This window comes from Engystomops pustulosus, chromosome 2 (genome assembly GCF_040894005.1).
Source record: "Engystomops pustulosus chromosome 2, aEngPut4.maternal, whole genome shotgun sequence".
Taxonomy (NCBI): Eukaryota; Metazoa; Chordata; class Amphibia; order Anura; family Leptodactylidae; genus Engystomops; species Engystomops pustulosus.
In genome coordinates, this window is record NC_092412.1 from 213,633,865 (window position 1) to 213,778,043 (window position 144,179).

The following is a 144,179-nucleotide window of genomic DNA, read 5'->3' on the forward strand; positions in this document are numbered from 1 at the left end:
TACAACCGAAAGAGACGTTATGAATGTGACGCTAGCGGAACATGTGAACGCGCCCTGAGAAGGGGCTTCAATGATAACCCAGCTCTGCCCCCTCCTCCTTGCTCCTCCCTTACTCTTTAAGTCACTTTAAAATAGTGCTGAACATGGCACATTCTGGGCTGCCTGTGACTGCAGTTTTTAGCAGTGATAAACTGCTAGCTTTATGAGAACCCTCCAATAAAGCTAGCAGACTGCGAAGTACAATAGGAACGGGGAACTGCGCTAAAAGAGGGGATGGTCCAAGACGCTGCTTCTTCCCCGGACCGCCCCTCCCACTCCATAGACTGACTGCCGAGCTTTATGCGGCAGCACCGCCTCCTAGTCCCGCCCCCCATTAATATGCCTGACCGTTTTCAGCGTGGTTCGGCATTCCTATTGTACTGCGCGGCATTGTCTGCTATCTTTATTGGAGGGTTCCATAAAGCTAGCAGTTTATCACTGCTAAAAATGGGCTAGCGCTTGAAGCTGCTTACATAAGTATGGCTTGAAGAAGGCCCCAGGCCATAGGAGCGGAAATGAAGTTTGGCACATGTTGGAATAAATCAGTACAACATTGAACAACATTGAAAAACGCATGCTTTTAAACGGACCAAAAACGTGACGTGTGACATCACCCTCACCAAGAAGTCATTCCAAAGCCATTTTGCAATTATCAGGAGTGAGCTGAAGTGCGATTAAAGAGCATCAGGGAGGAGTTAATCCAAACACTTGCATTGAGGGTGCGACACACGTCGCGTTGAATGCATGCATTAAAAAACGCATTGCAACAGAAGATCGCAATTGCGGCTATTAACCCTTCCGTTGCCACCGGCAAAGTCGCCAGCGGCATTTAAAAGACGACGGCGCTTGGGCGCCGACATCTTTGTTCCGATCGTGGCCCCCCCCCCCCCAAACGTCATTGTGGGGCGGAAAACGGTTGCCATGGTAGCCTCGGGTCTTCGTTTGACCCGAGGCTAAATGGCTTCTGCAGATTCGTTACAATGAGCCAGTTTAAAAAATTTTAAAAAAATGAATAAAATATTAAAAGTTCAAATCACCCCCCTTTACCTAGAACTGATATAAAACATAATAAATAGTAAAAATCACAAACACATTAGGTATCGCCGCGTCCCAAAATGCTCAATCTATCAAAATATAAAACCGGTTACGGCCGGCGGTGACCTCCGAGACGGGAAATGGCGCCCGAATGTCCGAAATGCGACTTTAACACCTTTTTACATCACATAAAAAATGGAATAAAAAATGATCAAAATGTCGCACAGATCTCAAAATGGTAGCAATGAAAACGTTGGCTCATTTTGCAAAATATTACATATATCACAGCTCCGTACCCCAAAGTATGAACAAGTTATTAGCATCAGAAGATGGCAATTTTTTTTTCTTTTTTGTACACATTCGTTTAATTTTTGAAAATGTATTAAAACGCAATAAAACCTGCATAAATTTGGTATCACCGCGATCGTACAGAACCAAAGAATAAAGTAGATAAAGTAGGTGTTATTTGGAGCGCACAGTCAAAGTCGTAAAAACTGAGCCCACAAGAACGTGACGTTTTCAAATTTGTCCACATTTGGAATTTTTTTCCAGCTTCGCAGTACACGGCATGTTAAAATAAATAAAATTACGGGAAAGTAAAATTTGTTACGCACAAAATAAGCCCTCACACAGGTCTGTACACATAAAAATGAAAAAGTTATAGATTTTTGAAGGTGGAGAGCGAGAAATGAGCAAAAAAACCCTGCGTCCTTAAGGGGTTAAACAGCTGTTAACACTTGTGTTTACAAAATGCAACCATTAACGCATGCGTTAACACATGTATTTGTTAACGCAAGCATTTACATTGCGTTAACAGCTGTTTAATTAGGCAAATAATCTATTCCGCTGTTGCAACGCATGCGTTAAACGCGACGTGTGACCGCACCCTCAGCAACTAGCTACATGTATTTTGCCTGGTTAACAGGAAGATACATGATGCGAGTTCCCAATTGCAAGCAATTTGCTCTAAACGCATCTGTGTTTAACCCCTTAGCGCTCCGCGCCGTAGCTGTACTGCGCAGCTTCCCACTATTGGCGCTCAGCGCAGTACAGCTACTGCGCGAGCGCATACTATTTTAGAATTGTCACCACGTCGCGAGACGTGGTGACATCGGGCTGAAATTTGGGTGACAGAGGCAGGAGGAGTTCCTGTCTCCGTCACCCGACCAATCAAATTGGTCCCGCCCGCCGATCGCCGTGATTGGCCAGTCAAACCTGACTGGCCAATTACAGCGATTTTAGGCTAAAAAACGTGCTTTTAGCACTTTCCTCTTCCTCCAGCGGCACCATTTTGGTTTGGTATCGCTGGAGAGAGGAAAGAGCGTTACTGTGTGCACCAAAATACACTTTTACACTATAAATAGTGTTCTGATCCTTATCTGATCCCTATTGTTCCCTACAAATTCCCATCCTATCTGTTTTTTCCTGTGTCCTGTGTGTTCCCTGTGTGATCGCCTTGTGTGATCCCACGTGTCTTCCGTTTTTCCCTGTCTGTCCCTTCTGAACCCAAACGCACTTTTCAGTGCGCTGTGTTAGCGTTGTTCTGCACTGGACGCACTTTTCAGTGCGCCGTGTGAATAGCGCTGCACAGAATCTTTAGCAATCTTAGCGGTAGTTAGTTTGTCTTAGGGCAAGCTAGGTGCATTTGTAGCGCCTTTTTGCGCGGTGCACATAGGTTTTTTTTCGGTGCCTGGTAATATTTTTTTCCAGAACGCCGTAGGTGTACCCGTACATAGCTACTTTTTGTGTGTGCCATCTGTGCGGCTGGTCCGTGTGGCTTGGTGTGCATTATCTTTTTTTTTTGTGTGCTATCTGTGCGGCTTGTCCGTGTAGTTTAGTGCGCATTATTTTTTTTGTGTGCTATCTGTGCGGCTTGTCCGTGTAGTTTAGTGCGCATTATTTTTTGTGTGTGCCATCTGTGCGGCTTGTCCGTGTAGTTTGGTGTGCATTACCTTTTCTTTTGTGTGCTATCTGTGCGGCTTGTCCGTGTAGTTTAGTGCGCATTATTTTTTTTGTGTGCTATCTGTGCGGCTTGTCCGTGTAGTTTAGTGCGCATTATTTTTTGTGTGCTATCTGTGCGGCTGGTCCGTGTGGCTTGGTGTGCATTATCTTTTTTTTTTGTGTGCTATCTGTGCGGCTTGTCCGTGTAGTTTAGTGCACATTATTTTTTGTGTGCTATCTGTGCGGCTTGTCCGTGTAGTTTAGTGCGCATTATTTTTTGTGTGCCATCTGTGCGGCTGGTCCGTGTGGCTTGGTGTGCATTATCTTTTTTTTTTGTGTGCTATCTGTGCGGCTTGTCCGTGTAGTTTAGTGCACATTATTTTTTGTGTGCTATCTGTGCGGCTTGTCCGTGTAGTTTAGTGCGCATTATTTTTTGTGTGCCATCTGTGCGGCTGGTCCGTGTGGCTTGGTGTGCATTATCTTTTTTTTTTGTGTGCTATCTGTGCGGCTTGTCCGTGTAGTTTAGTGCACATTATTTTTTGTGTGTGCCATCTGTGCGGCTTGTCCGTGTAGTTTGGTGCGCATTATCTTTTTTTTTTTGTGTGCTATCTGTGCGGCTTGTCCGTGTAGTTTAGTGCACATTATTTTTTGTGTGTGCCATCTGTGCGGCTTGTCCGTGTAGTTTGGTGTGCATTATATTTTTTTTTTGTGTGCCTGCTAGACGGTTTATCCGTGTAGTTTGGTGCACATTATCTAATTTTTCTTGTTCTCTATTTTTTTTTGTGTGCAATGTCTCAGAAGACGTACACCGTGTTGGAGGCATATAACATGCTTGCCTCTGACACCGAGTCAGCTAGTGGGGATGATGGTCCCTTTTACCTATCATCATCCTCCTGCTCATCTTCCAGTGACCTGGAAGGACCCCCAAGAAGGCGCCGTAGGGTTCCAGGGACTTCTGCAATTGAAGTGCCTGGGACTTCTGCAGGAGAAGTGCCTGGGACTTCTGCAGGAGAAGTGCCTGGGACTTCTGCAGGAGAAGCGTCTGGGGCTTCCACTGACCCCACATGGGTAGCCCCAGATAATTATACCCCTCAGGTCCCTGACTTTTTGGGCCATCCTGGCATTAACTTTGACACGACAGGGCTCAGAGCTGTAGACTTTTTTAAGTTTTTTTTTTGATGAGGAGCTGCTAAATATTATTATATTTCAGACAAATCTCTACGCTGCACAACATATTGCCCAAAACCCCACGTCCTTTTATGCACAACCCTACAGGTGGACCCCTGTCACTGCAGCAGAGATGTACAAGTATTGGGGCATAATACTCCTTATGGGGATAGTAAAGAAGCCTTCAATCAGGGACTACTGGAGCACAGATATACTGTACCACACCCCCATGTTCCGCATGGCAATGAGCAGGATGCACTTTGAAGCCATCCATAAGTTTTTGCACTACACTGACAACACACAGTGCCCACCCAGAGGTGACCCCAGTTATGATCGGTTATTTAAGGTCAGGCCCATATTAGATCATTTTAGTGCCAAGTTTGCCCAGGCATATACTCCCGCCAAACATGTGAGCATAGACGAGTCCCTGGTACAATTCAAAGGGAGACTTCAATTCCGCCAGTACCTGCCCAATAAGAGGGCAAGATATGGTGTGAAAATGTATAAGCTGTGCGAAAGTTCATCAGGGTACACATACAAGTTCAGGGTATATGAAGGGAAGGACTCCTCTATAGTGCCCCCAGAATGCCCCCCCTTCCTGGGTGTTACAGGGAAGATAGTGTGGGATTTAGTGCACCCACTGCTGGACCAGGGCTACCACCTCTACCTGGACAATTTCTACACCAGCACCACCCTGTTCAAGTGCCTCACTTCCAGAAATACTGCGGCATGCGGCACTGTACGCAGAAATCAGAGAGGTCTCCCTAAGTCGCTGCTTGGGCAAAAACTTAAAAGGCACGAAAGCAGGGCACTATGCAGCGACTCTGTATTGTGTGTTAAGTACAAGGACAAGAGAGAGGTCCTTGTATTAACCACAATACATGAGCACACCACCACCCCTGTCCCAGTACGAGGTGCCAGTACAGAAACCCCCAAGCCAGACTGTATTTTAGATTATAACAAATACATGGGAGGGGTGGACTTGTCTGACCAGGTGCTTCAGCCGTACAATGCCATGCGGAAGTCGAGGGTGTGGTACAAGAAGCTGGCCGTGCACATCATGCAGATGGCATTGTATAATGCTTATGTGCTGCATCGATATGCTGGCCAGAGGGGAACTTTCCTGGAATTTCAAGAGATGGTAATAAAGTACTTTCTTTTTGGAGACCAGGAAGGGGGGAGTGCTAGCACATCTGGAAGTGAGGCCACATCACGTATTGTACCAGGGCAGCACTTTCCAGGAGTAGTTCCCCAAACAGCCAGCAAGGGAAGGTCACAAAAGAGGTGCAGGGTGTGCTCCAAAAATGGCATTCGGAAGGACACCATTCATCACTGTGAGACATGCCCAGAAAAACCAGGGTTATGTATGAAAGATTGCTTCCGAATTTATCATACATCCCTGGATTTTTAGAGTACCCTGTTGTTACCCTGACGCACAGCTTATACATCATGCCGCACCTTCCCTTCTAAGCCCTGCCATGTGCCCAGCCTCTAGATTACTGTCCCGTATGCTTTACCCGGGAAAACATGCATCATGATTTTTAGGGTGTTTGTCTCCCATGGCAGCAGCTGGGCACAAAATGACATAATAGATATTTTTTTACTATGCACTATCCATTTTGCACTTTTTCAGGGGTCCACCTGTGGGGTTAAAATGCTAACTATACCCCTAGATTAATTCATGGAGGGGTGTAGTTTCCAAAATAGGGTCAGTTCTTAGGGGTTTCTACTGTACTGGCCCCTATTGGCATCTACAAATCTTTCATGATGCCAAAAAGAAAAAAAAAAGTACAATGTCTGTGCTCCAACAAGTTATTCCCTTTTGAGCCCTGCCGTGTCACCATCCTACAGATTATTGCCTCCTATGGGGTATTGCCCTAACCGGGGTAACCCGCAGAATGATTTTTGATGTGTTTTTCCCCAGTGGCATGAGTTGGGCAAAATACTTTTGTCACTTCAATGGCATATTTGATAAATTGCAATACAACTGTTTCTCTGCACTACTCACTTTGTATTACATTTGAGCCAGCACCTTAGGGGTTAAAATACTCATACAAGCCTACATACATTCTTTGAGGGGTGCCCTTTCCAAAATGGGTTCACTACTTGGGCTTTCTATTGTACTGGTACCTCGGGGGTACCCCCCATTACCAATCTAGTGAAAACGAAGCTTGAAAACCTAAATTGTGCTTCTTTCTTCCTGACCCCTGCCGTGTGCCCAGCCTGTAAATTATTGGCACATGTGTGGTATTGCCGTACTCAGGACAACCCCCAGAATGATTTTTGGGGTGTTTGTCTAAAGTGGCATGGGTTGGGCACAGTATATGAGGCACAAAAATGACTTTTTTGAGATAAAAACACAATTTTTACTCTGCACCATTTACTTTGCATTCAATTTTGACCAGCGTGTTGGGGGTTAAAATGATCATACAAGCCTACATACATTCTTTGAGGGGTGCCCTTTCCAAAATGGGTTCACTACTTGGGAGTTTCTATTGTACTGGTACCTCGGGGGTACCCCCCCATTACCAATCTAGTGAAAACGAAGCTTGAAAACCTAAATTGTGCTTCTTTCTTCCTGACCCCAGCCGTGTGCCCAGCCTGTAAATTATTGGCACATGTGTGGTATTGCCGTACTCAGGACAACCCCCAGAATGATTTTTGGGGTGTTTGTCTAAAGTGGCATGGGTTGGGCACAGTATATGAGGCACAAAAATGACTTTTTTGAGATAAAAACACAATTTTTACTCTGCACCATTTACTTTGCATTCAATTTTGACCAGCGTGTTGGGGGTTAAAATGATCATACAAGCCTACATACATTCTTTGAGGGGTGCCCTTTCCAAAATGGGTTCACTACTTGGGAGTTTCTATTGTACTGGTACCTCGGGGGTACCCCCCATTACCAATCTAGTGAAAACGAAGCTTGAAAACCTAAATTGTGCTTCTTTCTTCCTGACCCCTGCCGTGTGCCCAGCCTGTAAATTATTGGCACATGTGTGGTATTGCCGTACTCAGGACAACCCCCAGAATGATTTTTGGGGTGTTTGTCTAAAGTGGCATGGGTTGGGCACAGTATATGAGGCACAAAAATGACTTTTTTGAGATAAAAACACAATTTTTACTCTGCACCATTTACTTTGCATTCAATTTTGACCAGCGTGTTGGGGGTTAAAATGATCATACAAGCCTACATACATTCTTTGAGGGGTGCCCTTTCCAAAATGGGTTCACTACTTGGGAGTTTCTATTGTACTGGTACCTCGGGGGTACCCCCCATTACCAATCTAGTGAAAACGAAGCTTGAAAACCTAAATTGTGCTTCTTTCTTCCTGACCCCTGCCGTGTGCCCAGCCTGTAAATTATTGGCACATGTGTGGTATTGCCGTACTCAGGACAACCCCCAGAATGATTTTTGGGGTGTTTGTCTAAAGTGGCATGGGTTGGGCACAGTATATGAGGCACAAAAATGACTTTTTTGAGATAAAAACACAATTTTTACTCTGCACCATTTAATTTGCATTCAATTTTGACCAGCGTGTCGGGGGTTAAAATGCTCACCACAACCACCGATAAATTCTTTGAGGGGTCTAGTTTCCGTAATGGTATCATTTATTGGGGGTTTCTATTGCACTGGCACCTCACGGGCCCTGCCAACATGACATGGCACTCCAAATCCAAACGTGTGAAAACGGAGCTGGAAAATCAAAATTTCACTCCTTCCGTTCTCATCCCTTCTGTGCGCCCAGTCTGTAAATTATTGGCACATGTGTGGTATTGCCGTACTCGGGACAACCCGCAGAATGATTTTTGGGGTGTTTGTCTGAAGTGGCATGGGTTGGGCACAGTATATGAGGCACTAAAATGACATTTTTGAGATAAAAACGCAATTTTTACTCTGCACCATTTGCTTTGCATTTAATTTTGACCAGCGTGTCGGGGGTTAAAATGCTCACCACAACCACCGATAAATTCTTTGAGGGGTCTAGTTTCCGTAATGGTATCATTTATTGGGGGTTTCTATTGCACTGGCACCTCACGGGCCCTGCCAACATGACATGGCACTCCAAATCCAAACATGTGAAAACGGAGCTGGAAAATCAAAATTTCACTCCTTCCGTTCTCATCCCTTCTGTGCGCCCAGTCTGTAAATTATTGGCACATGTGTGGTATTGCTGTACTCGGGACAACCCGCAGAATGATTTTTGGGGAGTTTGTCTAAAGTGGCATGGGTTGGGCACAGTATATGAGGCACTAAAATGACATTTTTGAGATAAAAACACAATTTTTACTCTGCACCATTTACTTTGCATTCAATTTTGACCAGCGTGTCGGGGGTTAAAATGCTCACCACAACCACCGATAAATTCTTTGAGGGGTCTAGTTTCCGAAATGGTGACATTTTGGGGGGTTTTCTATTGTACTTTTACTTCAGGGGCTCTTCAATTACACTGTGGCACCACAAAATATTTGCAGCCAAATTGGCTTTCCAAATTCCCAGTATCGCTAACTCTGTTCTGGACATCGATGTGCGGGGAAACAGCAGCTGACATCCACATGTCTGGTATTGCCGTACTCGGAAGAAGCAGGGCAAGAAATTAGGAATATATATTTACCTCAAATTCCTTCTGAATGTGTCCGTTTTAGGGCTAAATTGGAAAGATTGAAATCAAAAATTGAAATTTCAAAATTTCCACTCCATTTTCATATGCTTCCGGAAAAATAATTAAAGGGTTAACAGACTTCCTAAATGCTGATTTGAATAGGTTGAGATGTTAGGTTCATAAAATGGTGTTACTTGTGGGGGTATATAGTACATAAGCCTTTATAGGGCACTTCCAAACTGAATTGATCACCAAAAAGTTCGCATTTTTCAAATTTCAAGAAAATCTGAGAAGTTGCTACTAAAACTTCAAACCTTCTCACATCCATAAAAATAATGGAAACGTAAAACAAATTATGGATATAAAAAGAAGACCAATGGCAAAAGGTTTCTATCAAAAAAAATTTGTGGTATCACTTTTTGTCTAAAAATTATAACATTTGAAACTTTGAAAATAGTCATTTTTTTCAAATTTTTCCTAAATTTTTGAATTTTTACCCCCCAAAAAAGGAACGGATCACCGAAATGACACTACTAACATAAACTACAATGTCTCACGAGAAAACAATCTCAAAATCACAGAGATATCTTAAAGCGTTGAAAAGTTATTACCACAGGAAGAGACACTGGTCAAATTTCCAAAAAAAGTTGCGAGCCTTAACCTGCAAACAGGCTGCGTCCTTAAGGGGTTAAAAGCAACTCCTCCCCCATGTGCTTATATTGTTTTTCAAACCGGTACTCAAGGGCTTTACCTTAGGTATGCATTATGAGGTTTTGCAGTATGCAAGGTGTACATAATGAGGTTCTGCAGCAGATGATATGTGTACTATGAGGCTTTGCAGCATCTGAGGAGTATGATATTTTGCAACAGTTGAGGTTTGTATTATGAGGTTTTATTGCAGCTAAGGTGTGTATTATGATGATCTACAGCAGCTGAGGCCTATTATTATGAGGTTTTTCAGCAGCTAAGGTGAGTATTATGATGTTCTGCAGCAGCTGAGGTGTGTATTATGAGGTTTTGTAGCAGCTGAGGTGTGTATTATGATGATCTGAAACAGCTGAGGTGTGTATTATGATGTTTGTAGCAGCAGCTGAAGTGGGTACTATCATGTTCTGCAGCAGCTGAGGTGTATATTATGATGTTTGCAGCAGCAGCTGAGGTGTATATTATGATGTTTGCAGCTGAAGTGGGTACTATAATGTTTTGAAGCAGCTGAGGCGTGTATTATGAGGTTTTGTAGCAACAGCTGAGGTGTGTATTATGATGTTCTGCAGCAGCAGCTGAAGTGGGTACTATACAGCAGTGATTTTCAACCAGTGTGCCGTGGCACACTAGTGTGCCGCGACACATGGTCAGGTGTGCCGCGGGGAAAGTTCCCCAAACTATGGTGCCCCCTGTATTTTGTTTCCCAGCAATGCGCAGCGATGCGCAGTCACGGCTTCTTACAATGTAGGAGACGTGTACAATAACACATGCGCAAGCTTTGAAGCTCGCGCAACAAAATGACGTCACCGGGGCCGGCGCATCATCCTGAGAGTGGAGAGACTCTCACATTTGCCTATCGCCAAGGTAATGCCCACCAATAATGCTGACTATATGAGCTTTTGCCTGAGTATATGAACTGTTGGCAGAATACTCAGCATATGAGCTGGTACTTTTAGTACTCCAGCAGTATACTGCATATAACAATGAGAAATACTATAGTCATGAGGCTGGAGTACTACAAGTACCAGCTCATATGCGGAGTATATGAGCTGACACTTGTACTCTGGCCTCATGGCCATAGTACTTCTCATTGTACCCCTTTATATTGCAGTATATGAGCCACATAATAATCAGCACCATATACTAAAAACAGGGAGAAACTGAGAACTGTTGAGGAATAGCTTTGTGTGTGTCTTTCCACCATTCCTGCCAGGATATCCCTTTTGTGTTTATCGAAGCAGGCCCAGGTTTCACAATGAGTGAGTAAAATAAATTTAGAATCTAAATTATTAACTATATGTATAATATGATTGTTTTAGTGTCATTTTGTGCTATTTTGGTTGGTGGTGTGCCCCAGGATTTTTTAAGTATAAAAAGTGTGCCGCGGCTCAAAAAAGGTTGAAAATCACTGCTATACAGTAATGTTCTGCAGCAGCTGAGGTGTATATTATGATGTTTGCAGCAGCTGAAGTGGGTACTATCATGTTCTGCAGCAGCTGAGGTGTATAGAATGATGTTTGCAGCAGCAGCTGAGGTGTATATTATGATGTTTGCAGCTGAAGTGGGTACTATAATGTTTTGAAGCAGCTGAGGCGTGTATTATGAGGTTTTGTAGCAACAGCTGAGGTGTGTATTATGATGTTCTGCAGCAGCTGAGGTGTGTATTATGATGTTTTGAAGCAGCTGAGGCGTGTATTATGAGGTTTTGTAGCAGCTGAGGTGTGTATTATGATGTTCTGCAGCAGCTGAGATGTATATTATGATGTTTGCAGCAGCTGAGATGTATATTATGTTTGCAGCAGCTGAGGTGGGTACTATGATGTTCTGCAGAAGCTGAGGTGGGTACTATACTATAGTGTTTTGCAGAAGCTGAGGTAAGTATTATAATCACAATGGTTCTTTAGGCCGGCGCCACACAGTGCGCTTTGTCTTCGCTTGCAAACGCAGACAAAGTCGCGGAACGAGTCGCCGGTGTTTTGCGTTAATTTAACGTGAAACACCGGCGGCTCGCTCCCGATCGCAGGCGTTTCCATAGAAACGCCGATGCGATCGGGCCGAGGCCCGCCCCGGTGGGCGCGACTTTGTTTGCGTTTGCAAGCGCAGACAAAGCGCCCTGTGTGGCGACGGCCTTACTGTAAGAGCAGTGGAACTCTCTGCCGCAGGAGGTTGTTATGGCGGACTCTATGTACATGTTCAAGAGAGGCCTGGATGACTTTCTGGAGAGGAAAAATATCACGGGTTATGGGGACAAAACATTTATTTAATTCTTAAAGGTTGGACTTGCATTTTTTCCCACCTTGTATACTGTGATACTATGACTGCAAACTGAAAAATAAAAAAGTTCTGGCTGTTAGAAGGGGGGCAGCAAAGAAAAGTAAAAATGGAAGAAAAGTATTTCACCACTAAATGTTGCTGATGGAAAGTACAGAATCCCCCTGAAAAAAAACACACAAAAAGTCTCGTGCAGAGGCCACATAGTCAGCCTGAGCAAATTGAGACCCCACACGGTGTCCGTCACACTTTCCCGCTCACTTCTGTCTTTCCACAAGTTTGTGACTAAGATAAAGTTCCCGCCCAGTTATCATCCTGACGCGCCACATAATAACCACACGGCTCGCGTGACGTCAGCAGCGGAATGCGATAAGGCCACGCCCCCTGCAGGCGTCACGCCGCGGCGTCGATAGGAAAAATGTCAGGCCGTTCAGTGAGAGCCGAGACCCGAAGCCGGGCCAAAGATGACATCAAGAAAGTGATGGCGGCCATCGAGAAGGTCCGCAGATGGTGAGCGCTAGTTCAGAGTCAGTAAAGTGCGCGCCACACTTCTACTAGGTGGGTGAGGTACTCGCTCTTTTACAGGGACCCTGGAGCCGGCAAATAACTTGCCAAGGAGGTTCCGCTGATTGGTGGTGCGATTGAGTGACGTATCTATCAGCCAATTGGATGCCGCCACTCCGTAGCTGAGCTGTCACCATCCGTCCTGTAACTAGCGGGGGGCGTGTCCCGGTAGCAGGGCTGTGGTTGGAGGACTTAGAGATTCCGTGATTGGATGAACAGATCGCTGAGAAAAGCGCCATCCTGTCACAGGGATCCGCTGCGTGTGGTTGCCGTGGAAATGGGCCAGAGATGCAGACGAAGGGACAGTGTGGCCTCGATATTATTTACATGTCTATGACGTCATGTTATTATTTTTTTTTTAATCATGGCGATCATGTGCAGTGTGAGGCTCCTATTACTAGTGATGTCACACAGATCCTATATAGAGTGTATACCTTGTCAGTCACTGGATCCCCTATAACAGTGATGGCAAACCTTTTAGACACTGAGTGCCCAAACTACAACCAAAACCCACATATTTTTTTTGCAATGTGACAATTTAAGCAGTAACTTCTGATTCCCTGCTCTGTCACAGGTTTAAATTGTATTGGCACCTGAGGACCCCTATACAGTAGATAGAAGGAGAGGAATTTTGAATTATCATTATAGCTTCCTTCTAGGGTTCTGGGCTGCCTGGGACTGCAAGAGGCTGTGCGTCCTTTCTGCCATTTTGTGCGCTGGGTTGATGGCAAAGGTGCCCATAGAAAGGGCTCTGAGTGCCACCTCTGGCACCCGTGCCATAGGTTTGCCACCACTGCCCTATAAGTTTCCTGTCTCCAGGTGACCTGTCCTGCCAGGTGACTCGCCTTAAATCCCAGGCTTTTTTTTCTTTTTCCATGTACGGAGTTGTATAAGGGCTTATTTTCTGCATTAAAAAATCATACTTCCTATTGGAGGTATCTTATATTCCATGGCGCGCAAGCTGGAAAAAAATTCCAAATGCAGGGAAAGTGACAAAAAAAGCATTTGCACCATTTTGCCATGTGTTTAGTTTTTAATGGCTTTGACTCTCTTTTTTTGGGATGTTGCGACATAAAGATACCAAATTTATATAGGGGTTGATAGATTTTTTTTTTTTTTTTAAATCTTTGTTTCGACCACTTCTGACGACAATAACTCGCAGACCTGTGTAAGGGTCATTATTTGTAACACAAGATGATGTTTTCATTTCTACCATTTTTGGTACTGTACAACCTAACATGTTTATATTTGTGTATTTGTTTTCTAGGGAAAGGAAGGTAAATATGAACTTGAACCCTAGGGGGGGCTGAGCCCTCTTCATACTCACCGAGCGTTTGCTTCACAATTAAGCAAACGCCCGTCGCTAACACCCACGATCGGTGCTAGCACGGATCGTGGGTGTTAAGCCTTTGATCGCCGCTGGCAAAGCTGCTGGCGGCATTAAAGAGCCGGTGGGCGCCGCCATCTTGGCTCCGATCGTTGCTCCCCCTAACGTCATCGGGGAGCGGCGATCTGTTGCCATGACAGCCTCGGGTCACACAAAGATCCGAGGCTATCATGTTTTAGGCTATCTATTACAATGTGCAACCTAGGGTTAAAGTACCCTAGGGAGTCTGAAAAATAGTAAAAAATAAAAAAAGTAAAAAAAAAATTATATTAAAAAAACACAAAAATTCAAATCACCCCCTTTTCCCTAGAAGTCATATAACTATAAATAAACAGTAAAAATCATAAACGCATTAGGTATCACTGCGTCCGACAATGCCTAACGGGTTTTCAGTGCGTTTAAACTCGTAACGGAAAATAGCGCCCGAAGTGGCAAATGGCATTTTTTGCCATTTTGAAAAGTATAAAAAATTCAATACAAAGTGATCAAAAGGTTGTACAGTCCTTAAAATAGAAGCATTGAAAATGTCATCAAACGTCTCGCTAAAAATGACACCACCCACAGCTCTGTACACCAATGTATGAAAAAGTAATTAGCGCCAGAATACAGGAGGCTTTAATTTTTGTAAATGTATGAAAACATTATAAAACCTATACAAATTTGGTATCCCCATGATCGTATTGACCCAATGAATGAAGTAGACATGTCATTTGGGGCGCACAGTGAAAGCTATAAAAACCAAGCCCACAAGAAAACGGCGCAAATGTGTTTTTTCATAATTTTCACTTCATTTAGAATTTTTTTTTTTCCCCCTTTCCTTTCCCAGTATACGGCATAGAATATTGAATACTGTCACTATGAAATGCAATTTGTTACGCAGAAAATAAGCCGTCACACAGCTCTTTACATAAAGAAAAAAAAGCTATAGATTTTTGAAGGTGGGGAGTGAAAAATAAAGACGCAAAAACGAAAAAGGGCCTGGTCCTTAAGGGGTTAAAGAGGACCTGTCACCCATAAATCGGGCACTAGGAGCTGCTTACTAAAGCTTACAAACGATGCAGTGTTAGATTGATATCTATCTAACACTGCAGCGGAGTACAATGTAAACGTTGGACTGCTCACCAACCAGTCCAATGTATTCCTGAGGGGGCGGGGATGGGGCGTGGTTAGGAGCGGTTAGAGGCATTTTCTAAAAACAATCTGGGCTATCAATGTGGCTTCCATTGCAGAGTGTATCAGGTCCCTGCAAGATCTTGCTTCATGCTCTTCTCTAAATAGTTAAAGAAAATCTAAAAAAAAAAGGAATTCAAAACTTTTCTGCACCCTCGCAGGTCTTCTCCATGTTACGTCCGGCAGCAGCAGATCCGTGCGACGTCACAGGCTCCCACGTCCGCCACGGCTGCAATTGTATTGTGTGCGGCGGCAAACTTTCTTGTCAGCAGCAGCTGACCTAAAACGGAGCAGGCGACTGCTGGCTACTATATACTGGGGGGTATAAAAACTTTATTAAAAAATAAACACCTCAAAAATACAGAGTTGGCACCATGGTGTGACTATTACATTCCCACGGATCCAAGTCCACCATACTGGTAGTAAGATGTACAAACTCTGCTGCCACCAATCTAATGGAAGAAGTGATTTGTCCCATGTTGTATATGAGGGTCATAGTCAGAGGGTAATGTGGCTAAGTTTATTTTCATAGAGTTCTTCAGGACGGGACTGGCATCATCCATAATCACATGTTCATGTTTCAGGGAGAAGAAATGGGTGACTGTTGGTGACACATCCCTGCGGATATTTAAATGGGTCCCTGTTATTGATGGAAGAGACGTGCGTATAAATATATATATACATTATTATACTGGGGGCTTTTCTCCCCAGTGAGTATTCCCTTTTTATGTTATTGCTTCCTGTCTGGAAATTCTGTGTCGCTCAAGTCATGTTATCTCATTGAGAACTGATAAAACATGGATTTATGTGACCAGAGGCCTCTGTCTCTCATTTCCTGGTGATAAAGTACACCACAGACTCTCTACAAAGGGGAGCACAAAACATCACAACACTACTGCTGAAGGAGGTTCTGCCATACAGTAATAATGCTGTAAAAAGATAATAAAAATAATTAGTTAATTAGTTAACTGATCACCAGGACCTGGAGTAGGCACGGAATGACCTCTTGGGTCCGGGGGCCGTCTGAGAGAAAATAATTTATTCCAGCTTTATTTGATATCCAGAAAACATGTCACAACGAAAACACCAGTACGAGAACCAATGCATTTCTAGCGATTTACGAACCAGCGCGTACAATTGCTCACAGCAAGGTGTGTACTGGTATTTGGAAGAATATTTCGCCACTTTCAAACCAACCATGATTAAAAATGTGTTGGTTATTGTACTGGTGTTTTTGCTGTGACATATTTTCTGGATATCAAATAATGCTGGATTAAATAATTTTTTCTCATACCTTGGTGAGTGCTGGATCATTTCTTTATTTTGATAGAGTAGTAATGGAGCATTCTGACTACATACCATTTTTGTCTTGCATTTAAAAGTAGGATATAGTGAGAAGACACAGTCCTCCCAGCAGGCAGAGATGGTATAGTCATTCTGTAGCTGAACAGTTGATTCTTTCCTGATGCATCATTGGTAACATAGATAATAGCATAGAGAAAGAGAAATCTAACAGTCATAATGGTCTCTCATAATAGCAGAGAGGAGGCTGCATGGCAAGGAAATATGTGCCTCTCTTCCTTTGCACTTCTAAGGTCACTTTCACATGCCCATCTGTGGGGATGCATACACGTCCCGTTAGATGGCAATGGAGGCCCTGTGGCGGTATGGTGCCACACGTGTGGCGCCGTACACTGGGAAAAGATGGAGCATGCTCTATCTCTTCCTGTGTGTGCCCCGCCAGGTGGGCATACCGCTGTGTGAATGTACACTTATATGTACTAAGGGGGGCAGGAATATCTATATACAGGGTACACATTTGGAATAACATGCTCTCTGTGGACATACTATAGACCCTTTACAAAAGTTCATACTTTGAGAACATTACAGGCATATTGCATCATCATATAGATGATATTTGTTTTTGGGGGGTGTATTTGGACCATCCAACTTTGTCAACTTCCTAACATGAGCCTTTACACACGGTGTAACCTCCCCATGATGTCTCCGGTCTGAGAAGACTACTTCCTAATTCAGACCAGATTTCAGTGTTACTGTATATTAGGCATACGGGTCACTTTCTTATGCAGTTTTTGGGTGTTCACTCCAACATTTTTAGTCACTGTAGGTGTGTATCCTCATATATATCATTAAATGTAACCAAGTATGTCTGTATTACTTCTCAGAAGGAGAAGGTGAAAGGAAATGCTGCCCGGGGAAATTCTTCTGCCAATGCCAACTCTTCGCTTCTGCTAGAATTTCAAGGTGAGATTGACTGACACTGTGACCACACATACAAATGAAGATTTTATTTGGCATGTATAGTAATTACTCCTGCAGATAAGTCACTGGGGAAAATGGAAAAATGAAGTGTCCATTCAGTTCAATAGGCAAAAGTAGCCATTGGGTGTAAGACTTGAGTATCCCTTCTGTTACTCGCTAGCGCCCCCTGTAATCCTAGAAGCTTTATCACTTTTGAAAGACGTGATTTAGGCTACTACTGTGGAATGCACGTGGCCATGGTCTGTTGAATGTAGCCCATGTGCACACCGGTGACAGGAGAAAAAGCTGCCTGAGCTGCAAACACTGACCTGATATGAGTTTTGCGGCTTAAAGGGAACCTGTCTCCACATATCTCGCCCAGAAACCTGCCATGGTACCTTAAATTACTTTAACAGCGTTCCTTTGCTGCCCTTACCGTTCCTGTAAAAATAGCTTTTATTTATTCTCTTACCTTCTGAAGGTAAAGTCAGGGAGGCGGCCAGCTCTGGTATACAGTCAAGCTGCCCCGCCTCCTGGCCACTCTCCCTCCTAAGCCAGTCTCGTAGGGCCGGCTTCCTTGGCTTTACCCTCAGAAGGCAGGAAGATGAATAAAAGTTATTTTTACAGGAATTGTGGCCTCAATAATAAAAAGTAGAAAAAGGTAAGCAGTTGAATGCTATCAAAGGAAATCTACAACTAAAATAAAGTAAAATGAAACTAAACATACTCCTCTATCGCCCTCTTCGTTTCAATCCTGGTGCTGGTCTTCTTCAAGCTTGACGCGTCGGGATGGCTGAAAAAAGTTAGGCTACATTCACACGATGAATGCCTGCCGTACTGTAGTACGGCAGGCATACATCGGCGCTGCGGAGAGGAGCAGGGGATGAGCGCAGCTCTCCCCCGCCCCTCTCCATAGGCATATACAGCGCATGGCGCCTTATTACGTAGAAAGATAGGACATGTCCTATCTTTCTACGGGCTATGGAGCATTACGGTGCTGCACCGTACCGCTCCCATACAGGGCCGTGAGCCCATACAAGTGTATGGGGGACGTATATACGCTGGCTGTATATACGCTCCCCATACGTTCGTGTGAATGTAGCCTTAGAAAAAGCAGCCCGAAGCATGGGGCCGCGATATTCAGCGCTTTAGGTTAATTGTTAATTGTTCGAGCCTCTCACCATCTATTTCTCCCATGCTGGAGAGGGAGGTGACGACACGCAGGAGGCGTGATTAATTAACAACCCGATCCACCGGACATCGCGTCCCTGCTACAGGCTTCTTTTTCTAATTTGTTTTTCAGCAATCCCACACTTTGTAGTTAAGGGGGATAGCTGTTTGAAATGGTATCAAAGCTGTGTAACCAACTTTACATTATTGATGTTGACTTACACCCAATATTGGTGCATGCAGACTGCATGTATATATCATTCAGCTGTACAGTGATGCATGAAATGTTATTAGATTAATCTGCTGGAATTTTAATTGAGAAAACATTCTGTTCATGGAGTTGTTTATATCCCTACAGATGAAACCAGTAACCAAAGCTCCTTGTCTGATGTATACCAACCAAAGGTGGAAAGCAGCACCTCCAGCCCAAGCCCCACACATAGCGAGTCCCCGAGTCCATTGCACACAACTGACTCCCAGCCCCCAACATTGGGACAGGAGAGTCTGGATGGTAAGGATACATGACTTAGACCCCTGGCCTGGAAACAGCAGCAGCATCTGAATCGCATAACTATACCGTCACCCATCATACTGTCTGTATCATTAGTTTATTGTATGGTCCTTTTTTCCACATTTTGTCATCATAAATGATTTCCTTGTAGTATGTGTAATCTCTCAGCTGCTCAGCACAGTAAAGCCAAAGTAGATTATATTTGCTGTTACATGTAAACTATCTAATAAATATGCATATACGTAATGCTGTTCTATTTGTATATGATCTTTCCAAACTTCATAAAGTCTGAGACCTCTGCTCTCCAGCCAGACATATTCTCTAGCGCCATGTTTGTCTTTCTGTAGATATACCGCCCTGGAAAACTTCTCACTTTTAGATTGTTAGGTTTGTCAGTTCCCATTGATGTATGACAGCAGTATTACTGATTCTTCGGGCTGGCCACCTCTCTGCACTTCAGGTCCTGCAACGACCTCTCAAAATTAGGGATAGTGACCTCCCTTAATTAATCCCCGGGTGTAATGGGTAATCATTTTAGCCAGTGAGTGGCTGCAGCGGTCGCATTCCTTTTTGTTGAGATGAAACAGGAGTGTTAAAATATGTTAATTATTGGGTAAATCACTTACTGTCCAGGTTCTTCAAATAAATTTTGTTAGTCTAATGAAAAGTTTTACAATTTTATATACAATATTCCAATATACTTTCTGAATTAAATCATCACTGTTGTCTAGATCTCTGCTTGCTCTCCCTCTAATGGAAGCCTAACTGTTTACTTTCTGTGGATAGAAGGAGTGGTCTGTGGTCCTATGATGTCAGCTGTGTTATGATGTGACCATGGACTGATATCCATCCACAGGAAGTAGACAATGACGATCTAGAAAACTGAGGAATTGACATATATTTTTCCAAAATACTTTCTATATCAATTCCTCAGTTTTCTATATCTTTTCTTACTGTCATTCTATAGGAAGCTTCATTGTTCACTTCCTGTGGATGGATATCAATCCATGGTCACATCATGCATAACACAGCTGACATCATAGGACCACAGATCACTCTATCTATAGGAAGTAATAATAATCTTTATTTATATAGTGCCATTAAATTCCGTAGTGCTTTACAAATCATAGTAGAAAGAGCGATCCGTGGTCCTATAATGTGACCATGGATTGATATCCATCCATAGGAAGTAAACAATGAAGCTTTCTATAGAACAACAGTAAGAACAGATATAGAAAACTGAGGAAAGTATTTTGGAAAATTGTACAACATCTTAATACACAAGCAGTAACCTTTGTTTGCATAAATTGGAATACCCCTTTAAGTTGAACACCGTAGTTCAGATTGAATACTTTCCTTCCTTCTTTATTATCCAACATTCGCATTGGATAAGCATTCATTGTAATTGTTTGGTAGATGCTGTATTTATATCTTTCAGATCCATCTGGACCTGCTTCAGAGGTAGCGGATGAACCCCCTACTCTTACTAAGGAGGAACCTGCTTTATCTGCTGCTCAGGTACTACTAGCTTCATCATTTTACATGGATGGGTTATTTTTGGGTCAAGTCTCAGTTGTGTCATGTATCCACCCAGTCGTCCTTTTTTTACATGAGCATCTTCCAGATTTATTACTTTGATCTACTTTCTCTGACCCTACAACTGCAGGTCCTTGCTATGTGGCATAGAGAAATGCCAGACGTTCTTACATTGGTGGGGGTTCATGAACAATGGAAAATAGTGATTGCTTAAACAATAGCAATTGCTTTCAAAGGTTCCTTATGGTTCAAATATTGGCCATAAAAATGCAGGGGTGTACACTAGGCTTTTGATTAATATCTGCCTGCAAAATAAAGTGACTATTAAACCGTTAACCGCTTAAAGGAAACCTACCACTTCTGAAGGTAGGTATGAGATGCAAACACCGGGCACCAGCTCAGGGTGAGCTGGTGCCGGTGCTTAGTCTCGTTAGTGTTAAAACCGCGGTATCGCGGTTTTAACACTTTTTAAACTTTATAGTAGAAACTGCTTCGGCGCTGCGCGCGACCGTGCGCGCGCAACGCCTGCGGCATTTCCAATGTAGACGCGCGCACGATCATGCGCACGCAGCGCCGAAGCAGTTTCTGCTAGAAAGTTTAAAAAGTCTTAAAACCGCGATACCGCGGTTTTAACACTAACGAGACTAAGCACCGGCACCAGCTCACCCTGAGCTGGTGCCCGGTGTTTGCATCTCATACCTACCTTCAGAAGTGGTAGGTTTCCTTTAAGGACTGTCCATTGTAAATATACGTCATAAAGAGGTTAGTTGTATATGGACAAAGCTCAGGCTGTTCTCTCCCCATACAGGTCAGGTATCTGCTATATTATACAGCAGACACCTGCAGCTAACTGCTTTGGTCATTGCTTGCAACAGTCATGGCAGTTAACCTGATGGTTGCAGTGGCCAGGTCCGTGCTCGCTAGCGGGGCACAGACTATGATGTTGGCAAGCAGCAGACAGCCTGTGCGCCGTCAGAAGGACTGGATTAAGTAGTGGACCTGCTGGGCAGTGTCGGAAAGATGAGTACAGAGTTTACTATTTTTATGTGCCCGGCTGGGGGCTGGCAGGCTATATACTGGGGAAGACTGAGACCATGCATTTTTTTGCACCTTAGGCCTATTCTCGAGGCAATAGGTTTTCAGTTTTTTGTGGTAAAATTAGGTACCTCGGCTTATACTTGAGTATATCCAGTAAATGTGTGTGTGTGTGTGTGTGTGTGTGTGTGTGTGTGTGTATATATGAGTATACAAATATCTATATATTTTTTTTTTAAGGGGGCCCCATTCAGAAATCTTATATGGGGCCCAGCCTCTCCTAGTTACAACACTGCTATAGACTGCGCCAGCTTTCTTATTAATACTAGTGTAATAATAGAATGGGACATGAACAAAAAAAACGCCAAAATAGCATTGCTTTCACAACACTTGCTTATAATACATTTGCAAGATACGTTTTGAAATGTGTTCTTCATACCACAGGCAGAAGATCCGGATGAGTCTGGAGCACCACCGTTGAAGAGAGCGTGCCCTGATGTGCCTTCCCGTCCCCCCACTGCATTGAAAAGCTAGTGCCAAATACAAATCCATTGAAACCTTGTGCTGTGACAGCATTCGGAAGCCTTAGATGACAATGTTTGCACTGGAGGCTGGAAGTTGTGCAATTGCCTTTTAAAGGGAGGGAATGACAACCTGCCTTATAGAGGTCTAGTCCAGAACACAAAGTGAATGAGTGATCTTCTACTTTGTTACTCACATTCATCAGAGGTACCACACAGCCCTAATGCCTGGATTATTACCACGCCACCGCTTATTGTGCCATGTCCCTGCTTTTTGTCAGCTGGCATTATTAAATGTACACATCATGGCTTATATGAAATCCACATAGCATATAGTTACATTACTGTATCATTTAGAGGTGATTCTACTGCCTTTAGACCTTTTTCTAGATTTGATACATAAAAAATGATAATAATAAAGCACAAGGCTAGAGCACCATTCCCTGCCATGTACTGAAGAACTTACCCAGGGGATCATCCTGAAGCACTAAACTGACATGAAGCTGAAAAAAAAGGTTTTTCACATAAAGCACTTCTAAATTATTCAATTTATAATGCAGAATTCTAAGATTCCACCGCTCCATTCCTTATAGAATCCTAAAGAGAACTATATTATGCTGTTTATATTCCATGTTCTTTTCTAGTATTGAGGACAATGGATGTTGGATGTGTTTCATTACAACAAAGATATTTTTAATAAATGAACCGAACTGTTTCAGGTGGTCTCTAGGATTTCTTTGAACATCAAAGAAAAAAATAACCACAAGTTATAGCGTTCGTTCACATCATTATTATTATTATTATTTTTACAAAACCACGCACATAAACATAAAATTAATTCATTCTCCTCTGCCAATGCTTGCCATTTATGAATATTGGTGGACCTTTCCTAGTAAGGAGTCTCCCCAGAAACCTCATTCTTAACAGCTTTTTCCTTTTTTTTAATCCCCCAAGCAACTTGTAGGTCTGAATAATCCCCTGATATTTCCAATAATAATAATAATTCCTTTATTTATATAGCGCACACAGATTATGCAGTGCTGCACAGAGCTTGCCAGATCAGTCCAATCTTTTAGCGCAAGTAATCCTAATCTTATGCAGGCTCTGGAAATAAACAGGTGACACGTGGACAGTAGGCCCTGAGAATAAACCTAATTGCCACTCTTACCCTAAGCCACGCGCATCAAACTCATTTTCCCCAGAGGCCACATTAGACGTGTGGTTACCCTAGAAGGGCCAAATGTCATTTTATTACTGTATAAATGTATCTACTAAAGCTGTTTAGTAGTTACATTACAGTGTTACCGTTACAGTCAGCCATTCGAGGGCAACCACAGTTTAACTAGAGAAACCAGCATGGCCAGTATTTACACCTACGGTGCCTCCACATGGTAGCCAGTAGTCCAAGCGACCCCATGTGGTAACCAGTACTTATAGTTCCCTCACACAATAGCAAGCAGTCACAGTGACCCCACTTGGTTTCAGTATATTTTGCTGTGGGAAAATATATATAATATATACTCGCCTTTCCCTGCTCCCCCAAATCAGCAGCAGTCCTTATCTCCTGTGTGCATCAGCTGTATGTGCCTATCTGAAGAAAGTTTGCTGCTGCTTCATAGGAGCACGGAAAGGGAGTATCGAGGCACCCTAACCCTCTTCTGCACTCCCAACTAGTGCAAGGAGACGGGGAACATTGCACAAGGTCTAATGTCCAAGAGGTCCAAGCGGTAAAGAACAACTAGTCAACACTCTTCCTACATCAAACTGAATAACATGGATTCAAAGACAAGGTAAACAAAGAAGAATGGGGCACATTTACTTACTCGGTCCGCGGAGTTCACCGAAAGTGCATTTACCGACAATCATGCACTCTGGTGCGATTCACTAAGATCGTGCGCCTGATATCCTGCATGTGTCGCTTACCCCGCTCAGGTCCGCCGGAGTTCACCTTCTTCCTGGTGCATGTAAGTGCTTGATCTTGCGACACAATTTGAAAGTTAAATCCTGCACTCAGTCCAAATCAGTCGGATCGTCCAGATTTCTGTCGCCTGAAAGCCAGCGCAGCCACGCCACAATCCAATTGTCTTTCAACACAAATACCTGTAACAGCAGCGCAAATCCCGAAAATGATGGAAAATCTGCTGAAAGTGCGGACGCAGACCCTTCGTAAATAAGCATGAATATCTTTCCCGCACTTCTCCCTATGGTGAGGGGAGGGGTGAGTAGCATTTACCTCTCTCCAGCGCGCGGCTGTATGCAGACCGTGCATACGTTTGTGTGAAACCAGCCTTAACCTGTTGCCTGCGATATATATACGATGCAGTATATGGTAAGTACCTAAGGAGGTCTGCAAGTACAGTAATCTAATAGTTTATAAAAATAAATAAAAAACCTTAAACTTTAAATCACCCCATTTCCCTAGAACTGGTATAAAAAAATGTAAAAAAATCATAAACATTTTAGGTATCACAACGTCGGCAAAGTCCTGATCTATCAAAATAGTCACAATAGCAACTCATAAAAATTGAAATTAAAAGTGATAACAAGGTTGCACAGTCCAAAAATGGTATCCCCATGATCATAGCTACCCTGAGCCTAAAGGAGAGGCGTCATTTAGGTTGCATAATAAAATCTGTAAAAACTGCGCCAATAAGAAACTGCCGCAAATGCGGTTTTAATGACACTCACTGTATTTGGAATTTATTTTCTAGCTTCCCAGTGCACGGCTTGGAATATTAAATACCGCCAGTGGGAAGTACAATGTACAGTCCATGCACAGCTCTGTACACGGAAAAATAAAATAGTAATGGATAAGTGATGGAGGGGAGCAAAAAAATGGACGTTACTTAAACCATATTGCGTGTTTTTGTGGTGAAATAACGTAATTGAATGAATTGCAGTTTACTTGTAAAGGAGGAAACAAATTTTTCAGTTCCTGACTGATTTGGTATTGTACACCAGTTAATAATAGAAACCAGTACAACAATCCTCCTCCTTGCACGGTTTCTGTCATTTGGATTTTCACCAGCAGGGGGCGCATTTGTTTACATGATTGCACGTCGCGCGCGGGCGCTTCTTATTTTACTCAGAGCGTCGGCGCGTTGCAGTTAGGGAGCGCGCACGTAGCGGTTACCTGGGTGACGGGGACGCGCGGCCCGGTGATGGCGGAGGAATGGAACCAGGATACCGGGGAGGTGGTGTACAGGTCCCGGGACCCCATCAAGAACCTGAAGATCCGGTAACGTGACACTTCAAAGGCTGCCGCCAATATTAGTGAGCGCTCCTCCTGACAGATTGTGTCCGCAGGGTGAAGCTGCAGCGGGTGTCTCCGGTCAGTGCACTGGTACAGCGGGTACAGGAGCAGCAGGAGGAGGGAGGCGGAGGGGACATCGCACTGCGGACCCTGAGCTCCAGCGCAGGCACCAGTAAGTACACAGTGATGTCACAGTACAAGGATAATGCACACAGTGATATCACACTGCAGGGACAGTTATGTCACAGTGCAGGGACAATACACACAGTGATGTCACAGTACTGGGATAATACACACAGTGATGTCACAATTCTGGGATAATACACACAGTGATGCCATACACACAGTGATGTCACAGTACAGAGATACTACACACAGTGATGTCACAGTACAAGGATAATGCACACAGTGATATCACAGTGCAGGGACAGTGATGTCACAGTACTGGGATAATACACACAGTGATGTTACAGTACTGGGATAATACACACAGTGATGTCACAGTACTGGGATAATACACACAGCGATGTCACAGTACTGGGATAATACACACAGTGATGTTACAGTACTGGGATACTACACACATTGATGTCACAGTACAGGGATAATACACACAGCGATGTCACAGTACTGGGATACTACACACAGCGATGTCACAGTACTGGGATACTACACACAGCGATGTCACAGTACTGGGATACTACACACAGTGATGTCACAGTACTGGGATAATACACACAGCGATGTCACAGTACTGGGATACTACACACAGCGATGTCACAGTACTGGGATACTACACACAGCGATGTCACAGTACTGGGATACTACACACAGCGATGTCACAGTACTGGGATACTACACACAGCGATGTCACAGTACTGGGATACTACACACAGCGATGTCACAGTACTGGGATACTACACACAGTGATGTCACAGTACTGGGATACTACACACAGTGATGTCACAGTACTGGGATACTACACACAGTGATGTCACAGTACTGGGATACTACACACAGTGATGTCACAGTACTGGGATAATACACACAGGTATGTCACAGTACTGGGATAATACACACAGGGATGTCACAGTACTGGGAAAATACACACAGGGATTTCACAGTACTGGGATAATACACACAGCGATGTCACAGTACAGCGATAGTACACACAGTGATGTCACAGTACTGGTATAATACACACAGCAATGTCACAGTACAGGGATAGTACACACAGTGATGTCACAGTACAGGGATAGTACACACAGTGATGTCACAGTACAGGGATAGTACACACAGCGATGTCACAGTACTGGGATACTACACACAGCGATGTCACAGTACTGGGATACTACACACGGTGATGTCACAGTACTGGGATACTACACACGGTGATGTCACAGTACTGGGATACTACACACGGTGATGTCACAGTACTGGGATACTACACACGGTGATGTCACAGTACTGGGATACTACACACGGTGATGTCACAGTACTGGGATAATACGCACAGTGATGTCACAGTACTGGGATAATACGCACAGTGATGTCACAGTACAAGGATAATGCACACAGTGATATCACAGTGCAGGGACAATACACACAGTGATGCCATAGTACTGGGATACTACACACAGCGATGTCACAGTACTGGGATAATACACACAGCGATGTCACAGTACTGGGATAATACACACAGGTATGTCACAGTACTGGGATAATACACACAGGGATGTCACAGTACTGGGAAAATACACACAGGGATTTCACAGTACTGGGATACTACACACAGTGATGTCACAGTACTGGGATACTACACACAGCGATGTCACAGTACAGGGATAGTACACACAGCGATGTCACAGTACAGGGATAGTACACACAGCGATGTCACAGTACAGGGATAGTACACACAGCGATGTCACAGTACAGGGATAGTACACACAGTGATGTCACAGTACAGGGATAGTACACACAGGGATAACAGTTGTTACAGTGCAGGTGTTATAATGATGTCAGAGGATAAAACACAAGAGAACGCACAGTAAATTACTACAGACTATGAATAATTTTAGGATGTGGAACTGATTGTCTGTGTTTCAATGATTTTCTTTTTACATGGAGGTTCCTGGAATGAATTCTGCTTGCAGTTCAAGGTTCCACTGTATTTTCTAAATGCTGTAAATGACATCTATTCTATCCCAATAATGTTTAACTATCCTTATTTCAGTATTGCACATAGGGACTGGTTCATACTGCAAAGCTGTGCCCATTGGAGTTGATCCCTGCCATTCTATATGCCTGGAATGGAAGAATATTTTTTTTGTATTTACCATGATTATTTTTCATGTGAAAAGCTCACAGCAGTAAATTTGTGCAGGTTGTAAAGTTGTATGTATAAGATCCATTTTATGTGTGTAGTTGGCGTACCTGCTGTGCAGGAGACTAGCATATGTCCATACATAATAATAATCATCACTCCCAACATTTATTGTTCTCTGTTGTTCCCTCTAGACTTCTCTAATACACTGCAGTTTTTTCCCTTAATGATAAACAGGTGGCTACAGACCAGGAGATGATGATGAAGAAGTTGTGATAACTTGGCAGGAGAAGCTTTTTAGTGCGGTAATGTTAGACTTCTTTTCCATTATTCTCTGTGTTCCAGTATAGAGAAGAACATGGCCCCTAGTATTGCTTTATAGTAGGAGTGTCCACTGGCTTGTGTTCCCTGCTTACAGATGACATTTTAAGGGGCTGTAACAAAGCATAACTATATATTCATGAAAATGTTATAAATCAATAGTGCAGTAGATGATAAAGTTTGTTATATACTTTAATTAATACTTACATTTTTTTATTGGCTATTTTTGATTTGCTTTTAGACCATTAAAAAAAAACACACACACACACAAACGAAGAATAAACCCTCTTCCCACCCCCTCTCCCTTCTTCCCCAGATGAGATTAATACTTTCATTTAATGTTCTTTACTTAAATATTTATGTTCTTCTGTCCTACTTTTTACCCTGCCTTTCTTCATGTATTAACTGAATTTTAATTAAAAACCAGGGGCACTTACTCATAGATCCAGACACTATGATTGTGCTAATTTTCGTATATATTTGCCATCAATGGCCTCCTTCCTTTTAAAATCAACTTTTAAAATTTTGCAAATGAGCCTGAAGGGCTACCCTAGCCCCTTTGAGATGTTTTCCTTTACAGGCTGTTACATTGTCTCACCTCCTGCTTCCTCGGCACTTGTGCATTCAGCAATTTTTGCTGAGGTAGCAGGGGGAAGGTGCGACATTGTGACAGTCTGTAAAGCCAAATTATAGTGGGGCCCCTCAGGCTCATTTGTATAATCTTAAAAGCTGATTTTAGAAGGAAGGAGGTCATGGATAACAAATATGAGAAGGTTACCACAGTCACAGTGCCTGGATCTATAGTGTCCTTGGTTTATCAAGCTTGGGACATTTTATGGGACAATCAATTCAATATTCATATAATTATTCATGATTCCATTTCACACAATTCATGCAGTTTGAGTATGAGCTGTACAGGAATGAGGCAGCTTGTTGCACACCGCTGGATCGTCAGTATCATAAGGATATTGTTTCTTTGGAGCGGAGGGGAGGACGAAAAAATATGCGTATCTTTACCTACACAGACTTTGATAGGTACACCAACCTAGAAGAGGTATGTATAAACCAAACACATGTGCATTTTTGAAAAGTTATTGGTAGAAAAATGTAATCCATACAAAAAAAAAATTCAACTAACATATGCCCCTTATAAGAGGCAAGTGCTGGAGAGGAACATCTCTGCCAAACATATCCGCCAAAAATTTTGGATTTAAACATGAGCTCTCCATGTTCCCCATGGTCACCCTTTCTTTAAGAGGACAGCAAATATTACTGTATTTATAGTAACAGCTCACCAGGCCCTTATTTACAGAAGGATTGTCCTTATGAGACAACTCTTTTTGTAATATGAGCATGGATGAGTAGATTATAAACTTGGACAACTTCCACATGAATGATCATTACTGAATGTTTAGCCATAGTGCTGGATGTCAAGACTTGTTCATTTCAGTTCCATAAAGGGAACTTGTTACTAGACTTTTTGCTTATGTCATAAACATGACACAATGTACCATTTTTACCATCTCTTCTTCCAGCTAATAACATAGGATAGGTCATTTATAGTTTATCAATGGGGTTACGACAACCGGCAACCCCACCGATCCCATGTTTTACACTAGCTCTATTTGTCATGTATTTGCGGCACCACATGTGCAGCTCTTTTTACAATACAACCAAGTGGCAAATATTTTTCAGAAGGAGCTTTACGCATGTAGCCCTGAGGTTGCGTTCACACGTTGCTTTCTGAACGTGTGTTTTAAACACATGCATTTTGGCTGCTTTGAAAGCCTTTTTCAGCAGCTCTGTTAACATTTTCTTAGCAGCAAAAAGCATGGTACCATGAAAAAACGGATGCCTTCTGACGCATGTGTTTAAAACACGTGAATCAGAACGCAATGCGTGAATGCACCCAAATAGCACCACAGAACTATAAAACAGCTGATGTACAGGGGTTTTACAAAACTATCAATTACCTATCTTACTATGGATAGGCCATTAATAGTTGAGGGTCGGAAAACCCCATTAATAGACTTCTATAGAGCACATTTATTTTTTTCTATCCATAATATTATATCCATAAGGTCTCATGCACACAAATGTAGTTAGGGGATAAGTACTAGCCATAGTTTCAATAGCTACCACATGTCCTCATGTATTTCTATGGGCCCAAACCCTATGTGTGAGCCAACTCCAAAACTCAGAGCTGGTCCTGTTCCAGCCCGTACGGCTAGGATAATCTTTTCTCCTGTCGTCAGAGTGTGAGTGGACTTTCCACTCAGATGACACATCGGCCGTTGTTCGTGCCCCATGATATGCACATGTTTGTGGGCATGAGGCCTAATACCGGTTGCCCGCAAACCAATAAAAATGCTCCCTAAATTGGAGCGATTTCGCAGACCTGGTATCACTGGACTGGGCTGACCTGCTGAGTTCAGTTCAGTGATGCAAGGTTTGGTCTGGGAAATCCCTACAGTGCAAAGAGCGTTTTTCTCAGACTGAAGTTGCTTTTGGGCAGCTGGCATGAGGCTGAGTTTCCATGCTGCTTGTTTGTTATAGTTTATGGTAAAACCCAGCAGTTTTTGGTGTTTTTTTGTAGAAGTCACAGAACAAAATGTAACATAACCACAGGATGCATAATAAGGAAATTACATCTTTGGTAGTTAAAACAATAAAAGAGTAATACCACTTATAATGATACACCTGAAATAATATGTACATATTAAAATTTACAGGGTTTTTCTATAGCGTTTGAGCTTCAGGCTGTAATGATAGGTGTTCTTTGTTGGTACAGCACTGCCAGTCAGTAACCACATCGGAACAGGAGACTCCCACTTTCTTGGCTGAACGTATGGCAAATGTCAGGAGACGGCGGCAAGACAAAAGAACATTGTAAGTAGTCAGATATAGTAAGTAACTCGGAGCTCCTATTAGATACACACTCAGGGATTTTCCTCAAAGGGGTATTCTCGTCTGGGCATTAACATTCAGTTTGATTTATCTGCCATATATAAATATTTCTTCAATTAGATGTTATTAAAAATTTTTTACCTGGATGAAAATAATTTCTCATAAATGTAGTCGTATGGTCCCTTAGAAACAAGACTGTGTCCATGGATGCGACCACCTCTGCTGAAGTGATTGCACAAGGAAAAGTTTTTTTATATGGTATGTCCAGGACATGTCCCGCAACCGTCCTGTGGTAATCATTGCTGAATCCAGGTGGCCAGGCAGTACTGAATAGTACATGTCTGTCCACCACTGCTAGAGTGTGGGGTGGTCGTATCCGAGAAAGCTATGTGGTTTGGCTATGGGAATACCCCTTTAAAGCTGGCCATACACTTAAGATAACCTGGTGACCAAATGGCCAAGGACTCCCCCAGCTCAACTTTAAACATGGAGTGGCATAGCATGTATGTGTATTGTTATAAGGAAAGAGACAAAAGCAGCTTCCTGATCTCAATAATGTCGCAGGGGAATTACGGGTTGAGCTGCCTACCAACTGACCTTGACTAATACTACATAAGGCTACATTCACACTACAGTATGGGGGACGTATATACGGCCGACGTATATGCGGCCGATATACGTCCCCCATACACTTCTATGGGCTCACGGCCCTGTACGGAAGAGGTACGGTGCAGCACACGTGCGGCACTGTACCGCTCTGTAGCCCGGGAAAAGATAGGACATGTCCTATCTTTCCCTGTATTACGGCGCCGTGCGCCATTACTTCCTATGGAAGCTGCACTCACCTCCTCCTCCTCTCCCCGCGCTGCCGTGTGCCTGCCGTGCTACGGTGCGGCGGGCTCACGGCAGTGGGAATGTAGCCTAAATAAGGCAGCAATTCTACCAAAGTTACCATTTAGAGTCCATGATATGAAATGATCTATGTCCGGACTATTTTATTTTTAAGGGATGGAGCTGGGGCCCGCAATCGTCTCGTCACATGGAAACCGTCAGAGGAGTTCATAAAGAATAATCATATCATTAATACACCCGTACAGACAATGTATATCATGGCAGATTTAGGATCAAGGGGAAAGTAAGTAAATCTGCTGGCATATACTTTACAATTGGTTGTTTTTTTTAGAAATTACCTTACTTTGGTATAAGTAGAATATATAATCACCATTCCCACTCCATATTCTGTGCTGATGCTCTCCTGGTCCCCTCTTTCTGGGTGCTAGTGATTGTACGGTGCTTTCACATGTCCGCAGTTCAGTTACTAAGTTGGTTATTGATTTGCTTTGTAAAAATTCAGATGTGCATACCACCATATCCTAGAAGACTGGAGGCTGGAATCATTATCAAAGGCACTAACACTACTGAATAAAGCGTCTGAATTTTTTTAAAAAAAATCTGAAATAAAAATTGGAAATTAAAATATTTTAAGCAATCAATGTTTGGGAAAAATTTGCTGCTTTACATTTACTGAAAACCTTATTTTTTACATATATGCATATCGATGAGTTATCATAATCTTCTGGTTCTTTGTGTCTGTTTCACAGATTAGGATTGAAGGAGAACGAGCATGTTCTATGTACTATACGTGTAGACAGTAATGGCGTCATCACTTTAAAACCAGATGTTACTGGATCTAAAGGCCCATACAGGTAATAACAAAGCAAAGAGTCATCTTTATATCAGACATCAGTGTTCTACAAAACATAGGGAACAAATAAAATAAGACATTACAAAGTACAAAGCGTCATATGGAACAATAGGAGTGAGGGCCCTGCTCACAAGAGCTTACAGTTTATGCATTATTGCATTTCTCCATTCTTTTTGGTCCTTCCAATAACTTCTGGTGTTTCTGAAGCTGGAAGTATATTCTCTTCTTGTTAGAGTAGATGCTGAGCAAATACAATTATAGTAACCCTGTTTCACTATTCTCAATATATGATAATGCACAGGGAGCCGTCTTTCTGCTCTCTTCATTGTAGCCTACTATTTCTTCATGGTACAGTACCCCCTTGTTATATATACAGAGCAGAGTAATTGTAGGCTTCTGCTATTCCTTCTAATTGTCTTTCTCTTTAGACTTGAGGTGGAGAGTCACAAGCGTGAGCTATGGAGGTACACCCTGCAACATGTCTCTGAGTGCGTCCAACGAGATGAGCAGGAGCGGGAGGAGATCCTCTACAAAGATGTGAGTAAATGTTAATGAGAACCGATGCTGTGTGCGTTGTGACGGCACTACATCTCTAAATGTCATTTTCTACTACTTTCACACACTTATTGATGTCTTAATATTAATTCTTATACACACAATGCATCTTTGACTTGTGGATGTTCCTCTGAACCTTCTGCCATAATTGACATAATGCAGGTTCTAATCTTGCAGCACAGACCATTTGTGGTTTTTCATGCAGCATGTCAATGCAATAAGTAATCCCCAAACTGTATATATAAGTCCCCTCCATTATAACTACATCAGCGGTTGAAGGTTCATACAAATGTATCCATACACTGCTGAAACCACTGATAGGGGGTGGCTATGATGGAGGGGGCCTGCAGGCAGTAATGTTGAAACAGTCCCCTCCATCTGCCAAAAGTTAGCAGGACATGAAGTCCTTAAAACCTGGAAACTTTATTAGGGTAAATAATAATATGGGTGACCCTATTGGGAACTAATACTCACCCTGTTAAAGTTTGGGATCAGTTGCTAACACATTTAAGCAGTAACATGCCAACAAATACCTTCAAAGTTTATTTTTTTGTTTGTTTCTATAGCTATATGGTAGGCATAAAGAATACCTGAACAACCTGGTGGGCTCAGATTTTGAGATGGTAAGTAACAATGTGTCCACTGTTTTATTTTAACTTTAGCTAACTTCCTGAGGTTAAAGTGTTGTGCAGTATACACCAAGTTAGGGGGTCGCTTCACACATCCTGCGGCACTACCAACATTACCACCATATCCACGAATAAAAATATTTAGGTTTTTACCACAAAAGGAGATTCATTTCTGCCCTTTGACTTGTTGCCACTGTTTCTGGGAGAAAGCAAGTGTGATTTCATTTCCTGGTACAGCATTTTTTTAACTGTATGCATTGTGTGCAGTAATTCTCCCAATAGAGGAATATGGCAAACCATGATTAGAAAGCAATGCTGTAAGTTACACTTCAGTATTATCTACATTTAAAGGGAACCTGTCACCAGATTTTACCCCATTGAACTGCCAGCCTCCCCTTCCCTCCTGTAATGGTTGTAATGTCCTTTCTAGAATTCCCTCTTTTATGTGACATCTCGCTCTTTTGCCTTTAAAAATATCTCATGTGAAATGAAGCAAGAAAAGTCATATTTACCTGAGATAAGTTAAGTCTAGAGGCTGCGGGGGTCCAATCTTTGGTTCTATGGTACCTAGAAATATAACTACTGGTGTCCTATAAAGATTAAGGATCTTGGGGCATATTCATCAGGACCTCTGCGCCACATCATAGGCTCGCAAAATGCTAGCCTATTGCTAGCACTTGCGACTATTTACCCCTCTCCGTCACCTTCACGCCAGTGAAGGGGAGTGGGGGGCGTGGCCAACCAGGAGTGGGCTGGCGCAGGGCGTTACTGTCTCTTCCGCCTCTTGATGTATCCTGCTGCGACTATGCAGCTGCAGGGCAATCGAGCTCCAGCGTATAATAAATGTCTACCCTTGTCTTTTAGATCTACAGAACCAGAGATACAGATGGTTAAAAAAAAAATGATTGGATATCTGCAGCTTGCATTTACAACTATGTATTCAGCTGCCTACATCTCTGGTTCTGTAGATAACAGACCCACAAGCCCGATGCGATTTAAAAGTTGATATTTTTATCTTTAATATGACACCAAAAGCACTAAAACAAGTTTTTAGGTACAATAGAATCAAAGATGGCGGCATTGCATCAGACTTCAAAAATTGAGAGATTCCTACTCTGTGCTAATATCCAAAGATGAAGAGGTATTAGAGTAGATTAAAATGATTTATTCCATATCAATACAATGCTTAGTAGATGCACTTAACTGATGAAGCACTCCATCTGAGTTCGAAACGTGTTGTATTCATATAGAATAAATTAATTGAAGCTGCTGGAACACTTCTTCTTCTTTGGGGAATAGGGGGGAGAGCAAGAATCTCACCTGTTTTGAAGTTTTATGGACCCATTGGAACGCAAAGCCATATCTGTGCACCCCCCTTTAAAGTGTGGGCTCTATAAGGCAATCTGAGTTGTTACATTCACTTGGTCAATTCTGTATCTGCGAGTGTCTTGCCCTATGAACACTTGTTTGCTTCTCTTTTTTTATCCCAATTGTTTACAGGGGATTCTGAAGTGACTCTCCATCTTCAGCCTCTAAACTTTGCTCACTTCAGGCAAATATGACTCTTCTCTGCTCAATGTCACATGACTTTGGAGGAGATTTTTTCTTTTAGGTAAACCTGGTAAGATTTCATATAAAAGATGAATTCTAGCAAAGATATGTCATACCCTACCCAAGGGGGCTAGTCGTTTAATGTGGTAAAACCTGGTGATAGTGGCACCACTGTTCAGAAACTCTTGCACCACAACACAGTTCACATCACATGGAAGTCCAACATAACTATCTCAAGCTTTAAAATCTGTTTTGTATAACATAGATCAGTGGTGGCGAACCTATGGCACGGGTGCCAGAGGTGGCACTCGGAGCCCTTTCTGTGGGCACCCAAGTCATTACCCAGGTCACCATTTAGGACTCAATACCTTCTCCTGCTTTCACAGGCAGACCAGTATGTGCCTCGTTCAGCGCTATTTTAAAGTGATTAGAAGTGCAGGAGGTGCTCAGTCCCCAAAAGGTTTGCCATCACTGACATAGATGAATAAGCTTTATATAAATTAGTTTTTGGTGCACCTATAGCATTGCCTCAGTACCCAAGCCTCAATCTGTTAGACTATCCCTGCTCAGTGACACCCCAGACCATCACCTTTTCTTCCTCGCCCGTGAAATAAGGAAAGCATTTGTATACTCCTATTTCAGAAGTGTAACCTTTTTTTTTTATTATTGTATTTAATGAAACTTTATAATAGTATAGATTTGATATTTCATGAGTAATATAACCATTTGCTTTGTGCAGCCACCAAGTGGGGCTTTGCGAGTCTTCATCAATGGGGAGATTGGTGAGTGAATTGCTGAGTGCACTATTTTCTAAGTGTTCTTACAAAAAAACTAATCTTTCCTATTGTAGCTCTCCTGCCAAGCGGTCCTCTTTTGTTCCTTCAGTACCCTAAATTATACTAAAAACTTCCTCTGCCAACCCGCTTCAAGATACAAGGCTCATACAAGGCGTCTGCACAGTCTTAGAAGTTATAACACCAACTTTGGATATCAGTTGCCTGAAGTTATTGAATCCCCAAAAATGTATGAAAAGGATCACCTATATGAATTTATAAATAAATGTAGATAATTGTGGTTGAAGCTTAGGTGTAAATAACCCAATGCTTGGGAGCTGAAGGATAGAAGTTGTTAAATTTTTCGGAGGGGAGTGCATAAAGAAATAAAAGCACACCACATTGGTGCAGAAGTAGGACCAGCACTTACCCACTTAGTGAATTGTTTAATTTTTAGAGAAACTTGCCTATTTGCATACTTTGCCTTGTTGCTGTTATTTTTTTTCTCTCTCACCCCAGTGTCTGCACATGAATATGAATATGATAACCTCTATGTTCATTTCTTCATGGAGCTACCGAAACGTATGTATCTGAGATTATTATGTAGGCCACAGGCTTTCCAGTGTTTCTATGGGGAACAAAACTGAGATGTGTAACAGTGTCGGCTAATTCTCCTGTGAAAAATAAGTTGTGTATTAAGTCAAGTCTTTGGAAGAGTCAGGCTATAGTTTACAGTAATTAAAGAGGTTGGCCATTGATACCAATGTTTTACAGGGTAATTATAAGATCCCAATAAGATCATCTACATTATACTTGACCTGTTAAAGGAACACTGCAGTAAAAGCTTATTCATTGACTAATACATGGTGCAGGGCTTGAACTGAGGAGCTTGACTCATTTTCATTTGTATTGCTAGAACGTGGAGTCATGCTTCTCCCTCAGGCCCTCTACAAGGTATAATTGAATAAATAAGCTTTCACTGGAGTGTTCCTTAAAGGTTTCCTAGGAGCCCCCGGACAGCAGGACTGGCACAGGCTTCCTTTGACTTGCATTGTCCTGCTGGCTTTGGATGGATGTCTGCTCTCCATCATAACTATTGGCATGCCCCTCCAACTACTAATATGGGAGTAGTTATCATAGAGGAGGCACCCTCCATCTGCTGTCCCGGTGCCAAACACCAGGGTAAGTATATATATTCACACGTTCAGTTTTTCAGATGTAGTTTTCAAAGCCAAAAGCAGATGTGGATCATAATGGGTAAGAACATACCAGTAAGAGGTGCTAATACTCCTCTTTTTTCAATCCAATTCTTTGTTTGGACATTGAAAACTGCATCTTGAAAATTGAATGTCTTTTATGGCCCCTAAAATGTGTTACCCTATTACCCTATTGTACTCGCTGTGCACTCTGCTATGCAGCCCTTTGGTTTTCAGGATAAATAGGTATCTAAGTGGTCAAAACCCCACTGACCATAATGTAATGGCATACCCTAGCTATAAACTATCACTTTATATTATGATGAAACCCCTTTTATACAGGTCCCGCCCCCTGCCCACTGTGATATCTGGTGAAGCTCTCTGGATGTTACTGTAGTCCTAGGCTGCAATGATCAGCTGTAAGGTGTCTGTAATGAAGCTTTATTGATAAACTTTGTTCCCATGACAGCACAAAACTTAAAAAATCTGTCACAGGGACAAAAATTTAATTTTGTCTGGAGCTACACATAAACCTGTCTCGACTTAAATACAAATGCAATTTAAGAACAAACCTATAGAACTTATCTTGTACGTAATCCAATGGACCTAAACCATTTTAGCTGTTGCTATGTTTTGGGCTGTAATACAGTAGAAAATATTGGTTCTATAACCACATTCTGTGGAAATACAGGGATTAGCTGTAATCTGTGGAAGAGTTAATCTGATAAATTCTCAACTTCCCCTTTTCCCTCATAGGAATCAGTGGATTCACTTATATATTCAGTCCTTCAGAGTAACAGACTCAGAAGTCTCTAATACATGCAGCTTATCTGATTCCTTTTCAAACAGGCTGTTAGTATCTTAAAGTCTCTGGACTTTTTGCAATGGTTTTGTCAAAGGGTTGTACACCCCAAATTGGTAACCAGCAGTATGTAATCTCTTATTTCTATTTCAATTAACAATGAAAGCCTAAGCTGTTAATAAAACATGATGTAACATGTAAAATGTTAGTTTGATGACACAATTATTTCTTTGCATTCTCTTTGCAGACTGGTCTAGTCCTGCCTTCCAGGAAATTTCGGGTGTTACTCAGAGCTGTAGATCTAAGACTCATGAAAGGGTAAGGATCTGCTGTCATTCATCATGAGTAGTTATGATTCTGTATTTCTATAACGTCTTGCCTCAGGTGATATGGTTTAATCCTATATCACCACCATTCTTCATGGCAGACCTTAGATTGATATAAAGAGGGTTGTGTAGTGTTGACTCTATCTAGAAAATGAATAAACATTTTATCAAGATTTTTATTTTTATATTTATAATCATCTATTGACAGAAAATAAAAGTGTCAACTTAAAACTAAATCGCTTCAAATCTTCTTTCGTGTATATAAGATATTCCACACTTTTTTCACCAAACTTTTGCCCTCCAGGAAAATGTAGCGTATTTCAGCCATCCTTTCAGCTTTGAGATGTTCCTGTCAGAAGAGGTGGAGTCTGAAGGTCGGTTCTTTGCTATAAAAACTAAAACTGTTCTGGACTCAGAGAATGTTATAAATGTACATCTCTTCATTGTTCATTTCAGATGTCCCACAATGGCCAGTTCTATATTTTGAGGTCCTTTCACTGGATTTCTGGCAGAGATATCGTGTTGAAGGCTATGGATCTGTTGTGCTTCCCCAAACTCCAGGTAAGGAATCCGAATAATAGCTGTTCAGAATCTGTACTGTGTATATCAAGAGCACAGTCCTGCAAACAATAGTTGTGGTGTGTAACAATAATTGAATCCACTAAAAAGAACCACAAGTGCTAAATAGTAGTTATCTCATTGTTCTGAGGAGTCACATAGTATATAACTTGGATTCCTAACCAAGCCCAGTGCCGACCGAGTGCAGTGGATGGGATTCCTTACATTCTAGATGGAGACTACTTGCAACCTATATCACTATGATACAAGGATTCCCATCCACTGTGCTCAGTCTGTGGGTTCTGACCAGCACACAGTTTCCACTTATGTAGCCATGAGAGATAATCTGTAGTCAGTAGTAATCCACACACTGCTGAGCTTAACAGGTTAAGAGATGTAAGAGGATTACACTAACAGCTAATATTTTGCTCTATGAACAGGATTGCACAACATCACAGCTCAGACATGGCGACCTGTGGAGCAAGGAACAGTCTCAGAGCTCAGAAGGTTTTTTATAGGTGGTTCCCCTGAACTAGAAGATGTGACCTATGTCAGGATACCCGGTACCTTCCAGGTGAAATATATGGCTACACATGTATACGGATGTACCGCATATACTCGAGTATAAGCCGAGTTTTTCAGCACAAAAAATGTGCTGAAAACCCTAACTCGGCTTATACTCAAGTCAAGAAAAAAAACAAACAAAAAGTGTACTTACCTTCCGACGCCCCAGCAGTTCCTCTTCTATCAATTGGATCGGCTCCGGCATCGGCTTCGTGTCCCTGGCAGTCCGTAGCAGGCATTGTGACGTCAGCCGGAGCCACGATGGATAGAAGAGGAACTGCTGGGGGGGGCGTCGGAAGGTGACTACACTTTTTGTTTTTTTCCTACAGGCATGTATTGGGGGAAGGGCTGCACACAATATACTGGGGGGCAGGGGCTGTCAGGCTATATACCACAGGGGGCAGGCTGGCTATATACCACAGGGGGCTGCCAGGCTTATATACCACAGGGGGCTGCCAGGCTTGTATACCACAGGGGGCTACCAGGCTTATATACCACAGGGGGCTGCCAGGCTTATATACCACAGGGGGCTGCCAGGCTTATATACCACAGGGGGCTGCCAGGCTTATATACCACAGGGGGCTGCCAGGCTTATATACCACAGGGGGCTACCAGGCTATATACTACAGGGGCTGGCAGGCTATATACTACAGGGGCTGGCAGGCTATATGGTACAGGGGCTGCCAGGCTATATGGTACAGGGGCTGCCAGGCTATACACTAGAGAGGGTGCTGGCAGGCTAAATAACCTGCTGGGGAGCTGGCAGGCTATATACTGGGGAGAGGGGGCAGGCAGGCTATATACTGGGTGGTGGGGCAGGCAGGAAAGAGTCCAGAGCAGCACAAACCTGGGTGTAAACCCCTTGGCTGGGGTCCCAATAGTAAATGCAGTAAATAGGCAGCACTCCGAAGTAAGTGAAGAGATAGTGGGTCTTTATTCGTTTTCGGTGCAATGTTTCGGTGTGAGCACACACCTTTTTCAAGCTATATATATATATATATATATATATATATATATATATATATATATATTAGTATAATGTAAGATGAAGAAATAATGTTCAGATTAGAGCTTGATCTGTATATAAACCTTACTGTACTGAGACTTGAGGATAAACCTCAATGATGCCAGGTTACAGCATGTATTGTTGACACTAACTGCATCTTACAGCAAATGGAAATAACATGAAAGCGTCTTGTGTTATACAGGGGGAACGTCTAAGTCGCTTTGGTTTTAGGACAGAGACAACAGGCAGAGTTTCATTCCGCTTCCACTCCATTCATCAATCACGGTACGAAAATATACAAGAATTGACTAAATGTTGTAAATGTATGACGACATTAGTTAGATATTCCATAAATGTATTGTGTATGCCCTACTTCTGGACCTGGGAACCTTGTCTTGTAGTTGCTGTGAGTAAAGAGCTGATAAATAAAGCCATAAATAAGCCTCTCCTTCCATTTGCTTCTGTGGGATACCCAGTGCAGCGGAGTGTGCTTAATGTGATTTATTCCACGTATTATTGGTAGCCATCTCGATGTAGAATCATGTTTTCTTGTTAAAGGAAATTCACCATCAAAATTAAGCATAGATAAATCGGGGACACTTACTGATCGATGTGGTACCCAATTGTGATACTCACCCTCCCCCTGCACTTCCTGTAATCTCAGCAGCAGTGAACACACTCCTTCAGAATTTAACAGACTGTGATTTTGCAGCACGTAAGGTGCCTGGATCTATGAGAAAGCGTCCCTGTTTTATCAGGATGGATTTTCTGGTAGATTTCCTTTGAGTTGTATAACAGGAGGCTGAAGATCCAGCAGGTTAAATAAATTTGCTTTATAAGGTCTGTGAAACGTAGTAGGAGGTCAATGCAAGTGATCAGAGGGCTCTCCAACGTAAAGTAGTTAAGGTGGGTGTCAGATGAGACAGATGAGGCAAACTTATGGCTCAGGGGCCAGAGATGGGACTCAGAACCCTCTCTCTGGGCACCCAGGTCACAGAGTTTGTCTGACAGGACACAAGGCATCGTCTTGCAGTCCCAGGCTGTCCAGGATGTGCCACACTCTGTGCTGTTTTAAAGCTAAACATTCTTAGACTGCCTGGGACTTCAGGAGGAATGAGTAGGTAAGAATTATCTTAGTTGCTACTGCATCAGGCCTACAATGGGAAGCTACAATGATAGTCCGAATTTCTCCTTTCAGCTGTATTAACATCCTCAGGATGAAAGATGTGGCGGAGCAGTTGGCAATAATTCACTGCCGTGTTGGCAGTTTGTTGGCAGTATATACCCAAGTATAAGCCAAGCCGAGTATAAGCCGAGATACCTAATTTTACCACCAAAAACTGGGAAAACCTGTGGACTCGAGTATAATTGGAAGGTGGGAAATGCATTAATCACAGCACCTCCAGTATATAGCCAGCCGGCCCCCTGTAGTATATAGCCAGCCGGCCCCCTGTAGTATATACCCTGCCGGCCCCCTGTAGTATATAGCCAGCCGGCCCCCTGTAGTATATAGCCAGCCGGCCCCCTGTAGTATATAGCCAGCCGGCCCCCTGTAGTATATAGCCAGCCGGCCCCCTGTGGCATATAGCCAGCCGGCCCCCTGTGGCATATAGCCAGCCGGCCCCCTGTGGCATATAGCCAGCCGGCCCCCTGTGGTATATAGCCAGCCGGCCCCCTGTGGTTTATAGCCAGCCTGCCCCCTGTGGTTTATAGCCAGCCGGCCCCCTGTAGTATATAGCCAGCCGGCCCCCTGTAGTATATAGCCAGCCGGCCCCCTGTAGTATATAGCCAGCCGGCCCCCTGTAGTATATAGCCAGCCGGCCCCCTGTAGTATATAGCCAGCCGGCCCCCTGTAGTATATAGCCAGCCGGCCCCCTGTAGTATATAGCCAGCCGGCCCCCTGTAGTATATAGCCAGCCGGCCCCCTGTAGTATATAAATGTGCTGAAAAACTTGGCTTATACTGGAGTATATATGGTAAATGGTTTTTGGTTGTACAGGCAGTTCCTGGGTTACATACAAGGTAGGTTCTTTAGGTTTGTACTTAAGTTGAATTTGCATGTAAGTCGGAACTGGTTTGTTTTATAATTATACCGCCAGACATAATTTTTGGTGGCCCTATGACATTTGTATTTACAAAATCGCCATGTATACTCGGGTACAAGCCGAGTTCTTCAGCACAAAAATAACTTTGGTTATACTCTTGTCTATGAAAAAAAAAACTCTGTACTCACCGTTCCGATGCCCCACCCTCCTTGGACCTGCCCCCCCCCCCTTTCCCCTGCAGGTCCTGTTCTGTTTCTGTCTTTGGCCTGATGCACACACCATGACGTGAGCCGCTTGCCGACATCATAGTGGGACTCCTATACTTAGGGGGACAGGCACTGGCTATATATACTAAGGGGGCAGGCACTGGCTATATATATTAAACGGGTTGTCCGAGAGATCTGGAAAAAAAACTAAAGGTGGCCGGGAGAGGGCTGCTTAAAAAAAATAAAGTCCTACTTACCTTCCGGTGCCCTCCGGTATCCAGCGCTTGCCGCCGGAAGCTGAGTCCTGCGCCGGAAGCTGAGTCCTGCGCCGGAAGCTGAGTCCTGCGCCGGAAGCTGAGTCCTGCGCCGGAAGCTGAGTCCTGCGCTGCTCCGTTTGTTTGTTTACATGCCGCCCGGACCAGAGCGACAGCAGCGCTGGATACCGGAGGGCACCGGAAAGTAAGTAGGACTTTATTTTTTTAAGCAGCCCTCTCCCGGCCACCTTTAGTTTTTTTTCCAGAACTCGGACAACCCCTTTAAGGGGGAAGGCACTGGCTTTTTTACAAGTGGACTGCTAGCTATATACTAGGGGGCTTTTGTGTGTGTGAACTTGAACCAACCAGCATTGGTTTCCATTAGAGTAAGTAGACTTTTGTAAGTCTACATTAAAGGGAACCTAACAACTCTGCTACCCCCCGAAACCACAAACACTACCGTGTCCTGCAATTTGCAAGTCTTAGAAACCCCCTTCCCCCCCACTCCTCTGCGATAAATTCAAGGTGGTGGGGGAATTTGACCATGTAGTGAACCTACCCAGCCCCCTGAAACAGCCGTTTCCACTACCCTCCCCCCCCCCCCCGCCTCCTATGTACAACGTCCCTCCTCTGATGTATGCGCAGTGCGCCTGTGATCTCTGCGCAGAACCTGCTCATTAACCAGCGCAGCCAAACAAAGTAACGTTTTCAATAAAAACCTTTTCCATAAATGTCCTAACCTCAATATACATTTCATTTAATACTTATAAGGAAATATTATAATAAAGGACCTATTGATGCTGTAGTCACTTATTAGTCTTGCTACAGAGAATTTGCTTCTTTTCGTGATGCAAAAAAAAAAAATCTGATTTCCAGTTCTAATGAGGTCATATCTGAGCACTTATGTAAATGAGTGATGTGCATTGATTGTAATAAAATTGTCTGAGGGTAGCTGCTGCCCGGTGCTTTAATGCAAGGTGCAATTTTATTCTGGATTCACAGCAAAGTTTCAGCAAAAGTGTGATGTGAAATATGCTATTATGGTGTAAAAGGCTATTTTACTGCAAATTTGCAACAATCCTTCAGTGTGAATTGCGACCCACACTGAATCTCTGAGCTGTATCCTCTCTCCATTACCTCTGTGTTGTTCTGTAGGTCCTTCCTTGACAGGAGCTCTCTGAGGAGGCGAATGCAGAGCGTATTGGATCGTCTGGGAGGCTCCAGCCAGCAGAGCTCTATACTCAATGTCCTTGGTACGTGTTTCATTATATAGACTTTATGGTGTTCCATAGAACCACCTAGTGGTCACTTGTTACAGTGCAGTTTACACTGCTTGACATTTCTTAAAGGAACTCCCTTTTTTCTGGCTTAGTCTTAATATATACTCAAAATCCCTGTTTGTTATAGACCTTACACTTTATTCTACTTCCTTGGGGCGGTTCTCGTGAACTAGATTCTAGGAGATCAGTGTTGACGTCACCACTAATCTTCTTAGGTCTAATTCACAGTTTGCATTTTGATGCAGGGTTTTCATGGTTTTATTTTTAGCACATACTGGGAATGGATTCCAGTCAGAAGAGAAGTATAGATCCTAGTTATACTTCTCCTTAGGAGCTCTTCTTGCTAATAACAGAACAATATTGATAAAGGTTTGCATTACACATTAGGATTTTTGGACTTATTGTAAACTTATTTGCACTGGTAGCTTTGTATATTTGTGTCTATATCAGCAACTGCAACGTCAATTCTTCTCTTTTTAGGAAAAATTGAAATTCTGTTTAATAGATAGGTATACAGATATATGTAATTGATATATCTATAATATTCTCAGTGCCATTTACAAGACACACTTCATTGATAAGTTATTTTTTGTACTGTCAGCAAACTTCTTCCACCTGTAAAATGGTATGAGGTGGAAGGGTGTGTGACAAAAAATATAAAAATATAATGTAGATTCCTTCTCCATTGACACAACCTGCACCTTCCTCCTGTGTTTGCTGTGGTCAAGGACCTAGTACAGGTTTGGTCTTTGGCTATAAATGCCATATCTTGTTTGTTTAAAGGGCATGGCATCATTGGCCGTATAGGTGATAGGGAAATGGCGTCATTCACTCTGCAATACTATTTCTATTATACTAATTCACCTCGGTGGGAGTTAGAGTAACAGAATAGAATGGTTTGGCTGTTTCTGTTACTCCAACCACCTCAGCGTGGTGGAGACCAGATTATATGGAGAGTGTAAAAAAACACTGCATGTAGTTATTAGGCTACATTCAGACGATGTATGCCCGCCGTACCGTAGTACGGCGGGCATACATCGGTGCTGCGGAAAGGAACAAGCAGTGATACAGTGGGGTTGGTATGTATGTGGAATGGGTATACCTACAGTATATAGATATTAATGCAGCATTTGATCTACTGTAGATGCTTTCCAGAGAGCACGAAGACGCATGCAGCAGGCCAGAGAGAGCCTCCCGAAGGATATTCTGAGTGCAACAGCGTCATTACAGCTTGAGCAGTCTACAGCATGAACCCCCATTGTACCCTGTATTGCAATATTTCGCCACAATTTGACATGGCTTTGTAATGTCAATCACATTTTTAAAGGTAGCTTATTGCTTATAGGTGTGTTCTTCAAAGCCAAATCAACCCAAAGGTCAGTATTGAGAGATTTTAGAAGTGAAGTCATCCAAAACCCTTTAGATTTGTAGTAAAGCTGATTCTTGTCTAGAGTTTGGTTACATTATAAAAGTGCATCCCCTTTACCGGTGAGTGTACTCATCCTGTGACCTTCTGACGTGTGTCTGTGCCCGGCGACCTGCCCCACTAGTGACGTGCCCAGCGGCCTCCCCCCACTAGTGACGTGCCCGGTGGCCTCCCATTGTTATATAAAAAAAACTTTTAATAAACTCAGTACTTGCCTCCAGTGCTCCCCAGAGCTGCTCTTATCTCTCGGGGTTCCTATGTAGTAGCGCGGGTAAAGACAACGCACTCTTCCCAATTCACACACCCACGTCATACCACATGTGGGCAGAGCGCATGGACCCATCTCTACCTGAGCTGATTTTTTTTATTTTATACTAGAAGGCTAGTGTGGCTTTTTTTCACCAGAAAAATTGTGCTGATAAACTTGGCTTATTTTCAAGTGAATACAGGATTTTACTTCTAAATTCTTTTTAGATGTTGACAAAATCTCACGGGCGATTTTTCATTTTTTAAATTTTTGTACCCCCTACTGGACAAAATGTATTCTACATGAGGAGGTTATATACAGTGCACAACAATGTCCCCATTGTCTTCCGGATGTAGGTGCAAGAGAATTTTTTTTATTGACAGCATACCAAACTTTTCTAATCACTTTGCTTATAGCATTAGTACAGTGTGTGTGTATTTATGGCCATTAAATAACTTTTATTCTGTATTTTTAACAGTTTTTTTCTCTCCAAACTCCTTCTCTAATTCTCATTTCTGTCTGAGCTGGTGGGTGGAGACTAACCGCTGTATCGCATATCGCCAGGAATTGCTATCGTTACCCCCTTTATGCCAGCTCCACACCAAAGGGCATAGAGGAGAGTGAATGGAATCATCAGGACCATGAATGTGTGTTTTTTTTGTCCAAAATTAGTTTTGTCCACTGTCGCAGCTACTGGACAGTTGGATCAGGAGACCTATGCCTCTTGATGTATCCTGAGGGGCAGGGCTTCTATTATATACCAGTACACAAACTTAGAAGGTTCGATAGTTGTTTTGTTTTGTTTTTTTAAAGAAAGGAGTTTGACAACATAGATGCTCTATGCACAAGGGACAGGAAAAAGTGAATCACAACAGCTAGGTCTCCACGCACCAGTGAATTGCAAATTTACAGGCTGAGACTAAAGGGAAAATTTTGGTTAATAAAAGATGTGTTTAGAAGGCTTAAAAGAAATCTACCATAAAAATCCATCATAATAAACCAGGGACACGTAAACTTAGATCTGGACACTGTGACTGTGGTAATTTCCCTATTTGTTGTCCATGGCCTCCTTCCTTCTAAATTCTCCTTTTAAATGATGGTAATGAGCCAGAAGGGCTTTGGGGGCATTATCAGAGCCCCACTGTGCTGTAGATTCACAAGCTGTTACACAGCAAGGAGCACTTCTGGATCATTAGCATAATTTTAAATGTGGATTTTAAAAGGAAGGTGGTCATGAATAACAAATATAAGACGATTACCACAGTCACGCTGCCTGGATCTATGAGTAAGTGCCCCTGGTTTATCATGATAGATCTTGACAGAAGTTTGAAAATCTGAAAATTGCTAGAAATGTAAACAGAGCCTTACGAAGCAAGAAACTATCATCAGCATTTATATAAAACACGTGTGTAAATAGATTATTAGATCTTTTATTGATTGTTTTATACTTCTGTTTATTTTTTATATTTATGAAAAACCGTCTTTATTTGTTTTCTATGTAAACATTTATAATAAACAGGATAAAATCAAACTGAACGTGGATGTGTTTTTGATTATTTGCAATCCTCTAAAAATTACCAAAATAATTGCTTTTGGTTGTATGTTGTCTTTACACATTTGGTCAATTTGAGAAGTATATTGATAGATCTGTATCTAACACCTTCATAGACGTCTGTTCTAAAGTTAAGGGTAGGTTTACAACTGCAGAGCTATTTTTTGCAGTAATGAAGACTGCACTTCTCTGAAAACTGCAAAATACTATGTATCATCATTTTTTTAATGATTTTTTTGCAATGGAAGTCAAGTCTTCTTTTCTTTTTTTTTTAAACAGTCTTCCATTGAGAATAAAAAAATGTATCAGTTGTGTACGGCTGTGTACGGCTTTTGTCGTATGTAAACCTTTATTTGGTGATAAAACACCACAGGAAGGTATTAAATAAAATAGACCTCTTTGAGTAACCCAGCACCATGAATATGAAAAGGTAGAATTACTAATCCAGAAGACGCTGAGTTATGGAGAAAGTATATTGGATGTATCTGTTTATGAAGGAAGTCTGGCGTAATTTGTGTAAAAATAAAAAAAAGTCTAAGTGTAAAACTTTTTGCAACTTATTATAATGAATGCCCCCCAGGGATCATGTTTCAAGCATGCTCCTAAAACCCATCTCTTTAGGTAAGCCTCACACTTATTAAGTGCATAAAATGTCAAGTCCCCCTTTACTAAACCATCCTAAGTCTTCCTCCCGTCTGCTATCCGGCAAACACCAGATATATACCAAGCTTCTATATATAAAGATTATTATTATTAGGTAGCCGCCTCAGGAGAAAGGTAGCCGCCACAGCACACCCCAGGAGATAGGTAGCCGTCACAAGACATGCCCCTTCACGAAGATAGGTAGCCACCACAGAACATGCCCCCACCCCAGGAGAAAGGTAGCCACCACAGCACATGCCCCCACCCCAGGAGAAAGGTAGCCGCCACAGCACACCCCAGGAGATAGGTAGCCGTCACAAGGCATGCCCCTTCACGAAGATAGGTAGCCACCACAGAACATGCCCCCACCTCAGGAGAAAGGTAGCCACCACAGCACATGCCCCCACCCCAGGAGAAAGGGAGAAAGGTAGCCGCCACAGCACACCCCAGGAGATAGGTAGCCGTCACAAGACATGCCCCTTCACGAAGATAGGTAGCCACCACAGAACATGCCCCCACCCCAGGAGAAAGGTAGCCACCACAGCACATGCCCCCACTCCAGGAGAAAGGTAGCCGCCACAGCACAACCCCCTCCCTCCCCAGGAGATAGGTAGCCATCACAGGACATGCCCCTTAATGAAGATGGGTAGCCACCACAGCACATGCCCCCACCCCATGAGAAATGTAGCCGCCACAGCACATCCCCCTCCCCAGGAGATAGGTAGCCGTCACAGAACATGCCCCTTCACGAAGATAGGTAGCCACCACAGCACATACCCCCACCCCAGGAGAAAGGTAGCCGCCATAGCACACCCCCCCCCCTCCACAGGAGATAGGTAGCCACAGCACATGACCCCCAGGAGATAGGTAGCCGCCACAGCATGTGACTCCACCCCCCTCCAGGAGACAGGTAGCCACCACACATAGCTCTAATTACTATTTATTAAAGATTTGTCTGCGTGCCACATGCAGCCATTAAAAGAGCCACATCTTGCTTGCGTGCCATAGGTCCCCTACCCATGGACTAGACAGTCGTAAAATACACCAGACTTCATATCCAGACTTCAATAGACCTGCTGCGGCAGAATACAGGCTTGTCTAACTGTGCACTGTGTCTTACTTATAGACACTTAAATCTGCCCCATTGTCTTTGTCCTTTTATTGTGATCACTCCAATAAAAACATATAACCCAAGCTGGCAATTATAGAGAATTGATAGGTACAATGCAAGTACTCAGTCACTCTCCAGACAAGGGCATCGTCATTGTCACATAACCTGTTTATCCCATCTCTCTGACGGCATTGGTTGGCATGTTGAAGGAAGTGACTAGCAATAGTTATATTTATGAATAATGTTATTATACACCATATTGTTTACAGTGATTTTCACAAAACAGCCGAGGAATCTCTGCAGATATCCTTCTCATACAAACAGAAAACACTCATCTCTAAGTCCCATTGAAATTAGTGGGAGACATAGGGGCACATTTACTAAGGGCTTTGTGCTGCACGTCAGACTGTTCACGTTCTTCATGGATAAAACGGCTTGCACTGGTATTTAAGAAGTGTCTGCACTGCTATTGTGTCACATTTGACTCTTTTGTAGCTGCGCTGCTTCCATGCGACACGAATTAAGGTGAGTGCCGTTGGACTGTCCGACTAATTCGTACCGAGCGCCGTATTTAACTTTCAAATTGTGTTGCACGTCCTATGTTAAAGGTGCACCACAAAAAAAGATGGTGAACATAATTTCAGGCACACGATCTTAGTGAATCGCCACGCGGTGCATTACACACGAAAAGAGCACTTTCAGTGAACTTGGTAACCTGGTAAGTAAATGTGCCCCATAGTTTTTTGTAGCATGTTTTCTGCCTTATGTTGTGAATGTTGGGCTTATTTACTAAGGGTTCCGCGGCCGCATTTTCGTCTGGTTTTCCAATCTTTCGGGGATGGCGCCGATTGGATTTTGGCACATCAGCGCCCGGCCTTCATGTGACAGAAATCGGGGGGCGGGCCGTGAGACGATCCAACGGATTCGCACAAACCGCGGGATTTAACTTTGAATTTGTGTCGCAAGCCAAGCACCTGCATACACCAGGAAGAAGAAGGTGAACTCCCGCAGACCCGAGAGGGGAAGCGACACATGCAGGATATCGGGCGCACGATCTTAGTGAATTGCGGCATTTTAATTCTTCATTACATTGCATGTCACCAGCATTTTCTGCTAAGGGGAGCAAAATTTTAAATAACAACTAATTACACATTAGCTTATGTTTTGAGTACCTATTTGCATATGAATTATGCTTATTCCTGGAATACCCCTGTAGAGGCAACCTGTCACCACATTTGCACATATACAGCCAGTGACAGGTTCCTATAGAGATCTAATAAACACTTATCTCTGTTCTTTTAGCTAAAAATGTAGTAAAAAAAAAAATTTGTTTTGCTTACATCCACATAAATCACCTTTTATCTTATATTACCTGGCATCAGATGGTGGCATGCCCTGCTCAGCCGGCCCCTCCCATCTACTCCTCCGCATGCCTTATGCCTCCTTACTGGTCACAGTTCATGTCATGTGACCAGAGTGACATCATCTCGGGTCCTTTAGCTTCTTAATAATAGCAAACTGTACCCCATGCATGTATCTGATCACATGAAGTCACAGCAGCCTCCATGGACTTCTACTCCTCTCCATCCTCCATGGAGGCTGCTGTGATTTTATGTAATCACAAACATGGGGTAAAGTTTACTACTCTTAGAAGGCTGAGAGACCTGCGATGATGTCACTGGTCACAGGTCATGAATGTAACAAAGGGCACCGTGTCAAAAAAATTGACACATTGGGGGTCATTTACTAAGGGCCCGAATCACTTTTTTTCGTCGGGTTTCCCGAATTTTTCCGGTTAGCGCCAAAATGGCCCGGGTTTTTGGCACATGCGATCAGATAGTGGCGCACCGGCGCCGGCATGCACGCGGGGGGCGTGGCCGTTGGAAAACCCGATGAATTCGGAAAAAACAAGGAATTTTTAAAAAAAAGGGTCGCTTGACACGCGCTTACCTGCACCCAGCAAGGAAAGGTGTTCTCCAGTGAACTCTGACGGACTTCAGCGCAGCAGCGACACCTGGTGGACATCGGTCGCACTACCTTAGTGAATCGCCGGAAGACCTGAATCCTCGACAGAGAACGCGTCGCTGGACCGCGACAGGACCGGGAAAGTAAATCTACCCCAATATTTCCCATTTGTACATAGAGCTTTATATGTCTGTAGTTCAATATTAGCAGACGGTCCCTAAGTGCAAAGAGGCAGAGGCAAAGCGGGGATTGGAAAAGACACAGCTGTCAGTCACAATAATGGGGCGTGGCTCACTGGTATCTCTGACTCTTCTCCTCTCAGCCAGAGATGAGTCAGAAAAGCTAATTTGCATATCAGAAAAAGGTCTGTAATTAAGGTACAGGGCCCCACTGGCAGCTCATTTTAGGTGATATGGGGAGGACTTGTAACCCTTTATCAGCAGGCATTGTTAGGGGGGGGGGGGGCAAAATCTGGTGATAATTTCTCTTTAAGGTAAAACCCAATGATGGGTTTCAGGCATTTGTACATAGTCATAGCAGAATATTCCGTCTACTGCACGTTGGCTATAAATTACTTCAGGTTAGTCACTTCATAAAGGCACATACCTGGTTCCAAGTCTAAGAAGTGGAGAACTCAAATGGCAACTAACTGTCCCTGCAGTGCGCCCTCGCCCAAAAGTTCTGTCCCACAAGTATCCAGAAAGAGATAAAGGAAGTAGAACTTGCCATCACTGTGGGCATATTCTAACCCTCTGAATTAGCCCCTAGTCCCATGAGGGGTACATTACAGGTAGGTAGTAAACCTGATGCACTAGAATGGTTAACAGATGGAGAGTATTGATCTCATTCATGGCATCTGTTACTTCAATCCATCTAATTCATTGTCCCAATGACTGCAAAGCACAGTGGTCTTCTTTTGAGAATGACATCCATTGCTTGAATACACAACGGGGGAGATGTATTAACCCCTTCAGGACTATTTTGGCCACAAGGACACTGCCCCATTTTTCAAATCTGCCCTGTGTCACTATAAGAGGTTGTAACTATGGAACGTTTAACAAATCATGGGATATTGAGATTGTTTTCATGTGACACATTGTGCATCAAATTAGTTTAGAATATTGGTATTATATCTTTTGTGTTTAGTTAAAATATAAAACGGAAATTTGTTTTCGACTGACATATCTGGTTATTTTTGGAAGAAGGTTTGTTTTTTTAGTTGTCTTATCTTGCACGTAACATTTTTTGATCACTTTTTTGTAATCGTACTGATGTTTTCATCTTTTCTTAGGGTTTTTTGAGCACTTGGCAGGCTCGGGGCTGCCCTTAAGAGGATCAGATACCCTGATATGCGGCACAGGGGGTTTGATTCCTAGGGAGAACCCCCTTACACGATGTGCTCTTGGAGTGTAAGGGGTTACTACCAATGACTAGAAGCATCTCTAATCGTGGGTGTTAGAGTGGAGTGTCAGCTGTAATATACAGCTGACACCGACTCCATTTGTGAGACAGTGCCAGAAGACCAACACAATGGTACGTCTATTTGAGGGAAGCATCTTTCCGCAGGGAGGTAGTATTACATCATTGTACATGTAGGGGTTAATGTCTCAGTCTTTAGACCAGTGCTAGAGTAGAACTAGACAGTTCTCCGTGGTGCCGTCTGATGCTGGTTGATTAATCTGGTGCAGTATAATAATCATACATTGCACCTCCTATCTAGTTTTCTGCACCACAATATGCAATTTTCTGTTGAGAACATGTGCCTTTTACGGAGTTACTTTGTTAGGGAAAAGAAAGAGATGAGGGAAGGGAAAAGTTGTGAGTGTGTACGCTCAAATACAACTTTTATTAATTCTTATAAAATAGTTTATATATGTATTTGTGAAGTATATCCAAAAAACTATCATGTCATGTTTAGGGTCCATTTTAAATCACATCTCAACCCTATTTTGATAATAATTGCAGATCTAAAGAGAAGTCAGGTGTGAACACAGCCTAAGAACGGTTCTAAAATGTGCCAATTGTTCCTATTCTATACATTTGTCTTTAAAGAAAAGCGAAAGCTAGTGTTTAGTGATAGTAGTAAGTCTACCATGTAGTTAAAGATGATTTCCTGTACGGCACCTTAAATAGGGTGGAGTCTATATGGAAAAGTGCACTGTCATATATGAATGTTAGGGTGGAACTAAGAAAATAGGAAGGCCAGGGTTCTGCATACTTCACAAGTATGGACTAACATGTTACACAATACTGCTCTTAATGTAAGACTCCGTGTTTTCTATGCTATTCTTGTTTTTTTTTTTTTTAACTTTAAATAAAATGGCTACATTTATCTGAAAATTGCAAGCAATAGAGACTTTACTGCACAACATTTTGGATGGTCGGAGTACTGTGACATCACTGTGTTTATTTACTCTGTACTGTTACATTGCTGTGTGTATTATCTTTGGAGTTTGGCATTATTGTGTGTATCATCCCTGTTCTGTGACATCACTGTGTGTATCATCCCTGTTCTGTGACATCACTGTGTGTATTATCCCTGTTCTGTGACATCACCGTGTGTATTATCCCAGTACTGTGACATCGCCGTGTGTATTATCCAAGTACTGTGACATCACCGTGTGTATTATCCCAGTACTGTGACATCACCGTGTGTATTATCCCAGTACTGTGACATCACAATGTGTATTATCCAAGTACGGTGACATCACAATATGTGTTTTATCCAAGTACTGTGACATCACTGTGTATTATCCCAGTACTGTGACATCACTGTGTGTATTATCCCAGTACTGTGACATCACCGTGTGTATTATCCCAGTACTGTGACATCACCGTGTGTATTATCCCAGTACTGTGACATCACAATGTGTATTATCCAAGTACGGTGACATCACAATATGTGTTTTATCCAAGTACTGTGACATCACTGTGTATTATCCCAGTACTGTGACATCACTGTGTGTATTATCCCAGTACTGTGACATCACCGTGTGTATTATCCCAGTACTGTGACATCACTGTGTGTATCACCCCTGCACCGTGACATCACCGTATGTTAACTGGGAAAAGCTGCTTCTCCAAAATTACAGACTCCTTGCCTTACAAGAAATATCATGTAAAAGATACTGTACGGCACAGTGATATAACATCTACTAAATAATAGTGTAAATATTGATGAATTATAACAAACAAACACCATGTATTGTACAATTAGAACATCTCCAGCGCGGGAGTGTATGGGGCCACGCCTCGCTGCGGCCGCTCCTGCCCGACTGTCATTGTCCCCGCCACTCGGACAGCAGGCCCACTAGCAGCCTGCACGGGAGCAGGGGCAGACACACGAGCTGCCGCCAGCCACAAAGACAATAATAACCAAATAGACACTGCGCCGTGATACCCGGATGTTGTTGTTTTCCGATTTGTCCATAGCAATAAAGTTCCTCGTATTAAAAAAAATCAATATTAATGACATTTGCGACCCCGTTGCGCGCGCGCCAACCGACCTTGCTAAAGAAAGGTAACAAGGAAAGGGGCGGGGTTATTCTTGCTATCTAGTCCAATGGAAAGCGCGAAGACAGAAACCCGGCTTCTTTAGTAGCCAATGGGAATTCTGCTTTAGACGGGGACGGGCGGGGATTGATGTGAAACGTATTCAGGGTTGTATGCGCTTCTAGGAGGAGGCGGAGGAGGCGGAGGGAGCCGGCGGCGGAAGGGAATCTCCCGCCATTTTTCAATCCCTGCTTTTCTTCTGTGTGTGTTGGTTCTAGGCGGGAAATCAGTGGGGGCTGCTAGTGTCTGGCAGCTTTCCCATCACCTCTCTGCGCTCAGCAGACGCGGATTAGGCCGTCCGTTATCTCCGGAGCCGCGCACTTCTCTCTCCGCCTGCTCTCGGGATGGCGCCGTTGCTGGGCCGCAAGCCGTTTCCCTTGGTGAAGCCTCCGAGTGAGCCGCCCGCTGAAGGGGAGGAAGTCTTCGTTGTGGAGCACACCAAGGAGGCGTTCAGGAGCCGGGAGTATCCTTCATTACTGTGTAGCCGTCATGCCCTCCGTCCGCTGTCATCTCTAACCGGAGGCTGCATCACATCGGCCGCAGTCCCATTGTCCTGCTGTCCCGGGATCGCCAATCTGTTCACGCTGATGCGTCCTGCGGTTTCTATGTCACAAGCCGCAAGGATAATTATATATTGCGTTTACACTAATGCCACAAGTAGCTGCTGTGTTCAGAATCGTTCACCTATGTCCTACTTCGTTATACGATGTGTGGTTATCATTACAAGGTGTTTCCATTCACTGACAGCAAGCAAAGAAGGACCCAGCAGCTCCTCCAGAGGCTCCATGTATAACAGATGTAAGCTTGGGGTGACATTATCCCTGCTGTGCTGAGGTTGGTGAGAGTTGTGACGTCACATGTTGTACCACATCTGTTCCAACTGGAAACAATGGGATCAGTTTCCCTCTGTGAGACGCATCGGGATCCTTTGGATATGAGGCCTTTTTTCATGTTCCTGCTTTGACTTGTTGATAAAGTTTTGTATTTGTGGGGCGCTCTGGCGGCTTCTGGTATGATGACTTCTGTGTGTGGGATGATACGTTGGCCATTTTATTGTGACAGTCTGCACTGGCCTTTAGTGAGTGGCTTCACCCCCCTTATCTGCTGCCACCAGTGATGGGCGTCATTATATACGGTGAAGGAGAGGTCAGTCAGCATCTTTCCAGGTCACAGCAAGACACAAAAATGCCCCATACATCATGTAGTGTAACAGATGCATATTTTACTTAATAACACATAATATTTGTATGATCCCACACTGGTGTTTACATTCTAAAGTTTCTAAACCATCACTTTATAATTATTTGCTCTTTACTAAGGTTTTCCTCGGTACCTTAGTAGGATATTGCAGAGAAAAACTTGTGTTATTTCACTGGTCACAGATGGCTTGGGCACAGTTTGGGTGTTGGTACCTCCATTATATCCTTGCCTGGATCACGCTTGAGTGCTGTCACTCCATCCCATGAGACAAAGCAGCAGAGTACAGTGCTCAGCTGTTTCCGGCAGGCAAAGAATGGAGTGGACTTGTCACCATCCTGTTCAATAGGGAGCTCAGGACCTTCATTTCATGCAGCACTTTGGCCCCAGTAGTCGTATAAGTATCATGTATTATGATTCCCTTACATCTCAAGTCTTCGTCTCGCTCCTACTTCCTGGTTGTTGTCACTAGTTTTGTAATGAATCTGTGCACTGGTATCAGCATTTCTTTGCACTCTCCACCTCTTATGTTAGAAAAGATGAGGAAAGTGAAAGCAGACACTAACATAAGAGGTGGAGAGTGCAAAGAAATGCTGATACCAGTGCACAGATTCATTACAAAACTTGTTTTTTGTTTGCAGTCTAACAGCTCTGAAACCTATTCCTCAGTGTTCCCCCATCACTAATGCCAATGACATATTGTGCATAAGTAAAGTTATTCCATATCAGATGCTTTTTTTCCTTAACTACTTACTCAGAGAGTATGAAGCGCGGTTGCAGCACTATGCTGAGCGGGTTTGGACATGTAAAAGCACAGGTAGCAGTCAGCTGACTCATAAAGAGGCCTGGGATGAAGAGCAGGAGGTGGCTGAGCTGTGAGTAGCATATTACTATTTTATTAATAGATCTCCAGCTTGTGTGTGATTCTGATTTGTCCATCTAGCTGTACCCATGTTTATCCGGTGATGATTGGATTTTCCCTCCTATACTACTAATGCCTGCTGTGCGTGGAGGCAGCACAGCCATGAGTTCTCTCCATGCAGATTCTAAAGCACCACAACATACTATACCTGGTGCACAGAAGGGTTGCTCCTGGACTTTCTTTTTTAAGTGTTTATGTATGTTTGCTGTCTCTAAGTTTCTTGCAAAGCACAGTATTATGCATTGTCCTCTTAAAGGGGTTGTCCCAATCTTTAGGGTTCGGCACTGTCGCCTGACCGGGCGTGTTGCAATATAGGGAGCAGAGTAGCCGATCGGGCAGCTTTATGCCCCTAGCAACTAGATATGACACACCTGACCAATCGCTGTCATTCCTAGTTGCTAGTGGTGTAAGGCTGATAGGGTGCAGAAAAGCCAATCAAGTACCAAAGTATCCGGGTTAGGCGAAAACATTTGGATTTAGCTGAGCTCGTCTGGTGTCTGAGTACAATACTGTGATTCTGGATTGGAGCTCACCATTTGCATTGGAAAGGATAGTGACATGTCAGAACCCCTACCATGTGTATGGGATTATAATAAAACTCATTCACTACATTCACACAACGTTGTGCACACGGTGACCCTCTGCATAGCGAGATATGGCGCATGACGGCGAATTATGGGAAAACATGGAACCTGTAGTCTTTCTTCCTGCTACGGAATGGTATGGTGCCGCACGTTTGATGCACCGTACCGCTCTCATACGGTGCCACGTTCCCATTGCCGTCTCCCAAATGGTTGTGTGAATATAGCCTTAGGCTACATTCACACGAACGTATGGGGGACGTATATACGGACGATTTACGTCCCCCATACACTCCTATGGGCGCACGGCACCCTACGGGAGCGGTACGGTGCAGCACACGTGCGGCACCGTACCGTTCCGTATCCGGGAAAAAGATAGGACCTGTCCTATCTTTTCCCGTAATACGGGGCCGTGCGCCGTAGGTTGCTATGGAGAGGGGCGGAGGTGAGCTGCGCTCACCTCCTCCTCCTCTCCCCGTACACTGCCGTTGCCCGCTACGGTACGGTACGGGCGGGCAACGGCAGTGTGAATGTAGCCTTACACTGGTTTTACTGTATAGAAATGCCCAACAGCAATGTGCTGATATCCTGAAACATCTGACTTATGGTTTTCTGGGTATTCAACTCTCTCGTCAACCTGATTTACGATGGAAAAAACCACAAAAAAATAGGTAATATAACTCCACAACTCATCCGGCACCAATCCCATCATTACGTGTACACTGGACATTCTAGTCAGTAATAGAAGTCTTGACTTGCTCTACTCCTGTAATGTTGCTTCTAATGGATTGTCATTGGTTTCTGAAGATAAAATTTGGAAACATAGAAGCGTACTATAGTGCAGTACATACAGGTTTATTGTGAATTACATCTCTGCATACAGAACTATTTCTGTTGAACCCCATTATAAGTCTATTGTTGGTATATAACATAACGTGGTTCTGGCTATTATATATTAGCCTTAAGACTTCACAATAATATGTTTCTAACCATTATTTGCTCTTGTGACAGATTGAGAGAAGAATTTCCAGTATGGTATGAGAAACCGGTGCTAGAGATTGTGCACCATAACACCATCTCCTTAGACAAGTTAGTGGACCAGTCATGGATGGATATAATGACAAAGTACGCCATTGATGAAGAGTGCGACTTTGAGGTATTGTAAATCTGACTGCACCTAGCATTTCTTTATATAGCAACATATAAAAATCCAGCAAGTCATTTTGAGGGGGGGAATAACACTTCCTATTATCCAAATATGACCTTGCCTTCTTATGCAAGTGGCTTCACTCCCATATCAGAAACATATAGAAGCCTACCTGAAGCAAACGGGCAGTATAAAACTGTAGTGGCTTAAATACAATAAAACTTTATCGTATTACAGCTTTGACCCCCTTGTCACATACAAAGATGTAAACTCCATATCCTTGTTTTTTATTGTGCAAAAGCAGTAAAAAAAAAAATTTACACTTTAAGTAATACCAAATTGATTTAAAACCAGTGATTTAAAATTTTCTTGATATTTGTACCATGCTAGCAATGACCAGTCTATAGCATTAGACATGACATTTTAACCACAGCTACTCCTGTTATGGTCTCTTCAATCACTGGCATTCTCTATTATGATGTTGGTTATGTAGGAATAGTTTATGAAATATTCTTCCCCCTCTTCTTTCCCCCAAAGACGGCTCCTGAAAAATACATTAAAGTAAATATTGTAAAGATTCATCCTCTGGAGAAAGATGAACAAACAAGTGCAGAGAAGAAGGCTGATGGGGCGTGTGATTCTCCATCCAGTGACAAAGAAAACTCCAGTCAGGTTGCGCAGGATGTCCAAGTTAAGGAAGAACACAGTCGGAGAGACAGTCTAAGTGCAGTAAGGGAAAGTAAGTCTCAATTTTCTCAATTGCTGTAATGAGTTGCCATGTGAACTTGCAGTGAAATGTGATTTAAGTAATGTATGTAGGGGATGTCTATACACATGAAGTCCCAAAGTTAGATTAATGGGTCATGTAGAGGGATTTGTAGTTGCATAACACTGCTGCAGATAAAACTATGGTGTGGTCATTCCTGTTGGTACCACACATCCATGAATGTTTTGAATCCATTGTAGCCTCTTTGACTTACAAATATACCCCATATTTGCTACAATATATACTCTGCGGACTGCACAGGTAACTTTTTCTCAGTAGTGTGTGTGTGTGTGTGTGTGTTACATTTGATAAATATGTAATTGAAAGCTAAACCTTTATATTTTCTTTTAGGCGACAGAGCAAGGCGCTCACCTCGTAAACTTCCTGTAACATTGAAAAAAGAAGAGAAAAAATGGGCCCCACCTAAGTTTTTGCCACATAAATATGATGTGAAACTGCAGAATGAAGATAAGGTATGCTTGTACTCCATAGTAGCTACTTCAGCTAGCTAGAGTTTTTAGCGTAACTTTATTAATTGGAACAAAACATACATAAGTGACACTAACGTACCTATCCATTTTTACATAGTGGGAGGGCATTTATGTAAAGTGTCGTTACCTCCACCCTTTTGGTTTCTGAGTTTTTTAATGATTTTTTTTTTTTTTTTTTTTAAATGTAAAAAAGTTGGGAGAGGGAAAAATATATATTTTTCCTCCTCTGCTGCATCTAACTGGTTGGAAAGGAGAACAGGCAGTGGTAGAGTGCCACAAAAAAGGCAGAATTGTTCATGTTAAATGTCACCCGGTATCTTGTGGTCACCTTCTAACAGTGATATCTGATGAACTAATATTCACGACTGTCTTCCAGATCGTCAGCATGGTTCCTGTGGACAGCCTATGGCGCTCTGAGCGGCCTCCCAATAAAGAGATTCTGCGATACTTCATTCGTCATAACTCACTAAGATTGGGAAATGGAGAGAATGCTCCCTGGGTTGTGGAGGATGAACTGGTCAAAAAGTACACTCTGCCCAGCAAATTTAGTGACTTTCTATTGGATCCTCACAAAGTAAGTACCTTGCTGTAGACTTCTGTGTTCATTTTTGTTTGTATTTTCTTTTGATAAAAAGATATTTTCCCCATGTGAACAGTGCATGGGGTGCTGAAATTGAAAATTTATTGGAAGCAATGGTCATTGGGGAAATGTATTACTTCACCTAACATACACCTGATTTATGAAGTGAATCCAGTTGTTGGACAGATTTATGAATTGAGACTTTTTCAAAAATCACTAATTTGGGCTCAATACCATTCCTTTCCTTCAGTATTGTAGAAAATAGAGGGACTAGTGGTGAAAATATAAATTGCAACTGTTAATACCAAAGAAAATCACTGCAGACATTAGTACCTCATGTTTCACAATTTCTCAAGCAGACTTGGCCACTATGATAAATCTGACATGGAATTCAACCAAACTAGCGTAAGATGCCTGCCTAATGTTAACACCTCTTTTCCCTTTGTCTCTGTACAGTGTGTCTGTTAGGCTACATTTACACCAAAATATAATATATTCATTTCATAGACATATGCATAGTATGTCGCATCTAGCAGGAAACGCATCCTGCTTCCCCTGGTTGAGTGGCGTAATGGCTTAGCAGAGCCTTAACAAGCCTATGGGGCACGGATGCACCTCAGTAATGTATCTGTCCATATAACTCAGGAGATGCCCCGAACCTCACTAGTTTCTGCTGCTGATGTTCACTCATCCTTCAGAACATAAGGATGTATCCCACATAGGGTTATGTTGTAACTCTCCATTGTAATATGTTGGTAATTTGCCAGAAGTATCCTTACAACGGAGTGCAATGACGGCCCTTTTATAGAAAACGTACAAGTTGGGGTATTTATTGTCTTCCCTATTTTGTCTTTTAGTATATGTCTGCCAACCCTACTCCAGCAAAGAGGAAGAGTTTAGGATCTCCTGACCAAAAGCCCTCAAAAAAAGCAAAAACTGAAGGCGATAAAAATTTCTTAAAAGGCAATAAATCCCCACTCAGCCCAACCTCTTGGTGCCAGGTTAACCTGAAGAAGTTGTCCCCAGGCTCTCCTTTAAAAAGGAAATATACCGAAGAGGAACTTGCAAGGTTAATGAAGATCGTGAGTCCCTCTAAAGTGAACGCAAGCCTTAAGAAAGGAGCGGCTTTAGGAAATAAGAAAAACTTAATGAATGGCAAGAAAATGTCTGGTAAGGCTCGCTCACCTAAAAAGAATATGAAAAACTCCAAACTTAAGCAAATGACCTTGTTAGACATGGCAAAGGGTACCCCAAAAGTTTCTCGTACATCAAAAACTGGTTCCTCTACTCCCAAGTCGGCAAGTAAGCCGCATAAACGGCTTCCCGCTGCTGCCCTCCATCTGATCTCTTACTACCGTGACAACAAGAATCGCGAAGACAAAAAAAGTTCTATTTCGGCACTTATCTCTAAGGTGGCCAGGCTTCTCTCCGATGAAGACCGAAATAGACTTCCGGATGAGCTGAGAGAATTGGTGCAGAAGCGGCATGATCTACTTGAGGCGCGGAAACGTTGGGCCATGATGTCTGAAGCAGAAAGGGAGGAGCACATGCGGATGAAGCGAGAGGCCTTGAAAGTTCGTCTGAAAGAGAAGGCTCGGGAACGCAAGCAAAAGGAGAAGCAAGAACGCCAAGAGAAACGCAAAAGGTTTGAAGATCAGGAATTGTCTGGAAAGAACTTGCCAACGTTCAAGCTGGTTGATACCCCAGAAGGTTTACCAAATACTTTATTTGGCGATGTGGCAATGGTGGTAGAGTTCCTGAGCTGTTATTCTGACTTGCTCCTCCCAGATGGCCAGTACCCTGTCACAGCCGTTTCCTTAATGGAAGCTCTTGCATCTGAAAAGGGTGGTTTTATGTACCTGAACAGAATGCTTGTTGTGCTTTTACAGACCCTCTTACAAGACGAGATAGCAGAAGACTATGGAGAATTGGGCATGAAACTTTCCGAAATCCCACTCACATTGCATTCTGCTTCTGAGCTTGTGCGTCTCTGTCTCCGTAAGTCTGATGCCCCAGCTGGAGAAAGCGAAGTCTCTGATAAAGGAGATGAGGAGAGCGAAGGGTCTGCTGTCTTTCAGGATGATGAAGTAGAAGACGAGTACCTGGAAAAACTGGAGAATTCAGAGTTTTTTGAGCTCACTACAGAAGAGAAGCTTCATATCCTTGCTGCGCTGTGTCACCGTATTCTTATGACTTACTCTGTGCAGGACCATGTGGAGGCTCAGCAGCAGAAATCGGCCGAGCTCTGGAAGGAGAGGCTGGCTATGCTGAAAGAGGAAAACGATAAGAAACGTGCAGCAAAACAGAAGAGAAAAGAACAGGGAATCAAAGGTAAAGAAGACGTCTCTCAGTCCAAACAACAAGCTAAGAAAAGTGAAAAGCTGAACAAAACCGAACAAACTGCAGAACCAGAACCTGAGCCAGAGGATATGATCAGTGCTGTGAAGAGCAGGAGGCTACAATCGATACAAGCCAAGAAAGAGAAGGAGGAACATGACAAACTCACAAAAGGTAAGACATTCTTCTGTAATAAAGTCTAGTCTTGTATTCTGCTTTAATAAACGAGCTTTATGACTGAGCAGGACAGTAAGTAACTGCAGTAGATGGGAGCTTACAAGCAATATCCTCTGAGAAGATGGTGTCTCTATTAAAGCATAACTGTAAAGTTACAAAATAGTTTTGGCACAGCTGCAGAGAGGCTTTGACAACGATACCTGTATCATGCTGCTGTTGTCTTCCTATCTGGAGATATAGGGCTAATAGATATGAGGCTATCCGTAATATCCTCAGCTTTTTCTCAAGTGGGCGGGACTTCCTGGTTGTGATATCGGCTGTGGGCAATAATGCAAATAGCACTCGGATCATCCATGTTAACGTGCACAAACGGCTCAGCCAATCAGGATACAGAATCTGTGTGACTGCTTGTACAGAGATCTAGTGCAAGAGAAAGGCAGGGAAGACAGAGCATTGGAGCATCTACATCAAAGAAAAAGCTATATAAAGTACATTCACAAGAGGCATTAACACACTTTTTCATAAGCATCTGAACAGCTGAGAAGAGATTTACCTACATGTTAACATTGTGTTTATAAAATGCCTACATTAACACAATGTTACCACGTTAACATCACATTAACAATATGCCATTGCATTAGCAAACAGGTATTAACACAATTTATTTGTTAAATCTCCTCTGCTGTTCTGATTACTTTGAAAACGCATGTGTTTACACTATAAAACGCCTACGTAGGAATAAAAAGGTGCCCCTCACTAAAAGATTCAAATATTTTATATTCCATCACTGTTTTTGTTTTTTCTTTTTTTTGCCATTATACTGTATGAAAGTTCCCACCTATCCGCAGGCCACCCCTTTCCTGTATAAAGAGAGGTTGCATTGTACGTGTATATTTGCTGTGTGGGCAGGATCGGATGCCGGTCATTAGAACTGATGGGGAGCCTTAGCTCTGGCTTTATTTGTACATTCACAATTTCATTAATACTTTTCTACTATATGAAAATTTTCAAACACCAACTGCTCTGCTACATCCCATCCCTGGTATGTAATTGGATGACCTGAAGCATGTGATCAGTCACATGCTTATGACATGGCAGGTCCTGCACCTGCCAGAGCCTTTCCTGATCTTGAGTGCATGTGCTAGTGACCCCTCCCCCAGGTCCTCTTTAGAATTCCTGTACGTAAACTAAAAGTTTGTTTCCCCCTTACAGAAAGATTTCAGAAAGAGGCAGAAGAAGAGCGGGTGCGCAAACAGAAAGCTTCTGCAGAGAAAGCCTTTCACGAGGGCATTGCCAAAGCCAAACAAGTATTGAGGAGGTCACCACTTGGCACTGATCGCAACCATAACAGGTATATACATTTGAATGAAACTTGTATAAATAATGTAACTGCTTGTAGCACAAGTTGATTGGTTACAGAATGTTATTGTTACCAGATTATTTGGTAAATTTTTATTTATTTTTTTTAATACAGATACTGGCTGTTCTCTGATGGCACTCCTGGACTCTTTATTGAAAAGGGCTGGGTACATGACAGTATTAATTACACATTTAGTCCACCTAAAGAGGAAGATGATGAAGAGCAAGATGAAGATGGTAGTATTTTTTTTCTCCTTTCTTTAAAATGTAATACAGTATATAGGTATATTTTGAGTTACTTTTTAATTGTCTTGGCAATCTTATAGTATTTTTTTTCCCTTCATGAAATGCGACATCCTTTTCATTCCAGGCTGGGTGTCTTCTGTATTACATAAATGGCTATTAAGCAATATTTTTTGCTGTGTTTAATAGGACGTGTGTGTGTGTGTGTACCACATTCAAGTAGTATCAAAAAATCTTAATCATAGTTTATAAATCGCATTGCAAATCATGACGTAAACATTCATCATATTCAAAATATCTTTTTATACAGTGCAAATATGTCCATACCATGGGTTGTAACAGGACAATTCACAATGGATTCTTTCCCGCTATAAAGATTATTCACAAGCTGTAGGTAGCAAAGGTTACACCACTACGTGGTGTTGAATCTAGCAGAGGCAGTTTGCGCATAGTTCATGTTGTTTCGGAAGTTATGCCTCCTTCCTGAGACTTGTCACACTGTCAGTATTTGATCGGTATTTTGCACCAGTATTTGAAAGCCTAAAGCAGAAGTGGAGGTTTCATAGAAGACATATGATGGGAAGATCTTTCTCTCTTCCGTGTTTTGGACACACTGGTTCTGCCTGAACTATTCCTGTGGATATTTAAAAAAAAAAAAAAATAGATGTGTTTATACGTTATTAATATTTTTTGCCAAAACCAGGGGTTAGCAGAAAGTACAATGTAAAGATACAAGTCTCGTGTGTTTGCTGGCAAACTCTAGTTTTGGCTTGCAAATACCAATTTAGTTTTGGGTATGTGTTTAAACGCATGCTTTTTACATGTTACCATGGGTTTGCCTGCTTTGAACGCATTTTGTTTCATTCATAGAAGTGGATGTAGCTGTGAAAGCATTAACCAGCCAAAGGCATGGTATTATTCACACAAATTCATTTTGTACATGAAAAGAACAGGTGAAATCAGTTTTGCATGACATAGAATTGGTCTGGTCGTGTGTATACACATTTTGACTTGTGGAAATCAGACATTTGTTATAGTGAGGAAGAATATTGCACAACTTTTCATTATATGAAATAACTATGAGAGCTGTGAAATAATATGTATAGAAATGATGTGAAGTAAAATATGGGTTTACTAAAAATGCTTATAGCGTAATTATCTTTCTCTCCAACCCTTTCAGTCAACATGGAGAGCGAAGATGCTGACAGCAGTGTTGGTGGCCTGGACGACTCCACACCAAAGGAAGATCAGCAAGTAGAAAGCACAGCACCTAAACAGGGGCAGAACCTTTGGTTAGTTGTCAGGTTTTTTCTCTTTATTGTATTTTGTTTTTTCTTTACCCCACTTTTTTCCAACATTGAAAGATGCATCTCATGAATATAGAGACCACTGCAGCTGTGTGGCTTTTCGGATTGCTGATTTGCTCCTGCAGCCTAATCTTGAGAATTAACTTAACAGGTTATTCTGTGTTCACTTTATTTACTTTCCTAAAATGGTTAAAAAAAAAAGGGATTCAAATGTTTTACCATACGTTTTACAAACCTATCCTTATTTTGCTAGTAAACGGTTGTTTCCTCATTTCTCTTAGGTTCCTATGTGATTCTCAAAAGGAGTTTGATGAGCTCTTGGAGTCTTTACATCCTCAGGGTTTTCGTGAGAGCCAGCTGAAGGAGAGGCTACAGAAAAGGTAATGTTTCCCTATCACGTTACTGTATTTTCACCCTACTGATAATTTGCTAAGTTGCATCAGTGTTTTAACCATAGATGCAATTCTACTTGCAGTTACTAGGTGGCGCTAATTATCTTCATAACTTGCATAATATGCTTTCCTTATGCAACTTGTGACCAAATTTGTTCTTATGTGTTGCACTATTTAAAAATTGTTTAGTTAATCTTTAAGGTTGTTAATCTATGGCACATCTACTGATCCTGGTGTTTATGCCAAGATATTTTTTTTTTTTTTTTTATTTAAAGACTACAAATACTGTAACATTTTTTAGAACTGTCCAAACACTGAATTCAAAAATGTAAAAACAAGAAGCAACACTTATTCAAAGATGGTAGTATTCTTTTCTGAATATTCATCATAATTCTCCCAAACCCTGAATTTCATGTTGAATTTCTTGTGACTCGGTTTCTTTTAGAATAATTGGCCTCAATCTCTCATGGCTAGCACATTCCTTTAAATGAGCACTTCTTGTCAGCTCTTCTTCCGGTAGCTCATTTGCAGTGATTTTATTCCAATTCTTCATCCATGTCACAACCTCTTGCAGTATCTGTTGCTCCTTCACTAGGTCTTATTTTAAGGGGGGCCTTGTATTTCCAAGCGTGAAAAAAATTGTATTAGGTCTCATATTCAGGTGATGTTGTTTTCAGGCATGCAGGATATTGTTGCAACAGAAGCAAAGATAGGACATGCAGGTAGGAAGGACAGCAGAGGCTACTGGGGAGTGGAGTAGCCCCTGCTGAAATTAGTGCATTAGTTAGTGTTAAGGTCAAAAAATGTAATAATGTCTTAGATGGCTAAAATGTAAAAGATGGCTTAGCGCTAAGAATGTCACTAGGAATCTACCATCAGATCGACCTTGGGTAGATTCCGGATGGTAGGTTTCCTTTTTAAGGAGTATTTTTATAGCTTGGGCTCTTGTCTACAGGACATAACTATACAGTAAATGTTCTAAATGCTGGTTTCCCCTCCTGAACCCATATCTAATTTTATGAGGCTCCCATTCCCCATACTGCACAGTTGCATGAATAAGGTGGATTCGACATATTGGTAATTCAGGGGCGGTATCCCCATAATCTATGAAAGGTCTTTACTCTTTTTGTGTATCTGTATTTCAAATATATTATGCAGTGAATTCATTTTTCTTAAACTTGAGATGAATGAATTGTTTTATTACTCATTGCATGTTTAGGTATCAGGACATTGTGCATTCCATTCACCTTGCTCGCAAGCAGAACCTGGGTTTAAAGATATGTGACGGACACCAGGAGCTTCTAAATTTCTTGCGCAGTGATATAATAGAAGTAGCAACAAGACTGCAGAAGGGAGGATTGGGCTATCTGGATGATACAACAGAACTTGAAGAGAAGGTAAGAAGCGAAGTTTCTTGTGTATACTTGGGCCTCTAGTATTAGACCAGTCTTGCTGAATACTGGATGTTCTCTTTCCGTACAGGTGCGAACATTGGAAAACCTAAAAGAGTTTGGGGAGTGTGTCATCTCTCTACAGGCGGCCGTCATCAAGAAGTTCTTACAGGGTTTTATGGCTCCAAAGCAAAAAAAGAGAAAAGCTCAACCTCAATCAGAGGAGGCAGCAGCTAAAGCTGAGGAGCAGGACGAGGAGAAGAAAATGGCTGAAGAGGCAAAGGTTGGCCAATTGCCAAAAACAAAGATTAAAGGGGTTGTCCACTTTCATCAAATTATTGATATGGTTTTTGTAAAAAAAATATATAATTTTTTTTTTTTTTTTTTTTTTTCCCCAATAGACTTTCTGTATCAGTTCCTCAGTTTTCTAGATCTCTGCTTGCTGTCCTGCTGTTGGAAGGTCCTATGTTTAGTTCCAGTGAATAGAAATCTGTCCATGGCAATGTGATGGACTAGCAGGTTCACAAGCTGTTAGTATCACATGGCTCTGATTTCTCTGTGATAACGGCTCATGCACCTGCATGTCAATCACATGCCTATGGACAGATATGTATTCACTACAAGTAAACCTAGACTTAGAAGACTGAGGAATAGATACAATATTCCAATATATTTTCTGTATAACTATCATTACACAATATCAATCATTTTCTGAAGGTGGACAACCCCTTTAACCTGTCCTGATAGTAATATGAATATGCAGGAGTTAGAACTGACCGTGAACATTAGTGCTCCATCTTCTAAAACAATGACCTTGTTAGTGAGCCCGTTCTTATGTTGTAGGAAGTCTGAGCTTTGGCAGAACTCTGCCTGCACAGATTTGGCTTTGCATTGCCTTTACTGTTTCTCCCCCGCGGTGCAAGAGACTTTAATGCGTTCCCAGTCAAAGTGTACAGCTGGGGATCGGAGCGTAAATACTAAATCGGTGGACAGACCACCCTATTTATTCTCTTCAGGCACAGAACAAGGCACCAGCTGTGGGCAGATTGTGCTTTGCTCTGTAGCTAAACCACTGTGGGCGACATGTATCTTTTATCTTTACTTTTTTTTTTTTTTTTTTTTTTTTTCCCTCCTTTTACAGTTGTTGCGGTGTTCATGGGTGTATCTTTATACGGCTACATTCACATGAGTGTACCCACCGTACCATAGCACAGCAGGCACAAGTCAGTGCCCACCCCTCTCCATAGAGAAACATGGGGCCGTGCCCCATCTTTTACCCTGGAACGGACTGCTATGGTGCTGCACTGTACAGTGCAGCCATTGACGCTTATGCGGGACGTTTATACGTCCCCCATACGGCCGTGTGAATGTAGCCTAAGACAGATGTTTTATTTGTTTTGCAACTTTTTTTTTTTTAGATCCAATTAGACTTTTTAGGTGCAAAACGAAGTACAACTGATGCCATGCCCAGTTCCATAAATGTACCTAAAATGTCGCAAAAATCCCAAAACCTGAGATTAAAAAAAAAGAACCTTGTATCACAACTACAAATTTAGATTCATAGCACTTTTAAAGTATCACGACTTCAATGTTAAATTACAAAAGAAATGATACCTGTGCCCCTGTGAGTCTTCAGTCTCCACAATTGCCCACTAACTTTTTTTTATTTTTTATTTTCCCCCTTTTTGTTGTGTAAATCTGCCTTCTTTGCTCAAATGTCTGTCTTATCCCTTTTCTTTAAATTGTTCCATGAGACCAGGAATTTTCATCTGTGTTTCAATGGCAGCCCGAAAGATTATGAGGTTGATTTAATATCTGTTGTCAGACTCCATTGCAATATAACAAAATATTTCAGTATGTGTGTCAGGTTATGTGTATGTGTCAGGATGGCGGCTTAGTTTAGAGTCTCCCTTGTGTGTATTGCACTTTCACAAACCCCTTTGATTGTGTTCCAGACATTTTTCCATCCTAACATCAGTATCCTTGTGAAGGTGAAAATAACATTTGTTTGTGTTTTGGATGGGAGTTCCCTTTTATGGCCTTCCCGAAGTCCAGCTTTGAAGCTGTACATGTTTCTCATGGTTGCTGCATTACTGGAATGCCCACATGGGGGCAGTACGCTGGTATCGCAGGTTGAGGTCTCTTGTCCTAATAAATGAATACACTGGGAGTCGATGGAAACTGCAGATATAATTCATTTTGAAGCCTTAACACAATGAGTTTAGCTGAGCTGGTATTAAATAGCATTTTTTTTTTTTTTTTTTTTTTTTCAGGAAAAGATTTGGGAGGTTTATTTTTTGGGGATGTGTTATTTTAGTGCAGTGTCCATGTGCATTGCTTGCATGGCTGAACATGACAGATAGTGACAAGATAAGTCTCCATATTCTCTGGGCATTTCACTTTAACCCTTGAACGCATGACAGAGGAGACGGCACAAAACTTAACTAGAGTAATAAGTATTGTGGTATGAAACACGGTGGTCTTTTTTATCATTTTGTTTTAAAACCTTGCCCTCTCTGGAAAATTATTAATTAACTTTAAAACTACAAAACTTAATTTAAAAAAGAAAAATGATTTAAGGGGTTGACCACTTTCAGCAAATAATTGATATGGTTTGTGAAATGAAGTTTCTAGAGATCGAGAAAACCGTAAAAGTACAGTTATTGGAAGTTTTATAACTTTTCATTTCACAAACATCCATTTGCCCTTAAAAGGGGACAAATAAAAACCTTATATATATTAAAATAAAGGGTGCCGGTGGCTGGTAATTATTCAGTGCACATACAAACCATAGCTTGAACTTCACTGTCTCTAGGTTTTTGGTATATGCCAGGAAAGCTCCCAACACACACGTTGACCATAGACAGACATGTACTGGCAAACAGAAATCTATTTGGGGCAGATCAAAACACCATGTGCACGTAATTTGTTACAATACTCTCTTTAAAGGGATTTTACCAGTTTGATCCCTTATCCACAATGACCTCACTAGGAAATTGTGACTATTGCAGCCCTTCTACTGCACAGGTTTAGCTGGGCATCGCCTTTGTTTCTCTCCTGTGCAAGAGACTTTTTAAAGACTGGGAACCTCACCGATCACAAGAAAGGGTTGAGCATGCTTCTTGCCAATCCATTCAGTACTATGGGAGTGCTGGAGATTGCCAAGCACAGCACTCTACTATCTCTGGCACCCGTGTAGGCAGTGAACCAGAGTCTGGGAGATAATTCGGCACTGTGCTCAGCAATTCCGGACACTCCCATGATTATGGAGCAACAATATCCTTGCTTGACCTGCAGCACATGGAAGGTCTCTCCATGATGCTCTTTATTTTCCTTAGTCATGCCTTTTTATTCCAAATAACTGATTATTCTTGCATGTCTTGTGCTCACAGGTGGCGTCGGCTGTGGAGAAATGGAAGACTGCAATCCAGGAGGCCCAGACCTTCTCACGCATGCATGTGCTGCTGGGGATGTTGGACGCATGCATCAAATGGGACATGTCCTCTGAAAATGCCCGGTGTAAAGTTTGTCGCAAGAAAGGTATTGTCACAGACTGGAGTAGGTGACTGGCAGCCACCTATTGTAATACCATTCCATTGCCAAATATTGGATTTCTTGTTTCTGGCCAGGTGAAGATGACAAGCTGATCCTCTGTGATGGATGTAACAAAGCTTTCCATCTGTTCTGTCTGCGACCGGTGCTCCTCAACATACCTGATGGGGAATGGTTGTGCCCGGCTTGTCAACCAGCAACGTTCAGGCGCAGCGCACGGGGCAGGTGAGGACTGTATATTGTGAATTACTGTCACACTCACTTGTTCTTGGGCCATATTCATGCACAGCTGACATTTATTTTTAATAAATGGGATATATGTGGAAACGTCTTTGTAGACTTCATGTGGTTTTGTACACTGCAGGAATCTGACACGCTGAGCTTAATCTAATTGTGTGCTCTGTCTTGGGATAGATCAATTAGGGGCTAAAGACTCTTGCAGCAGCCAGTTTGTCTATATTTGTAATATATATATTATCTTTTACTTTTATACATAAAGGAACTACGCAGAATCCACTAATGATGATGATGAAGAGGAGGAGGAAGATGAAGAGGATGAGGAAGAGGAGGATGAAGAAGAGGAAGCAGAAAGCGACGATGACCAAGATGTAGTTGGGCTCAGGTGTAAGTGTACCATAACCTGTACAATACAAATCTATATTGATGCAGTGAATCTAAAATGACAAACTATTAAGTAGATTAAAAAATTTTCTTTTTGTTCTACTTAATAGTTTTTAAAAAAAATTTTGTCTGCACAATTATTGCTGTCAATAAACTGTAGCCTCATATGGCATTTCCACTTCATCTCAATTTTTGACTACATACGTTGGAATTTGGGAGCTTCAGGGGAGTCTTGTGTCTATACGTTAGATGACTGGTCACCATTTCCCATTAGCCTTGTGGTTTCTTTTGTGATAAGGAGTTAACCCAAGCAATAAGCTTTGAAATCCTGTGGGAGTTTGGAGAATGGGGAACTGTTGGCCTCTACACACCCGGAGCGCCTGCATGGCACACTGTCGGACCTTGTTTCATTTACAAGAGCCACGTCTGTATGTGAGTGTGGGACATGAAGATGAAAGCGGAGGGGATCGTACAGGATCAGCATTTCTGTGCCTGTGACAGCCGCCTCTGTGGAGAATGCAGTTACAGGGAGGCAGGAGAAGTTAAAGTTCACTGTTTAGACCCCCTGGTAGTAACACGACACGTGTTTTGCCTCCTACCCTGTGTCAGATAAGTTCCCAATGATTAACTTGGCAACTGTGAGATCCTGCTGTGTGGCCCGCTTTTTGTTTTGCAGTCTACTCATCTCTCACCGGCAGCAGCTGTGTCACAGCCATTAATTCTGGAGGGGGTTGGTGTGGGGAACAAATGTGTGGGTTCTTCCCCCTCCTATTCCTTCCATTCCCAGTTGTCTACAGGGATCAGTTGTAATTCTATGGAAACTTTGCCATCCAAATGAACTTCACTACATAAAACTCAGAGCTGCAATGTTTAAAACTTTTGTGTTTGGGGTTGTGTGCATTGTTAGGTGTATACCTTGAGAAACAATAGCTTTTGCTCCAGTTGGGAGCAGACATGACTCTTGCACCAGTTAATCTTTGCACAAGACCTTGATGGATGTCTCATTGAACTGGGTTATGCAGTTACTTTAGGCTCAGCTCCAATTCGGTTCCATAGGATCAAAACCTATGGTGGAGGAATATAGCCATCAATAATAAGTAAAAAAAAAAAAAAATTTTTTACCAATTATGTTTCCCTTTTTAGTGAGATCACGCAAAACGACTAAAGCTAAGGCCAGTAAACCTGATCCACCAAGACGTCGTGGACGTCCACCAAAAAATCCTCAACCTGCCAAAGCTTCACGGCAGCAGCCGGCACACGAGAACGGAGCTGATGTAGATGAAGTGGTACGTAACATTCACCAAGACTCTACCGCTGTAATTTGGTTTAGACTGTACTTCTCACTATTGAGACTACTGTTTTTAATGAACATCTGCCACTCACCCATCGCTCCCCTTAAACACCCAAGTTACCCACTAAAGCCTTATCTGCAATGATCAAATGCCAGCCTTCAATAATGGGTTGTTAGTGAGCGTTTTATAAAGAGGTATAATCTCTTAACATTTCTTCACAATTTGATTTGAGCAGCGAGCTTGAGTGAGCAAATTTATTTACTTGACTGGTTGTCTAACCTGTGCCAGTCAATGTTACGGGGGTGACCCTGCCAGGCCCTGCAACCCTTGTTCTTATCAAGAGTTATGCCAAGTATTTCCCTTTCTGCCAGTCCCGTGCATTGTTCTCCCCTCCCTGACTCCAGAGTAAAGACCTGTGGCGGCTTGTTAAGATGAATGTGTTATGACAGTGGTAATCGCTCATTAAAGAGCGGACTTCTGTCAGGATTAGGTCATCTTCAGTGTCTGTTGCCAGCCATGTTTAATGTGCAGGCTGTGGTATACAATTGTGTGCCTATATAGCTTTGCTGTGTGTTATAGTTCCTTTCATATTTAATGGTGGTGGTGCCTGTGTAACAATCTTGTTCATCTGTTTTCTATCTACCAGGTACGCCAGAGCAAACCAACCTCTAGGCGTCAGAACCAGGAGCTTCAGAAATGTGACGAGATCCTATGTAAGCTCATAAAGTATCGGTTCAGCTGGCCTTTCAGGTACATGCATCCTGCAAATGCAAGTTATAAATGTTAACTAGATTAAGCTACGTGGCATATGCGCTGTGACTTATTTGGCTTTTTCTTAAAAATCTACACCACAAATCTGCAGTTTATCCACCATTTCCACCACCGCTCACTTCATGTAGCGCAAATTGTATGTGAATAAATTTTATATATATCACAATTTGTGTGACACTTTGCCTCAGATGACTTGGGTTTAGAAGCTGCAGGGGGAGTGTCGCTTCAGATGGCCCAACTTGGGATCTATGGTTCCTAAAATATTTTTGATATGTGATCTATAGAACCAGAGGTGGGAACTGATCCTTCCTTTGCAGGTTGCTTTCAAACTACTTTACATGCCTGTAAAGATCAGTTATAGTATATGTCACAGAAGCACAAGTTTGATGCAATCTGAAAGATGTGGTTATGTTTTAATATTACCTAAAGAATATTTCTAGGTAGATCTGAAGTGATGCTCTCTGTAGCCTCAAAACTTAACTGCTCTTAGGCAGAATCTGACTTTTCTCTGGTCGGTTTCACATGACTTGAGGTGACTTCCTTTAGATTTCTCATAAAAAGAAATTCTACCCTACCTGAGGGAGCTAGTTATGAAGATTAAAGGGAACCATCAGCAGAATGGATTGCAACCTACCAAAATGCAATTTTTATGGATTTGAAGTGGTTTTAGTCGGCTTGCACACTTTTTAGTGCATTCTCTAATTCTTTATTAAACAATTGCATAGCATCTTTACAGTCTACAATGTGTCTATTCCTATGCAAATGTATTTTTAATAAAGTTTTTATGCTCTGGTTCATCCCTGCATTGCAGGATACCGTTACACATCTAATAAATGAAAACCGGAAGATGCTTTCACATGGCCACACTCAACATAGTTTATCATGTATTTTATGTTCATAATTCAGAATATTCCTTAAGACTTTCAATTGTGTCCTTCAGGGAGCCTGTGAATACGGATGAGGATGAGAACTATCTGAACGTGGTGACGACCCCTATGGACTTCCAGACCATGCAGAGCAAGTGTTCCTGTGGCAACTATCAGACAGTACAGGAGTTTCTCAATGATCTTAAACTGGTATTTGGAAATGCCGAGCTGTACTTCGAACCAGGAAGCCAGCAAATATCCTGCCTAGAAAAAACTGAGCAGTGTGTAAAAGACCTCCTCAGCAAACACCTCCCAGCACACACTTACCAGCGGAGGCATCGTAAGCACCAGGTCCCTGAGCCGGAGCCCGAGAACAATGGCAGGGAGCGTAGGAGGAAGAAATAAGAGTGGATAAAAGTGAGAGAGGGAGTGTGGGAGAAGGGAGAGGGATAGAATTCTGTATGCAAAACAGAACTGGAAGTTTACCCCCGTTTTAGAGACCAAACATATTTCGTTATATCATGTGTGGGAGGTTCAGCAAAGATCCGGATGTGTGGTGCCCCCACCCCCCCCAACCTTCCCATTTTACCTTGGATGTGTGCATCACCCATGTGACTCTCAATCACTGTAACATGAAACAACATGGCTTCGTGATTAAGAAAAAAAAAGTTAAAAAAACAAACTCTTTAGAAGTGTTACTGATTGAATCACTTAAGTTACGTTTTAGAGCTGCCATTGTCCCCCATATATTGGTGTGGACGCAGTGCACACTTCTGTCAAAGGCACTTACTGGTGTGTCCAGCCAGAGAGCAACTAGAGAACTGAAGTTCAGAGTTGTGGCCTCTCCAAATCATGATCTCGTCTACTGCTGCATTTTAGGCAGAGCTTCTCGCCTCCCATCAGCTCTGGGACAGTTTCTCCACTCCACACACACCTGTGTTTAAGGGTTACATACAAACTATCTGTGTGCCCCAGATCCCCCAAAGAGAGGCGTCTCTGAAGCTGGATCAAACCCTAAAAGAATCACCAGCATCCCCAAACTTTACCTGCCTCCCTGTATTTAAATGCTACCAGCAAGGACTGCTAGATAGAGATTGGAAGAGAACCTTCTATTCCACTCCCTCACGGAAGGAATTTTTATTTTTTATTTTTAAATCTTCCTTTCTGCTGACACAGGTGTCCGACCGAAATTTTTTTTTTTGTGTAATTTTTTTCTTTTTTGTACTGACTTTCCCTTTTCTAGATATTCAATGTTTGCTTGTGATCTTGTAAAAAGGGAGACTTTGTCTGGGTTTGGCACATGTACAGTACAGTTTATATGAAAACAAGTGTTTGCCTTTATTAATATTAAAACAGAAGGAATCACATAACCCTATTGTCTGGATTGTGAATTTCGTTTGATTTCATTAACCACCTGCTTATGTGATTGCATTGCTGCAGATTTTGGTAAATGTTAAAGGGGTACAATAGGGCAATCCTATTGATGGCCTCATCTTGGACACTGGAGAAAGCAGCTGATGCATATATTGCTCTGATTTTGGCGCTGTCAACAAGGGTAGCACCATAATCTACATGGAAAAGTGACATGTCGCTTGTTTGCTTCACTTCAATAATCCATTCCGGGAATGCATTTTCCACTATTTGTATAGGATTGTCATGAATGTCATTCACTACAATGTTACGCTGCAGGTTTGCCGCATGGAAATGTAGCGCAGCAAATCTGCAGGTAATACATGATGATTACAGATATACGTAAAACTATCAAAGGTAAAGACCCCAAAAAAGCCCTTTGCTTTTGGGATGGCTGCATCTTTTGGTGACAAGGAACATGTCTGATAAACTAACGCGCTGACTAAACGTACATTTGAAAACTTAAAGGACACCTGTCATCAGGTCTGTGTCACTAGTCCTGTCACCTCTACCTGTTGGAGCAGCTCACAAGGATCCCATCCAAGCCTTTATCTAGTCAATTCATACAGTAATCATTGTAAAATCATCTTTTCTTTATTATGTAAATGAGGCTGGTCACATGGTCAGAGGCAGTGATGTCACTCCTGTTCCCCCTCCCCTCTCCTCCCCCTGCTCATGTCTGTGTGTAATGTATAGTAAATGCTGCATCCTCCTAATATACAGGTGAGAGACACAGACATCAGCTACACATGAATCTGACATGTTCTGCTGTAACATGGCTGCCTGGAGCTGCTGTATCTCTCCTAAACGCACACACAGGCTGCAGGGGCCACCAGCACCAGGAAGCACATCATTATACAGCCTCACATCATTATACAGGCTGTCAGTCATGCACTGGGGGTGTGGCTGTGCCTCCCACTCATGAATAGAGTGGACAGCTTGAATATGCTAATGCTTCATTGGACATTTCACAGGTCATTTGCATACAGCTTTAGGACCTCATTGCTTAGGTTTACAGGCATGTAGAGGGACAATAAAGGGATAGAGGCAATGCTCTCTAATGGCAGTTTATGAAAATATATTTAGTTTAGGGGGGTTATTTTGCATGACGGGTTCTCTTTAACCCCTTAACGCTCTGCGCCGTAGCCCTACGGCGCAGAGGTATAAGGGATGTATGAAGAGGGCTCACGGGCTGAGTCCTCTTCATACAAAGGTGGGGGTTTTTGCATATTGCACAAAACCCCCACCGCTAATAACCGCGGTCGGTGCTTGCACCGATCGCGGCTATTAACCCCTTCAACGCCGCCGGCAAAGTCGCCGGCGGCGTCTAAAAGACGGCGGCGCGCGTGCGCCGCCATCTTTTTTCCGATCGCCACGCCCCCGAACGTCATCGGGGGGCGGCGATCGGTTGCCATGGTAGCCTCGTGTCTTCTTTTGACACGAGGCTATCTGGCAGCTGCAGATTCGTTACAATGAGCCAGTGGCTCATTGTAATGAATGTGCTGCAAAAATGCCATATATTGCAATACAGAAGTATTGCAGTATATGGTAGGAGCGATCTGACCATCTAGGGTTAATGTACCCTAGATGGTCTAAAAGATAGTGAAAAAAAAAAAAAAAAGTTTAAAAAATAAAAAAAATTAATAAAATATTAAAAGTTCAAATCACCCCCCTTTCCCTAGAACGGATATAAAACATAATAAACAGTAAAAATCACAAATATATTAGGTATCGCCGCGTCCCAAAATGCCCGATCTATCAAAATATAAAAACGGTTACAGGCGGCGGTGACCTCCGAGGCGGGAAATGGCGCCCAAATGTCCGAAATGCGACTTTTACACCTTTTTACATAACATAAAAAATGAAATAAAAAATGATCAAAATGTCGCACAGACCTCAAAATGGTAGCAATGAAAACGTCGCCTCATTTCGCAAAAAATGACCCCTCACACATCTCTGTGCGCCAAAGTATGAAAAAGTTATTAGCGTCAGATGGCAAAATTTTTTTTTTCTTTTTTGTACACATTCGTTTAATTTTTGAAAATGTATTAAAACACAATAAAACCTATATAAATTTGGTATCGCCGCGATCGCACCGAACCAAAGAATAAAGTAGGCGTATTATTTGGAGCGAAGAGTGAAAGTCGTAAAAACTGAGCCCACAAGAACGTGACGCACGTGCGGTTTTTTTTCAATTTTTCCACATTTGGAATTTTTTTTCAGCTTCGCAGTACACGGCATGTTAAAATAAATAACATTACGGGAAAGTAAAATTTGTTACGCACAAAATAAGCCCTCACACAGGTCTGTACACGGAAAAATGAAAAAGTTATGGATTTTTGAAGTTGGAGAGCGAGAAATGAGCCGGAAAACCCTCCGTCCTTAAGGGGTTAATATACAGCGGTACAACAATCCTTATGTTTTCCATGTCTGAAAGTTCCACAGTCCATTTGTAAAGTTGATTTACCATCTATGCCTATTCGTGTTTAGCCTCTGCTACTTATTCCTGATTGACAAGGAACCTCTGATCTGCTACATTAACTTTACACAACAAAGGACCTCTACACACACATTTTGCCATGTATTTTAATGGGCTCATACACAGGGCAGTGGATTCTGAGCTGGGTTTTATTTATTTATTTTTTCTCTAAATATACAGTCATCCGTGTGTAAGAGGGCCTCACACAGATGAGGCACGGGCGCAAATTGTCTTACAGGTTTGTTTGTGAGCCAATATTGTACATTTTTTTTTGGTGTGTGTGGAAAACAAGAATGTGAAGTCACACGTACATATTATGTGAAGCTTATTTTTCCCAAACTACACAATGAATTTGCTTGTGTAGCATACATTGTACTGGTGAAAGTTCATGTGAAAATGAACAATATTGGATGGGAAGCCAGAAAGTGAGTTAATGACCGGAAACGTTCTATGGTTAAGCCATGCAGCGCCCTTTGGAAAATGCGAAGCTATAGTACAAAAAGCTGACTCTCTACATTATACAGATGGCACTGAACAACTCTTAGGATATGGAATGATCTGCACCTATCTGCATTTCAAGAGGTGGCGATTAAGCTAATACTTGGACAAGTACTGGACCGCAGCACCCCCTGTATTAGATGTCCCCCATGTTGTTCCAGGGCAATATTTTCCTCAGTCTCCCAGACTGCGACTAAATGAAGGACTAAGAAAAGTTGCAGTCTGTTCCAAAAGGGGTCTAGGAAGGACACTATATACCACTGCAAGGCCTGCCCTGACAAACTGGGCCTCTGCATGAGAGTTCTTCGGGATATTCAAAAGAAAGAAAAAAAGGGACGGCTGAAATAAAGCCTGAATTTGTTACTACAAGACACACCATGATTAAAGTGCAAAATACAAGTGTGTCCATTTAAAAAATCTGAAAAGGGACCTACATGTTTCGGGCGTCAGATATTTTCATCCTTATTAATGGAGCCAATAATTAAGACTGGATAAATGAAAGGAACAGTATATAAGTATGCAGAAAGGTATCTGTGTACAATTATAGGTCCAGTAAAGGTTGTCTCATCTGAGCAGATGCCTCACAGGAAGAAATACAAAACATGAACTACCTAATGTACCTCAAATTGAGAGGAGGAAGTGAGGCAAAAATTAGTCAAAAGGAGATAAGAATTACACTTTATTTTAGCATACAAATAACAACGAATATGCAAAAAAGTTAAAATGTCATTGTATTACATATAATAGGGTTCTCAGATGGTGTATAGCGAAAGAAGGCAGGCATACCCGGACATGACGACAGTATAGTGTAATCAACAAAGGGGGAGGACTGTTCTCAACAAAAGGCAATTAGTAGTATTTAGTCCATCATATACATATCAATGTTAAATGTCAATGGCCAAATGTAAGTGAAAAAAAGGGTTGTTGGAAACGTATAATAGTATTAGAACCCGTCCTTACCAAATAGAGGTGATGGTGGTCACGATGTCCGGGATGACTGCCGCCCCGACGCGCGTTTCGGCTCGGGGAGAGCATTCGTCTGGGGGTGGCGTCATCCCGGTCGAGGGTCGTCTAAAAAGGAGGAGCTAGCCAATGGGAGTGGGTCTCAGTTCTCGCGAGTACCAGGATCACATGTTCCCGGTATACTCGAGCGTGGTCAAACCTACATGTCACATATAGAAGAATATCCAAGAAGGTTTCTTGAGGGATTTTCTGTGTCCAAAGTTGCATGTATTCAATATGTGGCAGCAAAAAGCCATAAACAAAATACAAGCAAGTGAAAATGTGTGTATCCAGGCTTGGCACAGACACTGTGGCTTTTTAATGGTCATTCCTGGCTGTGTAACTTTTTTTTTTTTTTATGACACTTTTTTTTACTTGTGAAGGAATGTAGCTGTAAAATACCACAAAGACGAGAAGTGTGAGCCAGGACGTTTAGCGAGTCTTTCTTTGGGATTTTGCAGCCCTCTGTTAAGCACTGTGTTAAAATCTAAAAGGAAGTTGTCGTAAAGCTTCATGGGTACATCGCCATGGTTGTTACATGTGGTTGTGACTGGAACTGGTACGTGTTTTGTCATTTCATTCTTTTGGCCTCTAAATGGAAACCTGACACCCTAGCCCAGGGGTAGGGAACCCATGGCTCGGGAGACAAATTATTGATAAATAACGACTGTGTGCATTTGACGCACACAACGCTGATCAGGGATGTTACCACTGCCTCCTTCCTTTGTGTGACCCAGGCACTATTGCCACACCGTTGATTAGGTGATAGTGCCTGTCATAAAGTAGAGTGGCATCCACTCTATGACCCAGGCGCCATTGCCTAAGCAACTATCTATCTACTGGGGGCATGTGATGGTGCTACATATCTACTTGGGGCATTTATGTGCTGGCACTAACTATCTACTGGTGCCTAGGGGTATGTAAGGCGGCTACCTATCTACAGGGAGCATGTGCTATGACTACCTATCTATCTTGGGCTTGTTTTGCGCCTGCCTATTTACTGGGGAGGGACATTTGCTGTGGCTACCTATTTACTAGCAGGCATGTGATGGTGCTTCCTATCTACTGGGGGGTCATGTGCCGTGGTTACCAATATACTGGGGGGGGGGGGCATGTGCTGGGGCTACCTGTCTGTTTTGGTGCATGTGCTGGGGCTACCTATCTACTGGATGGCATGTGCATATTGTATGGCTCTCACAGAATTAAATTTTAAAATATGTGGTGTTCATGGCTCTCTCAGCCAAAAAGGTTCCCGATCCCTGATCTAGCCCCTAAAATGTCTAATAATTCTGAGTCAAGTTTTTTGTTTTGCCAATCCTGTTACTACTTGATGATTGTCAACTGGGGGTTACCATTTGGAGGAGGTTAAGCTCTTTCCTTCATACTGATACATGTCTGTTCAATAGTTCAGAGAAGCTCGCTCCGTACACTTGAGAGATTTCCCAGAAAAAAACTCAAATTGCTGAACTGAAGGTATATGCAGCAATCAATTCAAATTTGCTCGTGGGCAATGAGCTTTATTTATACCTCCTAGATGGAGTAAAAAAAGGACAATGATAAATCTGTAAAAAAAAAAAATCTCTAAAGGAAATCTACCATTTGATACATTACAGAAATATATCTTGTTTAATCACTGTGCCTGAGGGGCTTTGCTGAAAAAAACCTATTATAAAACTATGATAATGAAGCTCTGTCTCTTCTGTGCCTGGCTCCAGTGCTTCTGTCTCATTAAGTATGCACTATTCCAGAGAATGATGTAACACTGTGTTGTGCCTGACAGGCAGAAGTAATCAATTGCTGCATTAATGCTGTGTGAGTGATCCACTTCATTAATTAGTCCTGTCTGGACAGTTCAGAAAACTCAGTATGTTTATCAACGGCAGGCTGAAGCAATCCAGCTTAACCAAAGTCCTGAATGTTATAATTGTTTTTTTCAGCAAAACCTCTCGGTTAAGGTATTAAACAAGATATGTGCCTGTAGCTACAGCATTCTCATGGTATGTTTGGTTCTTAATGCATGAAATTAAATGGTAGGTTTCCTTTAGTAATTGAGATGCACCTTGTTGTAGTCAATAGTTAAACAAGGAGTTTTTCTGAAGCTGGACCCTCTGCTGAGGATATACTTCTATACTTATATGGATTGGCCCTATTGTTTAATGCAGAAAGACACTATTTTTTACAGCACATAATCGACTGGTTAGTAATAATCGTTGGGGACTCCATGGTGTATCTATACCCTGTACGTCACCAAGAAAACAAGCGATCTGATTACTTCAAGTGGCCGGAGAGACACTTAGAAGGGCTGGAGGTAGCATGTGATATCTGCGGCGTCTCCTTCCAGTCTCACAGCTCGGCTGATTGCATTATTTTGTGTGTTCATCTGATACCAGTGGAGAACCCTGGGGCACAAAGCTCACACAACCTCCTGCAAGACCCACATCTAATCACAGCTACAGCGAGAAGAGGGCCGCCTCTGCCCAAACCACACAAAGGCAACTTGGCCTGAAACTGAGTAGGGACAAAAACAATAGCTGCCTGTATTCAGCATATCTCCCAGTAATGGGGTAGACTGGAGCACCACTCCATATCTGCTCCAGTCTCCATGCCTCACGGCTTCTCCCAGTATCATTATGTCCACTACAGACTGATGGGTGAATTGCAATACACCACCAGACTAGTGAATAAGAAATCGGAAGCAAAACCAGATAATGAAAACATATCTTGTGTGCTTTCCGGTGAATATCTTTATTTTGCAGGTGGAAATAATGAAGCATGAAATAGTGGATAAGCTTTTTATTTAAAGGAATACTACCATCAAAATCAAGCATCATTACTTATTCGCAGATCCAGGCACTGTGGTCATGGTCTAATTCCTTCTAAAATCCTCTGGTGCAGTGAGATTACATCAGGCAGAGAGAGGTGGAGGAGACAGTGTAACAGCCTGTGAAGCTACCGCACGGAGAGGCCATAGATAACAAACAGAAGATTACCACGGTCACAGGGTCTGGATCTATGAGGTAAACGTCCCTGGTTTATCCTACTTTATTTTGATAGATTTCCTTTAAATGGTTCTATGGGAGAAATTCTGTTTAATGGAACCAGGTTTTGCCACACTACTAGCCCCCTCAGCAGGGGTATGCAATGTCCTTTCTAGAATTCCCTCTGTTATCCGCTATCCCGTTTACGTATAGAAAAAAATCTTCCCCCATAGTCGGGCAAAAATTTCTAACCTACTGTTCACATGAGATGAGTAAAGTTTAGTGGTTGCAGGGGTAGTGTCAATTCGGAAGCTCCTAACTTCTGTTCTATAGCACCTAGATGACCTAGATTTGTGTCTCATCTTTCAGATTCACTTCACATTGTGGCTTTGTGATCTACAGAACCAGAGATACAGCCAGCTAAAGACATAGTTGGAAATGCAAGCTGCATATATAACTGCCTGTATGTCCGGTTCTGTAGCTCACAGAACCCTGATCTGAAACATGAGATCCTCATCTTTAATGACACACATTGGTGTCAGTACAATAGGCCCTGGGCTGTATGAAAAGCATGCCCCATATATCCCAGAATTTTAAAATAGTGCCAAGGGCTGTGACTGGATTTCTGAACTTTTACGCCAGTTTTCTGGCACTACAAGTGACTCTTGTCCCTTTATTGGAGCCAATTGCAGCCGAGCCTTTCACTTTGTCATATAATAGGCATATTTTGCACTCGGGGTAGGGAGGTATTAACACCAGTGTGACAAACGCTTATCGTGATATATTTCCCCCAATGAGTATATAACCGCTGCTTACATACACGATGTAAGCAGAAGCCATCATAACTTGTTCTATCAAAACAATAGACACCACAATAGAGCCCAGACAGGCCCCATTATTATGATCGTTGTAGTCTACTAGCAGGGGCGTAACTTGAGGGGGTCCAGAGGGTGCAATCGCAACCGGGCCCAGGAGGTTTAGGGGGGGCCCATAAGGTCCTACTTTCCCATATGAGAAGACTAGTACAGGCGGTCCCCTACTTAAGAACACTCGACTTACATACGACCCCTAGTTACAAACGGACCTCTGGATATTAGTAATTTATTGTACTTTAGCCTTAGGCTACAATAAACAGCTAGAACAGTTATCACAGGTGTCTGTAATGAAGCTTTAGTGTTAATATTGATTCTTACGACAACCCAACATTTTTAAAATCCAATTGTCACAGAGATCAAAAAAGTTCTGTCTGGGATTACAATGATAAAATATACAGTTCCGACTTACATACAAATTCAACTTAACCCGGGGACTGCCTGTACTATAAACCATACATTATAGTCGGGGGGCCTGGCACAGACTTTGCCCTGGGGCCCATCAGCTTCAAGTTATGCCACTGTGCTGGACATTATTTCATGAAGGGATGGCGCTGTGGTCGGGAGGGTGGCGGTGCCCAGTCAATAGTTTGTTATGGGGCCCACTCATTCCTAGTTACGCCACTGTCTACTAGGTACTGCTGGCACCTATTATGTGAGGGGTCCACATGGTGTTGGTAATCATGGCAGCAGTGTAAGCCTCCTTGCAAACGACCATGTGCTCAACCGGGCCGGTCCTGGTTTTAGCAAGCGGCCGAGTGCGGGACGGGGGAGCGCTTAGATTTATTCTTAGGTTAGATTCATTTCTTACAAGTCATTGTTAACCAAAATTGGTTACGACTCCAAAGTATCTAGGTGGGTGGTGGATGGGTACTGCCCTCTTCATTTTGCTTAGACCATCCATCCCATTGACCTGATTTAGTTTTTTTAGAAAAAGGAGTATGTGAACTTGATGATGCAACACAATTTATCTTTCTTAAACATAACTAATGCTAGAAATTATTTCATATCACAAAGATTAGGAGTCAATACATGGACTATGCTTATACACTATATAAACAGCTTGCAACATTATCTACGAGGCTGGAAATTCCATCACACTAATGGTTTCGTCTCATGCTGGATCTGAACATGAAAATTTAGAGTACAGTAACACAAACATGAGGCCATAGTATAGTGAGAGCCAGACGTCTTCCATAAAGATGAAGGCATTGTCTGCTTCTTCATAGACACATCATTAACCAGGAGTTTCGGCTCCAGAAATGCTAGTACTAATATTTATGTTGAGATGAGCGGATGATGACATGAGCATTCCTCAGGACAATCTTTTTTTTTCATTATTTTTGGTGATTTGTTAACACTCCCACATTTAAGCTTGTTTCGGCTCTCTGCCAGGAAAACTTTATGAGTAAACTCCTAGGCAGAGACAGAAGCAGGTCTAAGTGACCCGGGTGTCATCCTTGAACATACATTGAGATTTATGAGACAATGAGCAGCTGTTCGGTGCCTAGATCTATAACCTTATATACATGTAGACCTCATAAAGAGGAAGTCTCTCATGCTAAATGGAGATTTTGTATGTGTCCAGAGTAACTCGTGCAAGAGGAATGTGAGAGTGGAAGAGCATTAGAGGGTTTGGATGTCCAGGAAATGGTGTTTACTACTCACAATGGAGACAAGCATCTCAGTATTGTATTGAGTATATACAGGCCCGGTGCCAGCACCCGGCCAACTTGGGCAAGTGCCGGGGCCCCCGGATCAATTGTACCAGTGTTGCTATAAGATCAATTACTTTTCTGCCTCTATGCTGCGCTCGTCAGGAGCGCAGCATAGAGGCAGAATCTAAAACTCACCTGTCCTGGTTCCCACAAAGCGGCGCTCCACATGGTATGCGACGGCTCTGAGGCCGCCACACGTGGTGACGTCATCAGATCACGTGTGCCGGCTTCAGGGCCGCGTATGGGAGGCCAAGGCCGAAGACAGAAGGCAGCTGAAGGCGCTGCTCCGGGGGAACCAGCCAGGGTACCAGCCTTCTGAGAAAGAGAGAGACAGCTTTCCACGGCATTAACCCTTCTTCTGCCAGGGAGGAGATTGGAGAAGTCACCCCTATGTTTTGCTTTGTACCTGAATTTCTAAAGTTCCAGTTCCAGGATCAGCATCTGCAAAGAGTTTGTATCTACTCTCCGTGTTTGCGTGAGTTTCCTCCAGGTACACTGGTTTTCTCCCACAGTCCAAAACATACTGGTAGGTTGATAAGATTGTGAGCGCCATGGGGACAGGGACTGATTTGGCAAACTGTGTGCAGCACTGTGTAATCTGTGTGCGCTATATAAATAAAGAATTATTATTATTTTTCCATATAAAGAGCTGTGTGAGGACTTGTTTTCTGCATAACAAATTACACTTTTAGTGACAATATTTTATATTTTATACCGTGTACTGAGAAGCGGGAAAAAATTTCAAAATGCTGTGAAATTGGTGACAAAAATGCATTTGTGCTATTTTCTTGTGGGCTAAGATTTTTTAACTGCTTTCACTTTGCACCCCAAATGACAGATCTCCTTTATTCTTTATATTGGTTTTATAGTGTTTTCAAACAATTATAAAAACAAAAACTTCTTCATTTTGCCATGTTCTGGCGCTAATAACTTTTTCATACTTCAATGTATAAAGCTGTGGGTGGTGTTGTTTTTTTGAAAGATGAGATGACATTTTCTCTTCCAATGTTGACATTTTCAATGCTACCATTTTGAGGACCGCACAGTCTTTTGATCACTTGATATTACATTTTTTTGTATGTTGTGAGTAATGGAGAAAATGTGCCATTTTCGTCTTTGGGTGCTATTTTCCGTTACACGGTTAAACAACAGGAATAACCGTTATTGTATTTTGATTGATCAGGCGGTTTTTGATGCAGCCATACCCAACGTGTTTAGGATTTTTACTGTTTATATTTATTTCAGTTCTCGGAAAAGGGGGGTGATTTGTATAAAATAATTTTTAATCCAAGCCAGCAGACATTCTCGCCTGACAATGGATTTCGTCGTATGGATTCTTCCAGGGCATGTTTCAGCACACAGTGGGAGGGTAAGTGTTCAATGCACATTGTAACAGACTTTGAATCTGCAGCACAGATGGGCTCTAGTAACATCCCAAGAGCCCTTCAGGCCCTTTATTAGCATAATAGTTCAAAAATAGTTGAAAAGTTGAAAAATTTCCTTTAAGTTAAGGCAGATGCACATGACAATGACAACCACATGTGTGCCATCCGTTCTTTTGCATGGATAGCTCAAAGGATGTACTAATTTAAATACTTTATTAATTCATCAGTGCCCATTTTAACATACCATGGGGCTCATTTACTTACCCGGTCCAGTCGCGATCCCGCGACGCATTGTCCGACGAGGATTCGGGTTCTGCCGGCATTCACTAAGGTTGTGCGCCCAATAACCACCAGGTGTCGCTGCTGCCCCGAGATCCGCTGGAGTTCACTTGCTTCTTCCCGGTGCATGTAAGTGGTGATCTTGCGACACAATTCTTTTTTTAAATTCCGCGTTTTTTCCGAATCCGTTGGGTTGTCCGACGGCCACGCCCCCGATTTCTGTCACCTGAAAGCCGGCACTTCCCCAAAGCCACGCCCCCGAAATCCAATTGCGTGCGCCAAAATCCCAGCGGAATTCGGTGCAAAATAGAAAAATTCGGGAAACCCGATGAAAGTGTGGCCGCGGAGCCCTTAGTAAATGAGCCCCTATGTGTCCGATCCATAATAAAGTACAGCATGTTCTGGTCAGAACCATTCATGCACAACTCATAGACTATAACGGATGCAAGACTGATGCAAATCTGCCAGGAAATCCATTTTTCACTGATAATTTTGGGCTTGTTCATGTACAGGTAGTCTAAGAGTTTTACTTGCCACAGTACATCTCTCTCATTGCCCTCCTTGAGTCCTATTATTTAAATTCCATTCTAGCAGAATGTGCATGAATAATGTATTTTAGTACTTGATTTACCATTTCAATCTACACAATGGTCTTCATATGTAAAGTAGTCTGGAAAGAGTCCTCCACAACCCACTTACTTCCACTATGATGCTATAATGATAAGAAGTTACTGCAAGACAACAGCCTTGAGAGCTAGAAAACTAAATGGCTTCATTTGAAACCCTAATACGCTATTGTCAGAGATAGAAAAGCTTCTGCTTTTGTAATATGTGAAGGAACTGGAAATCCAGGATCATCCCTGTGTTTTGTGTTACCAGAATGGGATTAGAGTGAGCATTTCAGGTGGTGTTACTGCCCGCTGGTGTCAGGTGGCATGCAGGGCTATTGGGTCTTAGCCATATAAGTTCTTTTCTCCTGCCTGCTGCCGGTACTCCTGCATGTTCAGTATCACACCCAGCATTGTTCTGGGAACGCTTACCATCTGTGACCTGTCTATACAAGCAGCTGGTGATTGAACCTGCAATCTTAACTCTTCTGTTACTAATGCTAGGGAAAGTGTATCTGTACCCAAGTCACCAAAAACACAGCTGTTAAGAGAAAAGGAGCAAGTCTCCATTTGTACATTAGGAATCACAACCCAGTTATACATTTTGGGCTCTCCTCAGAGAGTGAAATATGCTCTAGGTATGGAAAGAGTTCCTTTCTTCATATATGTTTTCATATCTCTCTCTCTCTCTCTCTCTCTCTCTCTCTATATATATATGTTTTCATATACACTGTTCATAACTGGAGAAAGAAGGAGCAAACAAGACAGAGAGACAGTTTCCCTTTAATAATCATATTACAAAGTCTAATAGTATCATCTGCTCTATTCACTTAACTCCAATCAATAGTTATGGTTTAGGCAGGGCTGCATCTGCCATGAGGCGAGATCTCATCTCAGACGGCAGAATGCAGAGCCCTTTGGGTAGCAGCATTATTTCCAATCCTATTGTGGGCGATTCAGGTGCCCTAATTGCCCACCAGGAGCACAGTGTTGTTATCCAGTTGACTTTATACTGTAAGTGACTGTGATATTTTTAGGGACACCAGGTGGAGATGTGCTGCACAGAGCTAAAGATCTGCCTGTAAATTCAGCTGTGATGCTTAAAAACTGATGGAAAAGCTTGTCATCTACAAGGTACTAGAAACCACTAATTACTCTCAGAATCTGTAGTCAGTCATAGAGTGACAGTGAGCCTGCCTGTGGGGATGTTAACAATTGTTAGTAAAGTTTTCAGCATTTACTGAAGCGGGTGTGGATAATGTTAGGGGAATAGGCTACTGAAGGGGGTGTTTTAGTTTTCACTTCAGGTAGCAAATATTCTAGAATCGGCCCTGGGTTTAGCTGAACAATAGAAATGTTAGCTGAAATAACTAGGTGCTTACCAACGTCTTCCCAAAGGCAGATTTATATTTGATAAGGTTTCGTATGGTAAGATAAAAACTGTTTGATTTCAATGTGCCTGATTTTAATATTACATTTTTACATTTCTGTCAGATGTCCAGAGGGGATTGCAAGGTTCTACTCCTAAATCCAACAGACCCTCCCATGATGGGGTATGCCCAAATTTGTTGGGACCAGGGCCAGGGAAAGGTATTTTTATGCCCTAGGGCAGTGGTGGCGAATCTTTGGCACGGGCGCCAGAGGTGGCACTCAGAGCCTTCTCTCTGGGCACCCGCGCCTTCACCCCATCGCAGAGTTCGCCAAACAGGACATAAGGCCTCTTGTAATCCCAGGTAGCCCAGGACCCTGGAAGGAAGCCACAATAATAATATGAACTTCTCCTTCTTTTTACTGTATTGGTGTCCTCTGGTGCCTATACGATTTAAACCTGTGACAGAGTAGGGAGTAATAAGTTACTGCCTAAATTGTTGCATTGGCACTTTTCAAAAAATATGTGGGTTGTAGTTTGGGCACTCAGTGTCTAAAAGGTTTGCCATCACTGCCCTAGGGCCTAGGCAGGCAACATAAATTTCTCTCCTCCCCTTGGGAGTAGTCATGTATTATAGATGAAAAGGTGGCACTCTCACTGCTTGATCTCCTCTGCAACCTATTTATTAGCAGGCAGCGCAAAAAAAATGAGATTTTCCACCACCTCCTAATCTTTTCTGAAAAAGGGGAGTGGTTTAGGCGGTGTAGAAACTCCAACACAATTAATATGTGTCATATACATTTTTTGGGAGCTCTGAATAGCACCAAAAATAGTCTCGGCGCCACAAAGCACCACAAAAATAAATATATATACAGGCAGTCCCCGGGTTACATACAAGATAGGGTCTGTAGGTTTGTTCTTAAATTGAATTTGTATGTAAGTCGGAACTGTATATTTTATCATTGTAATCCCAGCCAGAACTTTTTTGGTCTCTGTGACAATTGGATTTTAAAAATGTTGGATTGTCATTAGAACCAGGATTAACAATAAAGCTTCATTACAGACACCTGTGATAACTGCTACAGCTGTTTATTATAGCCTAGGACTAAAGTACAATAAACTACCAATATCCAGTGGTCCGTTTGTAACTAGGGGTCGTATGTAAGTCGAGTGTTCTTAAGTAGGGGACTGCCTGTACATCTTTGCCAACAGTCGGAAAGCAAGCCAGCTGAGATTACGACACTTTAGATAAATCTCCCCCAGTACATATTGCATATTAGATTGTGAGCTCTCCAGACCCTTACAGGGTCTGCTCTCATGAACCTATATTGACATAAAACAAGATGCAGCAGGACAGGTGTGATTCAGGGAGTTATCCAATTTCCATATCTGGGGTCAGGAATGATTTTTTTCCCAACTGAGGCATATTGCAGTTGAGCTCTATAGAGAGTAATGGAGTTTGGTTGCAATACCAGGCACCACCTATGGATAGGAGAAGAAAGCCGACATGGCATTTGTATACCTTTTGTTTTAAGGGGGATATATCTTGCAGCAACTTACACTCCTGACACCCAAGAGTGCATGTGTCTATAGGGTTGGAAGGAATAGCTGTTAGCCAAATAAGCATTCAGCAGACAGCTATCTACAGTGAATTACCAGCTTTCGGTAACTGTTCTGATATGTTCCACAGATTACAGCTAAATGACACTTTCTGTAGGTGAAATCTCTTGCACACTTATGCAGGATAGGAATGTGTGAACGGCTCTTGTTTCCCATAAAATTATGACACCATATCTTTCGTCTGACTCTGAAATCCCTGGATGATTATGAGTGGTTGATAAAGAAAACAATAGCAGTTGCATTTTTGAGATAATTAGTTGGCCGGCTGACATGAACGAGTGCTCCGAGAGATTGTCCAGCTACCCCTGTACTCCCAGATACAAGGTGTGAGAATTCAGGAGACGCTCCTTTTCATGTAGTGCATCTTTAAGTGGAATTCCTTTGAGTTTGCTTTAATATATCCCGTAAAACTTTCACCACACACAGTACTTTATTAAGGATTATTTTACAAAAAATCATCTTAGATTACATCCTGTAGGCCCGTAAACTTTTGAATGTCTAAATTTACGTTACTGTGCAAACACAGCTACCGTAACTCTTTTCTAAGGATAGAAAACTGGTGATTATAATATTCTCCCTCTCCTGAAGCAACATGCTGCACCTCCATCCCACATCGACTTATTGGAATCTCCAAATCGGAAAACAGGAAGCATGTAAATACAGAAATGACCGGCTTCATCATAGAAACATGCAAAATACTTAGAAAAAAGAGAATTAAAAAATGCTTATGTGCAGTCTAAGAGGAAAGGTTCATTTTCTGGCTTCTCCTGGCTGCCACAAGAGGGAGCTTAGCTTTTTGGTGCTTAGTGTTCATTTCCATAGTTGCAGTAATTTAATAAAAGCTCCCTCTAGTGGCGGCAGTAGGTAGCCAATATGCTACATGTGTGCAGAGGGTTGGAAAGTCTATATAAAAGATGTACTCATCAGTATAACTCCATATTAACAAAATTAAATAATCGAAAAAAGTGACATCAAGTATCAAAATAGATGTTCATGTTTCATGAGTCTAGATTCTTTGACTAGTGTTACCTGGCAGTGAAAGATCTTTCGCTGTGTGCTAGGAACTGCATGAACTGTATGATAAGCCACTACACAATACTCAGCATGTCATCATCTTAGCTAGAAGGGCTTGAACATCTGCTTATGGAAGGATATGGCAGTTCCCTACGTAATCACTACAATCACTAAACTGGTATTCCAGAAATCCTTCTAGTGAACTACTGTGCAAAAGCTGTTTCTATATTTTTTTTACTTTATAAAAAGTAAATGAAAGCAAAAACCTATTTAAAGTAAATGTAGGAATAGAATGTACCATGTTTATACTTGAACAGATGAGAGAGGAAGAGGGAAAACACTTTAGGTTTTATCATGCATATAATAGGGCTTATTGGGATGTACTTTAGACACTTGGTGGTTGGCACAAAAACCTATTCTAGATGGTGGTCTGTGAAGGAATGAACGAAGGACTGCTTTAAATGTAAGGGCATTGCTTTGCCAAGTATCCTACAGCTGCTGGAGTTCTTGCTCTGCCTTTCCCTCCAGAGACAGCTGTGCCACGTTTTCCAGCCCCTATCCTCTCTTACCACCACTCTCTGTATCGTTGGCATGTAGACATACGGGAGCCGCAACCACAACCCTGGTGTTCCACATGTCATCTCCTCATCTGTCCAGATGGCTGATCACATTTTCTGTGTTTCGTCTCACAATGGATATTTCGAGAACAGACGGTAAACATTTTACTTGCACTTTATCCAGAATTCCACTAATGTCTTTCTGTCTGTTGCAGCAGATAACTTATTCTGTACCATTTACAGTATCAAAGTGGTAAAGGAAATAAGAGCATTTTTATAGGGTGAATGTCTAATAACACATACAGTAGAATATAATAACACAATAGTAGAAGTAAATCTTAGACACAACACAAAGGGCAAATGACAGAGGTTATAGTCAGTGGCGAAACTAGAAGCTTATGAGCCCCAGTGCAAAGTCTGTGCCAGGCCCCCGACTATAATTTATGGTTTATAGTAACAGTCTTCTCATATGGGAAAGTGACACCATAAGGGCCCCCTAAGCCTCTTGAGCCCTGGTGCGACCGCAACCTCTGCAGCCCCTAAAGTTACGCCCCTGGTTATAGTATATAGATATTATAGAGGAACTCGCAGGAGTGGGATCCGACTGGTTCGCCAAGGCAGGGAGAAACAGGTCGCTGATCCATTTCCCTCCCTTTGCTATCAACAGCGGATCATGGGAGCTTTTAGCTGTTCTCTGCAGCCAATGTGATGGTGGATCTGGTACATGTGACGTGTGATGACGTGTCCTCCTGCAGCGGGTCAAAGGTGACCTGATATACCATTGGCTACTAGGGCCATCACTGTGACTGCTGGCTATTGGGGCATCCCTGTAATTACTGGCTACTGGGGGCATCACTGTGACTGCAGGCTAATGGGGACCTCACTGTGACAACTGGCTACTGGGGGAATTATTGTGGTTATAGGGAACATCACTGTGAATAATGTTTACTTGAAGCATCACTGTGACTAATGGCTATTGGGGGCATCACTGGGTGCATTATTGTGGCCACTGGGGGCATCAATGTGACTGCTGTCTACTGGGACTCTATATACCGCAACAGGGGACAAAATGGATAACAAAGCACACCATGATCAGAAGTGCAGCGTATTTTTTTTTTTTAATTAAAATTTTCTTAAATATAAGTCTTCAAAGTACAGATACATTTAAAATTAATATACATATGTTATATATAAATCAGGTAGTGGTCCATGATATCACTCGCATAGAAGCGGTGATGCCCCATCAAATAGTAACACCTAGAAAACAATATGCAGCTATTCACAATGGAGTACAAATGAAATACACAGCAATAAGTACAAAGAGTATATTTACAAAATGGCGGTATATGTAAACCATGAGCAATTATACAGATTAAAATAGTGAAGCTGGCTAGGTGTGGGTCCACACAAAAACTCCCTACCCCACAGGTATCGCCATCTGTATGGCTTCCTCAGGGTTGCTGCCTGAGTGAGAAAACTGTTTGTTTACATGGTGCCCGGACCGGAGCGACAGCAGCGCTGGATACCGGAGGGCACTGGAAGGTAAGTAGGATTTTATATTTTTAAGCAGCCCTCTCCCGGCCACCTTTAGTTTTTTTCCAGACCTCGGACAACCTCTTTAAGTGGTTGTATGTACTGAACTTGGTTCTGTATGTACACTCTTGGTTTTAGTGCTGTATTTAATAGCATTGTTCTTGGTTCTGGTGCTTTATACAGTGGTTACGGAAAGCATTCAGACCCCTTTAAATTTTTCACTGTAGCCAATTGATAAAATCATAAAAAAGTTATTTTGCTTGATTATTAAAGTACACTCTGCAACCCATTTTGATTGAAAAAACGGAAATGTAGATAATTTATTACACAAGAAAAACTGAAATATCACATGGTCAAGTACAGTCTGTCCCCTACTTAAGAACACCCAAATTACATACGACCCCTAGTCACAAATGGACCACTGGATGTTGGTAATTTACTGTAATTTAGCCCTAGGCTACAATGATCAGCTATAACAGTTATCAAAGGTGTCTGCAATTATATAATCTACAGCAGGCGTCCAATTTTGAGACACTTTTTCTGTGAAAAATCTGCCTACTTGTTCATTATACAGTGAGACAGACATCAATTTTGTGACAGTTTTACCCTGTAAAACAGAAGTGGTTCTCTCAGAAGTGGCTCAAACCTCCAGAGGCTGATTGGCTGCAGCTCCAGGTCCCCACCAGTCTGATATTGATCATCTATCCTAAAGATAAATCTTGGAATAACTTTTTAAGTAGAAAAAGAGGAACCAAAATGCGAGGTTCATATGTGTGAATTTCTTTCCTGTTTGCTATAAGATTGTCCCGAAAGTTCATTATACTAGCTGTCATATGAACGCTCATTTATTTCTTTCCTTCTTCTCTCTAGTATTTGTATTCATATCTCTCTCCCTCTTTATAATATATATATATAGGCAGTCCCCGGGTTACATACAAGATAGGGTCTGTAGGTTTGTTCTTAAGTTGAATTTGTATGCAAGTCGGAACTGTATATTTTGTCATTGTAATCCCAGCCAGAACTTTTTTGGTCTCTGTGACAATTGGATTTTAAAAATGTTGGGTTGTCATAAGAATCAGGATTACCGTATATACTCGTGTATAAGCCGAGTTTTTCAGCACAAAAAATGTGCTGAAAAACGTCCCCTCGGCTTATACACGAGTCTATAACAAAAAAAACTTACCCACTTAAAAAAAAATAAACTTAAATACTCACCCTCCGATGTCAGCGCGGCTCCCCGATGTCGGCGCGACTTACCGATGTTCCCGATGTCAGCGTGTCCCGTCTTCTTTCTTCTCCGTGGCTCCTCTTCTCTCTTCTATCTTCCGGCATGGACGCGGCCATGGTTTCTTAGTGGCCGCGCATACTATGACGTCAGCGGCGGCCGCGTCATAGTATGCGCCTGCTAGAAGAACACATGGCCGCGTCCATGCCTGAAGAGAGAAGAGGAGCCGCGGAGAAGAAAGAAGACGGGGCGCGCTGACATCGGGAACATCGGTAAGTCGCGCCGACATCGGGGAGCCGCGCTGACATGGGAAGGTGAGTATATAAGTTTATTTTTTTAAGTTCCGTGTGGGCATGCTGGCTGTATACTACTAGGGGCTGCTGTATACTTCTAGGGGCTGCTGTATACTACTAGGGGCTTGCTGTATACTCCTAGGGGCTGCTGTATACTTCTAGGGGCTGCTGTGTACTATTAGGGGCTGCTGTGTACTATTAGGGGCTTGCTGTATACTACTAGGGGCTTGCTGTATACTACTAGGGGCTTGCTGTATACTACTAGGGGGCTGCTGTATACTACTAGGGGCTTGCTGTATACTACTAGGGGGCTTGCTGTATACTACTAGGGGCTTGCTGTATACTACTAGGGGGCTGCTGTATACTACTAGGGGCTGCTGTATACTACTAGGGGCTGCTGTATACTACTAGGGGCTGGCTGTATACTACTAGGAGCTGCTGTATACTTCTAGGGGCTGCTGTATACTACTAGGGGCTTGCTGTATAGTCCTAGGGGCTGCTGTATACTTCTATGGGCTGCTGTGTACTATTAGGGGCTGCTGTGTACTATTAGGGGCTTGCTGTATACTACTAGGGGCTTGCTGTATACTACTAGGGGCTTGCTGTATACTACTAGGGGGCTGCTGTATACTACTAGGGGGCTTGCTGTATACTACTAGGGGGCTTGCTGTATACTACTAGGGGCTTGCTGTATACTACTAGGGGGCTGCTGTATACTACTAGGGGCTGCTGTATACTACTAGGGGCTGCTGTATACTACTAGGGGGCTGCTGTATACTACTAGGGGGCTGCTAAATACTACATGGGGGCTGGCAGGCTGTATACTACTGGGGGCTGGCAGGCTGTATACTACTGGGGGGTGTTTGACCAATGCATTTCCCCCCCCTCGGCTTATACTTGAGTCAGTAGTTTTTCCCAGTTTTTGGTTTTTCCCAGTTTTTTTCGGCTTATACTCGGGTATATACGGTAACAATAAATCTTCATTACAGACACCAGTGATAGCTGTTATAGCTGATCATTGTAGCCTAGGACTAAAGTACAATAAATTACCAATATCCAGTGGTCCGTTTGTAACTAGGGTTCGTATGTAAGTCGAGTGTTGTAAGTAGGGGACCGCCTGTATATATATATATATATATATATATATATATATATATATATATATATACATATATATATATATATACACACATATATATATATATAAGCACAGGCACTACTTATACACATACACTTCATCCCTGCACTCTTTGATAGAGCTGCATGGTGGCTGAGTGGATAGCTTTACAGCCTTGCAGCACTTGGACCAAGGTACAAGTCCCAGTGTCAACATCTGCAAAGAGTTTGTATGTTCTCTCTGTGTTTGGTTGGGTTTCCTCCCACATTTCAAAACATACTGGTAGGTTGATTATATGGGGTCAGGGACTGATTTGGCAAACTCTGTGCAGCTCTGTCTCATCTGTATGCACTATATAAATAAAGGAATTATTATTATCACCCATTTGTGTCTATACACCCCAGTATTTGCTCTGGAAAATATTCCACAATAACAATCACACCCCCATCAGACATAGTGTTGTATAAAGAAATTTAAAGGCAAGAAATTAGTTTTTTTTGTAATCCATAAAATGTCCCTATTTCTGTGATGCCTTAGACAGATACATCAAGTGTGTATCGTTTGTCCTGACTCTTATCCTGTGAAGATCCCCTATAATAGTGGTGTGAGCCTATGGCACTCAGAACCATCTCTGTGGGCATCCAGGCCATCACTCCATCACAGAGTTTGCCAGACAGGTTGAGTGACTCAAGGCATCTTTCTGCAGTCCTGAATAGCTCAGTTTCTTTCGGCACTATTTTAAAGCAACACCTCCAGGACGTCCTGGGATTGCATGAGGAGAAAGGAGATGTGGGTAGGTCTGGGTTATCATTGGAGCTCTTGCCACATGATTCTAAATGTTCAAGAAGACCGGGTCGGCTCCAGGTTTCAGTAGGACAGAGCCTCAGTGGGCCCCTTTGCAATGAACTCACATGACGAAAATTCATAAACTAAAACAGTCACCTGTTCAGTAAATTTACCCTAGTTTTAGCCTTATGTGGGCCCCCCAGCAGCCCCCAAGACTACAATATGATTGTAAGCTGCGGCAGGGCAGAGAGCAATAATTTGCTGATTGCCGTCACTTTGTCATAAATAAGTGGGCTTCTGGTTGTAGTTTGAACACTCTGGGAGTATTTATCAGGGCTTTTGCGCCACGCCAGGAGGGGAAGTGAGGGGCATGAAATAGGGAGAGGCCGACCGGAGGCGTTACTGTCCCCGTGCCTGCGCACTCGCTGCACACTTGATGAATTCTCATACGTGAAAACTCGTCGGCTGCGCATATTTCTAAACAAAGTTCCTAAATAAACACTGCACAGACCCCCACCAGATAAAGCAAGGCCAGTGCCTATTGGTGTATCTGCTTGCGCCGGAGCAGTGGCAGGGCTACATAAACCCCTCTGCCTTTATATAGTTCACCATCACTGCCCTATAATATCTTTTGTACCTTTAACCTTCCCAAAGGTTTAACATGGAACAAAAAGAGACCTTATCACACCGGTATCAGATCTAAATATTAGAATTTTTAAAGGTATTTAATACCAAATCATGTGGCAATCTGATAGTAAAGCAATATTACGTGGAGGTCTGTCCCTATTTCTGAAGGTTTACCTTTTACAGTCTAAAATTCAAGAAGAATTTTTATGACAACATAGGTTAAAAAATAATTTCATTGCTAACCTATTTGTTGAAGAATTTTAACAATTTAGTATGAACTTTGTGTTTGTCATCATTTCACATACAGGCAGTCCCCAGGTTAAGTACAAGATTTGTTCTTAAGTTGAATTTGTATGTAAGTCGAAACTATGGGGCAGATTTATCAAGCTGTCTGAAAGCCAGAATATTCCTAGTTACCCATGGCAACCAATTACAGCTCAGCTTTCATTTTATCAATGCTCATAAATATTTTAAAGGGGAGCTGTGATTGGTTGCCATAGGCAACTAGGAATATTCTGACTTTCAGGCAGCTTGATAAATCTGCCCCTATATATTTTATAATTGTAACTCCAGCCAAAATGTGTTTGGTCTCTGTGACAATTGGATTTTAAAACTTTTAGGTTGTCATAAGAACCAGGATTAACAATAAATCTTCATTGCAGACACTTTTAATAACTCTTACGCATATACGGCCGATATACTTCCCCCATACACTTCTATGGGCTCATAGCACCGTACGGGAGCGGTACACGTGCAGCACCGTACCGCTCTGTAGCCCGGGAAAAGAAAGGACATGTCCTATCTTTTCCTGTGTTACGGTACGGTGGGCAACGGCAGTGTTCATGTAGCCTTACAGCTGATCATTGTATCCTGGGACTAAAGTACAGTAAATTACAAATATCCAGAGGCCCGTCTGTAACTAGGCATCTGTAGGGAGATGAGGAAGCCCGTTTAGCCGGCGATACGCGTGGGGCATCCCTGGTCTCCCTGGCTCCCAGCTTTTGATCTATTTGGTAAGGCGACCATTTATTCATACATTAAAATAGAACGGATCACTGTAGCTCTTGGGTTTGGGCTCCATTAGGAGACTTATCCTGTCCGATACATATTGTATATTATTGTGAGCTCTGTCTGAATTTGATTTTCTACATTATTATACTGTGATTATAGTCATTTATTGTACACAGATGCTGGGATCAGGGGGATCATTGTTTTCACCCCTGGGTTTGGGGTGTTTTAAATTATTTTAACTCTGTATTTTTTGTACTTAATAAAGATTTAATGGTTCTATTATCGCATCCGTCTTTCTTTCTTGTTTTTTTGTATGTATCTTTCCAGATGTAGGAACATGTATACATTTTTACCCTATCTCTTTTGAAATTCCAGTGTTAAGGGTGTTTCTCCCAGTGACTTTAATGTCCTCATATAGACAGTGACATCACTGTGAATCTCCCTGAACGTACACTCAGCAGAGGCCGTGGAGGATGCAATAATTTGCATCCGTCCCCCATTGTCTCTAATAGCCTCCCCTTAGCTTATACGTCTCTCAGCAGGAGGGAGCGCGTTGTAAAGATGTGCTTGCTACGTATTTCCTTCCTGGGATTTCCACAGTATATGATGCATACTGTGCAGACAGAGGCAAAATATTATACTTTCAGCTATCAGTATATATCTAGGTATGCACTTAGCATATACGATGAGCATATACATAAAACAAGGTGTGAATGTAGCTTTACACATCCAGACTATAATAACTTGTGCCATTTATATTGCTGTTTGGCACATGTGCTTTGCCCGCTGGAGGAGCCTGATCCTGAGTGTGACTCAATTACGGGGCTGCTTGTTGTGTTGTTACTATAATCATCCATGCAGCACTTCTGTCATCACTGCCGGTTCGGGACACGCTGCTCGCTGGCAGATATTCTGGAAACCGTCGCCACTTTATAAATAAACAATTACTAACAATACTATGCAGGAGGTGCAGACTGCAAATCACCTTTAACTTCTCTAGAAAAGCAAAGCTTGCCCTTAAAATACCACAAATACCAATTTTAATGGAGATCTCTACTGTATCATGTAACTTTAAGTGTATTGTGTCCGTAATTTCTATGTGACCTAGAAAGACCATTCTGTTCTGTAAACTTTATTTGTGGTTATAGAAAACTTTCAGGATTGCAATGGGAAGAGGTGACAGTCTAAGAATACTTTTTTATGCTTTCTGCCTTATAAACTGCAAAGATAAACTAAATACCGTAAATAATACCATTACCATAATGTTACAACGCTGGATCATCTTTTTTTATAACTGTATGTTGTTTAATTGCTCCTCCGAAATTTATTGCCAACTGGGTGTTCCCATTTGGGAAGGAGGAGGGGGGTTGTCCCTGTATAATCTCACACTGATTACTTATTGTTAGGCCAGTTATACATGAATGAGTTCGTTCAGACAAACTTTCTCCCGGTGTCTGTGGGATTTACCATCCCATACCAGTTCATACCATACAGATACCCCAACAAGTCACTTCAGTTCAGCAGTTCTAGGTTTGGACTGCTAAATTCTTAGAAAATACTCACTCATGTACAAGGCTTAGGCCGCCTACAATGTGCTTGTGTTATGGCCCGCAGGATGGGGCATTACGAAATAATACACTCCAGTTGGCTCCTGGCTTACTAATGGAGTCTGGCCAACTCTATTAAGCAAAGCTAGGTAATTTCATATAATGCCAATGCACTAATCCCTTATCCTATGCTACCACCTATTCATGGTATTGCAGCTGAAGTGTGATCTTCCTTTGACCACCATTTTCTTGCACACAACACCTCCTGGGTGTGAACGAGGCCTCTGCTCCTGATACCAAGCCCCAGTGATCATCGCTGTGCGCTAGGTGGCACTAGCCAGCCACTCCGGAATTCAGGACCTCGGCTTGCTCTAAGCATCTAAATAGGTCAGGCCCCATTGGGGGGTGCTCCACAGACAATAAGCTAGGTATATATGTGTTAAAACCATAACACCTGGAATATCTAATGGTACACACTTGGGGTAAGTCTCCAGGGAGGGTAAGGAAACAAAGAGAAACATTTCTGGTTTCACCAGCCTAAATATCCCTGTGGCCACCCCTTACCCACCCCATAACTCCACCCTGAAACCACTCAGGATAGACCCCAGTGTGTGCAGAGAGAGAATCTCACACCTGGTTTATGATGGCTTCTTCCTAAGCTTTAGACCTCTAGAATACTAATGACCTATGGCCTCTGTACACACTGACAGTGTCCAGTTAAGAACAATGTTCTCCTGTGATAGGGGGAATAAAATAGGAAAGACACTGGATGGTTTTGGGGATCTATATTACAGTATCCTAGTACAGAGCACACAAGTGCACGAACATCTAGGTACTAATTCTATAAAAGAAGCCTCATTTTGTGACATAACTCTACCACGTTCTATAGTTACCATAGGGCACTATTAGGGGGAATTTGTTTTTCATGTAGATGGTATCTATATAACTTATTTGCATTTACTGCATTTATTATTTTCTCTGTATTTAAACAGAAAGAGATTTCTAGAAATTCCTTACATATCGAAATGCAGCAAATGTGAAACATCTATAAATCTAGAAAAAGAGAAGAGTTTTCCTTCCTGTGTTTGACCCGTATGATATCATGCATTATGTATTGATTTAATCTCCCACTCTGTCAGTTGTGATTTGCTTCTTCCTTGTCTGAAATAAAACCATGCCACTGACTCTTCCAGCCGTACATGGATGAGTCCAAGCTAGGAATGCAGCGAGTCGGATTGCCAGCTGCACTACCTTGTGATGGCAGGCTATTCATAACTATCCTCCTCCTGCCAGGATCTTCCCCTGCACTGACTGTCCTGTCAACAGATGCTGCTGCAGCTTCCTCAATTGATCCTAATGTGTCTTGAAGGAACACCAGACCTTTTACTGGCTATGATTAGGATTCTATCGCTGCTCTGTGTAACTTTTATGGGGTACTAGGATTATCTCCTTCTGTACTCATTCAGTGCACGGATCACATGGAAATCTGGAGATATGTTTAGACGGCTTCCTCCTCTTCTACAGTGTGTGGTCTACACCTGTACTGTATTATCTCCTCTATTGTCACGTATTTATGGGGCCTTAAGAAGGTCATTCCTTTTATAGTGAACATGATGTCCAAACCCTGTCTCCCAAAAGACAATCACTTTATTAGTCAACCATACCATGCCTACATCAGGTACCATGACATACCAAGGGCAAAGCGAGTGGTAAGCATATGCCTTGGGTGGTGAGAAGACAGGGTGACATATGGTTTTATATACCCCAATAGTTAAAGGTTTAGGTTCTGAGACATAGTAAATGTTGTGCCAATATACAAAAAAAGATTAAAAAGTTATTCCATAAACTACAGACCTGTGAGTCTAACATCGGTTATGGGGATTATATTTGACTTGTTTGTTAAAGATGCTTTCCTTGAGTAACTTGCTGTACATAACCTTTTAACCCAGCATCAGCGTAGGTTTATGAGAGATTGGTCCTGTCAGACTAATCTGATTAGCTTCTAAGAGGAGGTAATTTCTAGACTGGACCTGGGGGAGGTTGTGGATGTTATGTATCTTGACTTTTCCAAGGCATTTGACATAGAGCCGCATACAAGTGCATTTTGCTAAGCAATTGGCTTAGTAATGGAAAACAGGGGGTCGTCATTAATGGCATATTCTCAGATTGGTTCAAAGTTACCGGTGAGGTACCACAGGGGTCAGTACTGGGGCCACTGCTTGTTAATATTTTTATTGATGAACTCATAGAGGGTTTACTAGAGTTTACTAGAGTTTTGGTAGAGTTTCAATTTTTGCAGATGATACAAATCTGTGTAAAGTGATAAATACCGAGAACAATAATATAACATTTACAGAGAGATTTGTGGAAGCTGGAAAAATGGGCAGAGAAATGGCTGATGAGGCTTAATGTAGATAAATGTAAGGTTATGCACTTGGGCGATGGAAACAAAAAGTACAATTATGTTTTAAACATTCAATTACTTGGTAAAACTGCTGCTGAAAAAGAGAGGTGGTTCTCCCATAGACAGGGATTCTTTACTGTAAGATCAGTGAGACTATAGAACTTTCTGTTGTTATGGCAGATCCTTTGTACATTTTCCTTTCTTCAAGAGAGGCCTTGATGCCTTTTTTGAGAGCAAAAATATCATGGGTTATGGAGAAAAAACATTTGTAGGTTGGACTTGATAGACCTGCGTCAGGTGAATAGCTGCAGTAAGGCAAAAATTAAGCTTTGTATCCACTGAAATTCTATACCTCCATAGACTACCCAGACCTATATCAGAACTGAAATCAGTGATTGAGATTTTCAAAACACTTTCTGCCCTTTAAATGCACCAGTTCTATTAATTTTAATATATTCCAAAAAAGAACAAAAATATTATAAGTGCTAAATGTTATAATGCTATACTGACACATCAAAAGCTATAAAACATTTAACAAAACTGCAACCAGAGACCAGCGATGCAGAGTACATCATAAAATAAGCTGTTACCTCCTACTGAGCCAGTATGTACTGATTGGATTTATTGATCTAATGCCAAGTGTTGTATTTTGCACATTTCTACACACACTGTGGCTTTTCCTCAGTAATAGTAATTGATTTATTTATATGTATCCCTAAGCAGCACTGACAAAATGGCAATTTCTGAATCAGCCACTACAATGAAAAGTTTAAGAGAAAAAAAACTCTATTGAGCCTGGTCATTTAGGGGTTAAATACACTGTAACACATGTGACTGCACAGCAGCCAATAGGATCTCTGTTTTGGTTTGAAACAGGACCAACAGTTATTGGTGTTCAGTCTGTTACACGACATCGGGGAGCTGTCACATCAGTATAACTGCCCTGTTTCCCATGAAGCTACTGGCTCAATGTAAAAAAGCTTTAGAAACCAGACAGCCTCGGGTTTGACAAAGACCCAAGACTGTCGTGGCAACTTATCGCCGTTCCCCGATGACATCAGGAGAAGTGGCAATCTCAACAAAGATGGTGGCGCCAACGTGCCGTCTATCGCAACCCTCCGATAAAGCTAGCAAACACTGCAGCGCCATTCCCTTGAACTGCCCGACCGAGATTACAGTGGAGGCTTCTTCCCCAGACCACCCCTCGCATACCATAGGCCGGCGGTGACTGCCAGACTACATGCGGCATACACCACCTCCTCGGACCACCCCCTCATGAATATGCCGGTATAAGCTCGTTCTCAGGGTACGGCGCTGCAGTCTTTGCTAGCGTTATTGGAGGGTTCCGATAAAGCTTGTAGTTTTACACTGCTACATCTGGGGTAGCAATAGGAGCTGCTTACTTTAGTAAGCAGCTCCTAGTGTGGTTTTTTAGGATGACAGGTCCTCTTAAACCTCAGCATTTTGGGCTAAACTAAAACAAATCATGGAGTCCACATTCTTATGTTCAGGTTGTATGTTTTTCATTGTTCCTGTACACAGAGCAGTCAACAAGTCATTAAAATATAAAATATACAAATATCAAAACTACAGTCTAACCCTACCCACACCACCTGGGCATAGATCCATGCATATCACAATTAAACAATAAATACATGAATCATTGTGTTATTTGCTCAAGTAAAGACAGAATACACTACATAATCAACCAAACTAATGGGTTCACTGCCTGCTAATGTTTCCCGATACTAAAGCCTAGGTATTGGCAATGTATTTCAACAGCCCTATAGAATTGTGTTGCTTTAGTTAGTTTTTTTGTTTGCAGTTGGCTACAGGCAGGGAAGTTTCTAATTCTCTTAAGCCAAGTGTGACGTGTTTATTATTTATAACGTTGTGTAATGGGAGGTGTGGGTGTGGGTATGTCCTATAACTGCACGTGCTGAATATCACCCAAGGTTTTTACTTAAAGGCAACCTGTCACCAGGGACCTCAGTTTCACCAAAAGCAGGTTGCCCATTACAGCTGCATTGCCTTTCTGCCTTTTTTAAGCCTTTGCATTACAATATAATTGTGTGTTATAACTTACCTTGCACCCTGACAGAATCATCTGTGTAGTACTAGGGGTTGGGCTTTGGTTTGGATGCATTTCATAAAACAACATGTGACTTGTCTGTGCTGCAGACTCGTTAGCTAATGGCCCCCACATTTGTGATGTCAGCTCACCATGCTGTGAGCTCTGTGTAGGAGCAGGAAGTTGGAGCACAAAGGTGGGGGCTGAGAGCTGAGCAGTCTGCAGCACAGACAAGGCATGTGTTCTTTTTTGAAATGCATCCAAACCAAAGTCCAATTCCTTGGGTCTACACAGAGGTTTCTGTCAGGGTGCAAGGTAACACACAATTACACTCACCGGCCACTTTATTAGGTACACCATGCTAGTAACAGGTTGGACCCCCTTTTGCCTTCAGAACTGCCTCAAATCTTCGTGGCATAGATTCAACAAGGTGCTGGAAGCATTCTTCAGAGATTTTGGTCCATATTGACATGATGGCATCACACAGTTGCTGCAGATTTGTCGGCTGCACATCCATGATGCGAATCTCCCGTTCCACCACATCCCAAAGATGCTCTATTGGATTGAGATCTGGTGACTGTGGAGGCCATTTGAGTACAGTGAACTCATTGTCATGTTCAAGAAACCAGTCTGAGATGATTCCAGCTTTATGACATGGCGCATTATCCTGCTGAAAGTAGCCATCAGATGTTGGGTATATTGTGGTCATAAAGGGATGGACATGGTCAGCAACAATACTCAGGTAGGCTGTGGCGTTGCAACGATCCTCAATTGGTATCAAAATATTCCCCACACCATGACACCACCACCAGCCTGAACCGTTGATACAAGGCAGGATGGATCAATGCTGTCATGTTGTTGACTTCAAATTCTGACCCTACCAACCGAATGTCGCAGCAGAAATCGAGACTCATCAGACCAGGCAACGTTTTTCCAATCTTCTACTGTCCAATTTCGATGAGCTTGTGCAAATAGTAGCCTCAGTTTCCTGTTCTTAGCTGAAAGGAGTGGCACCCGGTGTGGTCTTCTGCTGCTGTAGCCCATCTGCCTCAAAGTTCGACGTACTGTGCGTTTAGAGATGCTCTTCTGCCTACCTTGGTTGTAACGGGTGGCGATTTGAGTCACTATTGCCTTTCTATCAGCTCGAACCAGTCTGCCCATTCTCCTCTGACCTCTGGCATCAACAAGGCATTTCTGCCCACAGAACTGCCGCTCACTGGATGTTTCTTCTTTTTCGGACCATTCTCTGTAAACCCTAGAGATGGTTGTGCATGAAAATCCCAGTAGATCAGCAGTTTCTGAAATACTCAGACCAACCCTTCTGGCACCAACAACCATGCCACGTTCAAAGGCACTCAAATCACCTTTCTTCCCCATACTGATGCTCGGTTTGAACTGCAGGAGATTGTCTTGACCATGTCTACATGCCTAAATGCACTGAGTTGCCGCCATGTGATTGGCTGATTAGAAATTAAGTGTTAACGAGCAGTTGGACAGGTGTACCTAATAAAGTGGCCGGTGAGTGTATATTGTAATGTAAATTCTTAGATAAAGCAGAAAGGCAGATTTTCAATGCAGCTGTAATGGCTTTTGTAACCTGTCTTTAGTGAAAATGAGGTCCCTGTTGACAGGTTCCCTCTAAAGGTTCTGCCACTTCCCCACAGTCAATACCAAGCATATCCGAAAACAGTTTTTATCAGATTTCTGGATTTTTTTTCTTTCAAAACAATAACTTTTATAAAACTTCACCTGGCTACCTACCTGGTCATCCCCCGGGCATACTCAAAGTAAGTATGCCTCCTCCACCAACAGTTTGTCCTCCTCGATTTTGAATAGAAACCCCCTCCCTCCTCCCTTGAAGATGCACTTTAAATATCAAAAAAGAACATCAGAACTTTTTATAGACATATATTGGTAAATTACCTTATATCCTGCCCCTCACATTTACACACACATTACAAAAAACATAAGGTAAAGTAGCGAACCCCTTTAACATCTGCAAACTTCTCCAGCTAGTCCTGTGCCCGTAGAACTGATGTAGATTGAATCTTCTGCTAAACTCCAAGCCAAGCTCAACATTGACCTGATGAGCCTGAACAGAGGAACAACCTGTAAGAGTGCTGCATGTCTACCCTTATGACACATCCCCTTTAAGTTGTCCCAATCTACACACTACAGGGTCTGTATATAGGGTCTATATAAAGACAATGATGAACTGTAACCCCAGGGCTCCTATTTTCTTCTGCTGTCTCCGGTAGCACTATTGGACTGTTTAGAAGCTCAGCGATAATATATTATGGCCAAACAGCTGGAACAAGTCTGTATTTGTAGATCAAACCAATGTTCCCTGGAAGTCCAGAAGACTGTGTTTTAGGCACGGTGACAAAATTGTAATTAGCCAGGATAACTTAAACAATGTACTTTGTGTATTTGTGCTGGGAACACAATAGCAGCTCCTATCACCTTTGAAGGCGGCTATCGTAACATCATGAGAAGTATGATTGACCTTCTCTGGAAAGAATGAACCCGCACACTAGTTTAATAAACTACTGGTTTATTTCAATAAGACCTCAAGTCGATGCTCAGTCCTGTGCAAATAGAAGCCACTGAAATCGAGAATACCGAACGTATTTAAAGGGAGACAGTCACCAGATTTTACACCATTAACCCTTTTAGGACTCGGCCCTTTTTCCCGTTTGCGTTTCTGTTTTCTACTTCCCTCATTCCAAAAGCTAGAACTTTTTTATTTTTTTGTTTATGTGTGAGGGCTTGTTATTTGCAAGACAAATTGTACTTTTTAGTGGCACAATTTAATATTTAATGAACTATTAAGCTGTAAAAAATTTCAAGTGCTGTGAAATTGACAAATAAACACATTTGCTGCATTTTTTTTGGGCCCTGTTTTTACGGCTTTCTCTGTGCGCTCCAAATGGCAGCTCCCCTTTATTCTTTGGGGTCGTGCCATTGTGGGTGTTACCAGTGGGTCTTTGCTGGGTCTTTAATATTTTAATGGACTAATGACCACAAGTCATTAAGGGGTTGATTTAGACACCCATATCTTGGAACTATAGCAGCTAGAACCATGGTTATCATATCATATCAAAGAAGAATCAACAGGAATTGTAGGCACGCATCTATTCTAATGCTCCTCTTTTAAAGAAAGTAATATACAGTACCATGGTTCTCGTATCCGAACAAAGAAGAGAACTAAAGCGCATCTTTCAAATTGCATCAGAATTATATTTTTGTAAGCTACAGAACTGGAGATACAGGCAGGTAAACTCATAGTTGGGAACACAAGCTGCAGATAAAGATCCAATTCAATAATATGCATTTAACTCTCTATTTTTCTGCTTCTGTAGCTCAGAGAACCACAATCCTGATACAGTTTGAAAGATGTGATTCCCTTATTTGAACCATGGTATATAGAGAGGAGAAAAAATGGCACCTTGAAGTGGTAGTATGAATGTGTGCCGACAGTGTCTCACTCTCCTGTTGATTCGGTTGCTCGGCTGCCCCTTTTGTTTGTCCCTTGACAGTAAAAGGGGTTATTTTTACACAATAGTCACTGTCTACATTCTATAAGGTCCAAAGACGCACAGACACACGCCATACATACATATCCACAAACAAAGCAGAATACACTTAAAAAGAATATCAGGTAACAACTAACTGCAACCTGATCTATAGAACAAAAGCATATAATGCTAATTACTGGCAACGACTTAGCCTAATAAATGTGCCATCTAGGAATATGTTGTATCTTTACATATATAGATTTTATAGCAACAGAAAAATGGCATCGCTAGGACTGTTATGTAGTGTAAATGAGGCTCCAGTTTATATGACCTAACTTTATGTGGAAAGTTCCCTGTAAAAAGAACAGTAGCTGCGGCCAATTATGGAAAGGGTGGAGGATAGCAGGTTTCATGTACAGCAACTCCTGGCCCTGTGTTACACTTTTGCTTCATTGTAATCCAACAACTCACTTTTTCATTTCTTTTCCTTCCCTTACTTTTCCCTCTTCAGTCTCTCTCTAGTTTTTAGTTTGGATTTTGTTTAGTAACTGACTGTGCCCATTGCTTTTCCCCTGCTTTATAGACAGTGCGAGGAGTTGCTCTGTAGGTGTTACAGATTTACATTAGGTGTTATGTTTGTCTCTATCCCGTTCCCCGCTGTTATATTTTATGACCTTGTCCCCACAGATTATGCTCAAATTGCTCTTTATGCCAAGTGACCTTCCCTTATCCTTTGTCTCTTGTGTATTGCATAAAAAACTTTTGGAAAATAATTAAATAATAGAAAAATAGAAGTAACTGATGCTTTTTCTAGGAGCCTGGGAATGAGGAGTCACAATATATGAAAGGGAACACGTTCCAAATATTTCCTTTACATTAGTCTAGCAAATTAAATTAGGGGTTTGGTTTTAGGGTCTGCAATTGAAGGGAACCTGTCAACCTGTCAGCAGAAACTGACCAGTGTTATAGATGTTATAGACTTTATTTACTAGTGAAGTTTTTCAAGATGGAGTTAAAGGGGTATTCCCATTTTACCTATTCATGATATATCCACAGAATATGTGATAAAAATATGATAGTTGAAGGTACCACTTTTGGGAATAGAAGTCAGCTGACCTCCTTCCTGCAGCTCTATGGGAGCATTGAGTGTATAGTCTCGACTCTCTAGTCGGTGTTCCCATAGAGTTGAATTGACAATGGCCATGCATGTGTGGCATTCTCTCCATTCGGTCCGGCAGCAGGAAGGAGGTCAGTGGACTTTCGATCCCGAGGTCATCTCTTCATGACATATCCTGTATATATGTCATGAATAGTTAAGATGGGAATACCCCATTAATGTTCAGCATGACCTCACCATGAGTTACATGACCTTGAAGAAAGAACATCTTGTACATTCCTAGATTATACACCATGAAAAGCACATGCATATATAATTAATATACTATGCTATCTACTTTTCATCCCTATATTGGCACTGCGCAACTTTAGAAATATGACCACATGAAGATAAGCCAATGGAAACTACACGTAGTACCTAGAGGGGGGCTTCTCCCCCCTAAAATAGAGGTAGTTCTGTAGCTTTTCAATAAAGTAGAGAATCTTACTCTGATACTAAGTGTGTCTGTGTGATTCTTCCCTGCAAATCTTTTTGAATTTGAAACAGCAGGATCAATACTTCGTGAGAGTGCAAGTTTTAGAGTGCAATCCAAAACAGCAATATGTTGCCAAGCAGCTAAACAACTTCCACATCATGTCTCACCTTCCCCCCTACCTTTGTTTGATGTAGCCTCACTGCAGTGTAACAGCCTGCAGTACTGAGGGGCTCCGGTAACGCCCCCCAAAGCTCTTGTGGCTAATTAGTGTAAATTTAAAAGTTAATTATAGAAGGAAGGAGGTTATGGATAACAAATATAAGAAGATTAGCACAGTCATGGTGCATGGATCTATAAGTAAGTGTTCCTGATTTATCATCTTGTTGTGTTAAGTGGTGATGGGTCATCGTTGATTGTAATTTGATGTGTTGTTACTGTACTGATAAGTGCACTAGTTCTTGTATATAGATTGATTTTTTTTTTACATTTATTTTAGATTCTTATCTAGATGTCGCTATACATGTAAATATGAGGCTACTCCTTTGTCCATGAATAGTTACTTTATATTATTTTATCCTGGTGGTTTGTTGGGATTTCAGATAAATCTATTGATCTGACTACTCTTGTCTCCTCTCAGGTCATTGCCAGAGAAGCCAGAGATCGTATTTCGTAAACCAGCTATAATCTAGAATAAATACTACAATGGCCTTCATCTTCTTTTTTTACAACTCTAAAAAATAACTAGGGAAATTCAAGTCACACTGGGTCAAGCATATAACACTATACCTGCATACACATGTGTCTACATTTTACTAAGCTGTTTATAGTAGTTTATGGTAGAAACTGTTCCAAACAATTGACAACCGGGCAATGAGCAGGCGTGATTTTCTGACAGGGTTAAGCCACTACACATAGGAATAATATAGTGTTATATACATAGCAATTTTATGGATTTAAATTATGTTGCCATGTGTATCCTACAATGATTTCAACTTGGCATAGAAAAGGATTTGGCAGGTGTGTAGATATAGAAGAGAAATTCCAGTGTATAATTGCTTATATGGGCTGAAGTACACAGCTTCCTGAAGTCTACAAGTAAAACAGTAACAATGATTTGAATGTTTTACTTTCAGGTTAAATATATACAGCTTTGAACATGAGACTATGGTCATTTTATACACAATAATGGGTGTCAGGATTTGGAGTAGTGAACCCCCTAGACTACCGTGGACAATGATGTAAGTAGACACCTTGGAATCCAAGTGGCACCTGGTCACTTCACCAGAGCCCGCAGCAAAGCAGGATGGTCTTGCTGCAGCATGGTCCACCAGGTCGTTCCACAGGCGTGACTTGTCCACGGTGGTAGCCAAGGTCGAGGTACAGGATCACTAGGCATTCTCATGGTCAGGAACAGGCAGACGATCAAGGCATGATGATGCGAAGTCGGGGACGGAGCAAGAAATCAGGGCTGGCAGCAAAGGATCAGAATCAGGAACAGTTCCGGGGTCACAATGGGAGGTCAACAATTGGGAAGGCAACACTGTGGAAAGCTTCCTCATAGGCAGGAAGCACTAAGATCCGGCAGGGAATGCTGGGAGCCGATTTGCGCATGCTGGCCAACCGGGATGGGAGCTGGGAAATGGGGAGTTAAGTGAACTCAGAAAGGGGCGGCGAAATGGAGAGGGGCACAGGTGTACCTGCCATCCGAGACGTAGATCGCAGGGGCACCCGTGACACTGGGACTACCTATCTAGTGTGGAACATGTGCATATGGTACGGCTCTTACGGAATAACATTTTAAAATATGTGGCATTCATGGCTCTCTCAGCCAAAAAGGTTCCTGACCCCTGCAGTACACGGAATGGAATATAAAAATATACCATCACTAGGAAGTACAATTTGCTATGCAGAAAACAGGAAATCATGTACTCAGAAAAACTGAAAAAAATTATAGATTTTTGAAGGGCCTCTTGGCTTTGATATGGTAACCACTGAGTTCTAATCTCAACATCATTGCCTCTGCTTGAAATTACATGAAGATGTAGAAGGATTTCAGCAAGGCTACATTCATACACTCCCACAAGAAGTTCCTTCAAAAAATTACTTCTATTTATAAAAGAAAATCTACCAGGAGCAAGAACAAGAACAAGCACATGCTGGTTTGTGCCTCCTCTGTCAGGATCCACTTCTATTTTAGCTTCTTATGCTCTTGTTTTTAAGAACAATTATGCAAATAAGCCTGAGGGGCTACGGGCTCAATGACAGCTGTGGAGCCCAAAGCTCTTCAGTCTAATTTGCATAATTTGTAAAACTTTTTTTTGGCAAAACAACAGCATTAGATGCTAAAAGTGGATCATGCTAGAGGGGGCACAAAACATTGTGTTAGTGTACTTGGTTTACAATCCTTCATCCTGGTTGTAGATCTCCTTTGCGCATTCTTAATTTGAATTATTTTTTCACATCTGCCTAAAACTTTTGCACAGTTTTCTAAGTAGCAGGCAAATAACAGAAGCAATTATTTCAGTGACATATCAAATTACATTAGGTTGTAAAAAAATATGCAGTTATGTAATTGCTCATTCACAAGACCCCTTTAAAAACCTTTTATAAATGTATATACAGTAGCTTTCAGTTGATTTTATATATTTGTTTGTAGCGAGTTTATTAGCATTGTATAGTATTCATATAGTCTCTTTACCTGTGCTTATGCTTCTCCTCTATAGGCACTTAGACAATCTGATGACTGCTGCAGTCTGTCTTGGGAGACCAATATATAGATTCAAGATAGATTTCACAGGGAATGTAAGTTTAGGTAGTGAAGGAGGAAAAGAGCCAGATAAATGGAGAAAGTGGCATTTTATCCTTGATAGGATACATTACAAATTTGCCTGTACTATTAAATAAGTCAAGTCTTTTGAAAAGTTATTGATCAGTTAAACCGCATTAAACGTCAGGCTGTTTCTGTAAAGGTAGTACTGAAAAATCTTTAAACTTCTATAGATAGGCTATAAGAATATTGATTGCAATACACTACAATACTTGTTAAACACTAAACAAAAAAGAATTCATTCCACACGCAGTGAATAATGTTCATAGAAACATTTATATTTATTAGCCGTAGTACACATTAAAAATATAACTATATTGGAAAACAATGCCCAGGTAGAATTTACCAATTGAGGTAACATCAATTGATGTACATGAATTGTATGTAACCTCAAATTGATGTAACCTCAATTATACATTCACCTTCACTATACTGTATTTTGCCAAGTAAATTCTACCTGGGCATTGTTTTCCAATACAGTTATATTTTTAATGTGTACTGAGGCTATTCTAATTAATATTGATTTTTCTATGATCATTATTCATGGTGTGTGGAATGAATTCTTTTTGGTTTAGTGTTTGACATATATTCCCCCATCCTTACACGGTATTAGACCAAAGCATTAATTGCAATTTTTTCTCATTTTTTGCTGTGACTACAATACATGTGTATATTGTAAATGTAATAAATCATATTGATGTCTTGTAGTACATTACACTATGGCCCATGGTCATATATTTTAATAGAATATTCACTTACAATGGAGATCTAATGGCTTGCATTAAAAATATATTTACTAATTTGATGAAAAGGAGTGGGATAAGGCGGCTGTCCTGACCCATAAACTATCTGTCTCGTCCCAGATACAGGAGACATTATAGTACGGAATCCAGTCACACTGATTATGAATTTAAATTTTTTTATTTTGCACACAGTTAAATTCAAGTGACGTTTCGGTCAATCACTGACCTTCTTCAGACACTGTGAATGGTGAGATGGGATAACATATAAGTATTTATGCATGACAGTGAGGAAGGTTTCAAAATGGGAAAAAAGGGGATATGTACAGTGGGCATATTTACATATTTACACAACAAGTATACATGATACATATGCAGAGAAGGTCAGGATAGTTCCTGTGACACAAGGGTAAATCATGTATCAATTAACATAGTATATCAATTCATATGGTAATGGGTGAGCAGGGAAACCTTGGGAATGTTATAGGATTCAGTAGTAGAAGGCTTGACAGGGTAATCAAGTAGTAATGGTACCTGTAAAGGAAGCATAAGAATATAAAACAGTGCTTACCAGTATACAAGTTTAGTGAAGGTTTAGAAGCTGCTATGCAGGCTAGGCACTTAAGGGAAGAGCGGGAGTCCGCTTATGTGGTAGAAGCGCTGCAGTGGTAAGTGTTGTGAGGCTTTAAATAGGAATATTAGGCGCGCGAGCGCCTGAAAACGTCACTTCCGGTCTGGACCGGAAGTGCGTCATAGCTTGCGTTCCACCCGTTGCTGCGAGGTGGAACGCATGGGCTATTATATGCTGATTGGAGCAGAGATGATGGGGGAGTGGTTGTAGCAAGTACTAATGTAAATGGATGTGTTAAAAGGTTAGAGAAATAAGGAGAATGGCGCAATAATAGTATCAATGGGGGATACTATTAAAAGTTAATATGGGATAATGAGAGTAATTAGGCTAAAGAGTAAATGCCTATATAGTAGAGTAAATTGGAATGCGCCAAATATTGAAAGTGATATGCAGTGTATCCTATGCTACAATGGGAGTAGATGCAGTAGTAGTAATGGGGAACAAATATGGAATGTGGGAATATATATGGCATATGTAGATGTACAAAGTGATGACATAGCAATAACACAGATTAGACATATATCTACTATATTGCATATACAATACCATAGCGTTGATGATATGTATGTTTTCAGCGTCTCTGTAACAAAAATAGAATTGTTCATATTAATAACAAATCAGCAGAAGCTTTGGATATTATAGTCCCTATTCATTCCTTTAGGTGACAGCGTTTGTAATGTGTGAATCCAAAACGACTCTCTTTTTTTCAGAATTGATACTCGGTTCCCACTGCGTCTCGGGGTCCCTATTTGTTCGATAACCTGGAATTTTAGTTGGTTAATAGAATGGTTTTTTTCCAGGAAGTGGGCTGGTATTGGGAGTAAAGTGTTCTTTAGTCTGATGGTAGATTTATGAAATTCTGTCTTTGATGGGTAATGTGGTCTCACCAACATATACGAGGCCACATGGGCATTTGATCATGTAGATCACAAAATCGGAGTTACATGTGAAGAAATCATGTATGGGATAATTTTTCCCGTTAAGGCGGTGTGAAAAAGTCTCGCCTTTTTGTACATTGTTGCATTGTGCTCAAGAAAGGCATGGGAAGGTGCCTTTTTTCTGAGTTCTCAGGAATAGTTGTTTTTGTAATTTAATTCCCGAGCCTATGTCAGCTTTAACTAATCTGTCTCTTAGGTTATCGGGACGTTTGAAGCAGGGTAGAAATGGTTAGTTGAATTCTGGGATATTTGGGTGTCCTTTATGGAGTATGGGCCAGTGTTTCCGTATGATTTTATGGACTTTAAAAGAGAAAGGGTGATAAGTGTGGACAAAAGGTATGCGACTTTGGGTGGACCTTTTGGGTCTCGAGGGCGTATTTCTGTATTTTGTGAGTGTATTGGAAGGGTATCCTCTTTCTGAGAATTTAGCTTGCATCTCCTCTAGTCTAGTGTTTAGGATATCAGGTTTGCTGATGATCCTTTCAAGTCTTTTGTACTGGGAGATGGGGAGTGAGTTTTTGGTAGATTTGGGGTGACAGCTAGTAAAGTGAAGGAGGTTGTTACGATCGGTTGGTTTGGTATAGAGATCTGACCATAAGGTCCCATCTGTCTCTTTGATGATCATGGTGTCTAGGAAGTTTATTTTCTCACTGTCACTATGGAGTGTAAATTGTAACTCTGGCCAAATTGAATTGAGATCAAGAAGAAAATTGTGCAAGGAGTCCAATGTGCCACCCCATATGCAGAACACATCGTCGATGTAGCGTTTCCATGACTACTCGGTCCCAGGTAGGGAGACTCCATTAGTTGTCAATATCTCCTCTAAAAACATTAGCCCAGCAGAAATGTGTTTACTGCAGAAAGGTCTGTCATTCTGTCCATCACATAAATTCAACACTTTCGATTTAGAAATGGACCTACAAAAATTTTTCAGAGGGATCCGCCTCAAAGCACATTTTGAGGACTCTATCCCACCAACTATCGAGAATAGAAGCCCAATTAATCTCCCATCATTAGGTTTGAGGATTAAAAGTCATTTCATGCCACCTAAAGGTTCACATAGTGTTGAAGCCTTCATTAATCTAGTCAACAGAGACATTACCCAACTGAGACAGAACATAGACTCAGGCCAACTATATGCACCCAATAACATGAGTAGCACTGACAAATTAGCACTATCTAACCTTTTGACATCCAAAGAGATTACCATAAAACCAGCCGACAAAGGCGGAGCTATAGTAATCCAAAATAAAGAGGATTACATTAACGAAATACTATCACAACTTAATGATACCAACATCTATGAGAGACTAGACAGAAATCCTACAGCCAGGATCTCTAAAAGAATAAAAGACACCTTGGATAAACATTTCTCACTTGGCACGATTGACTCCTCCACACACACCTTCCTAACACAAAAAACACCCATTATCCCCGTGATTTATACCCTTCCAAAGATTCATAAAAATCTCAACAAACCTCCAGGCCGTCCCATAGTGGCATCAACCGAATCCATACTCTCACCACTGTCTATTCTTCTCGAAAAAATTCTAAGCCCATTGGTAAGATCCACTAAGTCTTTTCTCCTAGATACCAATTCATTTCTCGAACTTATTAATGACATTAAAAAAGTCAACCCTACAGACCTTCTAGTTACCTTAGACGTTAACAGCCTTTACACCTCGATAGCCCACAACAAAGGCCTTAGAGCGGTTCAGGAACTACTTAAAGAAACCAGCTATCCCACGGTTGTAATTGACCTATGTCTGGAATTACTAGAAATTGTACTCACAGAAAATCACTTCATGTTCCAAGACTCATTCTACATCCAACGACAGGGTACTGCCATGGGGTCCAATGTGGCACCCCCATATGCGAACACTTACATGGCCTTCTTCGAAGAATCCTTTGTCTATCCTAATCAACTCTTTTCCACCCACTGTCGCATCTGGAAACGCTACATCGACGATGTGTTCTGCATATGGGGTGGCACATTGGACTCCTTGCACAATTTCCTTCTTGATCTCAATTCAATTTGGCCAGAGTTACAATTTACACTCCATAGTGACAGTGAGAAAATAAACTTCCTAGACACCATGATCATCAAAGAGACAGATGGGACCTTATGGTCAGATCTCTATACCAAACCAACCGATCGTAACAACCTCCTTCACTTTACTAGCTGTCACCCCAAATCTACCAAAAACTCACTCCCCATCTCCCAGTACAAAAGACTTGAAAGGATCATCAGCAAACCTGATATCCTAAACACTAGACTAGAGGAGATGCAAGCTAAATTCTCAGAAAGAGGATACCCTTCCAATACACTCACAAAATACAGAAATACGCCCTCGAGACCCAAAAGGTCCACCCAAAGTCGCATACCTTTTGTCCACACTTATCACCCTTTCTCTTTTAAAGTCCATAAAATCATACGGAAACACTGGCCCATACTCCATAAAGGACACCCAAATATCCCAGAATTCAACTAACCATTTCTACCCTGCTTCAAACGTCCCGATAACCTAAGAGACAGATTAGTTAAAGCTGACATAGGCTCGGGAATTAAATTACAAAAACAACTATTCCTGAGAACTCAGAAAAAAGGCACCTTCCCATGCCTTTCTTGTGCACAATGCAACAATGTACAAAAAGGCGAGACTTTTTCACACCCCCTTAACGGGAAAAATTATCCCATACATGATTTCTTCACATGTAACTCTGATTTTGTGATCTACATGATCAAATGCCCATGTGGCCTCGCATATGTTGGTGAGACCACATTACCCATCAAAGACAGAATTTCCAAACATAAATCTACCATCAGACTAAAGAACACTTTACTCCCAATACCAGCCCACTTCCTGGAAAAAAACCATTCTATTAACCAACTAAAATTCCAGGTTATCGAACAAATAGGGACCCCGAGACGCAGTGGGGACCGAGTATCAATTCTGAAAAAAAGAGAGTCGTTTTGGATTCACACATTACAAACGCTGTCACCTAAAGGAATGAATAGGGACTATAATATCCAAAGCTTCTGCTGATTTGTTATTAATATGAACAATTCTATTTTTGTTACAGAGACGCTGAAAACATACATATCATCAACGCTATGGTATTGTATATGCAATATAGTAGATATATGTCTAATCTGTGTTATTGCTATGTCATCACTTTGTACATCTACATATGCCATATATATTCCCACATTCCATATTTGTTCCCCATTACTACTACTGCATCTACTCCCATTGTAGCATAGGATACACTGCATATCACTTTCAATATTTGGCACATTCCAATTTACTCTACTATATAGGCATTTACTCTTTAGCCTAATTACTCTCATTATCCTATATTAACTTTTAATAGTATCCCCCATTGATACTATTATTGCGCCATTCTCCTTATTTCTCTAACCTTTTAACACATCCATTTACATTAGTACTTGCTACAACCACTCCCCCATCATCTCTGCTCCAATCAGCATATAATAGCCCATGCGTTCCACCTCGCGGCAACGGGTGGAACGCAAGCTATGACGCACTTCCGGTCCAGACCGGAAGTGACGTTTTCAGGCGCTCGCGCGCCTAATATTCCTATTTAAAGCCTCACAACACTTACCACTGCAGCGCTTCTACCACATAAGCGGACTCCCGCTCTTCCCTTAAGCGCCCAGCCTGCATAGCAGCTTCTAAACCTTCACTAAAGTTACATACTGGTAAGCACTGTTTTATATTCTTATGCTTCCTTTACAGGTACCATTACTACTTGATTACCCTGTCAAGCCTTCTACTACTGAATCCTATAACATTCCCAAGGTTTCCCTGCTCACCCATTACCATATGAATTGATATACTATGTTAATTGATACATGATTTACCCTTGTGTCACAGGAACTATCCTGACCTTCTCTGCATATGTATCATGTATACTTGTTGTGTAAATATGTAAATATGCCCACTGTACATATCCCCTTTTTTCCCATTTTGAAACCTTCCTCACTGTCATGCATAAATACTTATATGTTATCCCATCTCACCATTCACAGTGTCTGAAGAAGGTCAGTGATTGACCGAAACGTCACTTGAATTTAACTGTGTGCAAAATAAAAAAATTTAAATTCATAATCAGTGTGACTGGATTCCGTACTATAATGTCTCCTGTATCTGGGACGAGACAGATAGTTTATGGGTCAGGACAGCCGCCTTATCCCACTCCTTTTCATCAAATTAGTAAATATATTTTTAATGCAAGCCATTAGATCTCCATTGTAAGTGAATATTCTATTAAAATATATGACCATGGGCCATAGTGTAATGTACTACAAGACATCAATATGATTTATTACATTTACAATATACACATGTATTGTAGTCACAGCAAAAAATGAGAAAAAATTGCAATTAATGCTTTGGTCTAATACCGTGTAAGGATGGGGGAATATATGTCAAACACTAAACCAAAATTAAAGTTTATTGAACAGAAAAATATATTTACTAGTAGAAAATCACATAGGGTCATAGGCAGCGCAAAATGATTACACCTCATCCCGGAGAGTATTGTTTTCAAAATGATCTTTAACACCGTGCTTGGTTTCTAAAGATCATAAAGGGATGGCGCAGCTGCGGGCGCTGTGCCTACCATGGCGGCTCTGCCAGCATCCTACAAAGCTAACAAGATGAGGCTGTTCCTTATATGGTTACATACCGTGCCCGGTGACCTTAAAAGTAAAGATATGAAAAGATAACTACTTCCCCCACCCCTCTGCCTCATGCCAACTCAAACAGGTGCCCTTGAATGCCCTCTTCCTGACCAGCAATATTTGGAAGGGGTTGCACAATAACTGGCAATGAAGCTCCAGGGAAGCAGCGGTTTTCACGTCTCTCCTGCAGGAGCAAGACAAGTTACTGTTCTCTTCTGTTACTGTAAGGAAGAGGGAATGAGGCATCAGATGAAAATGCATAACAAAAAAATGTCCACGGTACAAGAAAGCGTAAAATAAAAAAGCATGTTCTGCTGGAAAATAAAGAGATCCTGCGTGACCTTTAGCATTGTAGCACTAGAGACACATTCTGCACCATGATGCCAACAGCAAAGATGGGGTTAAGCCAGCAAAGTGTGTGATCTGCTTCCAAGAAGGAGATTCACGTGCCATTCGTGTATGTTAAAAATACGCATGGAAAGCATTGCTGGGGCCACACCCAGAACTGCCAAATACTGACCCTGAGGGTCACCGTCCTCTCTATATCCAAACACATAAAGTACCCATCTCCTTATATACAAGACTTCAAACACATTCACTTGCTCTTCTCTAATGGCAGGTTCAAAGTGCAAAAGTATCTGAGTATGATTGAGCGGGGAGGCATGGACCTTCTGTCACTGTCGTGCATTATGGGTCCTTCCTTATGCTATTAGTCTATAGTCTTTTCCTATATATAATATATTATATAACATATAAACTAAGTGGTTCTTAGGTATTAATGAACAGAGCTATGTCCTATCTTGGGTGTAAATATGGCCCTTGAACAGGAAATCATCCAAATTTGTATATTTATATGAAGCCCAATAGTAAAATGTACCTCCTAAACCCAAAAGGTCTCACCGACACAATTAAAATACCTTAACCATTTTACATAATCAAACTTTAACCTAATGAAAAGAAATACTAATCTTGATGCTTCTAAAATGAATCCCTTTAGGGGATTTTCAGGTTAAAATTTCAATTTTAAAACTTCCCCTCCTGGCTTCTCTTCACTAGCGTAAGCCTTATTACATACCTACCATGGCATTTTAGTTGAATGTAATGGTGAAGCAGGGTCGGCTCTCCACTCCACCATTGACCCTCTGCCACTGCTGTGTTTTTTGCATAGGTTGGCAGATACAATGTACTGAGGTCTGCCAACTTCAAAGTCACATACAGCCACGGCAGAGGAGGAAGAAGAGCTGCTGTGGGGGACCCTGTAAACATAAGTATCTTCTCTTTCCACAGAAAAAAGAACAGGGTGGAGTGGGGGATGTCATAGAAAAGAGGAGTGGAAACATGGGCATTATAAATGGGAGTAGAGAAAATGGGCATTATAAATGAAATCCAACAGAAGAGGAGGGGGCTACAGAAAAGAGATGTCACAGGACGGGATATTATAATATGTGGGTTCCACAAAGGGGAGACATTATATAATGTTTGGCTAAGAAAGTGTTTAAAACTTTGTGAGTGCACTAAGGGTTGGACTTAGGGGAAGGGCACATCCCGAACACGATTTTGGAGCCTCAACTGCCTCATTAGCATACAGATTTAAATGGGAATTTCTAAGAAACGACATAATGGACAGAAATCATTAGTTGGAAATCATAGTATATTTCCCTACAACATACTGCCAGAAGATGATAACGCTTGGCTGAAGGGGATGTATCTTTTAGAGGTACATGCTCTGGTCTGGTCAAGAGATCTAGCTCCTCCTAAGTGCTATGGCTAAAGGTTAACTTTCCAACAAAAGAGTATTTGTATTAAAATACTGAGAATATAAAAAGGTAATCACCTAATTTATAGCAGGATGTAATTTTCCCTTCAAAAGGAGACAAAAGCAGAAAAAGCAATTGGTTTAAATATGAAATAAGCAGGATTATTTTATGACATTCACCACTATATATGTCAAAGTTTCCGAGCCTAAAAAGGAAAATAGTACCTGTTAAATAGAAACTTGTCAACACAGGTCTAAGTTATGTATGGAAACAGAGTGATGTCACACTTCTTACTGCTGCTGACATCACTTTCTATATACAGAAACGGCGGCTGACATCCAGCTGGGACTGGGCAACTCTGTCCCCAAATGAGCCAAATACACTACCCAAGTGTCTAAACTGGAAGCAACACTTCATAAAAAGAACTATGGATGTTCAGAAACACTTAATTCTTATTATTATTCCTTTACTTGATAAACCCAATAAATTGCCCTTAAATATATGAGGTATTTACATTGAAATGGGAGCAAAAAATGCCCTATGGTAGGACCCATGCATAATATAAGATCTTTCCCTAAATCTGGTATTTCTTTAGTAAATTATCTAGTACAGGCGGCCCCCTACTTAAAGAGAACCTCTTACCCAAATTTTCAGCACTAAGAGCTGCCTACTAGAGTAAGCAGCTCCTAGTGCTTGAACAAACGCCGCAGTGTTAGAGTGGTAATGTTACCGGAAACCTCTGGTAATGCTATCAAACAGTGCGGCGGGGTAGGATGTAATCATCGTCTGATGTATTCATGAGGGGGTGGTCCAAGGCGCTGCCTCTTCCCCGGTCCGCCCCGCTCGCTCCATAGGCCAGCAGTGACTGCCACGTGCCAGGCGGGAGTCACTGCCCCTAGCCACGCCCCAACCCCGCCCCCTCATGAATACGGCAAACAGCTTTGAGAGCTGTACAATTACACTGTACCCCGCCACAGTGTTAGATAGCGTTACTGGAGGTTTCCGGTAACGCTATCACTCTAACACTGCGGCGTTTGTTAAAGCACTAGGAGCTGCTTACTTTAAGGACACCTGACTTATAGATGACCCCTAGTTAAAGACGGACCTCTCTACCCCTGTGACCTCTGGTGAAGCTCTACGGATGTTACTATAGTCCCAGGCTGCAATGATCAGCTGTAAGGTGTCTGTAATGAAGCTTTATTGATAATCCTTCGTCCCATAACAGCAAAAAATTTTAAAACTTGTCACTGGGGCAAAAATAAAATTGGCCTGGAACTAGAATTATAAAATATACATACTTACATACTTAAATATAAATATATTTAACTATACATATGACTTACATACGAAATCAACTTAAGAAACAACCTATGGAAGCTATCTTGTACGTAACCCCGGGACTGCCTGTATACAGCGTAAGTAATTTCTACATACACAGTAGTCTAAAAGAATACACTTTTTATTTTCTCATGAGGTCACATGTGAGAGATGCGTAGATCTCATACTCCCTCCTTTACCCATGGACACAGGAAAATAGAGATAAAAGTTAATTTATTAACCCCTTAAGGACGCAGGGTTTTCCGCTCATTTCCCGCTCTCCAACTTCAAAAATCCATAACTTTTTAATTTTTACGTGTACAGACCTGTGTGAGGGCTTAATTTGTGGGTAACAAATTTTACTTTCCCGTAATATTATTTACTTTAACATGCTGTGTACTGCGAAGCTGAAAAAAAATTCCAAATGTGGAAAAAAAAACGCATGTGCGTCACGTTCTTGTGGGCTCAGTTTTTTCGACTTTGACTGTGCACTCAAGATAACCCCTCAGCTGTATTCTTTGGTTCGGTGCGATTGCTGTGATACCAAATTTATATAGGTTTTATTGTGTTTTAATACATTTTCAAAAATTAAACGAATGTGTACAAAAAAGAAAAAAAATTTTTTGCCATCTTCTGACGCTAATAACTTTTTCATACTTTGGCGCACGGAGATGTGTGAGGTGTCATTTTTTGTGAAATGAGCCGATGTTTTCATTGCTACCATTTTCAGGTCTGTACGACATTTTGATCATTTTTAATTTCATTTTTTATGTGATGTAAAAAGGTGTAAAAGTCGCATTTCGGACATTTGGGCGCCATTTCCCGCCTCGGAGGTCACCGCCGGACGTAACCGGTTTTATATTTTGATAGATCGGGCATTTTGGGACGCGGCGATACCTAATATGTCTGTGATTTTTACTGTTTATTATTTTTTATATCAGTTCTAGGGAAAGGGGGGTGATTTGAATTTTTAATATTTTATTAATTTTTTTTCTTTTTTAAACTTTTTTTTTCTTTTTTTTTCCACTATGAGTTAATCTCTATGAGTCATAATTCACTGAAAGTTTCAGTCATTTTTTAGAATCAGTGTCTTACAAGTTAGAAAAGCCAGTTAGCAGCATATTTTACTGTTTACATAGACACAGTGGGGGGATTTATCGTAGTATTTTCTGTCTATGTTTGGCGTAGTTTTGGAGCAGTTATTGTACAAATCCTATTTTGCATTTTTCTATTGCACCAAATGTACTTAGAACAGTGCAGAGTCAAAATAGACCCTGCTTTCGCCAAATTCATTATTTTGCTTAATTTTCACGATACTGAACTAAATTCATGAATTGCGATTTGGCGCAAATTTTCTTTTAGGTGCATGTTTTGGTTCAAAATGACTCCAGTCATTCCCTGGCGTAGAAGTAGGAAAAAACCACTACCAAATTTATCAATTTATCTCTTGCTCCTTTGAGGGACATGTGCGCCAAAAACATTTTGCGACAAATTGTATGGAATGAGAATAGACAACCAAAGACAAATTGTAATGATAATTTCCCCCCAGTAAATTTCTGGTCTGCATCTGAACATCTTTTTAGCTGATGAAATTGAGAGGATACCTGATATAGCTATATGCAGCATGTTTGCCCCATGAGTCCTCCTTCCTCATCCTTTTCCTGCACCGCTAATTATATTAGAGTGTCTCCTGCTAAAAACTCTAGGGCCATCCAAAATAAGGATACGGACGACATTGGTATTGAGAATGAATAATACAGTAATTATGTTTCATTGATATAGGAGCAATAATCACATGTCTGAAGTCTAATCCAGGTAGGCCACTGATTTCCAAAATATAAGGCGTCCTTTATAGTCCCTTAAAATGCCTGGGGGAAATGGAGCACAGTGCATATATTTGATATTGGAGAAAGAGGAGGACAAAAAAGCAGCAGGCCCTATCTTGCTGGGGTTTTAGATGGCCGCCTATGCCGTCTTGGGGCGCCTGAACTCCAGTGTGCCAGGACTCCCATGTCTGTGCACTGACCTGAGACAGGGGGGATTTGCGCTTGTCCTGATATGCGCACTGATATAAACTTCCAATAAATCTCACCCTGTTCTCCTGATATGCTGAAATATTAATTGTGTTGCACCTTGGGAAATCTACCATTAAATTAAAAAGTGATAAATGGGGGGGGGGGGGGGGGTGCAGTTTCTGAGCCCCTCAGTGTTGTAGCTTCACAGGCTGTGCAAGAGGATGTCTCCACTTTTCTTTGCTCCCTCAGCACTTCACCCATTCTCTACCTGCTGTAATCTCATTGAAAACAAATATAAGAAGATAACCACCCTCACGGTGACTGTATCTAAGTGTCCCTGATTTATCATGCTGGATTTTGATGGTGGATTTCCTTTAACCGAGTACCTGTACTCAAAGAAGACCTATCAGTTACCATGTGGTTCCAATTTTTTTTTTACGTTAAACTTTTTACAAAACTTAATTTATCCCAATGGGAATTTATTTGTACATCATGGATCCAGGCAAATTACGGCACACAAAATGAAACTCCAAATGATGCGTGTCAATACAACAAAAATGTATAAATAGGAGATTGGGGGGGGGGGGGTAGGGACATTCTGCCAGTTCAGAACTTTGTTTTGCCCAACTTGTTGCATAATTAGGAATCAATAACTTGTGATATCTCTGGCAGCACAACTGATGTTTTCAATTGATTCTGGTGCTCTGTGGTTGTAAACTTACATCTGTTGACTTAAATATTTTTAGGCATCTGTTGTGAAATAATTGGAACAAAATAGGAAAAGATAAAGACATCTAATGAATCAATTACTGCCTGGCTTTCCTACAAATTACAGCTGACCTTCTTCTGTAGAGATTGTACAAATCAGACCAACATCAGGAAAATACCAAATCATTTTGTAAAAGACCTTGCATTATGCCACAAGTCTCCATTGCTTCCCTATATAGGGGATATAACCCGACAAAAGCCATATGTTCTGCACTCAGAAACAGTTAAATAGCAGATACTATGAGTAAAAAATAGTATTTCCCCTGAATGTCCAGTGCTGTCTGGTTTATAGGGTGCAAGATTCTTATTTGTTTATGATAGCTATAAAAAATGTGACATTTTGACTAGTAAAATGGACTTAAATAGAGAAAGTAAACCCTAAGTTGAGACAGGCGCCTGAGATGTCTACGAAGAGAAGTGTGACATATAAACCAGAAATATTGTGTCATACAGGCAGAAAGCATCGTCCCCGTTATGTTCTGTCTGTTCTATCTCTCGGGTGCTTTGCATTTCATGATTTGCTCATCTGGGGAAGAATATTCTTAAAACGCTGAACAAGCAGCACAACCCCACTGAGGCTCGCTGCACTATGTGTTTTCCTTTTTAATGTAATATGCATTTATATGCAGGGAAAGCTTCTTAAATTTTTTTCTTCAGGAAACCTATGGCAGGCGAGCAAAAAAAATGTTTCCCAGTTCCCGCATGCTTCACTACTTTCAGGCTTCAGCACCCTTGCCTGGCGTCATAGGACACACTTTGGCTAATCTGAGGTCTCAACAAACCATGGGACGTCACACGCTAGGTGAAAGAAAGTGACATCCCGTGGTCCGGTGAGTGCAGAATACCTGGAAACTAGGAAATTTGGGGCCCCTGACTGGCAAATTTTTTGGGCTCCCCACAGAATAATAATCTGGCTCTGTGTGCAAAGTGAGTTTCCTGCACCTGGGAAGGGAGGGGGGGGGGGGTGTTTCTGTGACTTGGGGCCCCCTTCTCCTCCTCGGGCCCACTGAATACAGTCATACTAATCCCTCCCTAATAGCGGCCTTGCCTGGATATGCTGTCCATTTTAAACAATTACTTTATTATTAGTGCCACTAGTCGGGTCATTCTCAGCTGTGCTGTAGCTGCAGGGGACCCAGGATAAAGGTTCACTCCAAAATCTCTCCACAATGCAGGTTGGTCTTCCAGCCCAGTTCTCCAGCTCTCTTTTCTCACTAATAATAATAATTCCTTTATATATATAGTGCACACAGATTACGCAGCGCTGCACAGAGATTGCCAAATCGATCACTGTCCCCAATGGGGGTAACAATCGAATCAACCTACCAGCATGTTTTGGAGTGTGGGAGGAAACCCACACAAACACGGAGAGAGCATACAAACTCTTTGCAGATGTTAACTCTGGGACTTGAACCCAGGTCTCCAGCATTGCAAGGCTGTAATGCTAACCAATAAGCCACCTTGCCACCCTACTACTGGTTCCCGGTGCTGTCCTCCTGTAAAAAGCCAAACCCACTATCAAAAGGTAGTGATTTTGAAGCAGTGAGCTCCTTCGTCACCCACTTCGCTTCATCTTCTGTGGACCTCCCAACCAGGAATCTTCCTGCCTCTCTTTCTATAGCATACCCCATGCTGCAGGCTGACCGATTGTATGCAAAGAGGGTTGACTTGGATAAGTGTTTACTCCCACCCTGGACCTCCCTTCTGATAGTAGAGATCTGAAAATGATGACACTTATCGCACAGAGTATGATCTATCAATTATAGATGATCAATAATTATTTGATCAGTGGGGGCTGATACCCAATACCAATCCTTTGTTTTGGTCGTTTTCAATATAAATCTGAGTGCTCTGGGTATCCCAGGAGATAATTAAAACATACAAACAATCAGTATAAAACAATTCTGACATTTTTATAGCCAGCTCTTATTGTATATGGAAAATAGGATAAATGTGGACTGCAGTGTGTACAAAGATGAGCAGAAATATATTGCTTGGTTTATATCTAGAGATAGAGAACTATAAATCACTGGTGTGAACTATGCAACCCTGGAGGAGAGAAGACAGATATTTCACCGCGATGCAGATTGTTTATAGAACGAGGATTGAGTTATAAACAGTAGGGATTATTCCAGGTAGTCAGGCCTCCTGTACTGGCACCCCCTCTCAGCCATTTATTACAACTCTAAATACTTTCTATGCAAAAACGCAGTAACAAAAAGGAATATCACATGATCTATCATTGCATAGTCTAATGGAAGAAAGGGCAATAGACTCTATGTTCAATCCATTTTATTTTTGCAAAAAAAAATTTAAAAAATGAAAAAATATGGAAAATAACAAAGTTTTACAAACAGAAGCCACAAAGGACCACAAAACCAATAGAACAACAGTGAAATTGAAAAAGGTAGGATATGATGCAAAGTTTGACCACAACTTACATGTTTTTTTTTATCATTGTTAGTAGTACTAACAGCTACAAACAAAGAATGGGACTGCTGGGAGTTTTTTTACTATGTAAATATGCACAGAAGGTGGTTGCCTTGTTCAACTAAAGTTTTAAAGATGTCTACAATCTGGGACCATCAAGGCAGTAAAGAATTGGAAGTATAAGATCTCTCTCAAGTTCACCCTTGGTTTGGTAATTGAAAGAGAGCGACAGTGAGACCATTGCTGGGCGGATTAAGGCTGGTATGGGCCCTGGGTTTTATGAATATTATACTTCCTACAAGTCTGGAATTCACTTCACTATATATGGTACTAGTATCAAGCTTCTTGGGGAATGGAAGCTACATCCCTTTTACCTGTTTTAATGTGCTGTTTCAGGACCTTTGCCAGACCTTTAAAGGTCCTGAAATAGCACTTGTATACAGGGCCAGATCATAGGGGGGGGCGCCCAGGGCGCCCACCACTTTGCTCTTAAAGGGGCACCCACCAAATGTGGGCGATTCAAGCGGTCGCATGACCGCCCTATTCGCCCACTGTGTATTTGGGTCACACATGGGGCATACTAATGCTTAATGCTATGGCAGAGCCAGAGAACAATAAGTTCCCTGCTCTGCCATTTGACGATCTGTGGAAACCAAGATGGCGGCGCCGGCTGCTAGCAGGGTGCTGCCATCTTGGTACACCTCTGCAGATAACCGCGAGGATAAACTGTATATAACTGTATAACGTTATTATGGGGGGTATATATAGTTAGTTATTATAAAAAAATGTTGTGTATATAGTTATTATTGGTGGGGTATATAGTTATTATAAAAGGTGTTGTGTATATAGTTATTATTGGGGGGTGTATAGTTAGTTATTATTGGAGCTGTTGTGTATATAGTTATAATAGGGGGGTGCATATAGTTATTATGGAGGGTATATAGTATTGTTGTGTATATAGTTATAATAGGGGAACTGTATATACTTAGTTATTATAGGGTGGTGTATATAGTTATTATAGGGGGTATATAGTTAGTTATTATAGGGTGGTGTATATAGTTATTATGGGGGTATATAGTTAGTTATAGGAGGTGTTGTGTATATAGTTATAATAGGGGAACTGTATATAGTTAGTTATTATAGGGTGGTGTATATAGTTATTATAGGGGGTATATAGTTAGTTATAATAGAGTGGTTTATATATTTATTATAGGAGGTGTTGTGTATATAGTTATAATAGGGGAACTGTATATAGTCAGTTATTATAGAGTGGTGTATATAGTTATTATAGAGCATTGTATATAGTTATTAAAGGAGGTATTGTGTATATAGTTATAATAGGGGAACTGTATATAGTTAGTTATTATAGGGTGGTGTATATAGTTATTATATTGGGTATATAGATAGTTATTATAGAGTGGTGTATATAGTTATTATAGGAGGTATATAGTTAGTTATAATAGAGTAGTGTATATAGTTATTATGGAGGGTATATAGTAAGTTATTATAGGAGGTGTTGTGTATATAGTTATAATAGGGGAACTGTATATAGTTAGTTATTATAGGGGGGTGTATATAGTTATTATAGGGGGGTGTATATAGTTATTATGGGGGGTATATAGTTATAATAGGGAACTGTATATAGTTAGTTATTATAGGAGGTGTTTATAGTTATTATGGGGTCTGTATATAGTTAATGCTGGGGGTGCATATAGTGATTACTAGGGGGCTGTATATAGTTATTGTTAGGGGGTTGTATATAGTGATTGCTCGGGGAGCTGTATATAATGATTGCTCGGGGAGCTGTATATAGTAATTTCTCAGGGAGCTGTATATAGTGGTTGCTGGGGGAGCTGTATACAGTGATTGCCGGGAGAAGTATATAGTGCTATAGTGATTACTAGGGGGCTGTATATAGTTATTGTTAGGGGGTTGTATATAGTGGTTGCTCTATGCCCTATGGCACGAAGAGGAAGTGTGCAAACGCAGGTTGTACGCAGGTGGTACTGGCGGGGGGTGGGTAGAGAGGGTTGCGCAAACGCAGGTGGTACGCCGGTGGTACTGGTGGGGGGTGGGTAGAGAGGGTTGGGGTCCAGGAGAACATCCTTAATAAATTTTGGTACCATCATCCATCCCGTGCCACTATGCAGTGTGGGCCCCATAGCGGCTGCTATGGTTGTTGTTACACCCATCTCTAGAAGGAAGAGGTTTTTGCTTTAACCTTGAAATTAGTGAGATGACCAAACCAGATAAATTCAGCTAGGATTGATGGGGATGTAATATGGAAACTATGTGACATCTAAACACATCATCTTATCACAGGTAACAGCTCATTGGGATATAAAACCACCTTGTAGTACCACAGGCCTTGCACATTGGGGTTTTCATGGAGGCATGTGGCCTTCCTCCTGCGCAGTCTCTATGTAATACATAACGTATCAATGGATTATAGGGGGCACTTCATACAGCAGCATTTTTATAATTCCATTCAATTTCAGCATAACTCCATTTTGTCAGTCTCGGGGCCTCAAACTCATGACAGGTTTCCTCTAATTTAAGGCTCATTTCACTTAATCTTCTGAAGATCCATCTTTTATAATCAAAATGAAGGATTAGATTTCAGCAAAAGGGAAAAAATAAACATATGGAAATCCTACAGAATGTTTCCCCTCTCTCTTGTGCGGAGACCCAATCCTTCTTTTGATCCAGAAAGCAGAATTGATCTTCCAAACGTGATGTGAAAGGGGACATGCCGACATGTTAATATTAAAAAAACATAGCTAAGACCAAGGAACTAACTACAGACATAATTTAAGGCTACAAATGATATTTAATTAACAAGAAAAGCAGAAACATCAATGTCAAGCAGCAGCTGCAAAAGCAAACTAGAGTGGACCTCCAATTATAATTAGCTGCAAAGAAAACAGTAGCCTTTAGGGGTTCTGCCCTTTACTACTACAAAGATAAGTGTGAGGGAATAGGGTGTCAGCACTCTGAAGCAAAGAAACAGCATACAGTCACTATGAGTTTCATTTCTTGCTTAAGGAAGAAAAACTAAGGCTACATTCACACGGACGCATGAAAACGGCCGTATATGTACCGGTTTTTTTACGGGTTACATACGGCCACATTCATTTCAATGGACAATACGTCCAACCATATATATTGCCGTTTTTGACACTGTAGCATACCGTACCGTATACTAGCCGTATAAAAATATAGAGCATGTCCTATTTTCTCCCGTATTTCAGTTCTGTATGCCCTAGAAGTCTATGGGCAAGTATAAAATACGGGTTAAATACGTGCTGCATACGGATGAAAAACGTCATGTATATACGGGCTCATACGGCCCGTAAATACGGGACTGGAGAATTCATACGGTCGTGTGAATGTAGCCTAACATGGTACAACTACATGTAGTAAAGGTAACACAAGCATTACTACCTGCTATTCTTAGTAAACTAAATGTAATGTAAAAATGTGCTTAGAGTGAATAAATAGTGAGGTACAAATATTGGATGCAATTGTAGCATTTTCACTATATGCAGTAGATGGTTAATAATAATCTTTATATATATAGCGCCATCATATTTTTTAGCACATTACAAATCATAAGAGACATAGAATTAAAAAGCTTCGTTACAGAGTACAAGGAGTCATATGGAACAATAGGAGTGAGGGCCCTGCTCATATTATGTTAGGTATAGTATAAACCCTTCACCCCAGTAGTGGACTATGATATAGGGTGTATTGACAGTAGCCCAGGACCCGAGCCTTCTAGGGGGCCCATGGCCACCCAAACCACACACCAAATTTTAAACTTAGATGGATCTTTACACATGAAATCCTCATACATCTGTTCCTGCTCTCAATACACATGTGCACAAGAGCCATTTCAGGACCTTTAAAGGTGCTCCACAGGTCCTTGAAAGCATGCAGAAGGGTCAAATCCTCCATTCTCCAAGAAGCTTGATTCTACTATCATATGTAAGAAGTGAATTGTGAATTGTAGGGGCTATAATATTCATACAGCCCAGAGCCCATGACAGCCTTAATCCATCTCTGCTTCACCCCTTATACTATTTTTAGGTTTTAGGACCATACATATATTTAAAAAAAAACATATCTATCCTAAACCTTTCTTTATTTTTTATGTTGAAGTAACTGTATTAAGGTTTAATTTGTGGAGGATCAGTTGTGTTTTGGAATGGCTCCATTTTTATTAACCCTTTTTGTCGGAGGATGCAAAAAACATTATTTTTGGACTAGTTTTAAATGTCTTGCTAGTCAACCTGTGCTATAAATATCATTTTACCTTAATTGAGCTATGTTTACTATAAAAAAAAAAAAAATTCTATGGTGTGTGTATTTTTTCAAACTTTATTTAACTGTTTATCATTTGATTGCTGATATGCATTTATCAAAGCATCACTAAATTGTTATCAATTAAAGCACCTTACACAGTTCCTCATATATATTGTATATATAATGGTTACAAGTGTTATAATATAGTGAAATGAAAATGTTTGTATTGAAAAACATAAGATAATAATAATTCCTTTATTTATATAGCGTTCACTTCTGTTTTTGTATATTATCAAAATGATGCTTTATATAGTTTACTAATAGAAAATTGTGAAGTTTTTTTGTAGCGTTAGGGATATACTAATAATGTAGGCAACATTCCCTACATGTAGCTTTGATTTTATATATGACAGTTACGTATGGTTACGTACAGGATAGGTTCTTGAGGTTTGTTCGCAAGTTTAATTTGTATATAAGTCAGAGCTGTATATTTTATAATTGTAACACCAGACTAAATTTTTGGTCCCTGGATTTTCACAATTATGTGCTGTCATAGGAACAAGGATTATCAATAAAGCTTCAATACAGACACCTTACAGCTGATCATTGCAGCTGGGACTAAAGTAAAGCATCCAGAGAACTTCACCAGAGGTCACAGAGGTCCATCTGTAACTAGGGTTTGTCTGTAAGTTAAGTGTCCTTAAGTCATGGACCGCCTGTAGTCGTAGTGAAAAAACTACCATTGTACAATGAACCCTTCCATATATACTTATACTATGTAATAATAATAATAATAATTCCTTTATTTATATAGCACACACAGAGTTTGCCAAATCGGTCCCTGTCCCCAATGGGGCTCACAATCTAATCAACTTACCAGTGTGATTTGGAGTGTGGGAGGAAACCGGAGGACCCCGGATAACATACCAACCCAGGTCCCCAGCGCTGCAAGACTGTAATGCTAACCACTAAGACACCGTCTTATATGGTACTACTCTGCCAATCTGAGCTCAATCTTACACTGTAGCACAAGCATTGACTGAGCCCCTAAAATCAACTTCTACAAGGTTGATAGTTAGATCACAATATTTTTAATAACTCCTCCTAAAAATCAATTGCGTATTATGGGTTCTGACTGAATTGTTTAGCAACACTAAACCTCACCATAAATGGTTCGCTTGCTTCAGCCAATGTAATGAGGGCCCTGAAGCGCTAGATTATAAGTGTATCGAATCATTGGAACAACATTGATATTACACACATATTATTATCCCATGCTGTAAAAGCTATGGACTGAGTAATTCCTCTTCTAATAGAAAAAAATCTTTCTTAGCAAAAAAAAACCAAAATTCAGCATATATGTCATATTATTAAAATATCTTTCAGCCAGTGCAAGCTGAAAAACCCGCTGCAGTCTGTAAGAGAATTCTAATGTCTAATGACATTTATTGTAGGTAGTGAAAGTTCAGCTGATATGTCAGGGGAGGTTTTAAGACTGGTTTGGTTAAAGTTTTCAGCCGTGATAGTTTTTCGTTCTTCTTTGGCATATAGAGGACTCACAGAATCCCCTTTAAGTGGAGTTTACAGGGGGACCTACCGAGAGCCGTAGTGGCTTAACTGTAGGGATGTTATAATTCGTAAAGCCAGAGCAAATTCACCACTGATGATTAATAGTACGTATGTCTCAATCTATTCCGACTATTCTAGGGAGACACAGAGAGCTAGACTAAGCCTTGAAGTACTACTGTAAAGTATAAAAACTCTTGCCTAGCTCTGCACTAAGCAAAAATAAGTAATTCTGTAATATACACTCATTAGTTATCTGCAGCTGTTTATCAGCTAGCAGGCTAGAAGCTAGAGGATACCTTCTTCCACTAGCTGTCTTTGTTTGGTTGGTTACCAATGGGATCCACAGCTAGGCTGAGGAGAGGAGGGTGGGTAGATGATGTTGGGAGGGGTTACTAGCACATGCACCCTCATGATTAGTAGCAGGAGAATATCAGTCCTGGCAGTATGTAAAAAGCTTCAGGACCTGCAGTGATGTCATAAGCATGGGACGAATCACATGCTTCAGGTCATTCAATTACATAGCATGGATGGTGTATAGCAGAGCTGTTTGTAAAATAATAATAATTCTTTATTTATATAGCGCCTACAGATTATGCAGCGCTTACCGCTCCCCTACAGTGCCATGCCCCATTGCCGTCTATGGGGGGCGTATATATACGGGGTATATACGTCCCCCATACGGCAGTGTGAATGTAGCTAAATCTTATAATACAATATTTAGAATGGATTTATATCATGTGAACCAGCTTTTTATCCCTCTGATTCAAGAAACTGTATATGAACCTACTGGGGCAGATTTAGTTACCCGCTCCATTTGCGATCCAGCGGCGCGTTCTGTGTGGAGGATTCGGGTCTTCCGGCAATTCACTAAGGTAGTTCCCCCGATGTCCACTAGATGTCGCTGCTGCGCTGAATTCCGTCGGAGTGCACTGATGTTCACCAAGCCAGGCCGGGTGCAGGTAAGCGCGTGTCAAGCGACACATTTTTTCTTTTAAATACGGCGGTTTCTCAGAATCCAATGGGTTTTCCGACGACCATACAAAAGATGGAGAATGCAGAAAGGAGCTTGGTGAAGGACCCCTCAGAGGGCAATAAACGGAAACCTTAGAACTACAATTAAAATATAAAGAGTTTCTAAATGTTAAAGCCCAGGATAAGTCCTTCTTTGTAGGCCAAATGTCTTTATGGAAGGTGAGAAAGCAGGGAAACATTTAGCTGCTAGAATTCAGAGCCCTAGCAAATGTATTCACGTTAGTGCAATTAGAGGTATGTATGGTGAGATCAGGAGACGTTTTACAGCAGTTTGCTTTGTTTTATGCAGAGTCATGTTGCCAAGGTTCTGGAGCAGAACTGGACAGATATATCACTAGTGTTAAGTTCCCAAAAATAACAGATTTATTTTGGACTCTCCCATTATGTTAGAAGAGCTTATATGTACAGTGAATAGCTGTGGTAGAGACTTGGCTTCTGGATCGGATGGTCTCGGAAAAATGTGGATGTTGTATTACCGTGATTGTTCAATATGTTTGAGGAGGTTTACACACAAGGAAGGGTTTCTGAAAGTATGCCTGAGGCAAACATTGTTCTGATCCTCAAGAAGGGAAAAGATGAAGTAGATACGGGCAGTCCCCTATTTAAGAGCACCTGACTTACAGACAAACCCTAGTTACAAGCGGACCTTTGGACTTTGGGAATTTACTGTACTTTAGCCTTAAGCTACAATGATCAGCTGTAACAGTTATCAAAGGTGTCTGTAATTAAGATTTATTGTTAATCCTGGTTCTTATGACAATCAAACATTTTTTAAATCCAATTGTCACAGAGACCAAAAAAAATATTGGCTCGGGTTACAATTATAAAATATAGAGTTCCAACTTACATACAACGCCAACGTAAGAAAAAACCTTCAGAACATATCTTGTACATAAAATCTTAGCTATAATTGATGACTATTAGATTAACCTGTCAAACAGCCTCTTTTGAGAGTCTCTTGATTTTCTACCCGGGACAAAACCATTCTGATCCTCATGAATAAGGTCGTAATAACCTTCTTCAAAGGGAACCTGTCACCAGACACCATCTTTGAACCTCCTCCATGTCCCCGCAGACAATAAATAGCCCCTCCCCAAATAGTTTTTATAAAACTTCTGGTCAAAACAATAACTTATATTAAAGTTTACCTGGCTCCCTGCCAGCTTGTGTCCTGTGTCCCTGGGGAGTGTTTAACATGGAGCAGAGTCCCCTCCTTTGCAAAATGTTCATCTGTGAGTTTGAAAAAATACCCTTGGTGGCGGTGGTGAAGATTTGGTGGGAGATTTGTATATCCTTGTAAAACAATATTTGCATTGTTATATAAGCAATGTTTTTGTACTATCTATTATGGCTACGTTGCTTTTATGCTCTTTATCATCTTTTGTAAGAGAAAAACCAATAATGATTTATATGAAGGGAAAAAAAAGAACATTATTGTACAGCAGTACAGCAAAAATATTAAAACAAGGAATAAAATGGCAGTAAAAAACAGTAATGTATTGAGTCAAATACTAAACTCAAATAATTAATAAAAATAGCTGCTTACTAGTGTCACATTGGTCTATCAAAATACCAGAGGATCCTCTGATAGGCCAGGGCTCTAAACCATTACTAGACCCAAGAGGTGCCGATTAAGACAACCACATTATGAGAATACAAGCGTCTATTTTTACAGGGGGTTGATGGAGGTTGGGCCCTCAGAATGATTTCGTCAAAAAGAACCAAAGTGGTGGCTAATATGTACATCCGCTATGTCTTCCTCTATGTATCTTCTTGTCACAAACCAATGTAATTTGCAAACTGTACTTAACTTTGTCAGCCATTTCTGCTACAGTAACTTTTGTTGGATATGACTAAAAGGGCTGATCTAGGGTCCCAACACGATGCTCTGATCACTGGTTCAAGTTCAGCACACTGCTCTACAATACTATTTTATTGTAGAGCAGTGTAATCTGCGCAGACAGTTTACAGTCAGACCTGGAAGGGGTCTAAATGGCTCGGACATCGGGCAGCTCCGGGGCACATGGCAGTCCTCGGAGCTGCCCAGAAGTGGATCGGATCCCCCGGTAAGCAGCACGGGGGATCTAATCCATAGCGGGAAGACCCTTACACGCCGCCGTCATGCTTGATCGGAGTCGGCTCCAGAAGCAGGACGTTCTAGTGTGTCCTGGTGCGCTAAGTATCTAGCCACTGGGACGTACTATAACGTCCAGGTGCACCTAGGGGTTAAAGGAAATCTACCAGGAGGATGAAAGATTGTAAACCAAGCACACTTTTAAAAATGATGCAGGTCCCCTTGACCTATATTGAATCTGTAGTCCCTCAGGCTCATTTGCATCATTTTTAAAACCCTTTTTTTTACTAAAAACAAGGGCTTGAGAAGCTAAAAGAAGAGCACATCCTACCAGAGGGGGCACACACCAGTATGTAAGTGGGCTTGGTTTAAAATCCTTCATCCTGGTGATAGATATTCAATATTTAGATGTTGAAATATAATTTAATATGCAATTTACTGGAAATGTGATGAATGTACTTTGTCCTTTAGATGTCTTTTATAAAACAGTTGATAAAGTAAAACATATTAGTAACATATTCCCTTTAAAAATGATGGGGAAACACGATGCCTTCCGTGTATTTGCATCTGTGTCGGCACTAAATGAAAGTGCTGCTCCTTGCTCTGGTATGTCGCTTCTACTACAGCTTTAATCATGATACTCTTAGTGGAGGGCTTTATGATATATACACCCTTTGCATATTTCATCTCTCTTTCTGAAGAACGTTCCGTTATAGTGTTATATGACACGAGACTTGACACCGCTTTGGTGTATACCGTTACGTACTCATCATTTCAACTTCAAAATAGTTTTACACGAGAAATAGATATTTGTGACATGCGAATGCCAATGTGAAGCATGTATCAATATATACAAACATGGAGTGTCGTATGTGCATATGACCTGCCATCTATCCATCTTCAAATACAAGATATGAAGGGAGACAGAAAGTAATCTGATCTCCTTCGTGGAATTGTAATAAGCCATTGCATTTAGGTCCTCTAGGAGAGAAGTACCTAAATCAGAAGGAACCCTACAAAGAAAACCAAAATTAACCCCAAGTTGGGTTCTCCTGTATTATCTAGATACTGCATAACCCAGAACATGTCCTCTTTTCCATCAGAAGGGATTCAAGTAGTAGCTATAACCACTCATTTCTTGCAGTATAAGGGAACAAGCATTCCCTTTATAAGAAGACTAGTACTTTAAATGAAAGGGGGTCTGGTAGAGAATTTGCAGCTTTGGTTTATGCCTCTGGTTACATCTAACCTAGTGACACATACTAAAGATGATCCTATTTGAGCCTTGTTTACTGCATGTTATCGTGTGTCTGGGGCCAAAAAGCAAGACCAGAACAGCCAGAGATGCAGATTGTCCTCACTGTGTAAACAGGGTCTCTCTCACTGTCAATGTCCTTATCAAAAGATGGGCCCTTATCATCCTCTCGAAGTTATGGCCACCTGGCAGTGCTGGATGGACTTCAATCATGTCTGTGGCATGAAGATCTCAAGTAGTTTATTGGCTGATCTCCCATGTAACACCCACCAAAATAATCTTATTTTGGGGATTCTCCCATGTTAGCTTTCTCTGGTTCCCCATCTCTGTCTTACTTGTGAATGCCCTGCATTGTATTTTCTTGTGCTCACCACATTTAATATATTATAGATACTTAAAGACTGCCTTCACTCCTCTACCGTTTCCTTGAGTTTTTGTTTTACATTTACCTTTCTTCAGCTTTATGCCACATTCCTCTTTTTTATATTGTGTCCCAGAGATACTTTTTGAATGTTTTTCTTAATATGTACCTCTTTCCATGCCAAAAAATTGCAAATGACTTTTGGGGAAAAAAAACAAATCATTGCTATCAAGGGAGTCATTTGTGGGAATTTTTGCTAAAACAATACCAATCTTTAAAATTTAGATTCTGAGGTTCCAGACGTTATTACACTGGACATTGAAAGGAGTTTTAGAAAAGGTAAAGACTGGGAGTTTGGATATCCTGTTTTAGTAGGCATGGATATGACCAAGCAGTATGCAGAATATACAGAGCAGAGCTAGATAAACAGAAAGTGGATAATTTGGAGGTGACTGATACTCTCCAAGAGTGGAATATTCTCATGTAGCAGATGAATATCTCATTGACTATTTCCTGAGTGTGTCATAAATGATTTTCTGAGCTGCTTGTTCGTGATCTCAGAGATTACAACATTACCAAAAGAAACAAAAAGCAAAGGAAACTAGTTAGTCTCCATGTTTTAGTAATACTACAATGGAGATAACACACTGAAGCTATTTTCTACATTGTGCATTGATCAATCAAGGTCACAGATAATGGGAGACTCACATATGAATGTAGTACAAGGGTTACTGACAGGTCACCCGAAAGTGCAGTGTCTACATGTGTTATTGGAGGATACTAGGTAAATTCAAACATGGACATTTCTAGGTTTTTCCCTTGTTGATTTCACTGAGAAATCATATCGGTATCTCATGCAGTTTTTACTGGACCTTTGTCATGTCAAGTGTGACCGTGCTGTACAGCCTTAGCCATGCTATACAGTGTTTGATGACTTCAAATGTATTTACATGTGTATTTACATGTGAGTTTTATCATGTTTTATGAAGTTAATGTATTGCTGCAATGTTACTGTTCATGGGATATGTATCCTAAGGGTTCATTCACGCCAACATAATGGGGACAGATATGTGAGCGCATATCGGTCCTCATTGACATCTATGGTGCCCAATCATTCTGCGGTAAGCACATGTTGTCTTACAACGCTGTATGTTTTACCGGATGAACATAAGTTGTGTGAATGTACCCTATGGCTAAGGTGCCATCTATGTACCTTCCATTAAAGAAACCTCCATAAAAAAAATGGGCTTCTCTTTTTAATAGATTCACTGTGCCTATACCCAATCAGCTACTACTCAAACTAAACAAATGGCCGTGTAGATATGAAAAGAATGACAGGAAAAAAAGCTAAAGAGTATTACCATTTTGGTAAGGCTACATGCGCACAATGTATGCAATGAATACATCAGCGCTGCGGAGAGGAGCAGGGGATGAGCGCAGCTCACCCTTGCCCCACTCCCTAGGAGTATACAGCACATGGCGCCGTATCACATAGAAAGATAGGACATGTCCTAGCTTTCTACAGGCTGCGGAGCGGTACGGTGCTGCACGTGTGCCCATAGCAATGTATGGGGGACGTATATACGTCCTCCATACATGTGTGTGAATGTAGCCTTAGTTGTACAAATTGGAGGCTCAACAGATATGCCTGTGCAAATTAGGCACAACCTCTTTAAAGCAGGTGTTTAACTAGTCATAGCAGATGTTAACGGGCCTACAGTGTATGGGGACCCGGGCATCCGAACCTGATACACTAAAGAATGGAGGATGTGCACCATTATATACATATTATCCTATACATCTTATACTATAATATTTATATAACAATGCACACATTCCACAGTACACAGCATGAATCAGCAGCTCAGATAAGAAATATCAGGGGAGAGGGAGAGGACATAGGAATGACAGGACTAGGGATCTCCAATACCTCCTTTCGACTTCGCCCATGTGGTCAACAGCTACTGGGACAGATCTGTGTAAGTGTATAAATGTATACAGCAGTGCATGAATGTTTGCGCATGAGTGTATAAATGTGTGTAAGAGTGTATAAATGCTTGAGTGTACACATGTAGATTATGTGAGCAGGTACGAGGTCCCATTCAAAAAACTGTCAGATAATTTTCGATGTAACATAAGCACAACGGCCCGGTCCATCCTTTTTCACCCATTACCTAAATTATTCTCCTGCTGTGCCTCACTTTTGATTAAAAATGTTCTACATTATATTGATGAGTATTTCCTATCTTTTTCTTATGTGTATATATGAATGCTCTTCCTCGATGAGCACCTCCAGCAGATACTACGACAACTTACCCTCTCGGCATCCCTGTCTGTAGTGTTGTACAGTTGGTAGTGCCAGTGCTTGCCTTACTGTTCTTCACAACATCGCTGTTGTTATAGGTAACATGGACAATTTTTGAGACAGACCCTTCTTATATTATAATTCTTACTGTGTTTGCTTAGAAACCAGAGCGTGCCACTATGATAAACCATCACTGACAGGCTGGAAAAACAGCAGCAGACATTGGGATGTCATTCATCCTTGTATAAATAGCCTTGCAAAGCTTCATGGTGTATATATTTCTTCCCCATGGACAATCAGGACATTTCAAGGCACAATCTTGACCTTCATTGCATGTTGTGAATTCAGAGGCCATAGGTCTTTACATTAGATATAACCACATGGACAGATGACCTCCATTTGGATGAACAAAATTGACATTGGTCCACTGAAAAGAGAGTAGCACGTGTATACCATGGCTTGAATGACATCACAGGTTCTTTATTTGTTAAAGGGGTTCTGCGAATGTTAAAAAAAATATATGGGTGGCGTTCCTATTTGAAAATAAAACCCTGATCCCGAACAACCTCTTAATGACAAGGCATGAAAAGATTTGGTTACAACATCCTACCTACGCTTATAGAGACTGCATTCATCTAGTCTTCTTCTCCTAGTAGGACAAAAACGCAGACTATTGGGGAAGTTGGTAGGTTTACACCATTTCTACTAGACTGGGATTATGTGATAAAGGAGCAAACCTATTAAAACCCTCTACCCCCAGCATAGACTTAAACGGGTTGCTCACTTTCAACAGATAATTGATATTGTTTGCGTTAAGTTATACAATTTTCCAATACACTTTCTGTACCCATTCCTCTAGATCTCTGCTTTTTGTCTTGCTATAGAAATCTTCTATGTTTACTTCCAGTGGATGGAGATATGTTCCTGCTCATGTGAAGGACACGCAGGTGCATGGCTTGTTATAATACTAGCTCTGATTACTGTCTAATAATAATTCACTGTGCACCTATGTAACATCACATGACCATGGACGGATTTCTATCCACTGGAAGTAAACATAGAAGCTTCCTATAGAAAGACAGCAAGCAGAGATCTAGAAAACTGTGAGGAATTGATATAGAAATTACATTGGAAAATTGTATAACTTTTCCTTACATAAACCATAACAATTATTTGCTGAAAGTGGACAACACCTTTAAGTTTGCTCCAGACCTTTAGCAGAAGGGACATTGTAGGTATCCAGTCTGAGGGTCTACCTTGGGCCTCAATATCCATTAGATACAGTGGAGGCCTGAATACTCCATGATAGGACAAAAGTTTTGTGTGGCTCTTCCTGTGCTTTAAGAGATACATTGAAGTAGAGAGCCTGGTGTAACATTTCAGAACAGGAGTGGTGAGAGACTTGGAGAATGTTGCTTCATATTTTTCTGCGGTGTACCTCTGACTGTATAAGGAGGGTACACCTGGACTGGGGTAGGCATTTTTTTGTAATAGTGGTTAGGGGTTAATATGCACTTTATTTGGGTTTGTTAACTTAGAAGGTTCCAGGCCCAGCTACTACCCATCTTACTTCCCCTATGTATTCCTGTCTTTATAAAGTGCTGCTTACCTCCTCCTCTTCCTTTTGAGAGTGCAGCACCGTAAGCTGTCACATCCTTCCTACCCTATTTTGCCTTTTAATATCCTCCCTTTCTGTTTTTTGTAGTCTTTGAAGTCACACTTGGCTGGAAGAGGAACAAAGTGCTGTTTGGCCCATCTGGCCGACTTGCCACCTGGGAGTCCAGATGGGCATTAACGAGTCTACGCAGAATCATATTGGTGTCATTCTAGTGACCTGTGGGTGTCCCATCACCGAGACCCCCAATGATCAGCAAGTTAGGCCCTATCCTATGGATAGGGCTTAACATGTTTCAAGTCCTTTAAATGTTGCAATGAAACAAGATGGCATCACTTAAATTAGGGCTCCATATAGGCACTGCCATCTTGGATCTGGTCAGCGTCGACTTGTTGCTTTGATCCATGACAATCCATGGCTGTCAAAGCAGGATCTATAATGGTGCCTGCTGTCAGCAAGCTCTTTAACAATATCTATTGAATTTACAAAATACTGTAATTCTGTAGTATTGCAGCATATTGTATAAGTGATCAGACCTCCTAGGGCTAAAGTACCCTATGGGCTCTAGAAATACAGTAAAAAAATATATAAAAGTTCAAATCACTCCACTTTCCTTATAACACAAATAAAAATAAACTATCGTAAACATGTTGGGTATTGCCATGTCCCAAAATGCTCCCTCTATCAAGATATGAAAATGGTTATTCCCAGTGGTGAACCCCATAACAGAAAAAAAGAGTCCAAATATTCAAAAGGCAACTTTTTTACCATTTCACAACACATATACCTTTGAATAAAAAGGAATCAAAAGGTCGTCCCCCAAAAAATAACAATTTACATAGGCCTGTACATGTATGAAAAGGTTGTTGTTGTTGGAATAGGGCGAAACTAAGAATCTTTTTCACTTTGAGCGTACATTGAAAGCTGTTAAAACAAAGCCCACAAGAAAATGGCGAAAATGTGTTTTTTTGTCAATTTCCCTGCATTTGGATTTTTTTTTTCAGCTTTCAACTGCATACCATAGTATATAAAATAGTGCCGCTAGAAAGTTCACTTTGTTACACAGAAAATAACCCCTTATACAGCTCCGTATATGGAAAAATTTAAAGGTTATGGATTTTTGAAGGTGGGGAGCAAAACATAAAAGCGGAAAACTGAAAAAGTCCATTGGCGAGAAGGGGTTAATTATGAGGGGTTATATATGTGTTCCACCAGTCTTCTCATTTTCCTAAAAAGTCTAATAAATATGACACACTGGGGCACATTTACTAAGGGTCCGCAGCCGCGAATCCGTCGTGTTTTTCCCGAATATTTCCGCTTTGCGCTGTATTTCACGGGATTGTGGCGCACGCGATCGATT

The 144,179-nt window shown here is 41.6% G+C and overlaps 3 protein-coding genes across 5 annotated transcripts; all 3 read left to right on the plus strand.

Annotated features, from left to right (window-relative positions):
• Positions 1-12,113: 12,113 nt before the first annotated feature.
• On the plus strand, positions 12,114-22,633 carry BCL7B (BAF chromatin remodeling complex subunit BCL7B). 2 transcript variants are annotated; one of them, XM_072138070.1, is made up of 6 exons: positions 12,114-12,272; positions 15,468-15,543; positions 17,070-17,148; positions 18,674-18,826; positions 20,265-20,344; positions 21,842-22,633. In XM_072138070.1, exons 1-6 carry the CDS (start codon positions 12,181-12,183, stop codon positions 21,929-21,931), a joined length of 570 nt encoding a protein of 189 aa, XP_071994171.1. In that variant the 5' UTR covers positions 12,114-12,180; the 3' UTR covers positions 21,932-22,633. The 2 variants fall into 2 exon arrangements, with proteins under 2 accessions (XP_071994171.1, XP_071994172.1); XM_072138071.1 differs by lacking the exon at positions 12,114-12,272 and adding an exon at positions 12,535-12,701.
• Positions 22,634-25,002: 2,369 nt separating this feature from the next.
• Positions 25,003-47,376, plus strand: MKS1 (MKS transition zone complex subunit 1). Of its 2 annotated transcripts, XM_072138072.1 has the most exons (18): positions 25,003-25,156; positions 25,225-25,343; positions 27,732-27,799; positions 28,714-28,869; positions 30,607-30,704; positions 31,729-31,857; positions 32,324-32,428; positions 32,856-32,964; positions 33,549-33,605; positions 35,902-35,944; positions 36,455-36,517; positions 38,181-38,251; positions 38,564-38,633; positions 38,716-38,820; positions 39,258-39,391; positions 40,590-40,672; positions 44,048-44,145; positions 45,317-47,376. In XM_072138072.1, exons 1-18 carry the CDS (start codon positions 25,080-25,082, stop codon positions 45,421-45,423), a joined length of 1,692 nt encoding a protein of 563 aa, XP_071994173.1. In that variant the 5' UTR covers positions 25,003-25,079; the 3' UTR covers positions 45,424-47,376. The 2 variants fall into 2 exon arrangements, with proteins under 2 accessions (XP_071994173.1, XP_071994175.1); XM_072138074.1 differs by lacking the exon at positions 28,714-28,869.
• Positions 47,377-54,783: 7,407 nt separating this feature from the next.
• On the plus strand, positions 54,784-76,034 carry BAZ1B (bromodomain adjacent to zinc finger domain 1B). The gene is made up of 19 exons (XM_072138075.1): positions 54,784-55,130; positions 56,623-56,739; positions 58,379-58,523; positions 59,052-59,253; positions 59,632-59,753; positions 60,148-60,345; positions 61,209-62,862; positions 64,078-64,216; positions 64,340-64,461; positions 65,648-65,759; positions 66,056-66,154; positions 67,386-67,563; positions 67,649-67,840; positions 70,950-71,097; positions 71,187-71,334; positions 71,609-71,733; positions 72,874-73,016; positions 73,669-73,772; positions 74,734-76,034. The coding sequence occupies exons 1-19, from the start codon at positions 55,012-55,014 to the stop codon at positions 75,062-75,064; spliced, it is 4,398 nt and encodes a 1,465-aa protein (XP_071994176.1). The 5' UTR covers positions 54,784-55,011; the 3' UTR covers positions 75,065-76,034.
• Positions 76,035-144,179: the final 68,145 nt, after the last annotated feature.

Bases quoted from the DNA above. Each gene is read 5' to 3' on its own strand.
- MKS1 (XM_072138072.1), top strand. From the start codon at position 25,080: ATGGCGGAGGAATGGAACCAGGATACCGGGGAGGTGGTGTACAGGTCC. The intron at 25,157-25,224 runs GTAACGTGACAC...TTGTGTCCGCAG, and splicing joins ATCAAGAACCTGAAGATCCG to GGTGAAGCTGCAGCGGGTGT. The intron at 27,800-28,713 runs GTAATGTTAGAC...CAATTCATGCAG, and splicing joins AGGAGAAGCTTTTTAGTGCG to TTTGAGTATGAGCTGTACAG.
- BAZ1B (XM_072138075.1), top strand. From the start codon at position 55,012: ATGGCGCCGTTGCTGGGCCGCAAGCCGTTTCCCTTGGTGAAGCCTCCG. The intron at 55,131-56,622 runs GTATCCTTCATT...CTACTTACTCAG, and splicing joins GAGGCGTTCAGGAGCCGGGA to AGAGTATGAAGCGCGGTTGC. The intron at 73,017-73,668 runs GTACGTAACATT...TCTATCTACCAG, and splicing joins GAGCTGATGTAGATGAAGTG to GTACGCCAGAGCAAACCAAC.
- BCL7B (XM_072138070.1), top strand. From the start codon at position 12,181: ATGTCAGGCCGTTCAGTGAGAGCCGAGACCCGAAGCCGGGCCAAAGAT. The intron at 12,273-15,467 runs GTGAGCGCTAGT...TTCATGTTTCAG, and splicing joins ATCGAGAAGGTCCGCAGATG to GGAGAAGAAATGGGTGACTG. The intron at 20,345-21,841 runs GTACTACTAGCT...TTCATACCACAG, and splicing joins CTGCTTTATCTGCTGCTCAG to GCAGAAGATCCGGATGAGTC.